This window comes from Oryza glaberrima, chromosome 10, assembly GCF_000147395.1.
Source record: "Oryza glaberrima chromosome 10, OglaRS2, whole genome shotgun sequence".
Lineage (NCBI taxonomy): Eukaryota > Viridiplantae > Streptophyta > Magnoliopsida > Poales > Poaceae > Oryza > Oryza glaberrima.
In genome coordinates this window covers 18,142,325-18,260,563 of record NC_068335.1, presented here as the reverse complement: position 1 = coordinate 18,260,563, position 118,239 = coordinate 18,142,325, and the positions used below count along the sequence as shown (strand labels likewise).

The window sequence follows — 118,239 nt, the reverse complement described above, 5'->3', positions numbered from 1 at the left end:
AAGTCTGCCGTAAAGACTTATGGTATCTTAGAGTTTGTTAGAGATAATAGTCGTGTCCGTTATGGATGTATCTTGTAATTCTTGGGTATAAATAGACCCGAGCCCTATGTAAAAAGAAAGGAGACAATACATCCAATACAATCTCAGCGCATCGCCACCCTTTTTGCTTTACTTTTATTTCGACGAGTTTGTGCTCTCGGGTTGAGCTACATCGGTTTCGATCTTCAACAAGAGGTAAAACTTGTCATGACGATCTATGTTCTCAGGATTAGTGCTTCCATCTTTATGACACTCTAATCTTGTCCATATAATTCGTCGAGTTATCATATATCTCACATATTCTTCGATAATATCTTTATCTAACCTATAATCGGCTAACATCTGCTAATGGAAGGCAGCCGATTAGGTTAGATAATGACGTTAACTTAGATTATGTGATATATCTACCACTCTATGAAACTTCTAGCGGCTTGATTGTCTAGATATTGTTCTTCTTTTCATACTTAATGCTGCATCAGTTGAGTTTGATCTATTAAGTCGTGCTTAGAATTGCAATGTCTAGCCTACTTTCTGGTTGCCGATTAGGGTAGTATCGGAGTTTCAGCCGATCTTATCTGATTTAACTACTTTTATTCTATATGCTTGATTGACACGTTAAATCTGCCCTTTATGTTAAGATTTTATTGCATCTAAGTATATTAAGCTTATGTTTGGTATATTCTACTTGCTTTAATATCTTAGTATAGAGTGGTATCGGAGTATTAGCCGATACGTGCTAGATCTACCCGATCAGCTATGTTATGAATGTATATAATCCTACTATTAATATATATTTCGATTTAAGTGATTTATACTGTCTCGGCAAGGTGACCGATCTATCCCAATCACTTGATTTAAGTATATATCGATATAAGGATTATATATCATTAATGTCTACAGTTGATTGAGTAGATTTAGTTCTGAATTGCTTATTGATATTTGCCGATCGATGTACGCATGACATCGGCTTGAAATAAATGATAGCCGACCGGCTATCATTTATAGGATTAATAGCGGTTTCTTTGTTCTATCTCTTGTTGATTGCAGGATCAAATCAACTGGCACGCTCATACATCCAAAGGCGAGCTTTGGACCTGCACTGGAGTTAAGCAGATCTCCCAGGCCTCGTGTTTTCTGTCAACACACTTTTGGCACGCCCGGTGGGACCCATTAGGAGTCAGAAATTAATCTTCCTCATGGCCGAGAAGCTGCCATCGTCGCCATCCTCGGCTAGCTCAGGTACTGTTGAAGAGAAAATCCAAAGACTGGGTTTGAGCGAAGTTAATGAAGGGAATTTTGTGGCTATTGATCCGGAAAAGCTCACACCTGACCAGAAGAAGGATTTCGAAGCAATGATGCAACAAGCACGAGAACAGTTCTTCAGGTCATTCACACAGACTCGCAAGGGAACATTTATTCAAAAATACAAGGTAAAGGTGGTTCCCGATGAGCCTGAGACCAGTACCTCTAAGGAGGGAGAAGAAAAAAGAGTTTTAGATGGCTCGGCTCAAGAGAATCAGGGTGACGGCTCTCAGGGGGTACATGCAGTTCAAGGTGATGGTGCTCATGAGCCACAAAGAGGAAATCTTAATTAGAATGGTGAGACAGCACAAGATTTCTTCAACAACTTCCAAGATCGAGTGGACTACGCTGTACACAATGCTCTGATCAATTAATCTGGAGTGTTAGTCAACACCTTGTCTAACATGATGAAGACGATAGCCGATGGATCAATAGCCGAGCATCAAGCTGCAGGCCCGGTCTACTTGCAGGGAGGTGTTTTCCCGAATATCGACCTCTGATCACTGATGTTCAGCCGCCTGCTCAAGCAGTTCTTCCGAGTGCACCATCTGCTCAGCGGATGGCACCGCCATTGACTTCTTTGCCTGCTCCATCAGCGTCGACACCAGGCCAGCCGATTAATCCTCGGCTATTGATGAGGGAGCAGCCACAGTATAGCGGGCAGACGGTAAATCAGCCAACACAGGGTCAGGTGGCTGCTATGTTTCTACCCCTCCAATCTACTGTCAATTCGATTCAACAGACTCCACCAAGGCAGCAGGTTGTGCAGCCAGTTCAGCCAACACCTTCAGGACAACAAACTGTACAGCCGATTCTGCAGCAGGCTTTGATGAATCAATCGGCTGGGCAATCGGCTGGGCACGCCCTGAATCAGGTTGTTCCAGAACATTTGGTTCACCATATACAGCCAGATGGTACGGTGATGCCTCAGATTATGCCGGAGCATTTGGTGCAAAGTATTCAGCCAAATTACCAGAATTGCCAAGGGGGCAATATAAATTATCAATACCAGCCTCCTTCCCCTCAAGTTCAGTATTAGCAAGGAGGGCTAACCCAACCTCAGTTTGCTTCTCAATATAATCAGTTTGAACCAATACAGCAACAGTCGCAAGGAGCAGCTCAACAACGACCATGGGCCGATGTAATTGCCGATGTAATGAGAGAACAATTTGGGCTTAAGCCGAGAGATACTGGAAAATTATATCGGCAACCTTATCCTGAGTGGTTTGAAAAAGTCCCTCTTCCCAACCGATTTAAAATCCCAGACTTCTCCAAATTTTCGGGACAAGATGGTGTGTCAACTTATGAACACATTAGCCGATTTTTAGCTCAATGCGGCGAAGCATCGGCTGTAGACGCTCTCAGAGTTAGATTATTCTTCTTTGCCATATGGATCAGTCAATAGTTGGGCCGATTTGGAGAAGCAGTTTCATAGCTATTTCTACAGTGGAGTTCATGAGATGAAATTATCTGACTTGACGGCAATTAAGCAAAGGCATGATGAACCTGTTCATGAGTATAATCAGAGGTTCAGGAAGATGAGGAACAAGTGCTTTAGCTTAAGTTTGACTGATGCTCAGTTAGCCGATTTGGCTTTTCAAGGCATGATTCCTCCGATTAGGGAGAAATTCTCATATGAAGATTTTGATAGCCTGTCACATCTCGTGCAGAAGGTAACATTGCATGAATAGAGGTTTGCATAGGCTAGGAGAAGCTCTAAGAGGGTTAATCATGTCTGCCCTTACGTGTATGGATCGGATGACGACGACGATGACTCCGAAATAGCTGCAGCCGAATGGGTAAGGAGTAAAAAGGTTATACCTTGTCAGTGGGTAAAGAATTCTGGAAAAGAGGAGAAATATAATTTTGATATTACCAAAGCTGACAAGATTTTTGATCTGCTACTCCGGGAGAAGCAAATTCAACTCCCCGCTGGTCATGTAATTCCATCGCCTGAGGAACTAGGCAAAAGGAGGTATTGCAAATGGCATAATTCTGGATCTCATTCTACTAATGATTGCAAGGTTTTTAGACAGCAGATTCAAGTGGCCATTGAAGGAGGGAAGATTAAGTTTGATGATTCCAAAAAGCCGATGAAGGTTGATGGTAATCCTTTCCCCATTAACATGGTGCATACCGTTGGTCGGACAGCCGATGTGGGGCGAGCGAGAGGTTTTCGCGTGAATTCGGCTAAAATTATAAATAAGTATCAGAGGAAATACGACAAACAACGAGAGAGAGGCATTATGAAGAAGATAATGATGGTTTCGATCCTCATTGGAGTTGTGAGTTCTTTCGGTTCTGCTGGAACGAAGGTATGAGGCTACCATCTATTGAGGACTGTCCTGGGTGCAGTGATATTACAGAGAGTTCAAGCCGATCGTACAATAGAGGCAATCGGCTGAAGCAGGCGAGGGTTCCCGTTCATCAAAGGTTGGGCCCGGTAAATCAAGACGATTACTTGGAGGAAGACGAGAACACAAAGACCCAGTGGTGTCCTTCTGGTATTTTTACAAAGAATCAGAAAAGAAGGGTTCAAAGGTTGAGGAGTAGGGAGCGCTTCCAGGAGGTCGAGCAAGAAATTGGTCATCGGCTGAAAAAAGCAAAGCCAAGGAAGGAGTGGCGTGTTAAGAATCAAGTTCTTGTAGCCGATGATATTGCAGCCGACGAAGCAAAGAGGTTGGCAAATGGGAAAAGTGTTGTGACGGCGCCAATTAACATGGTCTTTACTTTGCCAGCCGAATTTGGGATTGACCAGGCCGATGTTGACGAATTAGAAGAGGGATCGGCTAAGTTGGTTTTATCACCAGAACGAGCAGTCTTTGAAAAGCCTGAGGGGACAGAAAATCGGCATCTTAAACCATTGTATATAAATGGCTATGTCAATGGGAAGCCGATGTCTAAGATGATGGTCGATGGTGGGGCTGCGGTGAATTTGATGCCTTATACTACGTTCAGAAAGTTAGGTAGAACTACTGAGGATCTCATCAAGACGAACATGGTGCTTAAAGACTTTGGTGGCAACCCATCGGAAACAAAGGGTGTTCTGAATGTAGAATTGACAGTCGGCAGTAAAACTATCCCTACCACATTTTTTGTCATCGATGGGAAAGGTTCTTACAGCTTGTTGCTCGGAAGGGATTAGATTCATGCCAATTGTTGTATTCCTTCGACAATGCACCAATGCTTGATTCAATGGCAAGGCGACAAGGTTGAGATTGTGCCAGCCGACAGGTCAGTTAATGTTGCCAGTGCCGATCTAGCTCTTTGGGAGATGGATGGCCTTGATTGTTTATCCGGGAAGATTTGGGTTGGAGATTTTCTAAAAGTGTCCGATTCTGATATACAGCCGATTGAAGACGAAGAACCCAAGCTATTATTTTGAGGGCGTCGTGGAGGGTTCAAGCGTCTACGCCAAGGACACGGTAGATGATCTCGATTGCAAGCAAGGTCAGGGTTTTATGTCGGCCGATGATTTAGAAGAAGTGGATATAGGTCCGGGTGATCGACCAAGGCCGACATTCATTAGTAAGAATTTGTCTTCAGAATTTAGAACCAAGCTGATGGAGCTCTTGAAAGAGTTTAGAGATTGCTTTGCTTGGGAGTAGTATGAGATGCCAGGACTCAGCCGATCGATCGTCGAGCATTGATTACCTTTAAAACCAGGGATTAGACCACACCAGCAGCCTCCGAGAAGATGCAAAGCCGATATGCTTGAACCTGTCAAGGCTGAAATCAAACGTTTGTATGATGCTGGTTTTATTCGTCCTTGCCGATATGCTGAATGGGTTTCTAGTGTAGTTCCTGTTATCAAGAAAAATGGTAAGGTGAGGGTCTGCATTGATTTCAGGGATTTGAATAAAGCTACCCCGAAGGATGAATATCCGATGCCAGTGGCCGATCAGTTGGTTGATGCTGCTTCAGGACATAAGATACTAAGTTTTATGGATGGGAACGCAGGATATAATCAAATCTTTATGGCCGAAGAAGATATCCATAAGACGGCCTTCAGATGTCCTGGTGCAATCGGCTTGTTTGAATGGGTTGTAATGACTTTCGGCTTAAAGAGCGCTGGAGCTACGCACCAGAGGGCTATGAATTATATATATCATGATCTGATCGGATGGTTGGTTGAGGTCTATATTGATGATGTGGTTGTTAAATCCAGAGAAATAGAGGACCACATAGCCGATCTGAGAAAGGTTTTCGAGAGGACTAGGAAATATGGTTTGAAGATGAATCCGACAAAATGTGCTTTTGGTGTATCGGCTGGCCAGTTCTTGGGATTTCTTGTTCATGAGAGGGGGATTGAAATACCTCAGAGGAGTATCAATGCGATCAAAAAGATTAAGCCTCCGGGAAACAAGACAGAGTTGCAGGAGATGATCGGCAAAATTAATTTTGTTCGAAGGTTTATTTCTAATTTGTCTGGAAAACTGGAACCTTTTACACCATTGTTAAGATTGAGAGCCGATCAGCAATTCACTTGGGGGGCAGAACAACAGAAAGCTTTGGATAATATTAAAGAATATTTAAGTTCTCCTCTAGTATTGATCCCTCCACAAAAAGGGATTCCTTTCCGGTTATATTTGTCGGCCGGTGATAAGTCAATTGGCTCGGTCTTGATTCAGGAGCTTGAAGGAAAAGAGAGGGTTGTGTTTTATTTAAGCCGTCGGCTCTTGGATGCAGAAACAAGGTATTCTCCTGTGGAGAAATTGTGTTTGTGTTTATATTTCTCTTGCACTAAGTTGAGGCATTACTTGTTGTCCAATGAATGCACTGTGGTGTGTAAAGCCGATGTGATTAAGTACATGCTATCGGCTCCGATTTTAAAAGGGAGAGTTGGCAAGTGGATATTTTCTTTAACAGAGTTTGATCTTCGGCATGAATCACCAAAGGCGATTAAGGGACAGGCTGTAGCTGATTTTATTGTGGATCATCGTGATGATTCAATCGGCTTGGTTGACATTATGCCTTGGGTATTATTCTTTGATGGATTTGTATGCAGTCATGGTTATGGTATCGGCTTGGTTATAATTGCGCCTTGGGGGGCAAGTTTTGAATTTGCCTATGCTATTAAACACCGTGTGACTAATAATCAGGCTGAGTATGAGGCGGTTTTAAAAGGGTTACAGTTGCTTCAGGAAGTTGCAGCCGATGCTATTGAAATCATGGGTGATTCGTTGTTGGTGATTAGTCAATTGGCAGGAGAGTATGAATGCAAGGATGATACATTGATGGTTTATTACGAAAAGTGCCGAACGTTGATAAGTGAATTTCGGCTGGTAACTTTGAAGCACATATCTCGAGAACAGAATATAGAGGCTAATGATTTGGCTCAAGGAGCGTCAGGATATAAGCCAATGACAAAAGATATCGAGATAGAGATTGCTACAATTACAGCCGATGATTGGAAATATGATGTGTTTCAGTATTTACAGAATCCATCTCAATCGGCTTCGCAGAAATTGCGTTACAAGGCTTTGAAATATACTTTATTAGATGATGATCTCTATTATCGGACGATTGATGGAGTGTTGCTTAAATGTTTGAGTGCCGATCAGGCAAAAGTTGCAATCGGCGAAGTTCATGAAGGGATATGTGGTACACATCAGTCGGCTCATAAAATGAGGTGGTTGCTCCGACGTGCTGGATATTTTTGGCCGACAATGCTGGAGGATTGTTTCAGATATTATAAAGGTTGTCAAGATTGTCAGAAGTTTGGAGCGATCCAAAGGGCGCCGGCATCGGCTATGAATCATATTATTGAACCGTGGCCTTTTAGGGGTTGGGGAATTGATATGATCGGTATGATTAATCCACCCTCGAGTAAAGGACATAAGTTTATATTGGTAGCAACCGATTATTTTACCAAGTGGGTAGAGGCCATTCCTTTAAAGAAAGTTGATTCTGGGGATGTTTGTTCAAGAGCATATAATCTATCGATTTGGTATCCCTCAAACTATTACGACTGATCAAGGTTCAATTTTCGTATCCGATGAGTTTGTTCAGTTTGTCGATAGTATGGGGATTAAAATGTTAAATTCTTCACCGTATTATGCACAAGCTAATGGGCAGGCCGAGGCATCTAATAAGAGTTTGATCAAGTTGATTAAGAGGAAGATTTCTGATTATCCTCGGCAATGGTATACTCGACTGGCTGAAGCATTGTGGTCTTATCGGATGGCTTGTCATGGATCGATACAGGTTCCTCCTTATAAACTTGTTTATGGTCATGAGGCTGTTTTACCATGGGAAGTTCGAATCGGCTCGAGGAGAACAGAGTTGCAAAATACTTTAACAGCCGATGAGTATTATAACCTTATGGCCGATGAAAGAGAAGATCTGGTTCAATCACGGCTATGAGCCCTTGCAAAGGTTACTAGGGATAAGGAGCGAGTTGCCCGGCATTATAATAAGAAAGTAGTACCTAAGGACTTTTTGGAAGGTGAACTTGTATGGAAGTTGATTCTGCCGATTGGGACTCGGGATAGCAAATTCGGCAAGTGGTCGCCGAATTGGGAAGGACCGTTCCAAATTCATAAGGTGGTGTTTAAGGGGGCATGCATGTTGTAAGGACTAGAAGGAGAAGTTTATGGCCGAGCTCTAAATGGCAAATACTTGAAGAAGTATTATCCCAGTGTTTGGGTCAATGCATGATTGGCTAGTATTGCCGATGCATGATAGCCGATGTGTTTGCATCGCCTTGGGATGGCCGATATTGTTATATCGCACTTAGTTGCTTTTCACTATTGTAATCGGTTGTGGTTTGTCGATGTACGAATGGCCGATATTATTATATCGCCCTTAGTCGTTTCTATAATTTTGTCAATGTTTTCAACATTGTAAAATTAGGGGGGGCACATACATAGAACATTGCAAATTTTTGAGAAAAATTAGGGTAAAAATTAGGGTGTCTTAGCCGATTACAACAATTTCCTACTGAGACAAGTATCGTTGGATAGAAGATATAGCCCTTTGCCTAATCTGATTTATTTCCTCGATAGCTTGGGCATCTTGAGCATCGGTTCCAGGAATGACTTTCAAGGATTTAGTCATCTCAGCAACGTTCTTGATAGCCGATTTTAGCCTTGCCTTCTGTTCTTTGATAGCTTGCGGGAGATCGGCTAACTTCCTGTGTTCTAGATCCAGTTCAGCATTGCATTCTTGAAGTTGTGCCAAGAGTTCAATCTTGCGAGCTTCAAGCCGATCAATATTGGATTTGATCGGGCCTTCAGATAACTGATCAAGCTTGGCTTTCTCTTCATGAACAAGTTGTCGTTTGGTTTGGATTGTAGCCTCGATGTCCTTGCATTCCCGGCGATCGGCTAACCTCTGCCTGGCTTTCTCCAGTTTGAATTGATGCTGCTCGAGGTAGACAGCTGGAGTAAGGGCATCGACTAATTCGTCCGGAAGAGAGGCTTGGATATCTGCAAATCTTGCCCGGATCGAGCCACAGTTGGTCACCAGGTTATCTAGTGATGCTCCTAGCCGATGGGAGATATCTTCGAGTGTTTTCTTCACATCATCAGACAGGAGAGTTGTTGCTTTACTGGTGGTGTCTTCTTCTGTTTCATCGAGGTAATCTTTGATGTCAAAGGAGAACAGATCGGCTAAGACCTGCAAGAGACAATATCATGGATGATTAAGGATCAAGATATGATTGGCCGATCTCAAGTTTATGTTAATAAAACTTACTGGAATAGTAGGTGCAGCTAATTGTTCCTCCTCTTCAACATGATGACTGCCTGCAGCCGATGGAGTGCGGCCGCCTGATTCTACCTGCACAAGAGGGGAAGAAGGAGGAGGAGGCTGCTAAAGGGATAAATGTTAGATATAATCAGCCCAAGTCAGTAAATGAGATGATAGAAGTATCTTACTGGTGGAGCTGGTTTAGGGGTTGGAGTAACCGATTTTTTCCTCACGGCAATTTTCTTTCTCTATATTTATTAAAATTGTGAGGAATCGGCTATAAAGTAAATGAATACAAAAGTGGACAGAGAAAGTTGCTTACCTTTGCCAATTGAGCTGGAGCAGAAGGGAATGGAGGAGCCTGCTTAGGTGAAGCCGATGGTGTTCTTTCAGTATCGCTTATTTCGGCTGCAGCTTGGTCGATGTCTTCCTCGATTTCTTCTTCATCCAGAGCTTGTTTGATGGATGGATCTAGGGCGGGTAGATCGTCAGCTGGCTTAGCTTTCTTTGTCTTAGCCTTCTTCTTCGGAGCCGGGGCTGAAGTATCTGCAGCCGATGATCGGGTTCTCCACTTCTTGCCGGCATCGGTTGGTTCTCTGATGAGTCCTCGGAGAAGTGCTGAGGTCTTTGGGGCATTGTAGCCGATGGCAGAAGGAGACGGCCCACCTCCATTGGGAATCAAGCTCGGGGCATACTTAATGACCTTGCCGCTATTGCTCTGGCGAGGAGGAGAAGATTCTGTTGTCTGCAAAACAGAAGAAAAGTTAGTCAAGGTTCAAATCGGCTGATTGACTATTCAAGCAAGATTGAAGAAATGAAGATTAACCTGAGGGATAGCATCAGGGAATAAGTCTGTCATGTACATGGGAAGCCGATTGATGGAACAGATGCAGCTTCCACTCGCCCCACCATCTGTCAAATGCCCTGCTCCTGAATCTTGCTAACTTTATGTTTTCAATGCTGCCTAATGGGGGTCCAGGGATGTTCAGTAGCTGATCCATCATCAAGGTTGAAGAGATATCGCCTCTGCACTGGATCTTGTCGGTAAAGTACAGGCCGATTGGCAGTTGTCCCATTCCGAGTTGTCTGGCCGATGACATTGGATGATAAAACTCGTAAGAGACCTGAATATTTCTCCCTTGATGGATGCCAACTGGGAGAATACATTGGCTGATGGCAGTAGTGAAGATTTCTCTAGATTGCTGAAACTTTTCATGATTAATGTCTTCAAACCTGAAATCGGCTGGCAGTTCGAAATCCATTGAATTGGCATAGAAGAACCAAACTCGGGCATCTTTTTGGAATCCGTCATAAAAGCTGAAGAACCAGTCCTTCAGAAGTTCAGCCGATAACTTTGCTCCTGCATCGGCTGGTGTAGATGCATATTCTCCATATGACATACATGTGCGATGGGTGCGTTCTTCTCCATCATCTTCCACAATCGGCTCCAACCTTGGAAATTCAGCTTCTATCACAGATGGCCGATTGACAACTTTCATGACTACCAGATTCAACCAGGATTGCAAGAGCCACCATGGTCCACCTGTTCCAACCACTGAGCCGATAATTATCTTGGCCGATGCGTTGTTTAACATCTGGTATAGATAGCCGAGAAGGATTTTGCCTAAGGGAAATTGTTTCTTCGTTACTAGGGCCTCGGCTAAGAATTGCCAGTTGGTTGTAGGACCGCAGCTTGATCCGCGGAAAAGGAATTTTTCCATCCACATTAGCAAAAAAGCTACGTGTTCTTTAGGAGTGACTGGCCCTTTGCCCATATATGCTGTGATATATCCTGACCAACCCCCAATGCTCTTAGTTTTGAACTCAAAAGTGTTCTTGGTGTTTAGGCTCATGGGGTTAGCCGATGAGGTTACATCTAGGCCAGTGAGCATGATAATATCCAGCAACGTTGGGGTCATCGGCCCTTGATTGAAAAGAAAGGCATTGAGAGTGTTGGACCAGAAATAAGTTGCAGCCGCCAACAGGGGTTCATCTTTGGTCGAATTTGCTACTGTGAAGGCTAGGGCTTGGCTGATTCCGATCTCATCCCAATGGGCCTGCTTGCTAGCCGATATCCGCTTGTACCATACAGGCCAGCTTTTCTCCAGAGAAGGCCAGGATTTGAAGGTGTTTTTCCAATGGCTTGTGTTTGGATTGGCCGACCTAAAAGGAGTTCTATTGGTTTCGGCTATGATAAATTCAGTAGGGTCTAGATTGCCGATCGGACCGAGAAAGTATTGTTGGTCATGCAACAGACTGGGAACCGCAACAAGATTGGAAAGATGCTACAAGAATAGAGAAGGAGAAAACGGGATAAGGCGAGCGAAAACCGGTCTGATGAACGGAAAAGGGATCTAGCCGATGGGGACTTACCTCAGCGTATTCGGCTGATGATGCGGCGGTCGGACTGGTGGAGGTCGACATCGTCGCGGGTGGAGATCTGGCCGGGAGTGGAATCGTCTGGAAATCGCCCTGCGCGTCGAGGAGGTCGCCGGAGAGAGAGAAGACGGGATCTGCTTGAGCGGTGAAAACGGAGATCACGGTGTGAAGATTCTCTAGGGCGACGGTTAGTATTTAAAGCAGAGTGATAACGGTCGGGAAAATGGCAAGTGCGAGTTTCTCTCAGAGTCAGTATATGGCAAATCCGAAACATTATCCAATATTCCGGACTTGGGGGGCATGTGTTAACGACCAAATTTGGTAAATTCTATCACTATTGGCATCGGAGATGAAGATCAGATCGAAGTGGAATCCAAGATAAAGATCGTTGCGGAGACAGAGTAAAAATCGGCTGCAGTCTAAATCAGCTAAGGTCAGGATCGGCAGAGTTCGAGTTGGACGGGGCTAGCCGATACAGCCGATTTCGATAATATGACCCGGTGAACTTCATCAGGTTCAAGTTGATGTGCTTCAAGGTGATTGCCATGCTTGGATAGAGTTCTGGGAAGGCAACTGTATCTATTAATTAGGATATTCTATGTAATTTCCTTAGAGATATGTTTGGGCAAAAGTCTGCCGTAAAGACTTATGGTATCTTAGAGTTTGTTAGAGATAATAGTCGTGTCCGTTATGGACGTATCATGTAATTCTCGGGTATAAATAGACCCGAGCCCTATGTAAAAAAAAGGAGACAACACATCCAATACAATCTCGGCGCATCGCCACCCTTTTTGCTTTACTTTTATTTCGACGAGTTTGTGCTCTCGGGTTGAGCTGCATCGGTTTCGATCTTCAACAAAAGGTAAAACTTGTCATGACGATTTATGTTTTCAGGATTAGTGCTTCCATCTTTATGACACTCTAATCTTGTCCATATAATTCGTCGAGTTATCATATATCTCACATATTCTTCGATAATATCTTTATCTAACCTATAATCGGCTAACATCTGCTAATGGAAGGCAGCCGATTAGGTTAGATAATGACGTTAACTTAGATTATGTGATATATCTACCACTCTATGAAACTTCCAGCGGCTTGATTGTCTAGATATTGTTCTTCTTTTCATACTTAATGCTGCATCAGTTGAGTTTGATCTATTAAGTCGTGCTTAGAATTGCAATCTCTAGCCTGCTTTCTGGTTGCCGATTAGGGTAGTATCGGAGTTTCAGCCGATCTTATCTGATTTAACTACTTTTATTCTATATGCTTGATTGACACGTTAAATCTGCCCTTTATGTTAAGATTTTATTGCATCTAAGTATATTAAGCTTATTTTGGTATATTCTACTTGCTTTAATATCTTAGTATAGAGTGGTATCGGAGTATTAGCCGATACGTGCTAGATCTACCCGATCAGCTATGTTATGAATGTATATAATCCTACTATTAATATATATTTCGATCTAAGTGATTTATATTGTCTCGGCAAGGTGACCGATCTATCCCAATCACTTGATTTAAGTATATATCGATATAAGGATTATATATCATTAATGTCTACAGTTGATTGAGTAGATTTAGTTCTGAATTGCTTATTGATATTTGCCGATCGATGTACGCATGACATCGGCTTGAAATAAATGATAGCCGACCGGCTATCATTTATAGGATTAATAGCGGTTTCTTTGTTCTATCTCTTGTTGATTGCAGGATCAAATCAACTGGCACGCTCATATATCCGAAGGCGAGCTTTGGACCTGCACTGGAGTTAAGCAGATCTCCCAGTCCTCGTGTTTTCTGTCAATAGAGAGACAGGCCGGCAACGGACGACGACGACACCAAGAGCTTCCGGGTCGACGACGGGCCGCCGCCAGATCCGTCGGTGCAGCCCTCCCCATTGTCGGATCCGCCGCCGCCGCCTTCCCCACCACAGGATCCGGCGCCGCCGAGCCCCTCGCCGCCGCCGCCGCCGCCGAGCCTGTCGCCACCGCCGCCGCCGCCGCCGTCGCCCGAGCCGTCTTTCGTCGGCGCAGCCCTCCCCATCGTCGGATCCGCCGCCGCGGAGCCTACCACCGTCGCCCGAGCCATCTTCCGCCGCCCGAGCCCTCCCCATCGTCGGATCCGACACCACCGCCTTCCCCACCACAAGATCCGGCACCGCCGAGCCCCTCGACACCGCCGCTGCCGAGCCTGTCTCCTACCGCCGCCGCGGAGCCTGCCGCCGTCGCCCGAGCCTGTCGCCACCGCCGCTGCTGAGCCTGTCGCTGCCGCCGTCAACAAGCCCGCCGCCGTCGCCCAAGACGTCTTCCGCCGCCGTCTCCTGAGGGCGAGCAAGGCAAGCGCGCCAGCAGCGTCGTCACGCCGTTCGCTCGTCCCAGGTAGGACGAGTTTGTCCGCCAGTTTTGGCCGGATGAGTTGGTCCCGGATCTGAGAGGAATATTCCTCTCTAGGGACCAACTCATCCCACTCACCCCTAAACCAAACACCCCTAAAAGTGGGTTCATCCCATCCCATCCCATCTCATCCCAGCAACCAAACACTACCTAAATGATACTACATATATAATATTAATTAATGGTCCAGTTTGTACAACCTGTTCATGCAAGGTAAATGATGACAACGATCACCAACATTGAGTTAATAGAACAGTAATAGAACAGTACAACATCATTAGGAGTACCCTGCTCACTTTTCTTTATTGCTATTTTCAACCCTACCAAATTTTATCATCATCAAATTTTATTAGAGCAACAAACCAAACACATCCTTATCATTGCTACCATACCAAAATTTGAAAAATCCAGAAACTTCCACTCTCAAAAACTCTACCAACATAGAAGTAAGACTTTAAACTAAACGCATCTAACACTACCAAATTTGGTATTACCCAATGTTAGTAAGTTTGAAAATGGTAGAAAATTGAACAAGCCCTAATTAATTAAGTCGAAACACAGAAAAAGCCCAAATGCCATGTATAAGAATCAATCTGTCATTCCCAGTGTTTTTCAGGGAAATCAGTCTTCATACAACATGTTCTTCTGCCCCCAATGGCACTCGCTCTCCTTAATGTTGTTCTGCATCGAGTACAATGCCCCATGTAAGCAATGATTTTTTTCCTATAGTTCATTCTAATTTTGTCAACAAGTGAAAATATAAATTCTTTTGTCTGCTACAACATGCTTATTATTACCCGATAGGGTGCGCATCATTGTGAGCCGTAGAAACATCTAAATTCTCAACGACTAATTTTGCACGGCCCACAGTTCTATTAACTCTCAAATCTGAATATTCTCACTTGTCCTACCACTAAACACTATCAGTATTGTTACAAAAGGACATTATTTGACCTAGTCAATGCAGCCATCATGGTTTTAAAATCCATTGTAACAGCCATGGTTAAAACCATTAATCAACCTTATTGCAAGGAAATGAATCAAACTTATTGCTACCTTTCGAATGAGAATTGATGTATTACGCTAATGTCTAGAATTAACTAGCTTTGTAATCTCCCTATATATAAAGGGACCTTAAGACTAATGAGAATATGGGCAAATTCATGATTCACTGTCTCTACTTTCAGTTTTCTAACACGTTATCAGCAGCTCTAAGATACTGAGCAAGAAAGGTGAAGAACTCACCGATAACTCGAAGGGTAAGATTGCTCACCATTTTCCGATTCCTCTTGACGTCGGATATCCTCTTCCTCGCAACCTTCGTGCTCACCATCTACATCGCCTCATGCATCAACAGCTCGACAAGCTTCGTCCAGGCTCCTGTGCGCTGTTCTCGACGTGACAGGGGCTGTGGTGCTGGCTTTGCCGGATGTGGCCCCCGGTCTCCTCCCTCTGGCTTCGCCGGACATGGAGGACGACACTGCGATGATGGCCCAACTGCCCGCAAAACCACCAGAGCTGATAGCCCTAATTCCAGCACCCTTGCGACTCATTGTGGGCCTCCAGTGATGCCCGACACCTGCACTGTGCCATAACACATTCTGGTGGAGTCGCCGCGCCACTGCAAGTCCCATGGATGGACAGCAAGGGTGCAGTTGCAGGCAGGAGGTGCTAGACGTGGTGACGTCATACTGTCCTCACCACGACTGGACGAACTACGCTCGCTGCGCCATATCACCGTCACCTTCACCGGAGTACTCACCGACGACACCGTTGTACACTCCAACACCAGCTGAACCGCCAGAACCTTCACCGGAGTACTCACTGACGACACCGTTGTACACTCCAACACCGGCTGAACCGCCAGAGTTCCTCCTCAGAGGCACCGCCCAGTTATCTTTATTTTTCCAGGATTTTCATTCTAGCTCCTGATCTTTGGTCAATATACTTTCCGCAAATAATCAGAGACTACATTTGCTTTCAGCACCCTGTAACCCTCTGTTATTATAAATATGTGTTTGTTTTAGCACTCTATGCGTTTCCATGTCCTTTATTTTTACAAGCACTTTATTTTTTTTATGGATTCACATAAAATGGCATAAATATGCCATAATTTCTCAAAATTTTTGGCTATCACAATGTAGGTGAGATAGCAACCAAAGTGTTTGATATCCTCACTCTTGATGGTTCCAATATCCCTGCTGGGTGATGGATGTCAAAGTAAATCCGTCGAGCAATGGACTATACAGATGTATAGATGAAACAGCTGAAGGGAACATTGCCCCCTCTTAACATGTCTAAATACACCGCCTTGAAAGTTTTGAGGAATCATATCCATCAGGATTTGAAAATACAGTACATGTATGATGAGGACCCACGCGCTTTGTGGATATCTCTCAAAAATCGATATAAACAGCATGAAGCTACTCTTCTCCAAGAGGCAACGCATGAGTGGAACCACTTACGCCTATAGGATTTCAAAACTGTAGATGAGTTCAACCATGCTATTCAGCCTGCTCTAAGCCCCGGTTTCGTGAGAAAGAACCTCTTATTATGCTGTTCATATTGATTTTTTAGAGATGTCCACAAAGCGCGTGGGTCCTCCTCATACATGTACTCCATTTTCAAATCCTGATGGATATGATTCCTCATAACTTTCGAGGCGGTGTATTTAGACATGTTAGAGGGGGCAACGTTCCCTTCAGCTGTTTCATCTATACATCTGTATAGTCCATTGGTCGATAGATTTACTTTGACATCCATCGCCAAGCAGGGATATTGGAACAATCAAGAGCGATAATATCAAACTCTTTGTTTGCTATCTCACCTGCATTGTGATAGCCAAAAATTTTGAGAAATTATGGCATATTTATGCCATTTTATGTGAATTCATAAAAAATAAAGTGCGTATAAAAATAAAGGACATGGAAATGCATAGAGCGCTGAAACAAGCTCATATTTATAATAACAGAGAGTTACAGGGTGTTGAAAGTAAATGTATAGTCTCTGATTATCTGCGGAAAGTAATTTGACCAAAGATTAGGAGCTAGAATGTAAATTCTGGAAAAATGAAGATAACTGGGTGGTGGGCCGATACAATCTCGGTTTCAACCCACCGCCGCTTTCGGTCTAGGAAGCCGGGATGGGAGGCGCGGGCGCACAGGGGCCATCAACTGGCACCACCCCGTCTTCCCCCTCAAACCGTCGCTGTCGACAGTCCAGCGTCGTTGTCGATTTGTCACCGCCGCCCGTCTCTGCCAGGGCATGCTCGGTCTTGATGATGCGGCGAAGGCCGGGGCACGTGTTTGCCACCACGGTTCGGTCGGGCGGCCGGGGATCGGAGGGGCCGATGGTGGAGATGGAGGGGCGAGCACGGAGCCGCTAGAGCCACGTACTGCCATGTAGAAGGGCGGGGCTCCGCGGCGCGTCGCGATGGTGCCTCTGAGAAAGAACTCCGGCGGTTCAGCCGGTGTTGGAGTGTACAGCGGTGTCACCAGTGAGTACTCTGGTGAAGGTGATGGTGATATGGCGTGGCGAACATGGTTCGTCCAGCCGTGGTGAGGACAGTACAACGTCACCACATCTGGTACCTCTTGCAGCAGCCCGACGGGCTGCAGCCGCACCCTTGCTGTCCATCCATGGGACTTGCAGTGGTGCGGTGACTCCACCAGAATGCGTTGTGGCGCCGTGCAGTTGTCGGGCTTCACTGGAGGCCCGCGACGAGTCGCGAGGGTGCTAGAGTTAGTGATATCAACTCTGGTGGTTCTGTGGGCAGTGGTGTCGTCGTCGCGGCGTCGTCCTCCACGTCTAGCGAAGCCAGGGGGAGGAGACCGGGGGCCACGGCTGGCAAAACTAGCACCACAGCCCCTACTGCATCGATGACGGCGCACAAGACCCCGAGAAGCTTGTTGAGCTGCTAATGCATGAAGCAACGTAGATGGTGAGCACGAAGGTTGCGATGAAAAGATCTGGCGTCAAGAGGAATGGGCAAATGGCGAGCCACCTTACCCTTCGAGTTACCAGTGAGTTCTTCACCTTCCTTGCTCGGTATCTTAGAGCTGCTGATAACGTGTTAGAAAACTAAAAGTAGAGACAATGAATCATGAATTTGCCCATATTCTCATTAGTCTTAAGGCCCCTTTATATATAGGGAGATTACAAACCTAGTTAATTCTAGGCATTAGTGTAATACATCAATTCTCATTCTAAATGTAGCAATAAGGTATTCATTTCTTTGCAATAAGGTTTTTTCAGCTTCACCTAGCAATTATGACAATACATCTGGACAACAAGCAGTGGCGGATCCAAGGTCCGGCGACCTCGAGCAGCTGCCTGGGCTCACCGGCGGATCACACCATTACAATACTTTAAATTTTCAGTGATTAACAGTGTATATAATTCTTCAGATATGTATTTGCCTGGGCTTTAAAAAGTATCAAGATCAGCCGCTGACAACAAGGGTACGCACCAATCTTATGACCTCACTACTTTCTTCCCATGACAATGCAAAACAGATCTCACTTTCATTTACCAGGTATAGCTTGACATCAGTTGTGGTACCCTAAATAGGAAGATATAGAGGCAAAAAGGCCATACTGACCTCAAAGATCCTGAAATTTCTTTACCGGTTGCCATCTTTGGCTCCTCAGCATGTGCCACCCTGTACTTATAACGCCATGTCAGCTAATCAGAGTAAAATCAATTAAACTAGTGGGTACGTAAAAGAAAACATCAATAAACCCCTTCACCATTTTAACAAAAACCTCAAGTTGATCTTCCTGACACTGACCAACCAACTTCAATTCATAACACGAAAATCTAAGAAAGAAGGAAACATAATAATCACTCCGTTTCATATTATTAGTCATTTTGATTTTTCTTGTTAAGTTTGACCGAGTTTAAAAAAAACATAGTAGTATTTTCAATACAAAACAAACAATATTATCAAAATATATTCAATGTTAGATTTAATAAAACTAATTTCGTATTTTAGATATTGCCAAATTTTTCTATAAACTTGATTAAACTTAACAAAATTTGACTAGAGAAAAAAATTCAAAACGACTTATAATACGGTGAAATGGAGGAAGTAAAAATGAAGCATAGAATGAGAAACTTTTTTTTCTGTTTCCAATGTGGTAGAATCTGAACATCAATCGGATGCTTTGATTTGCTAACATATCATCATGCAAAAACAAAGGGAGAAGGGCTAGCCAACCTGTCTGTGTGATCAAGGTCTCCTTGCCTTCGGTGTTGCCCTTCCTTGTCCAGAGGGCGAACTTTTGAAGCCTTGTGCTCTCTTAAAGGACCATGCCAAAAAAAAAAGATGAAATATGTTATGGCATGATCGCACATGTACATATTGTTGAGTATATGACACACGAGGGAAATTAACAGTGTGGCAATAAGACAGTAAAGACTATACGAGTGCTTAAATTAACGACTAGGCGTCACTTTATAATTTGTCGATCATCACCATAAAAAGACTCGAATATTAGAAAATATCTAATATCAAATAATTAGAAATGGTGAGGCTTCGAACCCAGATCATCTAGCCCACCACCTTGTGGAGCTAGCCGAAAAACTGTCGATCATCGCCATAAGAACACTGACTGAACCTCGATATAAATCTGCAAGCAGCACAAGGAACAGTATGGAAGAAGAGTAATTAATTTAATCAAATACATGTCTTGAGTAATGAGCTCTACCAATTCAGTTGGCCATAGCATGCTGGGTTAAATATAAAAAGAAAAAAAAACACAAGTCATTCTCTCAAGTCCCCAGCAAGCACTGAATTTGCACCAAAAAAAAAATGTTAACGCAACACGATAAAATTAATAGGAGTAGATAGCAAGACTTGTAGCAGAGAGTGGGTACATCCAGTTTTTTACTTCATATATCTGGATCACCGATAGCAAGATATATAAGATGCAAGATTACATCATAATATAATAGAGTAAATTTCACAAAACTACATGTTATATGGTCCAAATTACAGTAAACCGCCCATACTTTGACACTTGATGCTTAAGTACATATATTTTGGTAGTGTAGTTTCACAAAACCACACTATCAATGAATGGATTCACCCGTGATATGACATGGTTGGTTGTTCCACTTAGGACAAGGACGTGGAATCCTATTAACAGCCATCGCACGAAATTAATAGGATGCCACGCCCTCATTCTAGGTGGAACAACCACGTCATCTCACATGTGAATCCATTCATTGATAGTGTGGTTTTGTAAAACTACACTACCATAATATATGTACTTAAGCGCCAAGTGTTAAAGTGTGTGTGGTTTTATACAACTTGGACCATAAAACGTGTAGTTTTATGAAATTTACTCAATATAATATAATGATGAGCATAACTACTATACACTACTTAAAAAATTGATTTTTCTGGACAAGACCCCTTTAGACCTTATTCGGTTTAGAGGGGATTGGAGGGGTTTGAGGAAGAATAATTCCACACTAGATGTGTATAATAAATCTCCTCCAATCTCTTTCTCTCGAGGATTAACCGAACTATGAAGGTAGCCCGCGCGTATGCGCGGGCACTTATATTATTGAAAGGTAATATTATTATTTGTTCAGAAATTTTGTCTCATAGATTAAGGGCAAATTAAAGTTTGGATGATGTTATTTTATAATAATTTAAGGGTTCTATTTTTCTTAAGGTATCTTAAAAAACCATTCACAAACTTTTGAATAGGAGATGGATTAAGTACTTACATTTTTTGAATCATGTTTCTTTTTTCTCGAGTAAATAAGAAACTATTGCTAGTTAATTATCATATAGTCCATCTATAAACATACCATGTAGTATGGCCGCAAATGAAAAATGCGAGTGCAAGATACTCAAAATTCTTTTGATTAAATCGTTTCATGAAGGCGATGATATAGGAATAAAGGGAGGGAAGCATATGCATGGGAAAAAAGAGAAAAAATGAAAAAAAAAAGGGAGGGGAAGCGTACGTACCCATGCACGTAGGTGCGTACCTATGCCGCGGGAGGAGAGGTGGGACCTCGTAGTATTTAGTTTGTTCTAAGATCAATTTAATCTAATGGTTTATAATATTGGACCTAACGATTTAAGTGAAAATCAAGAAATAGATACTTTGATTTTTTTTCTTAGAATTTCTAATATTTGCCCTAATTTATTAGAGCACCACGTCGCAGCTTGAGAGCATTTTAATAAATTTTAAATGACTTAATACATGTAATTAGAATATTAACTGCGCAATATATATGTATGGGACATGTGGTAATATTTGTTCCAGCTTCGTCCATCTTTATATACATGTAGAGTGAAATTAATTTTGTGGCTTGCAAGCCATTAGATGTCTAATTAATAGCAATTAATTGTGACACCTATTTACAATTGTTCAGAGTAACTCTTACATATTCATTTTATGACTTTAATGATTTATCACCATGACTCGCATGAAAAAAATATGTAGTACTTAAGGTTTAGGATAGCTGAAATTAATGAATTATATAATTTATGTGATAGCTATTGAAGGGTATAAACAAATGAATTGACTTCTAAAAAGTTAGAATATTGTTTAAAGAAGACACTATTTAGAAACTTGGAAAGCGTGCAAACAAAAATCCAAAATATGGAATCGGGAAAAAAAGAAAGGGCCTTAAACTCCCTTTATCACCCTTATCGTAGTAAGAGTTATATTAATATTCGTCAATATTACGCTCACATTTATAACATAATGATTCCTTTCACCTTTACGAAAAAATAGTACAAAATCCAAATACGACATAACACAAATACATTATAATTATTATGTAATCAACTCTCGGTTTCAACTTAAACAAAGCTAATTAGTGTTGAAAAAAACACAACCCATGGTGCTTAATTATTCTCTCGCTGCATCACACCTTTAATTTTCTTTTCATGTTATTAACAAAATTAATCATCTCCATATATGATTTGATATGTGGCAAAGCGGTAGCTCTACAGCGGATGTGATCACCTTATATATCTCAGACACTACACCTTGTCACACATGCGAAAGGCAAAAGGTGCAGACGTGCATTGTGCAGCGGGCAAAAAGAGAATTCTGGACGCTTTATTTATTAGCAAACAATGGATCCGATGATTATAATAATAAGTCCACCAGTTCTAGCGTAAGTGTACATTAGTTAATATAGATTTTAAATTGTTAATTTAATGGGTACACAATATAATGGTGTAGACCTTATTTTGAAACAGTACATTACTTGAGAATAATATACCAATGCAATAAAAAGTAGATCCGATGATTTATATAATGGGGCCATCAGTTTAAGTGCACGTATAAAGTAGTTAATATAGATATTGTTTATTTAATAGGTACATAATATAATTGTGTAAAATTTATTTTAAAATAGTGCATTATTTGAAAGGAAGATTTTTTGTTATACGATGGTAGATTGTTTGTTTTGTAAAATTATGATTATTTAAAAAATATATCCACTATATATATAAATAGAAAAAAGAAAACAAAAGGGAAAAAAAAAGGAAGGAAGCGTACGTATATACTCCACCTGCCACCTGCCAACACGGGAGGAGGATAGGTGGGACCCACCAATTTAAGTGAAAATTAAGGGGTAGATATTTTTCTTTTTTCTTAGAATTTCTAGGATTTTCTTTATTTTATTAGAGCGCCACTTGACGGTTTGAGAACGTTTATAGGAAGTTTTATAGACTTTTAGTATATAATAGAATAGAATAGATAATAGATAGATAGATAGATAGATATAGCCTTAGTTTGTAGACGAACTGTACGTAACTCGTTTATATTAAGGATCACAAAGAAACTTGCAAATTACTAAGCCACATAATTAATCAAGCTTCCTCCTTAAGCTTGTTCTTCCATCTGGCTTCGTCCTCCAGCTCCTCCTGTTCCTCCTCGAGCATCCTCTTCGCCCTCTCCTCCGGCGTCCTCCAGTTCATCCAGCCCCTCCTATCGATGAGCTCGTCGTCGTGGTGGTCATCGGAGGTGGTGATGGGGTCCATCTGGAGCTCGACGGGGCCGTTGGTGAGGCGGCGTTGCTTGAGGATGTTGGCGGAGAATTCTACATCCTTCTCGAAAGGAGCGAGGTGCCTGGGGTCGATCGACCAAGGGGCAGGCCATGGACTTGAGGTGAAGGATCGGGCACAGCAACGCGCCTGTCATGTAGCGGGCCACCTCGCCCACCAGATAGTGCTCGATGAGATCCAGCTCCATCGTCACCGTCTCCGGCGCCGGCGCCGCCGTGATCTCGTCCTTCGCCTCGTCGTCGTTAAGCTTCGTCGTCTTCGATTCCTTCCCCTTCCTCTTCTTCAAACCCTTGTCGGCCATCGGCTTGGCCTTGGCGCGCTTCTTCTTCTTCTTCCGGACGGAGCACCTCGCCTCCTGCGCCTCGATCTCCATCGGCATCGCGCGCCCGCGATCGACAGATGAGAGGGTGGAAAAGAGGGGAAATTTAAGAATTTTAGGGCCTCTTTAAATCACAGGGTTAAAAAAATAGAGGAATAGAAAAAGCACAGGATTCTGATAGAAATTGAAGTGTAAATAGAGGATTGCAAAACATAGGTAAAACACAGGAATGGTCGTTTGATTGAAGCGCAGGAAAAACGCAGGAATTGGATGAGAGAGATAGACTCAAAGGAAATTTTCTAAGAGGTTGGAGCTCTTGCTATATTTCCTCCAAAATCCACATGCAATGTGTTATTCCATAGGAATTTCATAGGATTTGGAAAGCTTCAATCCTTTGTATCAATTGGCCAAATAGAAAAATTTCCTATAGAATTTGAATCCTATGAAATTCCTATATAAATCCTTTGATTCAAAGGGGCCCTTATCATATAGTATTTGTCGACAAATTTTCTCCTAAAAATTTGACAGATGTAATTACAGTATAATCGTAGTGTAAGACATGGTTCCAATTTGGTAAGTAGTGATACATTTCAAATATATGTTAAATTGCAATGGCATGGTTTCAATTTTGGTGAATAGTAATAGCATATCTCAAAACAGATAAATTTATATTGGCATGGATCCAATTGACCGATATGCTCCCTCCATCCAAAAGTCTAAGACATATTTTATTCTTTGGTTTTTCGAAAAGTCTAAATCCTATTTGTAGTCACCATGTGTTAAATTAAATTGTTGATTTGAATACAAGAAGTCATTTTAGTACTTATTGGTTACATTTTCATTAGTTTTATCACATGGTGTATAAACTAATTGCTACATAGTCTTGGTGAAAAAGAAAATATATCTTAAACTTTTGGACGGAGGGGTACTAACCATGCAGATGCTGGAGGGAGAGGGGGGATGTTTTAGACAAGAGATGCAGGTGAATTGGCTGGTGCACACCCAATCCTCTATCGATAGTTTTTTGATAAAAAAATAGTTTTGCCTTATGTCTCATGGGAAACTATTTAGATCACTCGAGGGGATGTCTCCTCATTTGCTTAAAAATAATCCAAACGGTTATAAAAAATTTGACAACACTCATATAACATATCTAGAAAACTCCATAAAATCTTATGCCCAAACTCAACTTACACGTCGGGATATAAAAAAGACAAATTTATTATATGAATAGTAATATACTGTTCATATCTGAATTTGTCTTTTTTTTTTCTTGATGTGTAGGTCGAATACTCGAATTTGATTTTTAGTGTGCTAATTAATATCACTATACTCTACATTGCTATTTTTTTAAAAAAAAGATCACAACTATCTGTATCGAATTTGAAAGAAAAAAGATATACGAGAGGATATCCCGATTAGAATTCACTCCCTATATCTCATTTTGATATCTTGCAGTTGCCGTGTCTCAAGTATTTAGCCGTATAATCAGGTCTTCAGGCGATGCAAAAAAATTCATATGTTCATATCTTATATAGTGGCAGGAAAGCCTTCTTTTTATATTTTTATTGCTGCAACTTTCGTTGCAAACTTCAGAAATACACTCGCCAGCATTTGACGGCTGATTACATATACGCTTACAGGCTTACAGCTTATTTCTACATACATAACCAAATGGCATCCCAATTTCCAGCTCTACCAATCTTTGCAAATTGCAAACCTTCTTCCTGAATCCTGATCAATTTAGCTGTATTCGCCGGACACGTACTAATCTGCGCTGCTTTTCTTTGCTGACTAGTTTGGTGTCAAGACATACATCTTGCAGTCATGAGGCGCTACCGATGCTGATATCTGTCCCTGAGCCGCGAACGAAGAGTGCTGCACAATTGACAGAAATTTGTTATCAACTCTGAATTCTGCAGAGAAGATGTTCTACTTTGAGCTCTGAAGAAAGCAAAGGCTTTACCGCCCATAGATCGCGAGCAGTGACCGCGACCGATCCAGCGAGCCCGATGTTCGACCAATGCGCAGTGATGGTTGCCTGGTATGACTGCCTGTTCCAGAGCACCACAGCCTTCCTGTTGTTGCTGAGTGGCCCTGCCCAAACCTACCGACAAATTTACACAAAGTATTGTCAGCTTGAGAGTTAAGTCATGATCATGCCAAGGCTTATGGGACAATGAGAAACTGCAAATTTGGAAGCCATTGAAGGGATACCTCCAATCCGTTGTCAGATTGTACTTTCTTTCCTTGGACACCTAGACTATCTGTTCAGAGAGTTACATTATGAGCATGGTGAAATATCCAAGAGTTATGGCTAAATCTAAGCATGTGAAAGAGAAGGCTTGCCTTGGTTGACAGCGATCACCTCCGAGTTGCTGAGTATGTTCTTCGTCTGCTGGCTCATTGAGCGCACATCGCATCCGATCAAAAGAGGAGCCTGAACAATTCAAGCAAAGCTTGCAGTGAGGAAATGCCAAGAAGTTCAACATTGCAGCAAAATTATTAGTACATAGAACATGCTATGGTACCTTTGCTAGTGCCCAGATACTGAAGTGTGACCGGTACTCAGCTTCAGACATCCCACCATTTCCCACTTCAAGCATGTCAGGATCTGATATTGCAGAGAAGCAACATCTATTGATCAGTTTGAAGCTCTCAAATGGTTAAGCAACCTAGGAACAGATACATCTCAAGTTCTTACCATTCCATCCACCAGGTCCAGCATAGGCAGCCCATTGGTCATTTTCGTCTGCACGAGATGTCATACTGAAATAACAGGGCAATTACGATCAGTACTGAAAAACTCAAGAACTATGCAAACAGGGTTAAAGAGAGGATGAGTAGAACCTGCCCCAGTTGTCGGCGATGTCGCCAGTTGTTCTCCAGCTGTTACCCATTCGGCCTGCCCATGTAGCAGGATTTTCTTTCCCCCTGTACAGAAAAAAAAAACACAGTGGAGTGAATCAAGAATGCTTCATGTTCCTTCGACCTAGCCCAAAATGTTACAGAGAGTAAACTCACCATTCACAGAGTGAGAAGAAGATATTCTTTCCATAGGTCTTCATGGCATTGCTCATTCTAGTGTATCTGCATTAAACATGAAAACAGTTGCTCATCAGCAATCTGATGCATAAAGCTGACAGTTTGAGATGTTTTGTCTCCTTACCTTTCCATGACACTCCTGCCAGCATCATTGCAGTTGTCATACTTCAGATAATCAACTCCCTGGAACATAGAGGTCAAGAATTAAGAACACCAGAATAATAGTTTCAGTGTTTAATGTTGATTGGGTATAACCAGACAGGTAAAAGAGTCGAGGTTTACCCAAGACGCGAAGGTCTTGACATCTTGCTCTTCATGATCAAGTGATCCTGGCATTTTGTTACTGCATGTTTGTGACCTGAAATACAGTCTTGCTATTAGTTTCAGATTTGTTGATAGTTTAAATTCGATAAAATTCTTAGTTCATCTAGGCTAAGATGACATAAGTTACTTCTGGATGAGTACAAACTAGTTTCTCATTTTGATAAATCTGAAAGCTAGCATACCCAGCATCGCTGTAGATGCCAAGCTTCAGCCCTTTTGCATGCACATAATCTGCCAGTGCCTTGATACCAGAGGGAAATGTCTGCCTATTTGGCACAAAGTTACCCTGAGAAGTGAAAAAAAGAGCAGTACAACTTGTCAAAACTGACAGCAATAGCTTGGTCTACACAATTTTAAAGCATTGATCTTTTAAAATTGCTCATTCTCCCCCCATGCAGACAAGGTTCTCAAATTTGTATCCTAAAAATGTGCTTATGTTGCCCCGATCACAATGCTGAAAATTATGGCGGTGGATAGCAATGCTTTATGGAGAATATTTTTGTCTCCTTACCTGGGAATCCCTACTATATTCTGCCCAGCAATCATCTGAAAGAAGAGATGGAAAACATTACAGACATGAGTTACTAGCTGTTCTATCACAAAATAATTGAATTAACTTTTGCTAATGTCAACAATGTTTGTGTCCATACTCTAATGTATCATATGAAATACTGTTCATAGTTTTTATCAGATAACAACCCATACCTATATTCACATACTGGTACCCCAATTTCGCCAGACCAGTGTTGACCAATGCATCAGCTGAAGAAAGGAACACAATTACATCAGCCTTAACTCTCAGTTGCTCACAACATTATTAAAAACAGCTTCTATTAAATCTGTAGTAGAAAAAATCTCAATAGGCGTCTGGTTCGACAGGCTTCCCTGCGATGCTTGTAACTTTGTAAATTCTCCATCAAATCTTAATAATATTTGGTCAGCCTCTTCCTTTGGCCGGCCCAGAAAAAAGAACACTTTGTGCATAATATTGACAATATTAAGGAACAATGTTTGTAACAGAAATTTGACACCAGACCAAATCAGTACCATGATTATTCTATTAAGACACTAAGATCATCACGGGTGTTTGTCCATAACCACCTACTAGGAAGCTGGAACATACAACTATACAAGTAGCTAGAGAACTCAGTGGTTCTAGTACTAACTATGGTTACATGTAAATGGAGTGAGTCCAAGTGGAGCAGGTTTCATGCCTGCCTGCAGGCTGCAGCTGCCATCCTCTTATTTAGTGTTTGGTAGTTAGGCAGTACCAATCCATGGCTGACCCCAAGCTTGTAGGGCCCCATTTCCATGGACTTCCTTTCATCTATTACCAACCACATACTTGTAGTAGTACTAGACTGTGGTGACAATATTGTCAATTGATTTTGTTTGGACCACCAAGATTGACTGGATGACTGATGAGATGATTAATGTGTACTCAGTCACAAAAATCTGATCTAAGACATTTACTCTAGATTTGTTCAGAGATCTGCCCTCCACAAGCTGTCGACATGAATGATTTAATTCAACATAATCCAGTTGTGCAGATCAGAATCAGTGAAAATGTCTTCACCCATTCTGGAGATCAGCATTGCTTGGTTATGGGGCCTCATCATCTATTATCAACATGGTAATTAAAGCTCCTATGAATATTCTGGCCAAAGGGTCTTATTCAGCATGGACCCTCTCACTCTCCCTTTCATTTCCATATTTCTGCCACAATGTTTAGCAACACATGTGATCTTGCTTCTCTAAACAAAACAAAACAAAAGCTATCTACTCCATGCATGGAATCTTTTGCTCTTTCCATCCACTAAAAAGCCACTGATTGGATAACCAAGGGAGGATGCTATCTACTGCAATCTGCAAAAAGCTCCTAATCACACTGCACTAGCACATGAAGCTGCTCTGCCTGAAACTCTTAAGCAATCCTAGCATGCTGGAGCAACAAACAGATCGGCCAAGCAAGCAAGCCGTGCACTGATTACTGAACATTGCCGACTAAAAATTCAGTCGTCCAGGCAAGTTGCATGGTGGAAGAGTTAAAAGGGGCAGGGCATCTCTGAACCAGATCTGATTCGTCTGGTGCCCAAAGAATAAAAGATTTGGTCAGGAGAGATAGAGAGCATGGCAGTGTAGTGTGCAGGTGCAGCCAATCTGGTCGCTGTCCTTTGCATTGCTGGTACTAGCTTGGGTCCATGCAAAACCTGCTGCTTGCAAGCTGTAAGTCTGCAAGCTCAAGCTCATCCCTGCAGTTAATCCTAGCTGTAGCAATCCGTGCCGGCCGACAAGGGTCTCGCCGTGCGGCCGTACAGCTCGCAGCTATACCAAAACAGATGCATTGTTGTCTCTCGGGTGACTCGAGATCTCGAGATCTCACCGTCCCAATTCATGGCTGTTTACTTTTACCCAACTCCTATTGCACTACCAACTTGTAAGAGCAAGTATAATGAAGTGATAGCCATCGGAGTTACCAAGATTTGAGCTGTGTTATTAGAGAAAAGAGACCAGAATGGAAAAAGACGGGCTACAGATCGGTAACCTGTTGCAACACAAGCTTTAATAAGCCTTACGAGGTGTTAGTACGCATCTATATCTAACTATTGTATAGGTCGGCTACTAGATTAGTAGCAAACGATGTGTCATTTGTTAACTTGCTTTAATCATATCGTGTGATGAATGGTCCTCTTTTTTTTTTATTTCTTGGAAGTTTTGATGTAAGGTATGACAAAAGTACGTGGGGAATTTCAGATAAGTCGCATCACCGACGGCAACCTTTTTTTTTTTCTCTGAATGTTTTTTGTAGCCTGCTGTTGCTGACGTTGATGCATCCAAACACACCACACCCACCACACTACGCCGAACCCCACCACTATGTGTTGTGCTTCCAAGATGTTCCAAATTAGTGCATAGTTTAGAACTACTAAACTTCTGAAAAGAAAAAGAACTTCAAAAACAGTGTCCTTCCATCTAAAAAAACTTCTGAAAAACTACTAAATCAACGTATTAAGTCATCTCCTAGAAAAATAATCTAAGCTTCATTGGAAAGATTTCTGACGAGGTTGTAAGTTTTCAGTTCCTGATGTGCTGATGCACATTGGAAACCTACGGGGATTGTCTGTAGTACTGCACCCGCTGCAGATGTCATTGATATATGTGACTAGGCATACATGTCAACAAACAGCAATACTGTAGAGGATCCGTGTCCATTGGGAACCAATGCAATGTGTAAAGAGAAAAATACCAAAACACGGTACGTGGCGTACTGGAGAGATCAAAGTGTGACGCCATGGGTTGCAGAAATAAGTTGAGTTGAGAAGAGAGCACTAGTGGCAGAAGCAAGTGTACCTGTTTCCCTGATGATCTGCTCGTTGATCCCGCAGTAGAAGTGGTTCCAGCTATTCCACCTAACACAGCCACACACACAGAGAGAGAGACAGCGTCAGTCGCACAACAGTTGTTAATTACTAATATATTACTTGACAAAACCACGACCATTGTTGCATTTGTACCACTGTCTGCTAATGCCTACACACGTGAATCTGAAAGACTAGCAGTATTGTTTACACCACCGACGTAGGGTGTGTCTAGTTCACGCTAAAATTGGAAGTTTAGTTGAAATTGGAACGATGTGACGGAAAAATTGGAAGTTTATGTGTGTAGGAAAGTTTTGATGTGATGAAAAAGTTGGAAGTTTGAAGAAATAGTTTGGAACTAAACTCGGCCATAGTATGAAGTCTGAACTCTTAAACTACTCCTTCCGTTTAGAAATATAAGCATTTCTAGCACAATTTAGAGTACTACTTGCTGTATTGATTATCTCCCATTCAAAATTCATTCTACTAAAATGTCCTCACATCTCTAATCATCCCTCGCTTAATGAAGGGCATCAAAGTTCTTTTTGGTTAATTTCAATATTTGCTAAATAATATAAAAATACTTTGATATTTTGGAACATAGGAAGTACTCTCTAATATGTTAGAGGATATGACACATCCTAATAATACGAATACGAAGAGAGACGGAGGGATTAGGTGGTAAAAGAAAGTGTGGAAATTCTGTCTGATGCGTAAAGAACAATGAAATGGAAGTACATGTACGGTAAAAACAGTTCAATTGTGACAGAATTGAATAGAGGCTGCATAGTTGAATATGTCAGCACAAGAAAAGAGGCTAAAAGGGACAATCAAAAGAAAAGAAAAGAAAAGAGCATAGATATGCCCGTCAAAAGAAGCAAAAGCCAAAAGAAAAGGCAGGAAATTTTTCTGCCTGTTTTTGGTGGACATGCTCGCTTCCTCTCGGTTGTCCCTTGTCTGAAGATTTTTTATGCAGTGGAGTCTAAACCTTACTACTACAATTTTTCTCAAGTGAGAATAATCTAATGATGGTTAATCTTGTGAGAACAGGATTGTCTCAATTTTACTTTTACAGTCTAACAGAACCCAAATGCACAAATTTTTTTTACTGAACTCTTAAGCTTTCCATTGAATTCAGGAAAGTTTTCCACTTTTCCGGGTGAAAAATTAACACGGTGCCCTGTACCTGACGAAACATTTGCTCGTACAGAAAGCAACATTGGTCTCCAACATGGCAATAGTCCATTGTACAGTAGCACCAGTTTTTCTTTCTTCTTTCCCATGCAGAAAAGAACAGAAATCTTTTGGACAAACGGAGAAAAAGAAAATGCACCCACCGCGTCCGCGTGCGCGCGAGCTACTCTTCTGACGTCCCAAATCGACAGAATAAACAAAAAACAGAGAGAAAATCTATCGCCGAACACGATAAACAAACGCAAAATTGAGCACAAAAACAAAGGATAAAAAAAAATGGAAAACGGAAGCGTAGTACTCCACATGCGTGTGATGTCAGTTTTTTTGCCGTGCAGGAAAGCATCGAAGAAAGGAACAAACAAAAGCAGCTTAAAGTTCAGAGTTTCAGAGTTCAGAAACTGCAGAGAAGAGCAGAAGAAGCTTTCGCTTCCACTGCAAGCTAGAGACATGTCCGTTTCCTCCCCCAAAAAAAATCTGACTAGAAGATGACGCGATTACTGTTTCTTTTTTATTTTCCATTGTGATAATCGGTTGCTTGCTGTTCACTAAACGTGTTATTACTCTACCAAAATTTTGAAGCTCCCAGAGTTTCATCTCGCATAAACAATTTTGAAGCTCCCAGAGTTTCATCTCGCATAAACACCATCACCAAAATTTTGGAACGTTTCAAACTGAACATATCTAAAAGTCTGCCAAAATTTGGTAACACAAAAGAAAAATGTACCAAAATTTATACAGTATAAGCGGTCACGAGTTGCGAATGAGAAAAATAAAGAGAGGGGGAGAGAGAGACGGTACCCCATCTGCGGCGTGCGGCCGAGGCCGTTCTCGAAGGCGCGGCGCCGCGCGCGGCGAGACCGCCACCGCGCGCCGCGGGACTCCGCCGTGAAGTTGCCCAGCGCCGCCGCCTCGGGGAGCAGCGTCGCCGCCACCGCCACCAGGAGGAAGAGGAGGAGGCGCGGCGACGGCGGAGACGAGGAGCTCGAGGCGCGCGCCATGGCCGGCGTGCTCTGCTCTGAGCTTCGCTCCGCGTTAAATTCGGAGGGAGAAGTGGGAGAAGCGTTTTAATGGCGCGGCGCTTTTATATAGGCGCGCCGGGGGGGGGGGGGGGGGGGGGGGAGTCGGTGGGGCCCACGGTTTTCGAAATACGTGAGTTTATTTTATTATTTTGCGTTCACACTCTTCTTCGGGCTTGACTTGTGTCGCGGGTGAGTCCACCAATTAGCGCGCGCATAGATAAGCGTCTCTGCTCTTTCGCTAGATTTTTATATAAAAGTTTCATTTAAAATCAAATACTACAACCTCCGTCCATTTTAGGTACGGTTGTGTATTTTCGTGTTTAACATTTAACCTCTTATTTAAAAATTTATTAAAAAATAAAAATATTTAGTTACAATAAAATATTTATTATGTTTTATCTTCTACTAATAATGAAAATACTAATCATAATATTTTTTAAATAAAACAGACGGTCATACGTTAAACATACACAGTCAAAACTACGGTCTTTCTGGGACTGAGCTGAAAAGCTAATGAACAGGCCTTTTTAATGTTACTACCTTCATCCTAGAATAGTTATATATCTATAATTCAAATTTTATCATGAAAAGATTGTGTTTTTATTGAGATGTCAGACCCAATCAATTAATTACATAAAAATAATTGACTCCGTATCTCCAAGTTCTAACCTTCTTTTTAATCAAGTTTAAGCATAAAATGTATGCATATAATGTGGTAATTAAAATAGGTTACTGCAATCGTTTGTGTGTTGCTAATCTGTCTTTAATCTTCTAGGAGTGCAATTATTCTGGATGGAGGTAGTAAATGCTAAGAAAAAGTTGTTTTCTTTCAATCATATTAGTGGTTAAATTTTAAATTACTCCTGTATAAACCTAATCTGTTTAATGTATGGATCCCGGTGCATTGGAATCAGTGTATCAGACACATTTAGAGCAAGTTTAATAGTATAGCCAACTACTAACTCCAAATCATATATAGCCAATTTAATAGTCAATTCATACAATAGTTGCTTACTATACTATTAATATATGGTCCCACCTTTCATACACACATTGTGTCTTGGAGTCCGTGCTGCAGCTGGCTACAGATCTGTAGCTCGCTGCTCTTATCTCTCATCTTTTATCTCTTTAAAATATGTTTATAGGTGGCTAATAGTTTGCTATTGTACCTGCTCTTATTTTATAGAAAAAAAATTCATGCAAATGTTTATATTTTGGGGCAAAGAGAAGTAGCACATCTGCTATCTATCATTAACTCTTAAAAAATCTACATTTGTCAATCTATCATCTAGCAATACAAATTAGACCTTTAAAAATTCTTATATCAGCTGAGAAAAAAGACAGAATTACGATGATACATATAAAAACAAAAGTATAGGTCATATAGTGCATGGTAATTGTTATTTTGGATTTAAGAATTAAAAACAAGAAAATAACCAAACTGAGGCAGCTAAACAAATACAGCTCGCCACTATTAGTTCTAAATTTTGAAATTATTATATCGTAAAAACTACTCAAAACGATAGGACGTGTATATCTGTGTAATTGTTAATTTTTGAACTATCTAATCATTAAAATTAAATTAAAGTTAGGACATTGCGACAAGTATAGCTTTCTATTCATTTATTATAGTTTTCCTTAAAGAAGGTAAAATTAATGGTAAATTTGTTAAAGGTATTTAACCATAGGCACCTCTATTTTATAATTTAACCATATTTGCTATCGATAGATGGTTCCACTTAATAGAAGAACTATAAAGTCAACCTAAGTGGGTTAGTGCAATAATACTTTTCAGTTTTCACTAACCCAACGCCCATTTTCTCCACAAGAGAAAGCAGAAAGGACAGCTTTTCTTTCTCTTTCCATCCTTTTCATTTTCCTTTCGGCTCTATGTAGTATCTGAAGAGATTTAATTTTTTTTTTGTTTATCCTTGGGAGCATAGGAAGTAGTTAGGCTCTAGGCTAGGCCTTTGCCCTTTTATATCTCTTACTCATTTCATAAGGGACTGAAGGGAGACTCCCGAGTTCCATGGGTTTTTGCTCCATGTCTCAAGTTGAAGCCATGAGAGCCAGGGGATTGTCTACACAGTTGGGGTTTAGAAAAATTATGTTGCCTCCTAACTAGGGCAATTCTGACACAGTCCCATTTGGAGATAGAAAATATTAAGTTTGGACATCAAGCCCTTAAAAAGGTGAAGTACCGGTGAAAAAAATATTGTTGTAATGGATTAAGGAAATACTCTATTATAAACAGTTAAGTAGTTAAGTAATGTACCCTCTGCTTTTATACTCTTGTAAAATTATAAAATATGAATAAACCTAAATAGTTGGTGCACTGTGTACTGCAATTACAGTTAAGATCTAATTAGTTAATATATTTAGAAAGAAATTATTTATAAATTTTGGGAAACATTCGAAGGTTGACAGCATGATGCTACAATTGTGGAGGTGTTGATGTCAAGGAAGAACAATTATAAAGGACATTAAAAGATGAAATTGTCCAGTTTAAGTTTGAGGTTAAAATTCGAACTTTCTGCACAGCTTTATTTAGACAATTAATTTTCTGCATAGTTTATAGGGTCTAATATATTTTTCTATTTTCTTTTACAAAATTGTTGCTTATGTCTGGAAAGGTGCCTAGGATGGATATATCCAAAAGTATAGGTTGTGTCATCATGGACAGCCAAAGCAAAGCATATATACTTCCTCCATCCCGAAAAAAACAAATCTAGAACTGGATGTAATATATTATAGTACAACAAATCTTGACAAAGGTATGTCCAGATTTGTAGTACTAGGATGTGTCACATTTAATACTAAATTATTTAGATTCATAGTACTAGAATGTGTCACATCTAGTATTAAATTATTTTTTATGGGATGGAGGGAGTACGGCGCTAGAGGTCGGCATCCAAATCAGGATTTTGACAACCAAGTCATCTCCACTTTGACAATTGACACAACCAAAAATTAAAACATTATCAGTTTACTACCACTTGAGCAGCTAAAATGGCAGGTTTCATGGAGAGTGTTCAAACCAACACCTCCCAAATTAACAATCCGGCTCTGAATTATTAGTCGTTCAATGATGAATTCATTTGGTGGTAGGAGTAGCTAGTAGTGGACAGTGACCATCATCATCATCATCATCATCATCACCTGATCTCCGTTCCGTGTCAGGAGTTAGTGGATGATGTTGCCATTCATTACTCTTCTCATCACTTCGCCTTTCTAATCCTCCATTAACTATTCGAGCTAACCAGAAGTTAGCCTGCGGCCAGATAATAGCCAGACGGTGTGGTTGTGTCCCTAGCACTGCAGGGTTCAATTTCTGCATATAGTGCCATCATAAAAAAAAAATTGATAAAATGTGAACAGTTTTAAAAGTTGAAAAACAATAATAATCGGTTTTATATAGTTAAAGAATACAGATCGGACCACAGTCATAATTGGAGGACTAAAAGTGGATTTATCATATATCTAACATTATTTCAAGCGTGGCATGGTTTGAGGGTGTTATTATTTGTGGATGGTGCATATTCAATTATACTCTTCCGAAGAAAACTGAGGTAACCATTTGGGACAGAGCAATAGCTGCTTGATGTATAGTAGTGGCTAGCTAGACAGTGGTTGATGTGACACTAAAAAATAAAAGGTGATGAGAAGAGAATAAAAGAGCAGGTAATTAATGAATTAATTAATTTACTGACAGATAATAAGGCAGAGTTGGCCAACAACATCACGTACAAAAGACGGCATACATTAGAATGATCAATCTGTTGGGAGAAATTGTTGACTTGTGTGGTAATCGTGGAGGTCCCATCAGCCGCCAAAATATTCCCCAAAAGCACAAACTTTTGTAAAGATAATTTTTTTACCCTGGTTTTAGATGATAAGAGAGCAAACAAACTGGGAATGGATTATGGATGAACAATTATCAACTTGATCTTATCATTTTGCGTGTAATCTGCATGTACACTGTATTTCACCCATGGTATGAATGTTAATGGGAGCATGATGGAGTTGTGCTCTTAAAGTGTGATCTTTAACAATCTGGGATAGGCTGCGAAAGTGATCATTAACCGTGGGCAATAGGATTTATGATGTTCCAAAATTTATTGTGTTGATAGCAACAGCAATAACTAATAATAACGGTATTTAAATATATATAGAAAAAGACTCTGCAATTGTTTTAACTGTACTACCACAAAATAAGTTGTCGATTGTCACAGATATTTGATTTACAACAAAATTCAAAACTTTGACTATCAATTTTATATTAGAAAAATTTTTTAAAAAGAATATAAGCTTAGAATATTATCATACTGTTCTTTTTCAAGACAAATCTGTGTATACCATTTCTTCTTTTTTAAACTAACCATATGGAAACTATATTCATGGTTAAAGTTTGTGATTGGTTAAATCTTATTTTAAGTGTTAAAATGTTTATGCCCAAGGTTATACTAAACTATTACTCCTTCTGTCCTATTTTTTAGTACGGATATAGATTTCGGTGTCCAATGTTTGATCGTCTATATTATTTAAATTTTTTTATTAGTATTTTTGTTGTTATTAGATGATAAACATGAAAAAAACTTTATGTGTGACTTATTTTTTAAAAAAAAATTATAATTTTTTAAATACAACAGACGGTCAAAATGTAAACCCACATCTACACTTCAAATGAGACGGAGATAGTACTAGCTAGGTTTATCGCTTGTGATAACTCGATCTCGTTTCGGCCAGTCCTTGTCATGCAAGGATATTGCTTACATAAATTTGGGGTTCAGATTGTGAACCTTAACCTCTCCTTATCCACCCATATGAATGCTCGCCTAAACGTCTCGATCATGGCAACCGATGGAGCCTCTCCTCACGCGTCAACCATCTCGGATCAGATTATATATCCAATTGATCACTTGATCAAACCAAGGACAACATCACTGAACAGCAGCAGCAGCAGTAGACAACAATTGAAGCATCATCTGAGACATCACTGAACATCTACTAGCTATAGCAGCAGTGTGCTGTTTGCAGAACAATTGTAAGGTAGAAGCTTGTAAGTAGTAAGACATCTCTGTCATGGCTTGATGAACATCGATATATCGTCTTAATTATCCCTTACACAATGTTAATAATATTGGTCACTCTCAGTATAGTCAATCCATCGTCACCTTAGATAGACCCCTGCATGTTGATCCGTTGCAATAAGACGCCAGCTCGATCGCCTTATCTATCTCCCTGCATCTCTACTCCCTTGGGTTAAGTAACAAAAGACGTGTCGGAATCAATTCTCGCAACTCCCTCTATCTCATATAGGATGTTTTGATTTTTTTCTAAGTCAAACTCACGTTTAACAAAGTTTATAAAAATATATAGCAATTCCTACTACACCAAATTAATTTTATTAAATCTAATATTTAATATATATTTTAATAGCATGTCGAAAATATTATCATGTTTTTTAATAAATTTGATCGGAACTTAAAAAAGTTTAACTTAGAAAAAAAGTTAAAGTGCCTTATAATATAAAACAAAAGAAATACACATAAACTCCGTGTTGTGGGTGTACAACTCCATTACGGAATAATTCACACAGATAATTGCTTATAGTAATTTTATATTGTTCATATATAGTTTATTTCGATAGGTTGTACTACTGTTGTCCATCTGAGAATATATTATCGTAGCGTGAATTATATTTGTAAAATCGTTTTTATTTCACTTGCTACGGACACCTTATAATTAAGCTAGAGCCATAGCCGTATACTCCCTCCATCCATAAAAGAAACAAATATAGAATTAAATGTAACATATTTTAGTATAACTAATATGGATAAACTAATTGTAGTAAGATATATCACATCTAATTCTTAAGTTTGACTACACATACTGTAGGACACTGCAGTACTTTGGCCACATGCAGGACATGGGAGATATCATGATCAGCAATGCTCCGTTTAACTTCATGACCAAGCAAGGCTAATTGGCAATAATTGACCATATGTTCTTATCGATCTTATGCGAGCCATGTATGTGTACGCGTCAGAAGCGTCAACTGCAAAGTCCAAAGGCTAATAAGCTTTATCATCATCATCATCATCTCCTTCCATGCCCAACTCTATCTAGCTCCAGGCCTCGTTGTAGTGTCAGCAAGATAGGGAGCTGAAGGAGATGGGATCATGAAAGTCATGCACTAGTAAAAAAAAACATATATATATATATATATATATATATATATATATATATATATATATATATATATATAAACCGGTCTTATATGTGCCGGTTTGAAAAAAAAATCGGCACCTATAAAGCATTTCTCGCCAAATCCCAATCCCACTGAGAGAGGAGTATTGATGCCGATTTTAATTAAAAACCGGCACTAAAGACCCTCCTACCAACTGTCACCAAAAAATTAGTTTCGGCCACTAGATAAAAACCAGTACCTTATAGATGTCGGTTGTAAACTCCAACCGACACCTATATTATCGTGACGTGATGCGGTTAAAAGTAAAAGGTGCCGGTTCTCACTAAGATTGGCACCCTTGCTTGTTCATCCACCTGTCTGCCATGCTCTGCAAGCTTCATCAGAATTAGTAGTAGCTAGTAATAGCAATTAATTGGCCTGTGACAGGCAATAATCATGGCATGAACGGCATGTAATTAAGATCCATCCAAGTATCCATATCCAACACCCTACATGCAGGAAGGAACGTTCCTAGCAAGGATAATCAAGTGTCATCATCTCTGATCAGTCTCACAGAATAATAATTAATGAGATAGATCATTAGGCAGGCAGGGGCATGGACTAATGTCTTCAAAATGGTTGTTAGATCACTAACAAGTAACAACCCCGTCTTGTTTATGGTACACATTAGCTAGCTTTAGCTAGTGTAGCCATCTACCCCTTAATCAGTTTGCTAACTGGACACATGGAACGAGCCACTAACCACCTTTTAACTTGCCTAATATTGATCTCTGCTTTGTTTAAATCATATGTCATCTCAAAGGAGAGCAGGAGGCACACTGAGATTATTGGGGTGGTGGTCCTCTACGTACATATCAAATCTCTGATAGCCTAAAAGATGGAGAGATGCTGTGCAAACTGCAAAGTGGGATTCTGAACATCTCCCCCGTGAGTCACGACGTGTGCGTTTTGAAAAATGTCAGAAATATTGAAGCTAGCAGACAACTCGATCGCCATTATTCAGGAGTCTCGTCGATTGCCCTTATTTCCTAATAAGCCAAAACGGTTTACTAGAGAATAAAAATTAATTTATAGATAATTTTGTTATATATTTATTCATAGTGCCTTAAAAAAACTATTGTTAAAAAGAAATTACGTTAAAAAAATTTTAAAATCAATAAAAATTCAAATTTTAATTTTTGCTTCAGCTCTACAAATTTTGGACAACCGATTGGGCTCTCAATTCTTCTTCACATGCTTCTTCGCGTCATGCATAAACACATAATGCATATGATTGATTGATGATCTCACAAGCTAGGCGACGACGTACGCCGTTCGGTAGGGAGAGCTGCATTTGTCTTTTCTTTTTTCAGAAGCTAGTAGAGTGACGTACAGGGTATTCAGCTTAATCGATCAGTAGCATGGTACAGTATAGTAACATGCTTGAGCTAATTTCACACACATGCGATTAATCAGTGTATCGCATGTTAGCATTGGCGTATTAATTGCAGCATATATCAAGTGGATCGACAGCAACTAATACACACAGCATCAGTGGAGAGAACTAGTGAGAACTAAGGGAGCGTTCGGCAGGAGGAGTTTGTGAGTTAGTTTGTTTCGTTTTTCGCGCGCACGCTTCTCGAACTACTAAGTGGTATGTTTTTTTATCAAAAATTTTTATATAAAAGTTGTTTTAAAAAATCATATTAATCCATTTTTGAAGTTTAAAATAGTTTATACTCAATTAATCATGTACTAATGACTCATCTTGTTTTGCGTATCTTCCCAATTTTCTCTTTTCCCCTCCTCTCGAACTCACCCTAACTACTCTCAGGATGATTTTTGCAACAGTTCATCGTCTCCAGCGGTGACTGAGTTAGAAAGATTTTTTTTTTACCCGAACAAACTTCATTATAAACTATCATTTGCTATAAAAATTTCATCATCAATTTATTCAACAATATAGCACGTGTGGGCTTCAGTGCAAAGGACAGAGAGAAGCCCATCTCTGTATATGGGCCGTACATTTGGTCCAAAAGTTCCAGATTCAGCGAACTAATTGGCGCACGAACAAATGAGTGAACACACCCGTTGCGTTTTATTATCGGAAAATGCTGCTACGACCAATCTCTCTCTAAAAAAAAAAACTTGTACAGTTCTTATATTTCTTTTAATCTAATTCAGGTGGGGTCTTTTCCCCCCGGTGGATCAATGGGCTTGTTTGGTTCAGTACCTTATCAAATCAAAATATTGATAGGCCTAAAATCTAGGTATGTTTCAGCACTACCAATATTTTAGTACGGTAGAGTTATAAATAAATGTGTTTGGATTTAAGCTAATTGAGAGCCAAATTTTAAATTATAGTGAAGAATGTTCTATAATTGTACCAAATCGAGCATGTGCATTACCAAAAATTTAACCTCAAACCAAACCATCACATTTACTATTCAAAATAAAAAAAATGGTACAACACATTTTGGTATCAAACCAAAACGGCCCAATATTATCATGCGACAGCAGTCGGCGGAGGCGTTATCCGCAGGGAGGGCGGTGCAACAGACAATAACAGGGACGATGCTACAGTAGAACCATAGGGGTCAGCCGACCCTGATGACCTCCGATGAAATCGATGGGTAAATTGTTTAAGCAATTAAGATGACATCAGGAATTAAACAAGATTAGTATATTCTGACCCCGGTGACACTGATGAACTAATTCCTCCCCGGGCGACAAGACAATTCAGCTGAGTGGACTGATAAAAAGGTTGACTCGATCAACAATCTGCGTTTTTGTGGGGTTCGGAATTTTATTTTCCGGCGCCGATGACCCCCCCAACTCCGGCAGAGAGCATACGAGTTAGGTTTTGAAGTTGGGGTCAGGGTAGGAGGGGGGTTGGGGGAGGAGGAAGAGAGAGGGGGTTCCTCAGAGCTTAAAGGGATGGCCGTGGGCGGTGAACTTCGGCTGGCGGCAGCATCGCCGAAGCTGCGGGGATGGAAGAGGACGGTGGGCTGGCGTTGGCGGCGGACGATGATTGAGACGGGAAGACGGCAGGGCGGGGGCACCGCACCATTGCTACCTTGAGGAGAAAGAGAGGGGGGAAGGGGGAGAGGACTTGCCGGGGGACCTCGCGCGGCGGCGTTGACTCTTTCTGGCTAGCCGGCGAGGCGGGCGACAACACGGTGGGGCGGTGGTGGCGAGGGATTGCACGAGGGACAGGAGGAGGATGGTGGCGGCGCGATCTAAACGCGCGCGCGGGAGGGGGGAGGAGAGGAGTTAGGTTAAGGGCTTTACACAAATCTTGAAGCATATCCTGTGGTCTAAAATTCGAATGATTGAAGGTAAGATTCTTTGTCACAAGATATATAGACAGCCCCTATTTTCCTATAATAACACAATCTTGCCTCACGGCCACTCCCTCGGAAGAAAATTACATAGGATGGAAGACCTTCAAACATCAGAAGGACGGTGCTTCTCCGGTTGACACGTGTATAAGCACAAATCTTGAAGCAATCATCCCCTACCTCTGGCCCAACTCCTCTCCATTCTCCATCCCCGCACATCTGCCCTTCTGCACACCAAGCCTGGCATTGGATGGCTGCTCGCCGGCAGCACCTACAGTCCCAGCTGTGGAGATTGGTCGATACGGCGTACGGTATCAAGAAATTGTGAGTTTTCTTAACTTAATTCAGCTGTATGTCCTTTATTTACATGGCCATGAATAGTTTTGACAGACAAATCATTAATTGTTTGGCATATAGGTTGAATCATAGATCAAACTTGGGTACTCGACGCTCACAAAGTGTGAATGAAATCTGGAAACCGGTGATTGAGAATTTGAGATAAAAGTAATGCGAGATTCACCAAGAAAATCCACAACAAACATCACTGATTGACCATAGTGTACTCAACGAGAGAGGGGGACTCTGGTCAGGGAAGGCCGGAAGACTAGGGAGAGGAGAGCGATTGCTTCAAGATTCGTGCTCATACACGTGTCAACTAGAAAAGCACGGTGCCCTCGTCTCCTTCCCCAATTCCCTCTCCGGCGACAAGGTCAGGGCGGCGCGGATCAGAGGACAGCGCGGATCGGCGAGCTTCGCACTAGGGCGGGGATGGCGCGCCGCGCCGCTTCCCGCGCCCTTCGCTCGGAGGGCTCGATCCAAGGGCGAGGGGGCCGCGCGGGGGGCAGTGGCGGTGGCGCCGAGGACGCACGCCACGTGTTCGACGAATTGCTCCGGCGTGGCAGGGGCGCCTCGATCTACGGCTTGAACCGCTCCCTCGCCGACGTCGCGCGTGGCAGCCCCGCGGCCGCCGTGTCCCGATACAACCGCATGGCCCGAGCCGGCGCCGACGAGGTAACTCCCGACTTGTGCACCTACAACATTCTCATCGGTTGCTGCTGCCGCGCGGGCCGCTTGGACCTCGGTTTCGCGGCCTTGGGCAATGTCATTAAGAAGGGATTTAGAGTGGAAGCCATCACCTTCACTCCTCTGCTCAAGGGCCTCTGTGCCGACAAGAGGACGAGCGACGCAATGGACATAGTGCTCCGCAGAATGACCCAGCTCGGCTGCATGCCAGATGTCTTCTCCTACAATATTCTTCTCAAGGGGCTGTGTGATGAGAGCAGAAGCCAAGAAGCTCTCGAGCTGCTGCACATAATGGCTGATGATCGAGGAGGAGGTAGCCCACCTGATGTGGTGTCGTATACCACTGTCATCAATGGCTTCTTCAAGGAGGGGGATCTGGACAAAGCTTACAGTACTTACAATGAAATGCTGGACCGGGGGATTTCGCCAAATGTTGTGACCTACAGCTCTATTATTGCTGCGTTATGCAAGGCTCAAGCTATGGACAAAGCCAGAGAGGTACTTACCACCATGGTTAAGAGTGGTGTCATGCCTGATTGCATGACATATAATAGTATTGTGCATGGGTATTGCTCTTCAGGGCAGCCGAAAGAGGCTATTGGATTTCTCAAAAAGATGCGCAGTAATGGTGTCGAACCAAATGTTGTTACTTATAGCTCACTCATGGATTATCTTTGCAAGAACGGAAGATGCAAGGAAGCTAGAAAGATTTTTGATTCTATGACCAAGAGGGGCCTAAAGCCTAATATTACTACCTATGGTACCCTGCTTCAGGGGTATGCTACCAAAGGAGCCCTTGTTGAGATGAACGCTCTCTTGGATTTGATGGTACGGAATGGTATCCACCCTGATCATTATGTTTTCAGCATTCTAATATGTGCATACGCTAAACAAAAGAAAGTAGATGAGGCAATGCTTGTATTCAGCAAAATGAGGCAGCAAGGATTGAATCCGGATACAGTGACCTATGGAACAGTTATAGATGTACTTTGCAAGTCAGACAGAGTAGAAGATGCTATGCTTTATTTTGAGCAGATGATCGATGAAGGACTAAGCCCTAACGCCATTGTGTATTCCTCCCTAATTCATGGTCTGTGCACCTGTGACAAATGGGACAAGGCTGAAGAGTTAATTGTTGAAATGTTGGATCGAGGCATCTGTCTGAACACTATTTTCTTTAATTCAATAATTGACAGTCATTGCAAAGAAGGGAGGGTTATAGAATCTGAAAAACTCTTTGGCCTGATGGGACATATTGATGTGAAGCCCGATATCATTACGTACAGTACTCTCATCGATGGATATTGCTTGGCAGGTAAGATGGATGAAGCAATGAAGTTACTTTCTGGCATGGTCTCAATTGGGTTGAAACCTGATACTGTTACTTATAGCACTATGATTAATGGCTACTGTAAAATTAGTAGGATGGAAGACGCATTAGTTCTTTTTAGGGAGATGGAGAGCAGTGGTGTTAGTCCTGATATTATTACGTATAACATAATTCTGCAAGGTTTATTTCAAACCAGAAGAACTGCTGCTGCAAAAGAACTCTATGTCAGGATTACCAAAAGTGGAACACAGCTTGAATTTAGCACATACAACATAATCCTTCATGGACTTTGCAAAAACAAACTCACTGATGATGCACTTCGGATGTTTCAGAACCTATGTTTGATGGATTGGAAGCTTGAGGCTAGGACTTTCAACATTATGATTGATGCATTGCTTAAAGTTGGCAGAAATGATGAAGCCAAGGATTTGTTTGCTGCTTTCTCGTCTAACGGTTTACTGCCGAATTATTGGACGTACAGGTTGATGGCTGAAAATATTATAGGACAAGGGTTGCTAGAAGAATTGGATCAACTCTTTCTTTCAGTGGAGGACAATGGCTGTACTGTTGACTCTGGCATGCTAAATTTCATTGTTAGGGAACTGTTGCAGAGAGGTGAGATAACCAGGGCTGGCACTTACCTCTCCATGATTGATGAGAAGCACTTCTCCCTCGAAGCATCCACTGCTTCCTTGTTTATAGATCTTTTGTCTGGGGGAAAATATCAAGAATATCATAGGTTTCTCCCTGAAAAATACAAGTCCTTTATAGAGTCTTTGAGCTGTTGAAGCCTTTTGCAGCTTTGAAATTCTTTTCTCCTACAGTCCGATTAGAGGAGGGAGCTTCTCTGTATGTGTAAATAGTGAGGTATGTATGTCACCTCTCCGAATTATTTTTACTGTGGTTCCTGGACTGTCAACAAGCTATTATCTTCTGCTGTTGATGCCAGAAAAAACACAAAAGTTTGTCGTTATCTCTACTAACGGATCATAAAGGGGTTTGTAACTGGAGTTTCAAACTTAAGGTATCTAGGCAGTAATTTTGACATTAGATCCAACATTGTGTAGTATTCATTTGTGTGTATCAATCTATAGGGTTTCATTAAATTTCATTTATGTGCACTGTTTAGGTGTTGAATAGTTTGACTTGTTTTTTTTTAACTGAGCAGAAGATATGTCTGAAGCTTTGTTCTTTACCAAATGCAGTACTGATCATCACAATATATTTTTTATGGAACAAGATTGGATTGTATAAAATGGTTTCCGATCTGATTATCTTATCTCAACGTATTAATATGCACATATACTAATCATGAAATATCTGATGGAATGGTGTTTCTATTTACCTGTGTGAGGCAGCAAGGAGTGAGATGGATAACACCACATACATTATTATTCTAGAACAATTTTGTAAAATACTGTTGTGCTCATGAAGCGTTCCAAAGATGTTTCACAACCTGTGCTCCACGGGTTTTGAGCTTAATCCTGGGACATTCAGTCTCATGAACTGTCCCATTCTTAAACATGGAATAAAGGATGACAGCATGATTTCTTTGTCTCTATAATCTTTTGGCTACCCACAGATAATAGCTGTAAATCTATACTTCTTTAAAAGGAGGAGTGGTGGTGGTGAGTGGTGAATCTGCCACCACCCCACACCACCAACTCTCAAAATTCTGACATGTGGGATCACTGTCTATCCCTTCTCCAAACCAATTGTATGATAGAACAGTGAAAATAGCGAGGTATGTCAGTGACCCAGAGAGGAGGGGACAGCGTGTGGTGAGCTACAAGGCATACTCAGTGGAGGGCAAGATCTAGGCCTCCCGTCCGTAGGGGACTCCGCTGCATCAAGGCCAACTGCTCCGAACTGATCAATTTATGGTACGGATCACTTCTCCTTTCCTTTCTTTTTCACCTTAAGCACTCTCTTGATTCTTCGCTGCTACCTCCCTTAATTTCTTTCAAGATATTGTGGCACTTGATCATGGCGGCGACCTACCTTCCAGTGTGAAATGGATTTCGTCAAAGAACTTATTCCATTAGCTTATTTTCCGATTACATGGAAGACATTCTTTTCTGGAATAAATACAGAACTAAATCCTATTTCCTGAATAAAAGTTATGTGGTGTGTGGCATGCTGCATTTCTGCGCTTCTAAATTTTATAAAACCTGTTCATTCAATTTGAACCTGCATCCAATATTTTAGGTGCAGACAGGTGCTTGCGTTCAGGTTAAAGAAGTTGGCAAAAATGCTTCTGAAGAAAGGTTAATTGTTGTTTCATCTCAGGAGGTAATATGCAGATGATTATTCCAATTGTCATTGCCTTGCCATTTTTATCACGAGTCTTTACAATTTTATATCTTCCTACATATTCTTTCCAGATTCCAGATGATCCAGTGTCTCCAACAATTGAGGCGCTTATTTTGCTCCATAGTAAAGTAAGTACACTTGCTGAGAACCACCAGTTGACAACACGGCTTGCTGTACCATCAAACAAAGTTGGTTGTATTCTTGGGGAAGGTGGAAAGGTAATTACTGAAATGAGAAGACGGACTGGGGGCTGAAATCCCAGTCTACTCAAAAGCAGATAAACCTAAGTACCTGTCTTTTGATGAGGAGCTTGTGCAGGTAATTTATTTGGCCATACCTACACCAGAGATCCATATATTACTTTTATAACTGCAGTTTTTACTTGTTAACATTTCATTGTGCTTTTACATTTGTTCCAAGCTTTCAGGTTGCTGGGCTTCCAGCTATTGCAAGAGGAGCCCTGACAGAGATTGCTTCGAGGCTTAGAACTAGGACACTCAGAGATGAAAGTTCTTCCAATAATCCGACACCTTTTGCCCCTTTTGATGGTCCTCCTGTTGATATCTTGCCTAACAGGGAATTCATGCTATATGGACGATCTGCCAATAGTCCCCCATATGGAGGGCCTCCTAATGATCCACCATATGGAAGACCTGCCATTGATCCACCATATGGAAGACCAATATCCACAATATGGAAGACCTGCCTATGATCCACCATATAGAAGACCTGCCAATGATACATCATATGGAGGGTTGAACAATGATGGGCCTCGTGATCCTTACACCGTGTATCCTGTAGAGTACTTCTCTAAAAGAGAGTACCGTAGTGGATGTAGCAAAGTCACCATCTGCTTCATACGACAGATATGCAGCAACTACTCGCTTGCCTAGTAGAGAACTGCCCTCATCTATTAGTCCTGGTACCGATTATATGTCCCGCCGTTCTTACTCCCTCCGTCCCAAAAAAAGACAAACCCTGGTTTTCGCGTCCAACGTTTGACCGTCCGTCTTATTTGAAAAAATTATGAAAAAAATTTAAAAGATAAGTCACGCATAAAGTATTAATCATGTTTTATCATCTAACAACAATGAAAATACTAATTATAAAAAAATTTCATATAAGACAGACAGTTAAACGTTGGCACGGAAATCCAGGGTTTACCTTTTTTTTGGGACGGAGGGAGTATCTTGACCAAGTACCTACTGATAGGTACTCTAGTAGGGTACACTACAATTAGGCCTCTCGAGAGCTGGGAATAGTAATGTGCAACAATTAGGAATCACCAGAGCTGGAAATTCCAATGCTTATGATTATACTGAGGTACATTTCCAATGCGTTAGCTTGCCTCTTCTTTGCAAATGGCCCTCGCCTGATATGTTTCCATTAGAAACATGAAACCATATATATGACTGTTGCATTATGTCTATTTTCTTCCATGATGGTTCAGACGTCTGAAAAAAGGACAAAAATATTCTAGAATATGTCATGGTGGTCCAAATATATCCTTCTGTCTTGTGCCCACTCTAATATCTATCATTGGTAACACTATTCAATTGTTACCATGTTGTTGCAAACCCTAGATTCAGTTATTCAGCTGTTCTCTGCTGCTGTTGCTTACCAGTTTTCTTAGTTGGGTGTTGATCTTTTCTCATTTTTTATTTCCTTGTTTCCTGGTACACCTGATGCCTCTCTGATGCATCTGAATGTATGTTTTTGTTCTCTTCAGTGCTTAATAGATTTAAATTTCATTCTTTTCAGGCTGCGGAGCAGATCCATGGACGTGAGGATTACCGAAGACTGTCAGGTCTCACTGGGTATGGCTTACGCAGACTGAATTTTTACAGGACACAAACATGAATTTTGTCCTCATAATCATTGAGTGATGATCTCTTTGCAGGTATCCAGGTGGCTCTGTCGAATTGCGGATTCCAAATAGTTATCTGGAGTCTGTGACTGTCTGTCATTGGTGTTGGTGGTGTCAATCTAGCTGAGATCCGTCTGGTATAGCGTATGCGAAACATCATGCACTATCCCCAGTCTTAACCATGCCCCAATGGCCACCAATAGTTTTCCTCATGAAAATCTCCCCTTGATCCCGGATCTGTGGTGCGAGAGTGAAGTTGCACGAAGCCCATCCTGGTTACAAATTATTTAATAATTAAACATGTTACAAATTAAAGAAGAAATAAAAAACATCAAAAATTATAAAATGTCAAAAAAATCAATGCACACGACTAGTGTGCTTAGCAATTTTTTTATCCACAATTACTTTTACAATATTATAATTAATTTTGTTAGAATTATTATTATAATATAGAAAAAATAGTTGCCAAAGTTTCTCAACGAATATCGAATAAAGTAAAAAATATCATATATTTAAATATGATGGTAATATTTGTTTGCAAAACTTTGATCTTCAATCCTTCAACAGCATAGATATACGACGTCGTAATCACCAACGAGCCCGAGTGACCATACGGGATAGCCGAGCGGTGGATCTGCACTGTCCTTTGGTGAAATAAATCTAGAACATTGTATATCTTATCTTAGTCTCTACTATTAGAAATTAAATGTTTTTGCTCAAGATTTCCGTACGTTCTCTACTCCGTTACAATATCGGTTTTGCACGCCCCGCGCACGCGTTGTGTGTTCTCTGGTAGAGATGCAAGTGGATAGTCCTGCTACCCGTATAAAAACCTGTTTGCTAGTTCATTTTTCACATGATAGTATAAAATTTAGAAGAAAAAATAAACTAGAAATAAGATAAGCAGACTGAAAAACCCCGCTTGCCCGCTCCGTTTGCATCCCTATTCTCCGGTTCCAATACATGAAGTGAGTGTCTTGCTTCTCCCTGGTCTGGCAGGCCCTTTTTCCACCATCCCCACCCGGGCCGGCGGGTTACATTGACCGATCATGGCCCACATTATATGATGAACACTAGCTGAGTTGAAATTTATCCTTTGATGATTTTCAGGATGTTTTTTTTTTCTCCACATCTTCTCTTTCAATTTTGGAAAAATATTTTATTCTTGATTTTTGTGCTCGTACATCACTAATAAATCAGCTGTTACCCTTCCACACATTGTCAATTTATCATGTCTATTTCAGCTCTTACTTTAGTATAGTCTTGAGTCATCGCTACTGACTGGCTGTGTTCGCTAGGAGAAGTTCCCATCCAGAACAGTGATTGGGAAAAACTGAACAGTTTATTAGCGCGTGATTAATTAAGTATTTGCTATTTCTTTTTCAAAAATAGATTAATTTGATTTTTTAAAGCAACTTTTGTATAGAAACTTTTTTAAAAAAACACACCATTTAAAAAAGCGTACGCGCGCGAAAACGAGAGAGAGGGGTTGGGAAAAGCTACGTGCCTCCTGCAAATCAATAGCCTGCCATAACAATATTTTCTACGACATGATCCATATTAGTCCATGCAATGCAAGCACACACGCTACTGCACGAAAAAACTACGCTCCATAACTTCAAAACTAACATGTTAGAATGACGTTAATTTTTCATTGCAATTATATTCATCGACCGTTAATTTACTAGGCAGCCTGTTTAAAAAAAATATTCACCGGCCATACCCACATGTTCCGTAGTTCATTAGGTGATGGATCGGTAGTTACAGCAGACTATGGTAAGCAATAGCTATATATACACGTATATGCATTGCTAATCCTTCAATTTTGTCCAATTCTTTTAGATTGTATTCACCCATTGTAACGCATGATCATTTTTCTAGTCTTAACCTGAACTAATCTTAATCTTAATAACCAATTAAAAGATTCGTAATTTTTCAATCGTCACCTCGGCTAATTTTTCATCGGTCCAAAAAAAAAATCCCTGTTGTTCCTTCCATTCCGAGAATCGGAGACAGGGAAAACTAAAGCATATACACACAAATATATCCAAAAATTCCCATGCAGCTAGATCTAAGGGAAGGGTGCCGTTGTCATCACCAAACCGCCACCGCCGTCGCAGGGACGCTGTCGGCTCCCCTCCCGCTGGATCTGGCGGAGGGGAGGGCACCGCCCCTGTCCGCCGCCTCCCCTCCCACCGGAAGTGAGGGCGTATGCGGAGGAGAGAAGAAGAAAAAGAGAACATAAAGGAGAGAAGGATGAACGGTGAATGAGAGAAAGACCGAGAGGAAGAGAGAGATCGGGAATAAAAATGTGGAGATAAGGATCGGTGGAAGAATCGAGGTGCGCGGCGCTCTCTCCGCTCTCTCCGAGCGGTTAAAAAAAGGCAATGGTAAATTTACAATTTTTTTGAATCGTTACCGTAAAAATGGCAATAGAAACTTGCAAAAATACCACTAGAGTTATTATTTGAGTGGCATCCTTGAAAAATTAAAAAAACCGGTGGCAAATTTACAAATGCCCCTTAAAAAAAAACCACTTATAACTTAGTACTTTATTTATAAAAATGGTATATCTTATCTTAACTACTTAAAAAATTAGTAATTTTTCGTTTGTCACCTAACTCTTTCGTCCGTAAATCCGTTTTCGGCCGTATGCACATTTGTGTTGGCGTTCATCCGTCGTTCCTTTCTCGCAATCCAATTCGAGCGACACAACCAGCCAAGGGGCTACTAAAACGAAGGGAAAAGCAAGGATGGATTTGATCTGGACCTGAATCGGACAAATAACCACGATAAAATCCGCTGGAAGGGAACCATGAGATTGTAATCCAATAAAATCGATCAATCATCTCGTACTTTGCCTCGGCACTGGGCATTGATCCCCTACCAAATTTCCGACCACGCCGTGCATGCTCTCGCGCACCATGAGGTGGCTGACCTCATCAGCGTGCGGTGGCCGCCACCTGCTCCACGCCGCCTCCGGCCCCCATGTCCTCGTCGTCGAGACACGCCACGCACAACATCACGAGAAGCCCCCTCGCCATCAGAGCGCATGCCTTAGTCGCCGCCGCCTCCACCACGCCGCACACGTCGTCCGCACCGGCGTATCTGGCTCCCGTCTCCCCCACAAGCGGGGCGGGTCTCCCACCTCCCTCTCTTACACCGTGGCATCAGCTAACTCCGCACGGAAGCTTCGCCATCATCGCTCCACCAAGCCGCCCTCACATCTCTCGCTTAGACCAGTGCGTCGTGCAACACGAGCTAGCCGGCTTCGCTTTGGTCGTGGATCTCCACTGTCACCGCCTCACCGGGGCTCACCGAAGACATGGACGACATGAATACGTCGCTCATGGCTGTGTTGTGATGTCATCGCTGTTGCTCTGGGTGGTCGCCATCATGGACTCATGGTTCGCTCACTTGAGGCAGAAAAGTCACGGCTAATGGGCATTTTTTTTTCATTTTTTACAACTTCTTTTATTTCTAAAGAATATATTTTTCTTGAAGTGAAGGGCTTATATCATGAAAAACTAAATCCTAATCATCTAATATTTTTTATAATTTTATTTTACACGTTGCATCTATTTATTAAAAATGTTTAAATAATAAAAAAATTCTCGACCTGTCCCCTCTGCTATTTTTTTTCTTTGTCCTTGTCCGCTCTTTTTTTTTTACTTTTTTATTTTTTTTCCTCACTGTCTAATCTTTTTTATTGTTTTTCATGTCTACTTATTAATATTTGACCTCAAATACAATTTGTAAATCAAAAATAATACACGCTCTCACAAAAATAATAAGATTAATTTTTACGATTTGTTAAACTACACACATTTTCTTCAGGTAACAATACACAGGTATATTCCCACAATTGCAAAGTGAGTATAGTTTAACTGGATGGGTTTCTTGTGGTGGAACCAGTCAACATGGATTTAAATCTTTGATGAATAAAGAGCAACACCGACTTCGACCAACAGGAGTAGAGCTATTACCTATTATATAAGGGGGCACGAACCTGTATAAAAATTCTTGTCTCCATTTCTTTTACCTTAATCTCATATACACCCTGGTACCGACAATCCCCATACCATGCAAATACTATAGTTGTAACCTCAAAGGTCGACAGTACAATTGTAGTGTAATTACATGTTAGTCTAACTATAACTACTACATCCGTGGCTCCATAAAAAAAATCTAAGCATGGACAACGAATCTGGACATGAGCACGTCTAGATTCGTTGTCCTATGTAATGTTCCATCCATATTTTTTTTTCTTAAGGGGGTACATGTACTTCCTCCATCCCAGGATATAAGAAATAACCACTTTTCTTCTATGTCTCATAATATAAAGCGTGCATACATGCATATATTAATTATCATCTCTTGGTTCTTTAAATTTGGTTTATTTTAATTTATGTACCATTAAGTCTCCTAATCACATTGCTTGTATGTATGGATGTGATTCAATCAAGGAGGTGATTAAATTCTTTCTTGGTCTTTATGCTAGAAGTGGTTGTGTCTTATATTTTGGGATTGAGTGAGTAATATTTATATAAGTTATTTTTAATACTTATATATAAGTTATTATAATTATAATATAGATATATTGAAATTATATTAAAGTTGTACTATAGTTAGATTTGAAAGTTTTTGTTGTGGCAGTTTTTTTAGATAGTCTAGGGAAAAAAAACAATACACCAGTTGCGTTTTATTGCAGGAAAATGCGGCCAATAAAGATGCACATATAAATGTCACGGCGAGGGTGATTCTTAATTTTAGTCAGGTATAATGAATGTCAAAGATACTGTCTTACATATGGGTTCTTGGATTGTGAATGATGGGAATCACACAAGGTTCTGGGAAGATAAATGGCTAGGAAACTTGGCGTTTAAAGATAAATATCCATCTTTATACTCTATTGTCCGAAGGAAAAGTTCTACTATTGCTAATGTTATGAGTTCTGTTCCACTTAATGTTTCCTTCAGGAGATCCTTAGTTGGTCAGAATCTTATATATTGGCATGATTTGTGTGCTTCCATTATACATATTTAGTTGAACCAATCCTCTGATTGTTTTAGATGGAATTATCATCAGAATGTTAGATTTTCTGTTAAGTCAATGTATCTTGCTCTAATTACTAATGATTATATTGAGAGAAATAAGATTGTTTGGAAGCTTAAGATGCCACTTAAGATTAAGATCTTTATGTGGTACTTGCTTAAAGGGGTGGTGCTAACTAAGGACAATTTGGCAAGACGGAATTGGAATGGCAGTTTAAGATGTTGTTTCTGTATGAAAAATGAGACCATTCAACATCTTTTTCTTGACTGTCATTTTGCAAAATTTGTTTGGAGAGTAGTACAGTTTTCTTTTGGTTTAAACCTCCCTAGTACCATATCTAATATGTTTGATGGTTAGCTTTTAGGGGTTCACAAGAAGATATACTTGTTGGGCTCTGTGGTTGAGTAGGAATGATATAGTTTTTGACAAATCACCATCTATCTCATATATGCAGGTAATATTCAAGGCAACATATTGGCTCCGGTTTTGGGCAAAGCTACAAAAGTGTGAAGATGATGGAGAGTTTATGAAGGTTGCATGCCGTAAACTGGAGACGACGGTTATGCAAATATTTGCGAACCATGGATGAAGATTCACAAATAGATTTAAATAAATGTGTGCTCCTTTTCTTGGTTTGGTTTTTTTATCGTTGGGTGTGTTTAATTTTATTTGAACTTTAATCGTTGTTTGTGTGATGCCTTGTAATAATTGGCTGCAGCTCTAATGAGCAAAGGCCCAGATATTTATTCCATTATCTAAAAAAATGTCACGGCGAGGACGCCCGGAGAGCCCTGCTCGCCGGCGGCGAGCTCGCTCGCTCGCCCGCTCGTCTCAGTTGGCCCGGGACGAGATGAGGGGCTTGAGCAGGAGCATCCTGCACGAGTGCGGCGCCACGTCGAGGGTGATCTTCTCCGTCAACTCGCCGCCGGCGCCGGCCACCGTCGCGTGCCGCCACAGGTCCCTGGCCTCGACGGCGGTGCCGGCGGGGAGGCCGACGTCGTCCCAGTGCGCGGTGATCGCCGCCGCCTCCGCCGCGTGCCGGTTCAGCAGCAGCACCGCCGTCCTGTAACCCGACAGCGGCGCCGCCCACACCTCGCTGCTGCCCTCCATCCTCACCTTCTTCCCCTGGATGCCCAGAGCATCTGAATTCCCAAAAAGATCAATCCGACAAGCGCCATGAAAACTCTCTGAATTCCTGAAGCTCGCGGCAGCAGGAAGAGTAGAGTACCTTGGTTGACGGCGATGACCTCCTTGTTGGCCAGGATGTCGTACGTCTCCTGCGACATGTGCCTCACGTCGCACCCGATGATCAGAGGAGCCTGACGAATTCAGAGAAAAATTCGATCTGTCAAACCCAGCAAGAGCAGAATAATGCAGAGCAGAGTAGTATATCACCGTTCTTTTCTGGTCACGATATAGATTTTATCTCAGTTTTCGTAAACATGTTTTTAAAACTGTTAAACTATTTAGTCTAAAAACCTTTCTATATAAAAGTTGTTTTGAAGTATTATATAAATATATTTTTAGAGTTTGTAATAATTAAAACTCAATTAATCATATGCTAACCGATGATAACTTTCTTTTTTTTCTTTATGCTATTTTTCATCGTCATCTTTAGTAGAAACGAACACCATCATTATCCGACATCCGTCACATTTGGTAGTACCTTGGAGATGGCCCAGAGGCTGAAATGGACGATGTACTCGTCGTTGGTCATCCCGCCATTGCCAACCTCCAGCATGTCCGGGTCTGACAAACCACAAATTATATGCCTAAGTTTAGATGAAACTGTAGCATTTGAAATTCAGACATGGATTGAACTGATGATACAGTAATATGATTCGTCAGTGATTCACTGACCGTTCCAGCCGCCAGGTCGCGCGTAGTCCGCCCACACCTCGTTCTCATCCGCCCTCGACACCATGCTGAAACAGAACGAACACAATCACATATGAAAACTCTGAACTCTGAACACTGATCCTCTCGTTCTTGCATGTCATTTAAATAGTTGAAGACGGCGGTTCACCTCTCCCAGGTGTCCGCGATGTCGTTGGTGGTTCTCCAGCTGTTGCCGTACGCCGCGCCCCACTTCGCCGGGTGCATGTCGCCCCTGATCAATCCGACAAACACGACAACTCGAATGATGAACACGAAACTGATCACAGATTTTTCTAATATACTGATGTGTAATCTTTTTGCATGTTCGCCAAAAAAAATATATGAACACGAAACTGATCACAGATTCAGAGGTTCAGAGAAACTAATACACATCGAGTTGTCCTAACCTACCATTCGCACAGCGAGAAGTAGATCGGCCGGCCGGCCATCATCAGAGCCTTGCTCATCTCCGGGTACCTACCATTGGACTACTTGTCAGAGAAATTCACGAGTCATTTTTCAGACATTCAGTATCGACGGCTTCAGAAAGTTCAGACAGGTAGTAGCACCAAGAGTGATCACCTCTCCAGTGGCTTCAGGTCGCCATTGTTGCAGTTATCATACTTGAGGTAGTCCACTCCCTGCGATAATGGTGTAACAGAACCAATGGATCAAGAAGGAAATCTTTAACACTAAACCGGTTCTTGAAAAAAGAAGACACTGAACACCTAGATAAAACCCCAAAAAATAGACATGTTTCTGAACATTTCAGTGTGATTCAGTGGCTCATTCTCACCCACGATGCGAATGTCTTGGCGTCCTGCTCCTCGTGGCCGAGAGACCCCGGCTGAACCTTCGCACACGTCTTGAATCTTCAGAAATTTGCACGCAAGAATCAGTTAAAAAAAACAAAAAATGGAGATTGGAGCAACAAACAGATTGATATTTTGCCACAGATTATTTGCCCCATCTTCTATTTCTACTGCATTGGTTAAACCACCTATTGTAATCTATTTGCAAAGTTTATTTTCAAAATATTGATTTTTTTATGTTCTTGGCTCTTACCCTGCATCGGAGTAAATGCCTAGCTTGAGCCCCTTGCTGTGAACATAATCGGCGAGCGCCTTGATCCCGTGGGGGAATGTCTTTTTGTTGGCCACAAGATTACCCTGGGACAGTATCATCAATATTAAGTACTGTGGATGAAATTTTTTTTGTCTGCCTTTAATCACATCAACTCTGTTCATTACAACTACAGTCCAGAAGAAATCGAAATTATCAGTGCTGCATTATCACACACACCTTCGAATCACGTTGTGGCTCTGCCCAGCAATCATCTGAAAAGTTTTTTTATATATATAAAAAAACACGATTTTATTATACTCAGTCAGGTCAAGCCATTGACGACAATATCATAGAATATCAAAAGAATCATATCATTTTTCTATTAACAATATGATTTTATTATACTCCAATTCAAGCCATTGACAATATTATCCTATAATAACAATAAAAATAATCATCAGAAAAGTTTTTTAAAAAAAGAACACATGATTTTATTATACTCAATCAAGTTCCAGCCATTGACGACAAGTAATATCCTAGAATAATAAGAAAAGGGAAAAAAAGGGTTAGTCCAAGAAGCAATGACGTATGCATGACGCACGTACCGATGTTGACGTATTTGTAGCCAGCAGCTGCAAGCCCGGTTGACACAAGTGCATCAGCTGCTCAGAAAAAAAAAAGGGAAAAATAATTAATCAAGATTCAACAAAGGCTAATTCATCAATTATTCTGTTTCAGACTTTCAGTCAATCAGCTCACGCTGTTAGTAGGATACTACTAGTACAAATGTACAGCTGTAAACGGCACTGCCGGACAGAAAAAAAAAAGAAGTTTATTACTCTGAACAAATATATTGAAAAAAGGATTTAACAAAATTAATTTTTTGTTAGAGAAATATTATTACATTTTCTCTATATGTTTTACCAAACTTAAAAAGAAATTTGATTTAGGACAAAATCAAAACATCCTACGTAAAATAACTGAAATTACCAGTCTCCCTGATGACGTCTTCTCCGTTGCCGTCGCAGGCGAAGTGATTCCAGCTGTTCCAGCTGCATGAAATTCAGAAGCTTAAATTAACCAAGATGCAGACTCACAAGCAGAAAGGCGCTATTGCTCACATGACAGGATAGCAGCAAAGATTAACCATTACTATTACTAGCTAACTACGCTTAACCATTAGAATTAACATTGGATTAATTAGATACGCTAAATTACTGCATGCTTAGTGACGATGTGAGTGATTATTATTCCTTACCCCATGGGAGGAGCCGTGGCGAGGCCATTGGCGAGCATGCTCCTCCGGTGCTCCTCCCCCACGTGCACCACCCTCCCGCACTCGCCGCCGGCGATCACCGCCGCCGCGGCGCACGCCACCGCAAGCAGCACCGCCGCCGCCGCCGCCATCGCCTCGGTGATCAAGAACGGCACAGCTCGCCGGCGGCTGGCTGCTGCTGATCAGCTCGAGTTAAGAAGAAGAGAACGAGAGTGAATTAATGGCGCTCTCAGCCAGTGACGCGGCGCCACGTGTGCGATCCCCCGCCACTGACGCGACGCCACGTGTGCGATCCCCCGCCACTGACGCGGCGCCACGTGTGCACCTCCATCGAAGCCGCTGGAAGCTAGAGTACGCGTGATAGGGGACACGTGTGCGCGAAAGGGGAACGTGGGGCCCGCCAGTGGGACCCACTTGTCGGCGACCGGAAGCTTCCGACCGCGTAGGCGTAGGCGTCGATCTGTCTGATGATCTGATCGTTATCCTGATGACCGAGTAGGTGGTAGGTCGACGTACGGATAGAACGGAATTTATTTCTACCGTTTTCCTGGACCGCGATGACGCTGTCCGTAGGAAGCCCGCAGAGCTACGCTGCTGCTGCTATCGGATAAGGAAAACTGATGAAAAACCTCTAAATATAAGCAGTTCAAAATAATTTATGAATAAACTCTTATACAGTAATGTAAAAATCAATGATAGGTGTGTTTGGAAAACCAGTTGTGGCTGCAGCAGCATATTTGCTGCTTGCTGCACTATTGACTTGTAAACATAAAAAGTCTGTTCGTTGTAACTTTTGTGCAGCTGCGCAGTTGTAGCTGTTACAGTGACTATATTGCTTCTATGTTGCAGCTGCTGCTGCAGCAAACTGCACCGAACAAGATCAAAAGTAGACGATGAGGGCATTTAGAAGGAGAGGAATTGTATTCGTTCCTGGTATTTAATTTTTAAATTTGTGGTCGGAAGTTTCGGAAGAAAAAATGTGCTCATGAGTGATTATTGGCTCTGAACACCAACCTCTCTTTTCGTTGATTCCTTCTGAGGTGTTGGGTGTTGGGACACGATGCTGCCGCCGACACGACACCGGGTTCCACAATACACTAATCTACTCGCGACACCTTCATTGAACTGCATATAATTATTTAGAAAGTCCATTAACACATCTTATAAAACCTTGTTGAATCATATAATCATTCTACAAAGTCTATTTGAACATCTTATAAAAAAATAAGATCTGACCTAGTCGTTACACTCTCTTACATTTTCCATTAGCCTAACTAATTCCGTGCAGGAAACGCCCAAAAATAATAGTACCAATAGTCCACTAATCCCGTGCCAGAGGCCGCCAATGATTAGTGATTAACCCAAAAAACATAATCATCATCACACGCCGCTAATGACCAGCTCTCGCTTAGCTAATCCCACCGGCGGCCCCCACACGCCACTCCTGCCATGTGGGCCCACCTTTCACACCCCCCACCAACCAGAAAAAAAACTCCCCCAAAAAAAAAAACTTTTAATGCTTATCTCGCGGCAGTATAAAAGGCGACCCCACCACCCACACACAATCACAGTCAGCGACCCAACCCAACCCAAGCCGAGGAGTCGAGTCGTGTGAAAATTACGAAATTGCCCTTCGACTCCACCACCACCACCCACCGGCGAGGCGAGGAGAGGAGAAAAATTGGGAGGAAAAAAAAAAGGGAAAAAGAAAAAGGGAGGAGGAGATTTTTGCGAAGCTACCGAGCCCGACATGACGCCGCATCTGCCCGTGTCGCCGTCGTCCTCCCACCACCTGCTCGACGCGGCGCCGACGCCGGCGTCGCCGGCGCACGCGCAGCACCGGCGGCGGAGGAGGAGGAGGATGTGCGGCGGGGGGAGGGGGAGGGGGGGAGGGGCGCATCAGGTGAGGTGCTGCGCGGCCGCGGCGCCGCAGCCGAGGGTGGCGACGGGGGCGGGACTGCGCGGGGCGGCGGCGACGACGAGGGTGTTCGTGGTGTCCGACCTGCACACGGACTACCGGGAGAACATGGACTGGGTGCTGCGGCTCCCCGTCGGCGGCGGGGGAGGCGGGGGCGACGGGGTGGGGATCGACGCGCTCGTCGTGGCGGGCGACGTAGCGGAGACGCGGGACAACTTCGCGCGCACCATGGCCGCGCTCAGGGAGCGGTTCGGAGCCGTCTTCTACGTCCCCGGGAACCACGACCTCTGGCTCCGCCGCGAGAACGGCCGCTACGTGAGTTGGATTTCTCCCCACCCCCTTTTCCGTTTCCTTTCTTTCCCACCCCTTTCTTTTCCGTCTCGGCTTTCGCTGCAAGCAAGGTGTTTGACGAAATGCCTTGGCCTAGTGATTGATATGTACTACCGTTATTTATTAAAGCTACATGAGTAGTTATGTTAGTGAATTCGATCGAATGGCATGACATATGCCTACTTAGTGCTTCCCTTTATGTAGTACTAGTAAGTTGCATAAGCTGATACAAGAAATCTTAGATGTAGTACCCAGTTTACTGATGTCATTCTGAATCTTGTCACTTCTTTCTGGCAGTATTGTCCAGCTAAGCTGTATTTCAGTTGTGAATTTGATCACATGTTGATAGTACTGGTTCTTGCTTCATGACAAAGGGTGACCCGTTTGTACATAAGTAATGGACATTATTAACACATTAGTTGCGACATGGGGAAGCTGTTTGATAGCTATTCTAGCTGTTATACATGCCGCAAAGCATGACGAACAGCACAAACTATGAAATGAGAACTCTACTGTTGGATCATAGCTAATATAACAGTGAATTTATTTATTTATTTTCCTTTTGACTGCAGCATTAATCTTTCTTTTGTACATTGCTTGGGCTGTCTCAGTTACTCAAGTTATTTCTTCCAGATGGATTCGCTGGAGAAACTGACTGCATTGCTTGATGCGTGTAGTGAGCTGGGTGTGGATACAGGCCCAAGAATAATAGGTGACTTGGGGATCATACCATTGTTCTCATGGTATCACAAGGTTGCTAATTTTCCAGCCAGACTGTAATGCACCGTGTTTAATAGGAATATCCTGTTTGCTCATTTTGCTTAATTGTCTTCCAGAGCTTTGACAAGGAAAAGGATGTTAACAGTGTTCGCGTCCCTTCCTTAGAGATGGTAACTTTCTTTTCCCCCAATGGCCTGATATGCTATTCACTGTTATAGTGCAACCACTAGGAGTGTCAATTAGCATTGATTAAGATTTCTGGAATTCCATGCTGTCAATATGATATCCCTTCAAGTGTTATTCATATGTAACCTGATCCAAAACCATGCTGTGACCTGGGTGACAAAACAATCATTAGATTGATACCTTGCTTTCAGTGTTTAGCTGCCATCTGAATTTCATTTTTGCAAGCAGCTTGGCCAACGTTTTGTTCTGTTTTGTTTTGATTGTGAAATTGGATATGTTAATACGGGTCTTCTTTCCATGGGCACTAACTTACATTGATATTATGTTACTGGTTTGAATGATCAGGCTTGTAAAGATTTCCATGCTTGTCAATGGCCTCCAGACCTGGCAAATGAAGATGAAGCTCTTGCTCTCTACTTTGACAAATTGAATGACAGAAATCAAGATGCAATTGAAGAAGTAAAAAAGAGCAGCAAACAGATACTAACATTTTCACACTTTGTACCAAGGTGAGTGCAAGTGCCTCCTGTAGTTCTATCTAGGATCCCACATCACCAAAAGTTCTCCTTCATAATAATTTGAGGATATTGTTTCTTTGATGGCTACCATAGTACTACCTCCGTTTCAGGTTATAAGACTTTCTAGCATTGCCCATATTCATATAGATGTTAATGAATCTTGACACACATATGTGTCTAGATTCATTAATGTATATATGAATATGGACAATGCTAGAAAGTCTTATAATATGAAACGGAGGAAGTACCATACACTGGGTGTATGATGAAACTTGATAGTCTCCTCACAAATTCTCACTGAGCTCTGTGATGTCTGGGATATCTGATCGCGCTAGCAGCAAGTCTTGTAATACCATAGTAATGCCTTCTTTTCAACTCTGCAGACAGGAACTATGTCCAGAGAAGCGGATGCTTTATTATCCAAACCTCCCAAAGGTCATCGGATCAGATTTTTTGGAGAGGAGGCTGAGAACTATACATGACAACACTAAACATGGAGCCGCTTGCCATGTTTTTGGGCATACACATTTCTGTTGGGATTCTGTGGTTGATGAAATCAGGTATAACAATAGATGCACTCTCTGATACAATGTATGAAATTAGCAATCCTTATTCTGACTGGATACATCTTCTGACCTTAGGTATGTTCAAGCGCCTTTGGCGTACCCCCGAGAAAGGAAGCGAAGGATGAACGGAGGAGACGGTTGGCTGCCCTTCTGCATATACCGCGATGGTTTCAATCCTGAAATATATCCAGCTCTATGGTCTGACTACTACAACAAGAACAGAAGGGAACCAGAGAATACTCAGCTCGCTCCATGGGTTGCCAAATATTTTTCCAAGTACTACTGACCCCCTACACCGATCCAAGTCCCTTGGGTTCGCGACAGATTGGATAGAGTTGAGCCGCTCAGGACAGTGTCAAAGCAGCTGCTGCATTTTCCTGGAAGAAAAGGAGATTGACGTTTTACCTGTACATGTCTTTTGCCTTCTTTTCTTGTTTCCACTCTTACTATATGACTTTTGGGCAGGGCAACTAAGCTCGCCCTCCTGTGATGTATGTTGGAAAAATAATGTGTAAAGATTCTTTAAAGCCCTTGCTGCAAAGATAGTGACATGCTGGAAACATTAGCTAGTTCTGTTCATCCATCCTGTGTAACTCATTTGGCCTGTCTCTTTATCTGCAAAATCAATCTGTGTAGGCGTGTAGCCTCCTCACTCCTAAACTGAACGAATTCAGTGAAGTGATGCATTGGCCAAAATTTAGCCAATGACTGACGATACAATACTAACTTTGTAACTACACTAGCTTCAAGAACAAACTTGAAATAAAGTTACTTCTACTTGTATATGTTTTTGTCATGAAATTAAGGCATATGAAATAGCAGAAACTCTCTTGTATGAAAATTGAAAGGAAGAAAAAAAAGCTTTTGCAGTTCCTTCAGAAATTGTTCTGCACCTCTTCTAAAGTGAAGAACCCATCACCCACGCAAAGTAGCTATTTTTTAAAAAAATAGATCAATATAATTTTTAAGCAACTTTCATATATAAACCTTTTATTAAAAAATATGCCGTTTAGTAGTTTGAAAAACGCGAAAATACGCCGTTTAGTAGTTTGAAAAGTGTGCACGCAGAAAACAAAAGGGGAGTTGGGAACAACTGTTATCAAACACAGCCTTTATTCCCCCTAAGAAAGCAAACAGGCCAAGGTCCATGATGCGTGCATTCTACATTTGTATTGGGCTGGATTTCACTTTATAATGGAAACTTAATTATTTATCATTACACACTGGTAGCTCACTGTTCATACGGATCATCATCCGAGTAACCAACCAACAAATGTACATGAGCTGATCTGGACCGTCCATCCCAGCACTGGGGCAAGCTAAACACACCACCCCTTATTAACCACTTAATCACACTCACAAACAACCACACACACATAGCTAATAGATATTGTAGCTGGAGGCGGCGACCGGCGGCGGGTCTAGTAGTCCTCCGGCGCCAGCGGCTGGTGCGCGCCGCCGTGCGGGGCGGCGTCGGCGGACGGGATGACGAGGTACTCGTAGAGAAGCCCGGCGAGGCCGGCGCCGACGAAGGGGCCGAGCCAGTACACCCAGTGGTGCCTCCAGCGCCAGCCGACGAGCGCCGGGCCGAACACCCTCGCCGGGTTCATCCCGGCGCCGTCGAACGGGCCCCCGGCGAGCATGTTGGCGCCGAGGAGGAAGCCGACGGCGAGCGGCGCGATGGTCCCGACTTGCCCGCGCTTCGGGTCGATCACCGTCGCGTAGTACGCGTACATGAGCCCGAACGTCATCGTCGCCTCCAGCAGCACCGCGTGCCAGTCCCCCACCCCCGACGCCAGCGCGAACCCCGGCGGCCGCTGCACGACGTCGCCGGCGACGGCGACGAGAAGGTATCAGAGAGGAAGCTTAGCTAGAGAGAGACATCAAGGTATATGTACGTACCATGCCGCCGGTGGTGAGGCGGAGGAGGAGGGTGGCGACGATGGCGCCGAGGAGCTGGGCGAGCCAGTAGAAGAGGGCGCGGATGAGGGAGAGGCGGCCGCCGAGGAGCGCGCCGAAGGTGATGGCCGGGTTGACGTGGCCGCCGGAGATGTTGACGGCCACCGCCACCGCCACCGCCAGCGCCAGCGCGTGCGCCAGCGACACCGCCACCAGCCCTCCCGGCGTGCTCATGTCCTGGTACAGTTTCCCTGCACACACACATCGCCATGCCACATGTCACTCCCGCGCGCCGCCGCGGCTGCCATGGATGGAAGAAATTATCAAGAAACGAGTGTGTATGTAGTGCGTACCGAGGGAGAGGATGGAGCCCTCGGCGGCGAAGACGAAGATGGCGGTGGCGAGGAACTCGGAGATGGCGGCGCGGATGGTGTCCGGGTGCGTCGCGTCCTCGCTCCGCCCCACCGTGAACCGCCGCCCTGGCCTCGCCGCCGCCGTGCTCATCTCCACACCGATCACTCACTCTCACTACTCACCAACTCTCGCCGCCGTCCGGTCCGCCCACCGCCGCCGCCGCCGAAGCCGCGCCTTATCCTAGCTAGCCTCGTCTCGATCACCAAGTGCGCAGTACAGTTGTGGGTGTGAAGCAGCTGGATCTCGTCGGCCATGGCCGCGTCGCGGTGAGCTTATAACGTGGCGGAGCCGGGCGCGCGCGCGCGACACGTGTTCATGCGCGCGGGGCGAAGCGGTGGCACGTCTCGCCGCCGCGACGATGCGTGCGTGAGTTCGTGTTCATCTCTATCGCGGGGGGAGTGGGGCCCACATGACAGGTCACCGCCACGTCACGCACCCACGTACGGACGCGCCGGGGAGTAGGTATCGTCTCGGCGTCTCTCCTTCAAGCGATGGGCGCATCTGATGCATGGATGGGATGATGCATGGGCAACGCTGTGCTCGCGGTCGATGAGACAAAATCATAAAAGAGCTTTGATTGATTTGATTTGGAAGTGCTTAGGTTCGTCTTGTGATTAAATGGGAAGGGGTTGAAGTAATGATGTGGATTTTTGGCTTTAATTTGGTTTTATTAGCCGGTAAATGGATGAGTTCTTTTTTTTTTAGGGGGGGGGGGGGGGGTTGTTTGGGTGATTTGCAAGTTTAGTTTTGCTTTAAGTTGTTGATTCTTTCTTCTTCTTCTTCTTCTTCTGGTTTGGAGGGATTAGTATTGCTTAAATTGGACTAAATGACGTGGATTTAGCCATCCCGTGTTGCTTAATTTTTGTCTGCGATGTTGTGAAATGTCTTGTATGAGCCACATGGATTGAATCTCCATTCTCCAGCAAGGATCACGCATGGTTTGTATGGCTTGCACTTTAGTTTGTTAAGATTAAAGAGGATTTTTATAAGTGGAGTGTACTCAAGCTAAAGTAGTTGTACACCTTCCGTTTGAACAGACATAGGCACCTCTGGGTAGTTGAGTTTTTTTCCCCCAGAAAAAGTTTAACAAGACTAATGGGCCAATTTAAAAACCGATCAAATCCCAATCTCAACTTTACATTAAGAAAAGATTAAGCCTCCTTTGTAAATGGGCCAAATCCTCCTTCCCAAGATGAACTTCAAATTTGAACTAGAATTCTGGCCCATGCCAAACGAGGCCTAAAATCGACACAAACACAGCTACAAATGGATACAACACTTCTCCCGGCAAATTCTGTGCAGAGCTCACCGCAGCGCGAGCTCTCGCCCCGCCGTCGCCTCCCCGTCTCCGGCGGCGGCGGCGGAGCCGGCGGCGATGTCGTCGATCATCCTGACGACGTCGTGCGCCTTGGGCCGGCGCTCGGGGTCGACGGCGGCGCAGAGCAGGGCGACCTCGGTGAGCCTCAGCATGTCGCCGTGGCGGCCCCGGTCGGCGACGATCTCCACGTCGAGGATGTCCGTCGACCACTCGTGGCTCAGCGCCAGCCGCGCCCACTCCGCCAGGTCGCCGTCCTCGTCGACGGGGACCTTCCCGGTGACCACCTCGAGCAGCACGAGGCCGAGGCAGAACACGTCGGCGCGGGAGGAGAGCCGCCGCCTCCCGCGCGCGAGCTCCGGGCACTTGGCCGCCGCGAGGCGGTGCGCGTGGTGCGGCAGCAGCGGGTGGAACCCGTGGTCAGTCAGCTTGGCCACCGGCGCCGCGTCGCCGCCGCCGCCTCCGCGGCCGCCGGGCCCCGGGAAGACGACGAGCACGTTCGACGACTTGAGGTCGCCGTGCGGCGGCCGGTGGAAGAGCGGCAGCGTCTGGTGCAGGTAGGCCAGCCCCCGGGCCACGCCCTTCGCTATCGCCAACCTCGTCAGCCATGGCAGCGGCGTCCTCCCCTCTCCTCTGTTCTCTGCAGCAAAAACGAGGATCCGATATTCCTTTATTTTTATATGTCTCTTAAAAAGTCACAAATTTTTTTAAAAAAATTAGTAAGATAGATCAATATGTGATTTATCACTCCACAACACATGCAAATTCAAATTCAACTTATATAAATAGAAACAAAAATAACAAATTTAATTATGAATCTAGCACGTAATTCACGTTCAAATTTATTATTATTTTTTAAATTGTACCAGTTAAATTTTGACTCGTATATTTACGAAAAGATATATCATATATCAAAATTTTTTAAAAAAAAAATTGATAATTTTTTAAGCTGCATACACAAAACGAGAGGATATCGCCTCGAGGTAAAAAAATCACACACTTCCAAAAATCGAAACTCTTCATCAGATCAGTCGCCATGGCAGCGACTACTCCGATCAAGAATGGCCATGGACTGACCGTGGAGGAGGTGGAAGAGGCTGCGGCCGGGGACGTGGTCGTAGACGACGAGCTTCTCGTCCTTGGAGAAGTAGCAGGCGACGACCTCGACGACGTTCTCATGGCGGAGCTTGCCGAGGAGCTGCATGGTGTGGGCGAAGTCCTTGCGTGGCACGTGCCCCATGTTGCGCAGCCGCTTCACGACGACGACGACCGGGCCGCCGCCGCCGGCGGCGTGGAGGGCGACGCGGTAGGTGATCCCTAGCCGGCCCTTGCCGAGCATCTCCGCCGTCGAACGGAACAGCTCGTCGAGGCTGAAGGTCGCTTTCTCCGGCCGGAAGAACTGTAGCTGATCCGCCGCTCCCTTGCCGGACTCCGTCGTGCTCCGGCTTCCGTTGCCGCTGCCACTGCTCACCTTCTTGCCGGCTTGCTCCGCCGCCTTGTCCTTGATGTCACCTGCCACTGGTCACGTCGCCGTCAATGACTCGTCGAGAAGAAAGCGGCGGCGAGCGAAGTGGAGTGGGTTTTGTGGCGTGCTTACCTGCGGTGGCGGCGGCGGCGGCGCGACCGCCGCCGAGACGAACCACCCGGCTCTTCTTGCTGTGGTGGAGGAAGATGAGCACCGCGGCGAACGGCACCAGCGCGGCGATGAGCGCGATCACCACGACGCTCCACCTCGCTATCCTGAACCGGATGGGCTTGCGCCACCGCGCCGGCGGCGCGGCGGCGTCGCGCGCCCCGAAGACCCGATCACCACCATCGCTGCCGCTGCCGCTGCCGCCGCCGCCGGCCGGCGCGGCGTCGAATGGCGAGCCCTCGCGGCGGCACTCCGTCCTCACAACCTCGCCGCAGAGCCTGAGGTTGTGGGCGAACGCGGTGGCGGGGAACCGGCGGAGCGCGCGGGTGTCGGGCACCTCGCCCTGGAGGAAGTTGTACGACACGTTGAACACGGCGAGCCCGTCCTGCTCGAACGCCGGCAGCGTGCCATTGATCAGGTTGTCCTGGAGCTCGAGCCGCGTGAGCTCACCCAGCGCCGCCGCGTACCCGCGCGGGATGGGCCCCGAGAACCGGTTGCTCGACAGGTCCACGACGCGGAGCCGCGCCAGCGCGTCGAGCCGCGGGAGCGCGCCGTGGATGGCGTTGTCGCGCAGGGACAGCGTCTCCAGCCGCGCCACGCCGGCGAGCGCCCCCGCGGGGAGCGCGCCCGTGAGCTGCGCGCCGTCGAGCTGCACGCCGACCACCCGCCCGTCGCCGTCGCACGCCACGCCGTACCACCGGCTCCGCCCGCCGTGGCACGGCGGCCCCGTCCAGTTCGAGTGCAGGTCCCTCCCCGACCGCAGCGCGTCCCGCAGCGCCACCAGCCCGCCCCGCTCGTCGCGCAACGCCTCCAGCTCCGGCTCTGGCGACCCCACACCCTCCACCACCGCCGCCATCGCCGCCGCAAGAATCACCACCACCACCATCACCACCCAAACCCATGTCGTCTCACACCTTGTCCCGATCATGGCGGCGTTCTTGAAGCCCTAAACCACGTCAAGAAACACCATAATAAACAAATGGATCCCAACAATGGCGGGACGATGCTTGCCGGGAGGAGAAGAAGAAGAATGCGACGGCGAGGGGAGAGGCGGGAGGAGGAAGAAACCATGATAAGAATACATGGAGGGAGGAGGAGTGAGATTTGGTGGTATGAGGCTACGGATTAGGTGGTGGATTCGACGTGAACATCTCGATGGATCGATCGGCGGTTTGGTCGCGGTTGCATTGACGACGGCTCAACCGATAGCCTTGGAGAAGAAGGGTGAGACTCGGAAGAGTTGCAAAGAAACTGAAGTGCTCGGTTGGGTGAAGCTTCCAACTCTTTCACCTATATTTCCACATGAGATGTGTGGTCATGCAAATTGTTTTGAGATATATAGCACATGAGAGGTTTGGTGCTTGCTGATGATTCATCAGTTTGTTCAATTCTCGTTTCCTTTTACTATTATTTTTAATTTATGATCCAAAAATATATGGTTTTGCACTATTAATTTCTAGATTCAAAACGTAGGTTGTGTGCCGTATGGCAGAGGATGTGGATATAAAACATTAATTTTCAATTATATTTACAAAATGTATTTTGCAATTTTTTAAAGAACTTTTCGTGACTATTTGGTTTTTTATTCTTAATTGAGTTAACAATTGAGAACCTGTTCGTTTCTTCTAAGGCTAGAGGATAAAATTTTGCATATTTATAGCACGTTTTTCAAACTGCTAAACAGTGTGTTTCGTGTAAAAACTTTCTATATAAAAGTTGTTCTAAAATATCAGATTGATCCATTTTCAAGTTTATAATAACTAAAACTCAATTAATCACACGTTATTACTATCTCGTTTTACGTAAAACACTTAATATTCATCTTCAGAAGATTCAAACACCACCTAAAGCTGAATTTTGGAGTAATCATGATGTTTTAAACTAAGGATTTAAGAAAACATTAAAGGTTTGATCGAATTTTATCCTACAACATTAAATATTTCTGACCAGATGGTGATTTTTAGGTACAATTCACAACTATTCGGTTGGTGATCCTTGGTTGAGTTAACACTTGAAGCTGAATCTAGACTACTACTAATCAGGATATTCAACTTGGGTGCAACTCCCCAACTGATCCTGCAGCTCTGCACCAACCGTAGGATGGCAGTTGCAGGACAATCGGACGGCCGCGACCACGCCACGTGGCGACCGATGGAGTGACGATCACGTTGGGAGGTTACGGTACGCTTTGCTCTCCCCACAAGCCATCACCGTAACATGGAAGCCAACTCATACTTTGGTAGCAGTAGTAGTTAGCAGTAGCTGGCTGGATAAGCAGAGATATCAGAAGAGGTCCAAAAGAATTCAGAGACATTCAGACAACACACCGGCTTTATCTTTCTCACATCTTTATCTTTTCTTTTCTCTTTCTCACTATCTTTTCATCCCTTTCGGGTTCCGGAGAAGCATCAGGGATCAGGGGAAGGATGTGTGTGTGATTAGTGTGGGGTGTTCAGAGGCTAAACCCAGTGTGTGTGAAGATTATTAGGGCGTAGATCGCTGTCTGATCTTGTGTATTGCGATTTTGCGGCGAGTCTTTTGAGATGGCGAGATCGTGCTTGAAAGCGCTGGAGTTTGCCTGCAGGATGTTGCACTTGCATTAGTTGCATCCTCGTGTCAGGTCCCAGAATGACTACTACTAGAAGCTTTGGTGCTGAATTATTTGGAGGCTAACATGTGGATTCTGACTTAAGAATTCTGAAGCCGCTGCCTTCGCATCTGTAGGAGTACTGGTCCGTTCAAAAAAAAATCTAATCCTAACAATAAATCTGGATACACATGGGTCTATGTTCTAGAATTAGGTTTTTTAGACGGAGGGGATATTTCAGTGGAAGGATATGCAGCCATGCAGGTGTTTCATACTTGCATTATAATGTCAGAAGTTAGAGGTCAGAATTGGCTAATGCTTACTACCTCCGTCCCAAATTAATAGTCGCTTCGACCTTTTCTTGTAACGTTTGACTATTCGTCTTATTTAAAAAATTAGTGCAAATATAAAAATATAGAAGTCATACTTAAAGTACTTTTGATAATAAAGCAAATCACAAACAAAATAAATAATAATTCTATAATTTTTTTAATAAGACGAAAGATCAAAAGTTAAAAAAAAACTTAAAGCGACGAGTATTCTGGGACGGAGGCAGTAATAAGTATGGGCTACGATGGTTTTAGCTATATTACTGATGAGTTGTGAAACAAATGAACAAATCTAACTTATGGGTAAAACTTTCGTATCTAAGTTGCGATGGTTCAAAAACCGAGGCATCTCATGTAAAAAATAGACCAATATACTCCCTCCGTTTCAGGTTATAAGATATTTTGATTTTTAAAAGTCAAACTGTTTCCAGTTTGACTAAGCTTATAGACAAATATAGCAATATTTATAGTACTAAATTAGTTTTATCAAATAAATAATTAAATATATTTTCATAATAAATTTGTGTTGGGTTGAAAATGCTATTACTTTTTTTCTACAAACTTAGTCAAATTTAAAGTTGTTTGACTTTGATGAAAGTCAAAACGCGTCTTATAACCTTAAACGAAAGAAGTATAAATTACTGCAATATTAAATTTTAAAATCCAGATTTAAGGGCCAGTTTGGATTGCTAAAATTTTGGTAGAGTAGCACATCAAATATCTCTATTAAAATACTGCTTATGCCACAAAATTGACTTTGCCCATAAACTTGTCTCTTGTAGGCATATTTTGGCTTCACTACAATGTATTTTTAACTCTACCCTACCTAAGTTTTGGCACTACCAAAATTTTGGTAGGACATTAATCCAAACATGCACTAACCTTCAAAACTAAAATTTAAGATTTAGATTTTGGCTACGGCTAATAATCTAATAAGCATACATATACTTGCCTGCCAAGATGGTAAATTGATGTCTTTATGATTGACACATGTTGATGGTTATATTTGATGGACCGGACGTTGTAAGCGCTTGCATTTATAATATGTTTCAAAAAAACATATTTTATTCATAGTAATTATAATACTGGTGGTAGAGCACCGTCATTAGATACGGTCTTAAAACCATTGTACGCATGTACAGTTATGCAACATCAAATCTGATATATAATTTATGAGGGCTACTACAAAACGGAATCCCGTTACAATGGGATAGACATATTAATTATTCTCTTACACGAGTATTACAGGTATTAGGTCCTAGTAATCACAGGTACCGAATAACAGGTATCAGAGGTATCGGGTACCATGCAGCTGTTACCATACACAAGTATCAGGCATCTTATCTAGGTTTTCTGATGATTTATAATTCCATCAAGGACTACATGATTTTGTTTTCCATATTATTACCAGTATCATATGGTAGCATGGTCAGTACATTTTGTAACACTGATACACAGTGGCGGATCCAGACATATTTTGTGGGGTCGTCTGATCCCACAGTTTTTTAGAAAACACTTGATTTTCATGTATAAATTTAAAATGTTTAAATAAATGACCCTAATTAAATACAAGCTAATTGACCCTACGGGATTAAATTCCTAACTCCACCACTGCTGACAGCCTGACACAAACACTACAATTTATCAGTTGAACTGAATTTTTTTCCCCTTTTTAGAAGCATGAAAAGAGACTGACTGGCCACCATAATATTTCAACGACACAGATAGCACATAATCACATGAAAAATGGAGAGATACTGCAGATACTCTAAATTCTGAAAACGACTTGAATTTTCAGAGTGTATATATCGGAGCAAGAACAAAGCAGAGAAAAATCACAAAAATCAAAACGCTACCACAGCCACACTCTCACACACACATATATCCGATCGATTTGGCGCCAATTGCGAGACGCACACACGTTAGAACCCAAATCCTCCCTGGGCCTCGAGTTCCAAATCCCCAAATCCATTTTCTGAACCAGTAAAATTTCAAAACCACCCAATTTGAGACAAATTCCTCAAAAATTCAGAAATCACAAAACCACACACTGACCCATCAAACCGGGAGGAGGCTTTAGCCGTTTAAGTCCTCTCGCGCGCCGTCGCCGCCGCGCTCGCCACGCCACGCCACGCCACGCCACGCCGCGCGCGCGCACAGCAATGGAGCTCTCGCTTGCCTCCGCGAAGCCCTCGCCTCGCGCCGCCGCCGCCGCCGCCGCGGCGGCGGCGGCATCGTCGTCGCTGCTGTCGCTGCGGGGGAAGAGGAGGAGGGTGGGGGTGGTGTGCGCGGCGGTGTCGTCGGGGGAGGAGGTGTTCGGGGGGAGGAGGGAGCTGGCGGGGGTGCAGCCGCTGGTGGAGGCGCTGCCGCCGGTGGCGAGGGCGGTGGTGGAGCTGGCGGTGGTGGCCGCGGCGGCGGCGGCGGGGTACGTGGTCGGGCTCCGCGCGGGGGGCACGCGGACCACGGCGGTGGCGGGCGCGGCGGCGCTCGGGGCGGTCAGCGTCGCGGGCGCCGCGGCGGTGAACTCCGCTGTGCCCGGGGTCGCCGCGGCGGGGCTGCACAACTACGTCGCCGGCTCCGACGACCCCACCAAGCTGGAAAGCAGCGAGGTGGAGGCCATCGCGAGCAAGTGAGTGTTGGATTTGCAGATTGCTCGTCTATACTTGCTGCATTTGGTTGTGTGATTTTTTATTTTTACTCGTTTACTTCTGAAACTCCCATTTGCTGTTAGAATGCTAGTAAAATTTTGTTCTAGCTTGTTTATGCAAATTGAACAACCTATAATTATCAGGAGGAGGAGGATTTTTTTTTTACTAATGCGAGCTAAAAATTCTGTTTATAAAATGAGATGCATATTGCCATACCTATAAAATTAAAATTAGAATTCATATATTGAATGTGTCTCTCTTACTCCGTCAAATGATCCTTTTACTATCAATTATTTTTAGATACGGCGTTAGCACAGAGGATGCAACCTTCAAGGCCGAGCTCTGTGATTTGTATGGCAGGTATGTATGTTTCCTTCTAGAAATCAATCTTAAACATGTCCTGCTTTTAGTTCAGATCCTATTTTTTTTGGTCTTGTAGTATATAAGCATTTGCTCATCTTGTTCTCATGTCCATTTTATTCCAGGTTTGTTTTCTCATTAATTCATCCAGGATATGAAGACCTTGAAGGTACTGAAGTTGAGGCTATTATAAAGTTTAAAAAGGCCCTTGGGTTGAATGATATAGATGCTGCAAATGTGCACATGGAGGTAGTGCCCCAAGATCTAGGCCCTTTTATTTCTAACTGTCTGCCTCAGATATTTCTTCTACTTTAGTCTTCATTTTCACATTTCCACAGTTTTCCCTTCCTCCTCACTTCTTTCATTGCGCTTGTTGTAATAGATTGCTAAACGCATTGATCGCAATGCTGGTGTAGGACAACAGCAGGTACGTGGTTGTGCTGTGATATATACATGGGTACTTTGAATTTTCTATTGATCCGATGATAACCATTTTAAATATTTGGCAGGCATTTGAAAAGCTTATATTTGTAACAAATCTTGTGTTTCGGGATGCATATGAATACCTACTTCCATGGAAACGTCTTTTCGGGGTTCATGAATCTCAGGTACTTAATTAAAATAATCATCATTCGTTTAAACCGTGCATATCATCTCTTTGTTTCATGATCTCGTCATATGGAGAAAGCAGGGGATCATTAGAGAATTTTAATCATCTATGCTGGTATTTGAAGTCTAGTTGCACAAATTCTCTGACATTGTTACCACTGCAATTCTTAAAGGCCTCTAGCATGTTGAGTAATCTCTTTGCATAATGTTGTACTATTGTGCTGTTCTCAGTGTAATGGTTGTTGGGTTATGGCTTTGGCCGAAAGCCTACACTGTCAAGGTCAGCATCAGGTCACATGTATTGGCAAATAATATTCTCCACTTAATCCCAAAAAATGCAACTTAGAGCATTGCTCTTGCCACTGTAACATTATTAGCAATTAAATGCAAATTTTATAACAATATGGAAGTCTGAATTATGACAATTACTCCAATATTATTTTCTTGTGGTTAATTTCAATATCTACAATATGTAAAGTTATCAGCTATAACTATGAAAAAAAAATACATGGCCCACTGTGGCATGCTGGATATGGTGCATGTAATATTATGTGATACAACTTTTATCCCCACCCCCCCCCCCCCAAAAAAATAAAATAAAATAATGCTCAACATTTTGCATGCTGTATAGAACCAAAAAAGAAAGGATGTGCATGCGATAAATTTGAAAGTTATTTATAATTTGTCCTGGCTTGGTCAAGGTGCAAAATTTTGAATTACATGGGCACAAAATGATTTTCGAGTTTTATACTGGAGATGTACTTGAAAGGGGAGACCTCTCTTGGGGGAAAACTTTGTTCTTGCCACTAGAAAAGTATGCTGTTTTTTGCCATCAAAATTACACCATTTCATTTTTGCTTTCCAAAATTTTGCGCTTATCTAATTTTTTCCATCATCATCAAACCCTGCTAGTTGACCATTACTACTGTAGTACTATGGCGTTTGACTTTCACATATTTTCTTACTAAGACCAAAATGCCTCTATCAAATTGTGTGCCCAATTTGTCAGCCTTTACCTCTCTTTTGATGCCCTTTCTCACCATTTCTCTCGAAGGGTTGGAACTTTCAGTAAAAAAATTCAGAGTGCACCAAAATAACCAAAACTACAGACTTCTAAAAGCTTAGGTGCTTTTATCTACAAATTTACAAATAATTTATTTTTTATCGAGATTTTAGACGAATTGAATTATTGAATGATTTTCATCAATTTGAATGAGTCAGTATTTTTTAGTGTGACAATTTCAACAAATTAAAATTTGGTATTGTTTTTTGAAATATTAAATGAATAACACCAAATTTGGATGAAGGGGTGTGTTCATGTGATGGCAGGAACTTCATCTGACTATAACGCCTCTTTGTCAATTATGTCGGTGCGAGATAGAAGTTTGACTAAGACTTTGGTTAGCTGTATTGGCAAAACAATACACACAAAGATGGTGCAGACGAAATAAGGAATTAATTTTGTGTCAAATACAAAAACCGGTGCTTGCTTATTACTGGCATTAGTTAGTAGCCTATGCAAACTTTGTAGTGGCATGAACAAAATTTCCTTATCAGCAATGAGTAAGCAGATTGCCTGCAAGCTGTACAAAATGCATATTCACATATTTCTCATGTGCTTTTGTTCATATTTTAGTGCATAGCTTCTTTTGGGTTTATATCTTGTTTGATGATAAGATTTTATTTAGTTACATTATTGTTGTTTTCGGCAGATAGACGATGTTATGAGGGAAAGTGCCAAGAGTTTATATGCATCATTGCTCAAGTCTATTGGGAGAGGTACTGAGACACTTATATTTCTCTTTTTAAGGCATTAGTTCCATCCATAACTGTCATTATGTATACTAGATTCACTGTTACAGAGTATTTATGTCTGAACAGAGACTTGGAGCAGTGCAGAACTGCAGATAGCAATGTTATCTCCTGCTTGTATAATTATACTTGATAGACTATTTACTGCATTTCTACAGAAATCTCAACTCAACATATTCTGTTTCTCTAGGTCTTGACATAGGCACATTAATTGAAGTAAGGAGATCACAACTAGCATATAAACTTTCTGATGAGGTAACACTTTTCCTCTGAAAATTTTACTGCTTATTTGCTTTTCCCCATTTTTTCGTTCATTTTGATAAATACTTGGGAAAATACCACTTATATCTAAGTGTGCACGCTTGCCAAGATGTCAGACTCTGGCGTTTGGACAACAAAAAAGTTTTCTATATTTGATTATTCACATAAATCTTAAATATGATATATAAGATGAATGGAATTCATATAGGCATACTACGTTGTTAAGCGGCATATTCTATTATTTAAATTTATTGCAGATTGCTGCTGAGATGTTCAGGGAGCATGCAAAGAAGTTAGTTGAAGAAAACATTTCAACAGCCTTGAACAACTTGTAAGTCGCGTACCAAAGCAACGTATGAAATGCACTTTTGGACAACTTGTCCATGTGAATATAGATTCACTACATTTCATAACATGAATGGATTTGGCTTCATAAACCATATCTTTACAGGAATAACCGAACACAGGTTGTTGAAGAAGTGAAAAGCATCCTTTCATTTAATGGTATGCTTACAGTACTGAGCAATTTCCCGGGAGAAGAAAGATTTGTCCGCGGGCTTGGGCCTATTACATTAGGTAGAGTGGTAAAGTATTTCGAAATTCATGTGCTAATGAGGTGGCCCTTTTCTAATGCTGGCTCCTGTGCTTTGCTTTTCACAGGTGGAGACAGTGATCATGAAAAGAGGGTAGAGGATCTAAAGATGCTCTATAGTGCCTATGCAATGGAGGTACTTTCAGATGGACATCTTAACGATGACAAGGTGATTTCATGTATAATACCATCTTTTCAGTTTACTGGTGCTGCTTATGAGATGCCAAGCTGAAATGAGGCTGCCGGATGGCAAATTCAATTAACCATCTGCGTTGAAACATAACATTGCAATTTCACCGACCCTTAAAACATAGCAGCAGTTGAGACAGTCTGGCCTTTGCAATTGTGAATTATGTCAAGCATTAGTTCAGTGGCTTGAATCTACTAGCACATGGATACTAGTCTGGTCTTAACTTGGTTCAGCTCAGATCTACGTTATTTGTTGAAAATCGGTGATCAGTATCTAGATGGAGATTCTCATGATAGAGCCCAGATCATTTTACTGGTCCAGCTTTGTGAGAATGCCAAAGACAGAGTTCAATACACTTTACCCAGTTGATTGTGAAATAACAAGTACTGTAAACACTTGTAAATAATGCAGTCAATCCGGACCAAGATTGCTTGAGCACATACCATCAACATTTTGTTTTTTCTGTTGATCTGCTTATACTTAGGTGCATGCATGCTTTATGACAGCTGCGTCTAACAATTTGTTCTACCTTGGTAGCATGATATCATATTAACCGAATCCTTTACATGATTATGGTAATGCAGCTTGCGGCTTTGAATCAACTGAGGAATATATTTGGACTGGCGAAGTACGAAGCAGAAGCAATCATCACAGATGTCAAGGCTCGAGTATTTCAGACCTACTAAATTCTTTAACAATGAGTTGGCTGCGACCCCAAAGAAGGCAGAGTTCCTCCAAGATATCTGCGAAGAGTTGCAATTTGATCCTCTCAACTTGCAAGTAAGATGCATGAAGGTGCCATCCTGACACCTTCCCTTGTTCCACCACTAGTTTCACAACCTAGCTGCCCTGACCGCCTTGAAATCTGGGCAAATTGAGAACTGGGTTTCTCTTGGTGGCTCTATCTATATATATGGTACTTAGAGAAAATAACATTATAATATTGCAGGCCCTATTCCTTTTAAATATCTGCTTATACTATGTGTAAATACACTCTAATATAATAATATTATAATAATTAGAGGCCTCTATTCCCCTCTGGCTGGCTTTTGTATTTAGAGGACTGAGAGAACTGGGACAGTACTCACTGATTGTTCATATTTATGTATTAGTTCATGTGTTGTGTATACTGTATACATAGACATATTTGGTTGTTTTTGGGAGTGTACATATCTGAAATTGGTAGCAATTTTTCATGCGATGTGGTAGAAGATATACTAGTTGAGAATGGCAGCTGGAAGAACTGGAATCTGCATGGAAATTGGTTCAGTTTCAGGCTTTCAGCAGCACAATACAGACAGCTTCAGTTTGCACTTGTTCCTGTTTGGGTTATGTAATCTGAAGAAAGGAAGATGGATAATTGATCATATAGTACTTTGTTCCGGTCTGTATGAGAGTGTATGCATGTATGCTTTTGTTGCTGACAGTTCACTTGTGCAAGCCTCAGCATTTCTTGCTTGTAACACATGATAATCACAATGGTATGGAATGTGTGTGTTCAAAGAACTTAATGGTTGAACTGCTGGGATTTGTTGGTGGCAATGATTAGGAATGAATCAGCAACAGAGAGAGGACAAATATGGTTGGACCAAAAGTACTATTGTCCCTTATGGCTCTCATCATCTCACCTATTTCAAAGAATTCAGTTAGGAATAATAATACTCCCTCTGTTCCTAAACATTTGACACCGTTAATTTTTTTAAATATGTTTGACCGTTCGTCTTATTCAAAAATTTTAAGTAATTATTAATTCTTTTCTATCATTTGATTCATTGTTAAATATACTACTACTACTCAAGTTTTTTAATAATATTCACAAATGTTTTTGAATAAGACGAACGGTCAAATATGTTTAAAAAAGTCAACGGTGTCAAATATTTAGGGATGGAGGGAGTAACTAATAAGAGGTCACAGTAACTATGGATTTAGTTTTTTCCTCTTTGAAAATAAAATTGCCCTGGGATTTGTTGTTAGCCTTCGTCTCTTGAGCTTATGCTATACATGTTCGTACATCCATGCGTGTATTGTGTTTTCCTTGTTATATAAAAAGGGGAATACCTATATGACATTCCCTAGAAAATAACCCCGAAATATTTCAAATTCTGATCCGTTGGATCACTTTGAAATTTGTACAACTATTCTCAACCCTAATCTACCTTCTCTCCCTCCCTAATGTTGAGTTATTATCTATACTTTCCCAACTCACCCCCTCGTTTTCCCTAATACCGAAAGGCGCCACTGGTGCAGGTGAGCCCACCCCCAACCGACCTCCTCCTCCCTCCCCTCTTTTCCCAAGATGGCGGTGGCGAGTGCCCCTACCCTGCAATCTTCCCTGTCTCTTACGGCTCTCCATCACCACTGGCCATCACTTCCTAATCACAAGTTTCGCTTTGCCCCTACCGGCAACGCTGACCTACCTTCCTTCCCATTTCCGTGGTTTTGGTGTTTTTGTTGGTGCCTCGTTGTTCATGTCCACCGTCTATCGTCGGGGCGCCAACTCCCATAGCCATCCCTCTAAGTCCGGTGATCTTCCGTCTCTTTCTCCTTCCCCATCTCCAACCCATGCCAACCCTAACCCAAGACCTTAAATCCTAACTAGTTGGATCCCCATCGATCGCTGTAACAGGAGGAGTTAGGGTTGTTGGAACACAAATTGTGAAATACTCCCTCCATCTACTTTTGATAGTCATATTTCTAAATCTGAAAAATTTATTTTTGATAGGCATATTTCAATCCAACAATCTATCCTATTAATGAATTTCTCGAATTTAATGCGTGACTCTCCATTTTTCCACACAAGATTGGCTACATGGGCACCGAGAAATGTAAATACTAATGAATCGCTTGTATACGAAAAATGGCTAGTAGCATGTTTGAATGTATGATAAGTAGAATTACTTATCCTTGGTCTGTGTGTCAAGATGAAATATGACTATCAAAAATTGATGGAGAGAGTAAATCTTAAGGTCTGAATTTTGCAATATTGGAGTCCTAATTTTTCGTCGGATGTGATCTACCAATTTTCACGGAGAATACTACCTTAATATAAAAATATAGCAATCTTTGTATAGTTGATTATGGAAGTCATAAATATATTGAAATACTCAAGACCTCAGGATCTGAGTATTGTCAACTGATGAAGAACATGGAGAGCATGAAGTCACGACCTGAGTTTAGGGTCGCAGCTTAGACCCACACCACCACCCATCAATAATTCCACTCCCCTCCTAAACTCCCCACTTCCCCCAGCATTCACGCCGACCGAGTCACCGACACAAACGCGCAATAATATGTCCTCACCTCGACCCAAAAATCGAGAAAAATCACCCCAAAACAGAACACTGTAGCATCACATTACTACTATCACACATCACTAGAAAACAATCCAAACCACAATTGCAGCAACACTATTACCACTAACAGCGATCATACACTACTATTAAACTAAAAAGAGAAAAAAAAAACACTAACAGCGATGCAAATGCAAGAGAAGCTGCCATCTCCTTCCTGAAAAGTCGTGCTTAATTAGTGGGACAGGTGACGAGCAAATCACTCCAAACCTTGCTTCTCCTCCTCCTCCTCCTCCTCCTACTCCCCCATCTCCGGCGCCGCGCGCCGCCGCTCGGAGGAGAGCTTCTCGCCGGTGCTGCTACTGCTACTAATCCCCACACCCACCTGCTCTCAGCTCAGCTCAGCTCAGCTTCCCAGCTCGGCGAAGAAGATGAAGACGAGGAGCTCGGGGAGGGGAGGAGGGGAGCCGAGGAGGAGGCTGAGGAATGCGGCTGTCATGGCGCTCATGCTCTCCTCCCTCGTCGCTCTCTCCCTCGTCCGCGCCAGGTTCTCCCCCATCGGTAATTGAATCGAATCCCCCCATCCTCCTCCTCTTCGCCGCTTAATTGTTTTTTGTTGGATGCTGCTATGGTGGCGAGGAGAAGGCGAGAGCTGATTGATTCGGAGTTCTTATCCTTTCCTTCCTTCGCAGCTAGTGATGGAGGCGAGGCCCTCAAGCTCAAGGCCGACGAATCCAAGCTCGTCGTCACCACCAATCACGCCGTCGTCAACACCGAATCCGGCGACTCCTCCTCGTCGGCTGCTGGTAATTACGAGATGCATTTCTTGGATCTTGAGCGGCGCAGTGCAGCGCATTGCTTGGCTGATTCGTTCTTGGCGATTTCATATCCGTTCTTTCGATTCGACTTTACTTCAAAGTTCAAACAAGGACTAGAGGAGAAAAAGAAATGGAATCGAAGCATCCATGAATTCCACTGGCTGTTTAATAACTAAGAAGAAATTGAATTTGTTTTTTTTTTTTGCGAGTTGTTGTCCTAGTTCATAATTTATTTCTTGGGCTTTTTGCGGAGTTTTTGCGCTAAAGAATGGCGTGGATTCGGCTGCGAGATTCCGCGACCACAGATCTAATTAAAACCGATTCTCCTCGTGTTGCTGCAGCGGAGGAGGAGGTCGCCGCTCCGGCGAAGCCCGCCGCCGGCGGCGGCGGCGGCGGCGGCGGGGCCAGGCCGGTGTGCTACGAGACGAGCCGCCGCTCCGACACCTGCGAGGCCGCCGGCGACGTGCGCGTGGTGGGCGGCAGCCAGACCGTCTACGCCGACACGCTTGACCGCGAGTGGAAGACGAAGCCCTACTGCCGTAAGCACGACGCATTCGCGCTGTCCCATGTCAAGGAGTGGACGCTCAGGCCGCTCCCCTCCGGCGACGGCGATGGCGCGGCGGCGGCGCCGAGGTGCACGACGAACAGCACGGCCACGGCGTTCGTGCTGTCGACCGGCGGGTTCACGGGGAACCCGTTCCACGACTACACCGACGTGCTCATCCCGGCGTTCATCACCGCGCACCGGTTCGGCGGCGAGGTGCAGTTCCTGGTGAGCAGCTACAAGTCGTGGTGGATGAACAAGTACATCCAGATCTTCCAGCAGATGAGCCGGTACGATGTGGTGGACGTCGACGCCGATGGCGGCGAGGTGAGGTGCTACCGGAGCGCGGTGGTCGGGCCGGAGTTCCACAGGGAGCTCGGCGTCGACCCGACCAAGACGCCGTCGGGGTACTCGGTGCTCGACTTCCGCAAGATGCTCCGCGGCGCGTTCGGGCTGGACCGCGCCACGGCGACGCCGAGCGGTGACCGGTGGGATATCCGCCGCCGACCCCGCCTCTTGATCATCTCCCGCCGCGCCGCCCGTGGCCGCGCGTTCATGAACGAGCGCGCCATGGCGGACATGGCGGCGAGCCTGGGCTTCGACGTGCGTGTCGGGGAGCCCGACGCGTCCACGGACACCTCCAAGTTCGCCCGCCTTGTGAACTCCTGCGACGTCATGGTGGGCGTGCACGGCGCCGGCCTGACCAACATGGTGTTCCTACCCGCTGGTGCTGTGCTGGTGCAGGTGGTGCCGTACGGCAAGCTGGAGTGGCTGGCCCGGAACACCTTCGCCGAGCCATCGTCCGCCATGGAGATCCACTACCTTGAGTACGCCGTGCAGCTTGATGAGACGACGCTGAGCGAGCAGTACCCCGCTGATCACCCGGTGCTGCGAGACCCAATGGCCATCCACAAGCAAGGCTGGGAAGCTCTCAAGACCACCTACCTCGACAAGCAGAATGTCCGGCCGCATCTCGGCCGCCTCAAGAACACCTTCCTCCAGGCCCTCAAGCTGTTGCCCCATGACAAGGAAACCATGAATTAGCTTAGCTCATCAGAACTGTTCATCGTCATGGATTGTCATCGTCACCGTCATCGCCATCGCCATACCATCGTCATGGTGACTTGAATTTGTGGTATAAATAGATAGATAGGTAGCTAATTTTGTTTCTTTTTTCAAAATTATTAGTATTTTGTATTGATCCCTAGCAAGTTGCCAAGATCAGGTATAATCAGTAGCTTATCTGAAATAATCCGTTGCAACGCACGGGTATTTGGCAATGTCTATAGAAACAATGGTGATATTGTTTGTATGCACCATATTTCTTAACATATCAAGTAAGCCAAATTATCTTATACTAGCAGAAACCCATGCTTTCATGGATTTCTTCCAAAATGTCTTCTCTTGGCATATGTGTGGTTCATGATCATTATTTTGCATTGGTTAGTCAAGGTTGATGGCCTGTTCTGTGTTAGTGATGTTTTTGCAATTGTCAGGACTTCTCAGGTTGTCATCAAGGAAGCAATTTGCAAGTGTTTGATGAATAGTATGACACTAATAGACAACATGTTGATGTGAAGGCAGCACATGGTCTGAAGAACCTGAACAGGGAAGGTGTCATGGCCATCATCTTCAGTAAACTCACCAAATTATTGCTGAGAGGCAGCTTATTTCTTATTTTCAGTATACTCCTACTAACTTTGAATCAAGTTTATTTCTGTATTGCCAGATCCAAAGAAAGCTGTATCAGGAGAATGCAATGGTCTCCCTTAACACTGTTGTTAAGTGAGCTTTTCGCTGACATTAAAGAAGAACCAGCAGCTGCTGAAACTGAAACTGAGACTGAGACATCAAGTGCAACATCAGAAATTAATCAATGAGATGATGATAGATCTGAATGGGAACGACTGGAGACATTAGACATTAAGGAAAACAAGGCATATGGTAAAAGTGATGCTGGAAAAGGTTCAAGCCAGAAAAGAGAGAAGACTTGTGCATGAGCATCAACTACTACTCCTATGTGAGAGTAGTATAAGGCCCTCTTTGTTTAGGCTTAGGCTTATTGGTCTAGACTTTTAAGTCAGCTTATTGGCTTATATGATTTATAAGCCAGTGGATTTAATGTCCTAAGTTTAGTGGTGGAGTCATACATCTATCTCATATAAGCCAAAAAAGCTTCTCCAACCTAGCTTTTGGCTTAATAGTGTTAGAGTGGCTTATGGCTTCAAAAAAGCCAAGTAAAAAAGCTGCTTGTTTGTTTTGGCTTAGACTTTTCGACTTATAAGTTGGCTTATAAGCCTAAACAAAGAGGGCCTAAATGGAGACCAGAGAGACAGAGGTGAGCTGTATGAACATCCTGATGTTCTGCATCACTGTAGAGACAACTGAATCTGAATGATGTTTCGTTTTGGATCTGCAATCCCCACAAAGAATGACAGTTCAGAGTCTTCAATGCGAGTAAGCGAAAGATGTTGTGTCATTGAAGGCATTTGTGCAAGAGTATGGGAAACATTGGAAAGAGCACCGAAACCCATCCAGCGAGATAATATATACATTCCAGAATTGCAATTTAGCGCACGTACGTTGCCAGTTCAATATTTTCAGATGAAAGTTTCGTATTTTGAATTGAAGTTTTTGTAATTCAAAAAAAATAAAGTTTTAAGGTCACAGTCGAAAGTTTTGTATGGTTTGAGTTAAAAGTTGCACTGTTTGAGTTGAAAAATTCTTGTGAAAGTACAGGTGTATGTTAGAAACACATGTTCGGTAATTAGACACATGTTCGGTAATTAGCAATCCATTTCTCTCTGATTATGGATTAATTCTCTGTACTTCCGTCTTATAGTTATATTGTTTCTATGCTAGTTTTGTCATCCCCACCTATCTAACAAGTAGTGGCCACTATCTACCTTGTATGTGTCCATCATTGATGACCAACACTGTACTGGAATGAGAAGCTATGTTTGTTTCATGCACACCGTACAACACACCGTTTATCCTACCATCATTGAACAGAGCTTGAGAGTGATGATTTAGTTTTAATCAGTCCATCTAATATAATTATGCTAGTATTAAGAAAAAGAAGGCCTACCCTATTGTTTCCAGTAAAAAAGTAATAATAAAAATAAAAAGCAAAACCTATACATTCATGCATTCAGCTACCCCTAGAGGCCTTGTTTGATACTCCGTTTCATATTGTAAATCATTTGACTTCTTTTAAGTCAAAACTCTTTAGATTTAACCAAGTTTATAAAAAAACTAGCAACATCTATAAGGCCATCCCCAACCCAGAAACTATCCAGTAGTTTCCATACTTACCATGTCATATAGATACTATGTATAGAAACTATATATCCAATGAATAGTATCTTCAAATTAAATTCTCATCTAATCATCTCCCTTCTCTCTCCTTTTATCCACCTATTCTTTTGTCTTCATTCTTAGTTAGATGGTTTTTTCATGATAAATGGTTTCTTCACACTTTTATCTCTCTCCTTATTAACTCTATTGCCACGTCAGATTTTTACTTATATGTTAATGTATTTAACAATAAATTAGTTTCATTAAATTTAACATTTAATATATTTTGATAATATATATTTTTTATTAAAATTGTTACTATAGTTTTTTTACAAACTTACCAAATTTAAAGAAGTTTGAAAAAAAAGTCAAACGACATGTAATATTAAATGGATGGAGTAATGCCTAAACCTCGGCCCATTTATGGGATAGATGGACCGGGCCCAATGATCGGTAGGCCGCTGCAGCTGCAAGTGCAGCAGCAAGACAACCGGACGGCGGCGATGCAGCCGTCGGCGAGTTGGCTGGGTAACCCAAACTCCCAAAGTGTAGCGTGAGAGAATCAGAGAGAGTATCAGACGTTGGCTTTATCTTTTTTCTTTCTTTCTTTCTTTCTTTCTTCATTCTTTTTCTCCTTTTCCTTTTTCAATAAATCCAATCTGTTCCTTGGTTTGGAGGCTCAAGAAAGCATCATGCTTTGCGAAGACTGCTGCTGCGTGTGTCTTGAGCCTCAAGACGTCCTCTCCCAACACCATTAGCTGGCTGCCAAAGTGCCAAGTGATTGGGTGATGTGTGTATTAACCATATTTTCTTCAATGAAATGTAGCAATCACTATGGGCAACAATATGAGGTATGCTTTTACTCGCAAACCAAATAATCTCCAACGATATCAATTTTATCTTTGTTATAACAAAAGCACTAAAAATTGTGCTTACATTTGTGCATAGTGTTATATATTTAAGTATTTAATGCAACACTTGTAAAGTGATAGTAATAAAATATATGGAGTATAAAATTACAAATCATCTCTTCTAGGTAGTAGGAAAAATAGGGTCACTTCAGGAGTGGAGAAAAGCTTGACGGATGACCACAAAATCACAGAAATATCGCAATCACATGAAATGTGTTATGGACACTTATAATAGACATCGAAAATGACTTCTGAGAACAAAACAAATTGTAGAAAAGCAATGCTATGCATGACATCTATATATATACATCCCATTCAACATCGTGCGTGAGAGGTCATAATTGCGAGCCTAATTTTTCTATTAAATTTCACATCTTTTAACCAAATGTTTCAAATACTACTGTAACATTTGAATGTTGAGAATGACGTGTAATAAGTAGCTATCATATGAATGATTGCTCATGTACGACATAGGATAAACTCATCTAACATACGTCTAATTGTGATCGAAATAAACCCCATGTACAATACGTATTTACCACTATTTATCTCTCCTAGAAATCACCATCTTATTCACAGGCCACCATTTATAGATGTGCAAGCTAAACTCTCTCACCACCACCACCTCCGTCGTTCCCGCTTGTCCCTCCAGATGCGTTATTGTTTACATATTATTTTTCATCTCGTATGATGAATTTACTTTCACACTATTATATTTTTCTCACCCTTAATGACTTTATTGTAGAGATTGACAGTATGTAACCTTCTGCTCCCCTTTGTTTTCACCGTAGTCTAACAAGCTAGTGCCCAATATTGACAATCATAATTACCTCCTTCTAAGAAGAAGAAGATAATCGCATAAAACAACCATCAATACAATTTTAGAAGTATAAGTAACCGAGTAATCCTGACTAGGAGTTTGGTTTCGTGGTCTTATTGGTGGAAAACATCACACACCTCCTCTCTCTCTCTCTCTCGTATTTCTTTTAGTGTGTCTCACGTGTCTTTTGGGGTGACTCTCATGTATTCACTCTATTTATTCCGTGTAAGTTCATTTGATGTAATATATTTATGTGAGCAATCCATTCCTCGGTGATCCGTCTAAAAAATACTCCCTCCGTTTCAGGTTATAAGACTTTCTAGCATTGCCCACATTCATATAGATGTTAGTGAAACGGAGGAAGGATAACAACTGAATAATTTGGATGGTTCCTATTTATTTTTCGTGGGAGAAACTCATTCCACAATACCAATACCAACAACCAGTATACTCGTGTAGCTCTGTTCATGTGAGATGCAATGCATGCATACAGTATACAATACACCGGACGCCATCACCTGGCGACAACCCGCTCTCCCGGTGCACCGCACGTCTACCGCTGGTCGCAGGCGCCCACCCAACCCCAACCCTTCCCTTTGGTCCAGCCGCCCCTGCCCCGACCTCACCAATCCCCGCCTCGTAACGCTATCCCATCTCCTCCTCCTCCTCCTCCTCCACCTCGCCTCTTCCGCCTCATCCACCACCACCTCCTCCCCCCCACCACCCGCCGCCACCCTTCGCCGCCGCCGCCGACGAGGACCACCACCACCACGACGGTGGAGTAGCCGCCCGCGAACACCGAGGCGGCAGGGGATCCATCATCCCACGACAACGACCATGGAGCTCGCCCTGGCCTCCGCGAAGCCCTCGCCCTCGCCCGCGCCCGCGCCCCTCCTCTTCGCGCCGCTCAAGCCCCTCCCCCTCCTCCGCTTCCCTCCCCGGAGACCCCGCGCCTCCTCTTCCTCCGTGGGGGCGAGGCTCCGCGCTGGGAGGCGCGGGCTGAGGCTGCTGTGCTGCGCGGCGGTAGGGGCGGGGGAGGAGGTGTTCGGGCCGAGGAGGGAGCTGGCGGGGGTGCAGCCGCTGGTGGAGGCGCTGCCGCCCGCGGCGAGGACGGCGGCGGAGCTGGCGGTGGCCGCGGCGGCGGTGGCGGCGGGGTACGGCATCGGGCTCCGCGCGGGTGGGGGGTCGAGGGCCGTGGCGGTCGCGGGCGCCGCGGTGCTCGGGGCGGCCAGCGTCGCCGGGGCCGCCGCGGTGAACTCCGTCGTGCCGGAGGTCGCCGCCGTCGGGCTGCACAACTACGTCGCCGGATGCGACGACCCCACCAAGCTGGAGAGCGGCGAGGTGGAGGCCCTCGCGACCAAGTGAGTCGTCTCGATTGCTCGACTATATTGTAGGTGTGCTGCATTGGCCGTATGGCCCGTATGCTCGATTCGATTATATATCAGATGTCTTGACTCCCACCCTGCAATGTGATCTGTATTTTCCTTCCAATTTATGCGCCCTCCTAGCATTTACTCATTTATTTTTGAAGCTCCCATTTGTTTTCGGAATGCTAGTAAAATTTTGGTGTAGCTTGTTTCAGCGAATAAGGAACCTATAATTATTTCGATGATACATTTGATCGGCTAAAATTACCTTTAGGGATGGGACATATAGTTATATTTTTGCACTAAAATGTTTAAGGAAAAGGCTATACGTACTACATTTTTCTTATTAAACTCTCTTTACACTAATGTGTCATGTTATGAGTTCATCTACATTTCCTATAACTCCCATCTAGTTAAATCAAACAGCTGATATCATTTTGTGTAAGAATTTTTAAGTATGTGCAGCAGTGCTCAATGTAACATTGCCCCCACCCACACACACAGAAGCAAAAAGTCTTACCTGTTTATTTTGTTTCAGATATGGAGTTAGTACACAGGACGCAGCCTTCAAAGCAGAGCTCTGTGATTTGTATGCCAGGTGATCCTCTTGGCACCTGTTGTCCAGTTGTTTCCAATGCTTTATTTGAATGTTGGTAAAGAATGTCCATACGGAAATGGCCTCTAAGCCTAACTGTATTTATGACACTAATTCTGTTGTGTTCTATGTGTTGAATTTGGCTCAAGTGCCCTTATTATAGCTATTGTTTTCTCCTAGACACAAGTATTTGTTCTTGGATGTTTCCCCTCTCTTCTCTTAATATTCACCCGTCCCAAAGTATGGTGTTATTTTGCAGTTTTTAGTTGTCGATATGCAATTTGAGCTTCAACCATTACATCCAGTAATTTATATTATTATATACCTTGAAATATACAAAGAACAGCTAAAATATTACGTAAAATAATATTTACTAATATCATTTTTATTGCCAATCTATCAATGCGGACATCTCGATATATATATATATATATATATATATATATATATATATGTATATATTGTTCCAATCACATTTCACATACCACAGTTTTGTATGTATGTGCTCAGACGTAGTTGCTTCTTTTGGCAAGCTCTTGTACATTACTCAGTAGCTAAACTAGATTCTTCTAAAATCAATCTTTAAAAATCTACCATTTATTGGTTGCATCTTATTGTTTTGGTCATGCAGTGTATATAGGAAGTGTCTTTGCTCCATCTTACCTCCATTTTATTTCCAGGTTTCTTTACTCAGTACTTCCTCCAGGAGATGAAGATCTCAAAGGTGATGAGGTTCAGACCATTATAAAATTTAAAAATGCTCTTGGGCTCGATGATGTAGATGCTGCAAATATGCACATGGAGGTATTGCCTCATGATCCAAGCCCCTTTATATCTTACTTGCCTGAGACGTTCTTCCTACTTTAGTGCCATTTTCACATTTCCTCCATTACTCCTTGTGCCTTCGACTTTGCTTGTATAGATTGGTAGGCGCATATACAGAGAAAGGCTGGAAACAAGGGACCGGGATGCCGACATGGAACAGCGGCGGGTACGTTTTTGTGCTGTGATACATAAATGGATGTTTAAAACTTTCTACTGCCCCTGATGATAACTATTGTAAATATTTTGCAGGCATTTCAAAAACTCATATATGTATCAAATCTTGTCTTTGGGGATGCATCAACATTCCTGCTTCCATGGAAACGTCTTTTTGGGGTCACTGATTCTCAGGTATTTTATTATGAAATAGTCATCACCCATTTAAACTGTGCATAGCATGTCGGCATTTTCTGATTTCACCCCATGGAGAAAGCAGATGGCAACCTTAGACAATATTCTAATTATTTGTGTTGATTTTGAATTTTAGATGCACCACTTCCCTAACATAACATTATTGCAACTGTGACTACGAAGGATCTCTAGTGTGCTGTACAACCTCTTTGCATTGTTTTGTGCAGTTCTAGATGCAATGGTTGGGCTAGTTGGCTTGCCTGTATTTTTACACTAGATGCAATGGTTGGGCTAGTTGGTTTGCCTGTATTCATTATAATGGATTGCAAATTTCATGCTCTAGTTATAGAGTACTGAAAAAAAAAAGGCAGGTTGTACATGTCATATCAAATTGACATTACTTTTTCCCCTAGCATGGTCAACATGCATAATTTTTACTAGCATGGGTATCATAGAGTTTCAGACTGGAGTGTTGTTGAAATTAAAGACCTTTTCTGTTGATAGGGTTGAGGATGCGGATTGCCTACAAGCTCTAGTGCATTCACATATCTCGTCTATCTTAGGACATATTTCAGAAATTGAACTGCTTGTTTAAGCCTTATTACTTGTGCTCATAGCTTCTTTGTTTTCGTTCCTTTTTATTTGGTGATATTGTTTGGTGACACTACCATGTTCTTCTTGCAGATTGATATTGCTATGCGGGAAAATGCCAAAATCTTATATGCATCACAACTCAAGTCTATTGGGAGAGGTATCACTGAAATGCATATCTTTGTATTTGTAGGCACCCCACATCCATATTTGTTATGCTTACAAGCTTCAGTGTAATTATGTCAGATTAGAGACTTAGGGCAGTGCATATAGTGATGCTATCTTATTTTTTGATACACTAATTACTTGATCGGCCTTATTGCATTTGTACAACATTTTTAATTTTGACATTCTGTTTTCTCTAGGTCTTGACATTGGCACGCTTATCGAAGTAAGGAGAGCACAACTTGCATACAAACTTTCTGATGAGGTACTGTTTTTTCTTTCTCGCAATTCTTCTACTTCATTTGGTCTTACATCTTAATATAAATACCTGGGGAAATTACTTAGCTAAGCATGCATGGCTGCTCAGAGTCGTGTACTGGAGACTAGACAAGTTACTGTATTTTGTTTGTGGACATAAATCTCAGTATGCCAGGATAAGAAATGTGGTATCAATCTAAGCATTATATGTTACTAAATAGCATATTGTAATGTTTAAATTTCCTTCAGATTGCTGCTGAGATGTTCAAGGAGCATGCAAAGAAGTTGGTTCAAGAAAACATTTCGTCAGCTTTGGACATCGTAAAGTCGCGTACCAAAGCAGCGTAAGGAATCTACACCTCTATGGTGAATTGTCTAAGCCTACGGATTGATTGCCGTTGACAGTTGACATAAGAGCCTGAGCTAGCACCTATTTCCTCTTTTCCCAAATACATTTTGTTTCAAACTTTGTTTCATATACATGTTGCAGCTTTAAATTGAACTTTTTACCCATTTTCCCTTAGGTTGATTGATAAGTATTATGTACTTACAAATTTACAGTTTATTATTTCATGGCATGAATGGATTTTTACCTCACTCCTAAACTATATGATTACAGGAATAGCCCAACACAGGTTATTGAAGATGTGAAGAGCATCCTTGCTTTTAATAGCTTGCTCATAACACTAAGCAAACACCCTGATCAAGATAGATTTATTCGTGGTCTTGGACCTATTTCGTTAGGTACGGTGATATATCTTTTTGAAATCATATGTTAATCAGGTAGGACTTTCTCTTAAGGCTGGTCGTTGTGCTTTTCTTGTATAGGTGGAGAGAGTGATCATGATAGGAGGGCTGATGATCTCAAGCTACTATATAGGGCCTATGCAACAGAAGTACTATCAGATGGACATCTGGATGATGAGAAGGTGATTCCATGCATCCTCTTGTTATAATCCCACTTTATTGCTAAACATCTTGATGTAAGTACACCGGTGCTGCTTTGGAATGCTGCCAATCAATGGTGGCAAACCTAACTCATTTAACTCTGCAGTCTAGATCCTGTACCTTGTACTGTTATTCCTGATGCCACTGGAACTGCTGTTTACGGCAGTACTTATAAATGGTGTTTTAGTTGGAACATAACATATCCTGAATGCACGAAAAACAGTCTGCCACCTGTTGTTAAAAACTAGGAGAAGATTAATTGTGCATCTATTTAGTGTATCAAGATCTTAGCAAAAGCCAGTATTGTTAACCCTTGAAAAGCAGAGCAAGAAGCTGATCCGAGACAATCTGGTTCTTGCCATAACCGAAGTGTCATTTGGAAAAAGCATAATAAACCATTCTTATTGCCAGATGACAGTTGTGAATTATGTAACATTGGTTCAGTGTCTTCAATCTACATGGACACTACTCTCCTGTATCGTCAACTTGGTTCAGATCACTTCTTGAAAATTGTTGGTCTAAGTACTCAACAAAAATTCTCATGGTGAGACTGATTAACTATACCCAGTTGGTTGTGTAATAACATGTGCTACCTCTATCCCAAAATACAAGGAGTTTTAGGGTTGGACACGGGTATTAAGAAAGTTGGTGAAATTAGTTGGAGAAGTTGTTATATTTTGGGACAAATTTTGAAGGCTAGAAGTTATATTTTGGGTTGGAGGTGTTCCATTATTGTTCTGTAAATGGTACTAGCAAGTACTCCCTCCATATTTTAATGTATGACACCGTTGACTTTTTAACAAACGTTTGACCACTCGTCTTATTCAAAAATTTTATGCAAATATAAAAATACTTATGTCATGCTTAAAGAACATTTGATGATAAATCAAGTCACAATACAATAAATTATAATTACATAATTTTTTTAAATAAGACGAAAGGTCAAATGTTTGTCAAAAAGTCAACGGCGTCATACATTAAAATATGGAGGGAGTATATCCTTGCTGTTCAAATTTGGTTGTTATTAGTTCATCTTATATTTGGTGCATGGATTATGACCCCTGAATCTAAGTTTATAAGGTATCAAGATAGCATCTTAATAGAAGCCTTTTAATCTGATTACAATAATTCAGCTCGCTCCTTTGAATCAACTGAGGAATATATTTGGACTGGGCAAGCGTGAAGCAGAATCAATCATGTCAGATGTCAAAGCTCAAGTATACAGAAAGAGACTTGCTAAATCATTTAATAGTGAGTTGGCTGCGGCCCCTAGCAAAGCAGCATTCCTCCAAAATATCTGTGAAGAGTTACAGTTTGATCCGGAACTTGCTAGTAAGATGCATGAAGGTACCTTCTTGACACCTTCTCTTGTTACACTATAATTTTCACAGCATACCTGTGCTTAGCTCGACTGCCTAGTCATTTATTGAACGGAGAACTGGTTTTCACCTGATGGCTCTGTGCAGAAAATCACTATACACCATCAGCTCTATGTTGACACTGCTGAATTGTTATCCTAGACCGTATGTAGGAAGTACATCTGTAGCAATTCAGTTGTCTGCATTTTGGTTCATCTGGGCTGTATTGCTTCTCATGATTAGGAATGGATATCCAATAGAAAAGAAATAAGACAAATGTGGTGGGACTAGAAGTACTATTTGTCTCTATGCTCATGTTAAACAGCATTACTATTTGTAAGATAAGATATTCCTCACCATTCCATCTTAAGGTACATCATCACATGCTTTAATAAAGCATCAAAGTCCCAAAAATGCTATCGACAAGTGTGAGTTCCAAGAAATGCCATCCTACAAATGATTTTGTCCCAAAAATGCCATCGCCGTTAGGGTTCCGTTCCATTCTGCGCTGTTAAATACACTGTTCATCCTATAGAACTTAATGGCGCGGAATGGATGGAACCCTAACGGCGATGGCATTTTTGGGACAAAGTCATTTGTACGATGGCATTTCTTGGAACTCACACTTGTTGATGGCATTTCTGGGATTTGGATGCTTGTCAATGGCATTTCTTGGATTATCTCTTTATTAAATATTAGTTGGCAAACATGCTTTTTTCGAGATGTTCTCTCCTGGTTGCTTTCCTTGATATATTGTTAATACCCACTCATATTATGCACCTTCGAACTCCAGACATTTACAGGCAGAAGCTTCAGCAGTTTGTAGCGGATGGAGAGCTGAACAAGGACGAAGTGGAAGCTTTGATGGCATTCCAAGTGCGTCTCTGCATTCCACAAGAAACTGTTGATGCTGTCCATTCAGAAATCTGTGGCAAGTTGTTTGAAAAGGTGATATGAAATATTCTATGTTGCCTGTTCTATATTTCCCTTGTTCAGGCAAAGTTGATGGCCTGTTCTGTGTTAGTGGTGTTCTTACAACCGTTAGTGCTTTGCAGGTTGTCGTGGAAGCAATTTCATCTGTTGATGGATATGACACTAATAGACGACAGGCTGTTAAGAAGGCAGCACAAGGTCTGAATTTGAAAAACGAGTCTGTCATGGCCATTTTCAGCAAAGTGGTATGTTAATCCCCATTACCAAAAAAAAGTGCTAGATGATATTATTTTTCAATATATTCCTACTTTGAATGAAATTCACTTCTATATTACCAAATCCATGACCAGGTACGGAAGTTATTCCTGAACTACATTCAGAGAGCAAAAGCAGCTGGGAACCGCATTGAAACTGCAAAAGAGCTGAAAAAGATGATATCCTTCAACACAGTAGTTGTGAGTGAGCTTTTAGCTGACATTAAAGGAGAACCAACAACTGCTGAAGCTCAAACATCAGATGCAACCTCAGAACCTGAAGTCAGCGAGTCTGAGGGGGATGATGAATACGAATGGGAACAGCTGGAGACATTAAGGAAAACTAGGCCTGATAAAGAGCTCAGAGAGAAACTGGCAAAGTCAAGCCAGAAAGAGATAACCCTCAAAGATGACATTCCATTGAGAGACAGAGCTGAGCTGTATGAAACATATTTGGTGTTCTGTGTCACTGGGGAGACGACCAATGTTTCATTTGGAACAGCAATCTCCACAAAGAAAGATAATTCAGAGTATTTAATGCTGAAGCAATTAGGAGACATACTTGGTTTAACCCGCAAGGAAGCTCAGAATGTTCACATTAAGATGGCAGAAAAGGCATTTGTGCAACAGGCTGAAGTGATTCTTGCTGATGGGAAGTTAACAGAGGCCAAGGCTGACCAGCTTGCAAAGATACAGAAGCAAGTTGGTCTTCCTACTGAGTATGCACAGAAAATAATCAAGAATATCACAACAACAAAGTTGTCTTCTGCAATTGAAGCCTCTATTTCTCGAGGACAGATTGGTATACAGCAGGTCCGAGGATTGAAAGAAGCAAATTTTCAATTGGACAGCTTGATTGCAGAACCACTTCGAGAAAACATTTACAAAAAATCCGTTGAGGAGATCTTTTCGTCAGGCACAGGTGAATTTGATGAAGAGGAAGTGTATGTAAAGATCCCAGCTGATCTCATCATTAATGCTGAGAAGGCCAAGTCGATTGTCCAGGACATTGCGAAGATTAGGTTGGATAACGCCCTTGTCCAAGCTGTTGCTCTGCTTCGGCAGAAGAAGAAAGATGAAGTGGTACGTAAGGAATATCCCTGCATATCTCCTACTTATTTGTTTTATGTTGGAACTTAGTTTCTCCAAGAATCTGAAAGATTAAAACACTGACTACAGTTATCAAAGTACTGATTTAGCGTTGACTTTGATCTTGGTGTATATCAGGATTAACCTATTCTTGATAACTGGCACGTCATAATGACAAAAGAAATTCAACTAGAGTATAAATAGGAAAGTTACAATAACTGCACTGTTAGAATTACTCAGCGTTCTAATTTTTACTTGGAATATATTGCCAATGCAGGTCGCATCCTTGAACGACTTGCTTGCATGCGACGCGGCTGTGCCTGCTTCGAAGCCCCTATCATGGCCTACATCAGGAGAGCTGGATGATCTGTACGGCATTTACATGAAGAGCATTCCGAAGCCTGAAAAGCTGTCAAGGTTGCAGTATCTGCTTGGCATAAGCGACGAGAAGGCCGGGCAGATTCGGGATGCCGCATCGGCAGGCACACTATCCGTTGCAACTGAAGAGGAGGATGAATTGGTATTCTAGGGAGGGAGATGTGAAGGTCTTTTTTTGTTAGGTAGCCAGCAGAGTTGAGGACCTACCATACTTGGTGCTGTGGCGCCAACCGCTGCTATTGTAGCTAGGCGCTGGCATATGGTTTTGAGAAGCAACGCATAATCCTGACGTGCGTTAACTGTTTGTATAGACAGAAATTGGCACCGAATTTGGTGACAAATCTCTTTTGCTGCATTTTTCATTTTCAGACCATAGCGAGAGCTTTTTTTTTTTTGTATTTTTTTCTTCCCCTTTTCATTATGTATCACAGTCGCCACTGCTACCTCAGTCATAAAATCCGATTTTGTTGTAGCTCAACTGCAGCATATGATATGTGTCCCTTTGTATGGGTCATTGTAGCCAATATGTTTCAGCAATTTTTCTTTCAGTTTACATTATCAAACTGAGTGTGTACACCACACACCAAATGCTATGCGATGGGATTTCAAATTCCAATTCCTCAGGTTATGGATGGAACTTTCTCCTTTTATGACTTCAAAAATAAACTCGGCCACTTTGGGAAAAAAAAAAGGGGGGTGGGGGTGGGCGATTATGGATGAAAATTTTTCCTTTTATGACTGTAAAGTGAATGTACTCTGCCAGTTTGGTAACAAAAAAAAAAAGGTATTCGGCCAGCATGTAACAGCATTGCAAACAGTTCTATACAACAAAATCATGATACAAGACCAGCATTCTCTCCAGAAACATCCATTGAATCAATGTAAACATTTTAGCCACATACAACAAGGGAGTCAAAGCTGTTGTTCTGTACAAGGGAGCCTAATAAGCTGAAGCCAGCAGGTCGAACCGCCCAGCAAGGTTAACCTCCTGTTCTACACATTATCGGGCCAAAATTCCCTGAAGAAAGCCATTTCAAATTCCCTCTCTTGTAACCGCTTCTCTTCTTCTTGCATCTTCCGTATCCTCTTCGCGGCCAACTTGGCCTTCTTCTTCGGTGCTTCCAGCTGACAAGGGCAACACGTTTGAATCAGTTAGTTAGAATCCCATCAGTAAGTGTGATTTACTAAAAGTAGCTTGTTGAAGATGAACAAATACATATCAAAGCAGCAGTATTAGCTACCAAATGAGACAAGTATTATAATGCATAAAGAATAACTGGTACCAATACAATTAGTAACGATGCAAGTAACCACGTTTATCTGTAAAGTCTGAAACCTTTTTACTGAACTACACTATAGAGCAGTCATCAGTATTTTTCAATAAAAAAGGCTATCAAGTAGAACTAATGATAATAGTGAACTATTAATACAATGCTCGGAATGAGAATTACAAGGAAGCCAAAGAAAGTAATTAGGTGTTGTATGCGGGTATCATGAATAAACTGGATATCCTTTGCTCACCTTGGGTTTTTTAGGGTCTTTTTCACCATCCTCGTCAACCTTTGGCTTTAGCTTTGGTTCCTTGGAACCCAAACCACGCTTGTTATTCTTCACACGAGTTTCTACAGGCTCCAATCTTCCCTGTTCCAGGATTAAATTGGGCTAAGTGAGTATGAAAACAAAAACACAGCATAAAAGGCAAATCTAACCCATAAACTGGCTTCATCCAAGTGACATGCAAATATAGTATGTAACACATATATGACTACTAAACATCAGCTCTTAATTAATACCTATGAACATGCGAGATAATCATTCCGGTCAAAATGATATATAATTTCAGATCCTACTAAACATTTGGAGTTAACAGCCAACTAAGGTAAGCTACCTGCCTACTTGGTTCGGAAATAAATTTTGGCTTTACCATTCCTCCAGAGACCACTAACCATTATCCAGAAACTAAACATATATCTTACGTTGATCTACACATTTTTTTGAGCTTTCAACAGTTCAACTTGCAGTAGCCTTGTCTCAACATTTAACTCTACGCACCATTAACAACTACGGCCCGTTTGGTTGGAGGGAGTTTTAAAGAGGGATTGAGAGTTTAGAGGGATGAGGCTATTAAGTGTTTTGTTTGGTTGGGAGACATGGGAATTTTGGTGGGATTGGGATGGAGAATTGAGGAAGAAACTCCCTCCTTTTCAATACCTGGGTAGGGGCAGGTAATTGGGAGGGAATTCCTCCTTTACTTGGTCTAAGCAAATCTCAGCCATCCGTTTTTATTAATGAGCTAATCTCCAACTAAACTCCCTATCAATTTCCATCACATCTACCAAACAAGACATTGGGATTAAAAATCAAATTCCCATCTTAATCTCATCGTAAATTCCCTCGTGTAAACTCCCAATCCCCTTCCCTCAAGTTACCAAACAAGCCGAGGGAAAACAAAATCACATGCACGATGAACAGAATTAAGCATCAAAGTGCAAAACCCCAAAATATAACTACAATTGGGGTAAATGGACACACACACACAAAAAAAAAAAAGATTTCCGGTGACGCAAGAACAGAGGCGCAAACCTGCTCTTGCGCGCCGAGGCCGGTGCCCTCCTTCCAGCCCGATTTCTTCAGCAGCTGCAGCAGCAACAAGATCACTTAAGATTAGCTCCGGATTCAGGACACGACACGAGACGCACGCACCGAGATGCAGAAGACCAAATCGAACAAAGCATCAAACCCTAGCCCCACCCACCCACCCATTCCCATGGCCATGGGATTCGAACGGACGGAAGCCCAGGTGGGATGGAGAGCTTCGCGCACCTGGAACCCGACGTTGGAGGAGCCGATCGCCGCCATCGCCGCCTCCCCTCCTCTCCCCTCCTCGCCGCCGCGCCGCCTCTCCTCTCCTCTCGTCTCCGGCGCCTCGTGTTCGCAACCGCGACGCGTGCGGCCTCGAAGGCTCGAACCATATTGGGCCGGGCCTTGTGGTCTCCGGGTCGGTTTCGAACCGGACTCTACTCGATCACCACCGTCCGATTATTCAGATCGGACGGACCACCCCTTCCCACGTCGACGAGCCTCGCCTATACTTGTCGTTCCCAACGAGTCCGCCACGCAGCTGAGACCAACACAACCTAGGGCACACGCCACACGATCTCGCGGAACTCCGGCGGCCGGCGATGTCGACGGTGATGACGCAGATATTTGTGAAAGGGCTGACAGGGAAGACGACGGCTCTGAGGATGGAGCCGTCGGATGCGGTGGAGAGCGTGAAGGTGAAGCTCGTGGACAAGGAGGGGCTTCTGCCAGACCAGCAGCGGCTCATCTTCCAGAGGCGTCAGCTGGACGACGGCCACACGCTAACCTACTATGGTTTTCAGGAGGAGTCGACGCTGCACCTCCTCGGTCGCCTCTGTGGTGGCGGCAACAAGAAGCGAAAGAAGAAGATGTACGCGACACCTAAGAAGGGAAAGCATGAGCACCGCAAGGAAGAGCTTGCGGTGCTCCGTCACTATCGTGTCGATGACGTGACGGGGAAGGTGGAGAGGCTACGACTGATGTGTCCTAACCTAGAGTGCAAAGACGTTGGCGCACTTATGGCGAAGCACCATGACCGACTCACCTGCGGCAAGTGTGGACTCACCTGCTGAACTGAAAAGTGGAGAGGAGATGTTTTAAAAGTTGATACCTAGAGATGATAAATCCTCAATTTTAATTTAATTGAATTTTAGCCAGAGGATATGAAATAAAATTAGTACTTCAAAAGATCGTGTGAGAGACGGATATTATTTAACGTTTTCTTTTATCGTTTGAATTGGTTAATTAGTTGCTGATATTTTAATTTGGTCGCGTCTTGATCTTTGCTTGTCTTGAACTGTGTTGGTCTTAGCACTGCACTGGAAAATTCTCCCATGAATTAGTGTTATGGCTATTTGAAGTTCTATACTTCTATACATATAATTATTTTGGTTGAAAATATCTGACTATTGACATTTTTTTCTTTTTACCGTCTTTAAGGTGTGCTTACTACTATACTTATTAATTAGTTACGCTAATCAAGTTTCCAGATATTCCAGTTATTCCTAGTTTACCTAGGACACGTTTTCAGCCTGCAAATGGATAGAGAGCACTATCCTCAACACAAGATTTTACACAACAGTATACATACGTAGATTAAGACGCATACGATCAGTATATATATGAAATAAAAATACTACCACAATAAATCTATACTTTCTATATAGTTGATATCTACTAACAATTATTAGAAGTCAAAGCTTAACATGCAAGCATACCACATCATCACCCACTAACAATTACTATTCTAACTCATTTAAAATCCCATACAAGCATGTCACATCTTTACTCATTAGTAATTACTATTATAACCTATTTTAAATCCCATACAAGCATGACACATCACCAACAAGTATGTGTCAGACCATCTTTCTTATATTATTTTTTTAACATTATAACTTTCATCATTTCGATAGTATTTAATATATACTCATCCATGAATCTCGCAACAAAGTGCGAGGTATCATCTAGTTAATTATATGCATATATCCAAGTGTACTGTACAGAAGGTGCGTACCGTTGTTGTGCTGCTGCAGTGCAAGTAAGAATTAGGATGTGTCATGGTTGAATTCATAGCATGGAAAACATTTTACTATCGGTTTACCATATAAATCTTTTAGATAATGAAGAGTTTTATTTTAGTAGCATAATGCTCGTACATTGCAATGAAAATAAATATAAAAGCAAACGGAATTTTGGGTTCGCTAGTAGGTACACGTACAAAATTTACATAGTTATGCGTCAGACCCATATATCGCACACACATGATAACTTACAGGTTGCATCTTATTGATAAAATCGTTTATTAAAATTGTAGCTTTGTGAAATACCTGTCTTTTAGTATACTAACAGTTCGAATCATTTTATTGAAATTTATGAAAAAAAAAACAAGAAAACAGAGGGTTCCAGAGACGTTGGTGCAAATCTCTGAATTCGACCGAGCAACGCACTGCTCAGGCTTGTACCACCTGTCACATAGCACTAGCAGCAAGTTGTAATCACCCCAGAGAAAAAAAAAAGGTAAAAAGAAAAAAAAGAAAAGAAAAAGGGAAGAACAAGAAAATTTCTTCGCAACTCCAGCGTGTCCAGCGCTTTTGGACTTGTTCGCACTAGCCCGAAACAAATGGAGACGGCTACGGATCGGACATCCGATTTGATGCAAATTATTGGATGGTGTTGTACCGTATTGTTGAAGAATGTTTCACATGTTTCACCACTCGATAAAAATTATCTCAGATGTTTCACTACCAGATAAAAATGTTTCAACACTTGAGTAAAATTGTTTCAACCAAATGCAATAGTGAAACATACTGATTGCAACACCTTAATACAATGTACGCAAAATTGAGTCAAAATAGAATGAAACAAATAAACTATAACATCACTAAAATTCCTAACAAAACCCACCTCTGTCTCCTATTCTGGTCACCGAAATCAAGCAGCCAACATGGCAAGACAAGTGAGGTGTGGTGATGGTGTAGACGAGGACAAGCAAGCAGCCATGTCGAAAGGGCGACCTCGCCAAGGCCACGCATCGGCATCCGGTCCAACTCCTCCTTCGCATCGTGGGCTCGTGGCTGCTCCACCAGCGGTGCCTCATTTGGTCCTCCCTTTCGGGTCGGCCTGCTCTACCTCCGCCGGTGTCCTCCTCCCTCTTCACGCTGCACCGCCAGCAAGGTCACCGGCGTCCTCCCCCCTCTACACATCGCGCCGTCAACGAGGTGCAGAGTGTCCGCCTCCCTCTCCATGTTGCGCCGCCCCATCACCGCTAGCGTGGTCACCGTCATCCTCCTCCCTTTTCACGTTGTCGCTGGTGTCCTCCTACCTTGCCGCTACGGTGTTGATGGGGGAGAGAGAGAACAAGTGGCTGAGAATTTGAGATAGGGATAAGTTTGATGAGAAAAAGGTACGTAGAAGAGTGGTTAGGTGGGACCCACTCGGTGGTGGCGTCCGATTTTTTATCGCGTATCGAACGCTCGAGTCAAAGCATTCCCGAAACAAGTAGATGTATTTTTGGATTCATCGCCGGAATCGCCGCAGAATGTATCCCAAACTATTTTGGGATTCGTATGAATTTGTATCCGGGTTGTGCTTTTGCCGTGGTGTCATACCCTTTTTATACGTCGTTCCCGGCGCAGCCGTGCAACACCAACTCGGTCGATCTCGACGAAACTGCGGTGGCAGCCGCCAATTCCAGGGGAAGAGGATGCAGCTCCTCGTGGAGCTGATAGGGGGGGGGGAGGGGGGGGGGGGGGTACGTTGACACTGGAAGTGGAGCTGATGAACCCTGAGTTCCACTCGACACTCAAGGCTGTTGTTGGCCCGATCTTTCGGTGAGTTGAGATAACTACGATTTGAGAGAAACGTTGACGACCCGACTACAACCGTACAAGACGTTGTGTTGCGCCTTAGCGATCGATACACCTCTCCGTGGGTTATTGATCTTGCCGATGCAGATCAACCTTGTTCCTGCAAGCAAATCGAAGAAAACAAACAAGAACAAGATAAAAGCAATCTGAATTGCAAATAGGAATTGAGCACAAATGATAAGTTGGGGTTCCGATTACAAGCAAACGGACGGTCTAGCCCACACACGCGCTGCAAGGAAGTAGTAATGGCTAAACTTTCATCTAAACAAAACCCGAGAAACCCTGAAGGGGTACCTAACTATTTATAGAGGTGGGAGGACGACCAAGATTGTCCAAGGGTCGTGCTCCACCAGATTGGGGCGCACCCCACATGGGCCCCACTTGGGCCGGGGTCCCAGGCGAGGTTACAAGCCCATAGGCCTATTACAGGTGACGCAACACCTTGCTTCTGTGATTGCGGCCAAACGAGATAGAATTCCGAGATGAGGTTGGATCCTTTGGAAAGAGGACTTCGAGAGCTTTCCATCAAGTACTCACGGGCCCAAAACGGAGTACGTATGTAGATTTGGCGGCCGTTTGAAGTCAGCAATGTAGCACGTGGCCGAATCAGATTGCAATACATGGAGGACTTGATCTTGATGTCTTCTTGTTGATTCATGATGTGAGCAACGGTTGTATCCATAATAGCCATGGTCACATCAGGAGCCGTCGGACACGGTGGAGAGCGTGAAAGCAAAGATCAAGGATATGTCGGGGATCACGGAGGACTTCTGGTTGAGATACGATGGGAAGCAGATGGATGAGGTCGGCGGTCGCACGCTGGCCGATTACGGCATCCATGATCCTGCTACAGAGATGGAGATCTTCGTGAGGGGGCTGATGGGGAATACTAGGACGCTGTGGGTGAAGCCGTCGGACACGGTTAAGAGCGTGAAGGTGAAGCTCTAGGAGAAGGAAGAGATGCTGCCGTGCTAGCAACGGTTGATCTTCCAGGGGTGGCAGCTGAAGGACGGTGACACGCTGGCCTCCTGCGGCATTCGGAAATACTCGAACATGAACCTCTGCTATCACTTCGCTGACAGTTGTGATTGCATCTGCGCACACATCGAGAGACAAAGACTAATTCAAAAGCATCAAATCCTAGCTCAATCACATTCCACGCAGCCTGCTACTGAGATGCAGATCTACGTGAAAGTGTTGATGAGGAGTACAGTGACACTGAGAGTGAAGCTAAGAATGGAGCCGTCGGACACGGTGGATCGGTCGGGTGACTATTCCATAAGTTGATGTCTTTAGTGAAACATTTCATGAAACCGCAACAATAGTAAATGGTTTTTATCACAAAAGTGAAACTTCATACACTTGATGAATTTTAGGCCCGTTAGTCAACTCTAGCACATGCAAAACTCACGCAGTTACGTGTTGGACCCACATGTCACACGCATGGTGAGTTAAAGGTCACAGTTAAATCGTTTGCTAAAGTCGTAGCTTTTCCCAACTAAAGTTGCAGTGAAGAAAAACAAAACAAAACAGAGGGTTGCAGAGATGCTGGGACAAATCTGGATTCGATCGAGCCATAGGGGTGGGCGTTCGGTCAGACTGAAAAATTCCCTTCGGTTTCTCGGGTAATTCAGTCTTTGGAAAATCAGGACCGAATTTCATAAAAAAAAATTCAGGACTGGCAAATTCGGTCTTGGACTCGGTCTGACCGAAATTTCAGGAGAATGAAAAATTTTGAAAACACTTCCCTCTTTTTAGAAATTTTTCACAGACATATATATCACAAAAATACCAAACAATAGGCAACATCAAGCACCAAATTATCATAGGATAGATCTCAAGTCTGAACCTCACAAGTCACAACAGCCACAGACCCACGGTACAAGGCGGAGGCGGGATGGAGGCGCCGAGGCGGGATGGAGGCGGAGGGCGGAGGCGGCGGCGGCGGTGCCGGCGGTGGAGGCGAAGGGCAGAGGTGACGTCGAGGCGGAGGCGGCGCCGGTGCTGGAGGCGGAGGGCGGAGGCGGCGCGATGCAGGCGAAGGCGGAGGCGTGGAGGCGACGCGATGGATGCGAGGCAGTGAGGGGCTGAGCCACTGAGAGACCTGAGAGCGACTTTACTCGGTTGCTCCCTCTAGGGTTTGTTCTATTTAGTGGGCTTATTAGGCCTCGTACACCTGTTGGGCCAAATTTCGGTTTTTTGGGGTAATTCGGTTAACCGAAGCCTATGACCGAATTACCCAAAAAAAATTCAGTCTTTTGATGGCTGATATCGAATCACTAACCGAATTTCTCGGTCTCGGTCTTTTCGGTTCAGTTCTTCGGTTCGGTCTTATTTTGCCCACCCCTACCGAGCCACATTGCTTCGATTCGGCTTGTACCACCTGTCACGTAGCACTAAGCACTAAGTAGGTAGTAACGAACCCAAAATAAAGTGTGTTATGGAAATAGATGCGCAGCGGAGACACGAATTTTTACGTGGAAAACCCTTTTAGGAAAAAACCATGGGCGCCAACCAACAATAATCACTATTGAGGAGTTGGATACAAACGCAGAGATACATTGGGCTATCGTACCCTCCTAGTGTGGCTTGCGAGGGATATACACAGGAGAAAACTAGGAGTCGTAGTGGATAAAGACTAAGAGTTATACTAGAAAACTAATCCTAATAGTCAGGTTCTATTAGAAAACTATAATCCAAATATATTATGAACCCAAAATTTGAATCACATATTTAAAAGGGAAGAAAAACATAAAAAAAAAGGGAATATGAAAAGAAAATTTCTTGGCAACTCCAACGTGTCCAGCGCCTCTGGACTCGTATATATGTATGTTGGGATTCATCGCCGCAGAATATATCCCAAATATATTTTGAGATTCATATCCGAACCTACTTTTGCCGTCGTGACTGGTTCGAACTCCAACACCAGAACCGTTCTGACCTAAGCCTGCCCTGCCCTTTATATTATTTATATACACGTCGTTCCGGCAAGTCACGCAGCCGGGCAACAACCAGAGCAACACCAGCTCGATCGTGACCTCGACGAAACTGTGGTGGCCGGCGGCGACGATTAATTCCAGGGGGAAGAGGATGCAGATCCCCGTGGACCTGATCACGGGGGCCACGTTGACGCTGGAAGTGGAGCCGTCGGACACGGTGGAGAGCGTGAAGGCGAAGATCAAGGCCATGTCGGGGATCACCGAGGACTTCGGGTTGGCGTACAACGGAAAGCAGATGGATGAGGCCGACGGTCATCGCACGCTGGCCGACTACGGCATCCACGACCCCGCTATGGAGATGCAGATCTTAGTGAGCGGGCTCAGGGGGAACACCTGGACGCTGTGGGTGGAGCCGTCGGACACGGTGGAGAGCGTCAAGCTACAGCTCCAGGAGAAGGACGGGCTGCCGCCGTGCCAGCAGCGGCTGATCTTCGAGGGGAGGCAGCTCGACGACGGCGACACGGTGGCCTCCTGCGGCATCCGCAAGCACTCGTACCTGAACCTCTGCGGCCGCCTCGCCAGCTGCGACTGCATCCGCACGCACATGGAGGCGCAGAAACTGATCCAAGAGCATCATCAAACCCTAACGACTCGACCTGCTGCTACGGATGAGATGCAGATCTTCGTGAGAGTGCTCGGGGGGAAGAAGGCGACGGCGCTGAAGGTGCAGCCGTCGGACACGGTGGGAAGCGTGAAGGTGAAGCTGTACTACAGGAAGAAGAAGAAGACCATGCCGTGCAAGCAACGGCTGGTTTTCTCCGGTATGGAGCTTGCGGACGACCGCACGCTGGCCTCCTACGGCATCGAGGAGGAGTCGACGTTGTACCTTTGCGTACGTCTCGAAAGTTGTATCTGTAGCTGCAGATATCTCAAGTCATAGATACAAAATTAAAGGCATCAGATAGCTCACCCATCAATCACGCAGTAATTGCAATGGTAAAGTAAGGTGTTCTTTATAAAACATGTACATCTCAGCAATCTCAGCAATAGACTAAATTAACAGTAAACCACCTGATCAATAGTATGTCTACATGGGTATCTATAGCTCTCTAATCCATTGCCTCGTTTTTCTCTATAGACTATCTTTAGGTTAGTAGATAGCTTTACTTTCTCTCTTCATTTAATCTCTTCCAAGTAGAAAAATATATCGACATGAATCTCTTGTAGAGAGCCATAGATAACTATTGTGGGTGCTCTTAGTTAGCGCTTAATTTCTTTCATTGTTCGAGGCGATCAATTAATTAGTTGCTCGTTATTTCTGGTATTATGGTTCCGGCCGTGTCCTGATCTTGTACTGGCCTTGAATTCTGGTGATGTTTTGCTTGTTTAGTAGTAGTAGTACTCTGCAGAAATTCTTCCAAAGAACAGTGTGTAATCAGAGTGTTCTATGTCTTACCACTTACCATATGTTGTTTAAATGTTTATTAGTCGATGCCAATAATAATCATCTAGATAATCGAAGACGATGTATCGTGGCGAAGGGCAGGAACCCAAGACCTCGCGGGGTTGCAACCTTTGGGAGAGTGATTTTTCTGGAGATTTCTTTTGCCGACATTGGCTCTATTTGATCATGTCCTATACATATTTTTTCTGAGGCCCAACCATTAGCTCCACTCTATCAATATGGCTGTGTTCCACTGGTGGGAAAATGTGTTTTACTCCCTGTTGGTAACCCCTGTAGTACTGGTTTTCCAACCAGTACTAAGAATTCAGGACTAAAGATCGCTATCTTTAGTCTCGGTTCAAATACCCGGGATTAAAGATCCCCGGTTAGTAACACCAACCAGGAGTAAAGAGTAGAATCTTTGGTCCCAGTTGGTGAGGCTAGCGTCACGTCTCTGGTTCCTATCCTTCTTTTTTTTTTTCATTATTCTTTGCATATTGATTTCACACCAATCTCACCAAAATCACAAAATCATCACACATTTCAAATCGAGAGGCTCCCTACATCCCTAAATCAAAGTAACAACATCACAAATCATATTATTCACGTCACATATTGTCAAAATAAAAAACATCACAGATTCTAAAAAAAATTACATCACAAATTCATCATAGATCACAAATACATCACTGATCAAATAACACAGATCCAATGAAACACAAATTATTAAAAAAAAGAAAAAAATGAAATCCGGCTGTCGCCGCCTCCTGCCGTGAGCTGCTGCCGCCGGTGGCCGCCTGCCGCCGCCTCGGCCGCTGCTTCTCCCGTCGCCTCGCCCCGTCCGCTCAGGTCCCGCCGCTTCTCACCGAGAGGATAAGACTGAGAGTAAGGGAGAGAGGAGGAGGAATAGGAAGGTAAGGAGAGGATAAGAGTGAGGGAGAGAGGATGAGGAATAGGAGATATAAATTTTTGAGGATAAGAGTAAGGGATTATATACATTATATTAATTTTTTAGTCCCGGTTGAGAACAACAACCTTTGACACGAGGTGAACCGGGACTAAAGAGTCCTGATTGGTGACTAAAGATCACATAGTCCCCTTACACTTATAAACCGGGACTAAAGATACTTTTTAGTCCCGGTCTTTTAGTGAACTGGGACTGTTGTGAATTTTGGGCAACTGACCAAAGATGGTTTCTCCAGTAGTGTTCGTTTGTAACCCATTTGCTGCGCACGGAAAATGGAGCGGTCCATTAGCGCATGATTAATTAAGTATTACCTATTTTTTTAAAAAAATGGATTAATATGATTTTTTAAGAACTTCCGTATATAAACTTTTTTAAAAAAAACATATCGTTTAGCAGTTTGAAAAGCGTGCGCGTGGAACACGAGGAAGATGAGTTGGGAAAGTTAGCAAAATAAATCAGCCTATATAAGCCAAAACCTCTTGCCTTTCCTTTATAAAAAAAATCAATGTGTTTTGGCACAGTAGTATATCGAATGAAAATACCACTACAATTAACATTTGCATATCTGGCTACATACATGTTCAGAAAAATAATTTTAGCTATAAATCTAAACATGTTCACAAATACCCTCAATAAAAAGATTCTAGCTATAAATTTAGATACGCTACATACACAGACTGATAAATAAAGTCCACTTAAAAAGTATTTTCCTTTTCTTCTTTTATTTTTTTCTCTTCTTCATTTGGACCACTCTAGGACGGCGACGACAAGAGTCACATGTAAGTCGGTGTAGGATTAGTGATGATGCCACATCATCATCCGTGTGACATGTCACATCAGTGATATGTATGATCCCGGAGATATCTTGGTAATTTAAAATCGGAATTATATAATTTAAGTACCAAGTTCTGATTTTGAGAGTTCCAGAACGTATATGACACGACCATAAGTTAAGGACTGACCGTACGCTTTATTAAAAAGCCAATGTTGATTAAATTTAACACAGCACACACCGTTGTTTTACCGTTGTGCTGCTGCATGTAGATCAGTGCACACTTGGATCAGCTTTGGACGGCTTCTGATGCTCCCTGTTACCATTTTCTCTCACATCAGAATTCTAAATTCCTCAACACACTTTGTTCCAAAATTTGTTTTATATATGTTGTCTGTTATAACACGGAGATCCACCGAGATCGATGCAACATTTTTTTATTTTACTTATGGTACCAATATTGTTTTATTATTCTATCATCTGTCTGTATTACATAAAAGCTCCATATAGTTTTTTTTTCAGATAACATGACAAGCTCCTTAGCTACAACAATCTACGATATATCAATTCAGTGTTGGTAATTAATTTCTTGTCGTGCGGATTCGACCAAATCCTGGTCGGGCCTTGTCTTCGTGACCGAGTCGGACTCGACCGTTCCATGGCTCGATCGCATCGCATCGCATCTCGATCAGGTCGGTTTCGAAACGGACGATCGATCGAACCGGTGTACATATATCGTTCCCGGCGAGTTGAAACGCCGCACAAACTAGGTGTAACTGGATCAGCCGTGAACCAACTTATAGATCAAAATAAGCGTGGGTTCGTGGTTTATTTTAACCTATAAGTAGATTTTGCGGGTTAGTCACTTACATCTCTACTCGTGATCTCGACGAAGTGTGGCGGCTGGTGGCCGGCGATCGGCGACGGAGACGAAGAAGACGATGCAGATCTTGGTGAAGACGCTGACGGGGGGCACGCTTGTTCTAAGCGTGGAGCCGTCGGACACGGTGAAGAGCGTGAAGGAAAAGATCCAAGAAAGGGAGGGAAGAATCACGTCGGGCCTCCGGCTGATCTGCGCCGGGAAGCAGCTGGAGGAGGATGGCAGCCGCACGCTAGCCGACTACGGTGTCCAAGAGTTGTCGACGCTGCACATGATCCTCCGCCTTCTAAGCTGCATCAACTGTAGAAGAACCAGACACATCGAGACAGTACAGATAACAAATCAAGAGCATCAGACAACAACTGATCAGGCTCATGATCTTGATAAGACGATGCACATATTCGTTAAAACGCTAAGGGGGCATACGTTGACACTGAAAGTGGAACCGTCGGATACGGTGAGAAACCTGAAGGCGAAGATCCAGATCAAAGAGGGTTTTATACCGGATGTTCGACTGACCTACGCTGGGAAGCAGCTGGAGGAGGACGACAATCGCACGCTTGCTAACTACAATATCCAGAATGATTCGACGGTGCACGTCCTCCTCCGCCTCCGTCTCCACAGCTGCATCAGTTGCACCACGAGAGCCAAAGATGAACAAAAACCAAATCAAAAATATCAAAACCTACCTCACCCACCTGTCACGAAACCTGCTGCCGAGATGGGGGCAAGCCATGGGCCGAATCATTCCACCAATAAGAAAACGAGCTTTGCAGCCATTTATGGCTTAATTCTGTTGCGTGCCCGAAGCTTGAAACGATGGTTATGTAACTTTTTGCCAATTATGGATGGAGATTCACAAATAAACTTCAATAAATGTGTACTCCTTATCCTAGTTTGGGTATTTCTTTTGATGCTGTGGGTGTGTTTCATTGAAATACACTCTTTTTTATATTAGACTGTAATAATTGGCTGTAACTCTTTCGAGCAAATACCGGAATATTTTATTTCATTATCTAAAAAAATGGTTTAATTCTGTCTCTGAAAACTTGGCTCACTTTCAGTTATTAGTCACCCATGTATAAGTACTTGGTTGCTGCGGCGAACTTCCTGGTCAAAAAAATTGCTGTAATAAACTCACTTTAGTTTCTCCTTATTCATGTAATGTATCACTCCAATATATTGTTGGTACCATTCAGGTTGTCTTTCTACTGTGCTGTATACAGTTTTGCTTATCAAGCAATTTAACCAGCATGGTCTTCATTTGCACTGTAAAGATTATTTCTTCATTATTTTTATTCAGTCAAAAAAACTTGATACTCTTTCAAGCTCTAAGTAAACACAATTTGACACTTGATGCGAGCAGACTTTTCTATTCAAGTTGATCTCATGCATGCACTTCACTAATCATTTGCTCATATATATCATGGGTTACAATTAATTGTCAAGTAAAAAAAGAAAAAGAAAAGAATCAAGCAAAGTTGGTGAGTCAGCATCTTTGATCAGCCAATGGCAACCTGACACACTTGTCGTCCTCGATCAGGGACGGTCACGAACCGATCGAGAACTCACTCAATCACGACCGTCCGTTTCACAATATTGGCCAGATCATGGCCTTCCAAAGCGCACGATCGAGCCGTGCCTTTATGGGCTGTTTGGCACAGCTTCAACTCTAGCTCCACACCTCCTGGAGCTGGAGCTCAACCAAACAGTTTCAGCTCCACAAAAAATGGGAGTGGAGCTGAGTGGAGCTCTCTCACAAATTGAACTAGAGTTGTGGAGCTGGGTTTAGGCAGCTCCACAACTCCACTCCAGATCCCAACTCTTGAAGCTAAATTTAGGAGTTGGAGCTGTATCAAACAGGCCCATATATATCGTTCCCCGACGAGTCGCGTCACCGTGCAGCTTAGCTAGGGCAACACACTAACCAAACTAGGGCTCAGTGATCTCCATGGACGAGCTCGATCTGCGGCAGCCGGTGACCGATGATCAGAGGAAGAAGAAGATGTATGTCCACGTGAAGACGCTGATGGCGCGTACATTGGTGATAGAGGTGGAGCCGTCGATTGACACGGTGAAGAGCTTGAAGGAGAAGATCCAGGATAAGGAGGGGATCATGCAGTCGGATTTCTGGTTACAACACGCTGGGAAGAAGTTGGAGGAGGATGGTGGTCGCACGCTGGCCGACTACGGTGTCCAGAACGAGTCGATAATGTACATCCGCTTCCGCCTCCTTAGCTGTATCAACTGCAACGCAAGATATCATTACTCGGATCAAGATGCTAAGCACATCGAAATGCAGAGACTAGATGAAAAGCATCAAACATCAACTAGGGCTGATCACGATCTTGGTAAAAAACATCGGACGGCAATCGAGATGAAAGCTATGCGAATCTTTGTGATGACGGTGAAGGGGACTATCGTGACACTGGAGGTGGAGCCGTCGAACACGGTAAAGATCTTGAAGGAGAAGATCCAGGATAAGGAGGGGATCATGCAATCAGATTTCTGGCTACATCACGCTGGGGAAAGGCTAGCCGAGGAGGACGGCGATCACCCGCTAGCCGACTGCGGAGTCCAAAACGAGTCGACGGTGTACATCTGCCTCCGCCTCCCTAGCTGTGCCAACTACTACACAGATTATTATTACTCAGGTAAAGACGCTAAACACGTCGAGAAGCAGATCAGACCACATGGAAAGCATCAAGCATCAACTACGGCTCAGGATCTTGGTAAACAACAGCGGATCTTGGTAAACAACTCACACACACCAAATCAAAAGCATCCTACCCTAGTTCACTAGCTTGCTGCAGAGATGGGGGCAAGAAGACAAGGGCCGTACCATGGAGCTGTGTGAGACAAAGGCGGTCTAATCCGTGCTACCTAGGTGATGACTGGGTCAACTAAACTTCGTCTTAGGCTGTGTTTAGATTCAAAGTTTGGATCCAAACTTCAGTCCTTTTCCATCACATCTACCTGTTATACACACACAACTTTTCAGTCACATCATCTCCAATTTCAACCAAAATCCAAACTTTGCGCTGAACTAAACACAGCCTTAGTGAGAGTTCGTGTGGAGGTGATAATAAATTGTAATTTATCTTTCTCATTAGCTACTTAAAAAGTTACAACATCTAATCCAAAATATCTGCGCATTTTCTAAAATGTATATGGACATATCACCGTCTGAATATATGCTAAGAAAAATATAGAAATTCTTAGAGGGAGTAGAAATGTTTCTGTCATTTGACCCGTCTGCTATGACTTTCTTTGATTGGTTCGTTTGTTCTCTACTCGCCTTTCCAGTCGGATCCAGAGAGAGGCGGACGCTGCGTCGTTAGAGCTCATCCATCTCGTTAGGGCCATTGATCTTTTAAAAAAGAGAGAGAATGGTCTAGTGAGAAAGAAAAAAGGAACATGTTTGCTTTCTCCTAAATAAACCGACTGATGAGCAACGATACTGTGACCTTGACCTATTACAAAGGAGAGAGACAAATCAAATGAGAAAATAATTAAGTCACCAGACTCGTTGTCTAGGCTGCAATGAAAAACTATAGTTTAATACATAAAAACAGTTAAATATATAAAACCTGTAAAGAAAACACGATTTTCGACGATGTGCTTTTATCTTTCATATTTGCTAGATTTCTGTCGACAGAAAATATGGAGAAAAACTTTCGATTTTTCGACCATCGGATTTGCCTCAAGATTCATGGTCACAAGTTTCTTAAAAACTAGACGAGTTATATATATTAGTTACACTGCAGTCACACCCAAATTACAATGTAATCCTCTCTTACGATAAACTTAGAGCCCACTAAATTCTAAAGTTTAACATGCAAAGATGTCACATTAGCATCCACTAACTATTATTACATTTAAACATCATGTAATCATGTTATATTATCTAAAATTTTAGAATTTATTAAATTTTATAGTTTTCAAAAGCAAGCATGTTAAATTATCATATCACATAATTTACATAATATTTCAATGTCTCTTCATTATCTTCTATAATATCTTATATACTTATATAGTTCATCCTAACTCCTAACTTTGTTAAAATATGCTCTTTCTCTCTCCCTCTTCTCTTGTTAAACCCTATGACATCAATTGTTTTGTCCTTAGATAATTATCTATGGTCCAAACTATCATGCTCATTTTCTTCTCTTATTAAGTCATCTAATGTAGCATTAACATGATGCTTACATGACAAGTTGATTTGGAAATAATAAAATCATAAGCCCACACGTCAGTTATACCAAAAAGAGTAATAAAAAAATGGTGGGACCTATGTGAGACCCATATGTCATTCTCACTCCACTCTTCTTCCTCCTCTCTCCCCATCTCCCCCTCCTCTCTCTCTTCTCCTCTCTCCAGGCGCAACGACCAATGGCGGCAGGGAGAAGGATGGTGACCGGCGGGGAGAAGGGGCGGCGGATGGAGGAGATCCAGCTGGCGCTAGAGGCCACCGTGCGCCCGATCCGTGCGAATGTCTTCCGAGCCCACGCACGTATGGCGCTGGCGGCTGATTCAGTCCACCGGTGGCAACGACGACACTAGCAGCTCGTGTTCCATCTCGATCGAAACTTGATGACAGATTCAGACACAAAACATGTTGATTACACGATGGTTGCCGCTTTGTAACACGAACTAGGTGAACAGATGCTGAATTCAGAATATCCAAAGAACATGACAAGATTTTCGGCATTGCCAACTCATGATATGGTATTAATCACCTGGAATAAACTCATATATTCAGTGCATCCTATTCAGACGTTTTTATTCAACTATTCCTTTGAGTTCAAATTTCGCATCGGCCAAGAACAGGCACCAACTCTGAATCTCTAATACTCAAACGCATTCATCGAGATTCGAGACAACTGAATAATAAGCTAATTCGATTGAGATTTGCATGCATGGCTTGCCATTTCATCAATACCCATTCATCAATCTGAACGAGCTACCTGGACAGTAGCTGAAGCAGTGAGCCGGCCTGGTCCGGCAGCCATGGAAATCGTTGCTGCTGGCCGCCGGCGCTGTGGACACCGGCGGTCCGTACTCGCCACCGGCATCTTCGCCGGGAGGCTCGGCAGCGGCGCCACGAACCGCAGCACGCTGACGGCCTCAGGCCGCGGTCAGCGCGCGCTCCATGTCTGCGCCGTCGAACTCGCCGTTCAGCCGCGTGTCGGCCGCGTCGAGGATGTCGCCCCCGCCACCGCGCGCCGCCCGTGCGTGTCCCAGACCCACTGCACGAGGTGGATCGCGTCCTCGCCGCCGTTCATGACCACCACCGCTGGACGCCGGCCGCAGGAGACCTTGTACAGGAAGACGCCAAAGCTGTCATGATGCTCCTGCCCGCCGCCTAACACTTCCACCGCCGGCGACCAATCCCCCAGCGGCGGCGTGCTGCTGGAAGAAGGGAGGAGAGAGAGGGGATAGAGAGAGGAGGGAGGAGTAAGGATGACGTGTGAGGCCACACGGACCCTCTATTATTTTTTTTCGTGTGTAGCTAATATGTGGGTCCTACGGTTTTTATTATTTTTCTCAGATCGAATTTCTACGTAAGAGACACATCAATACCACGTGGAACGAACACCTAGTTAAAGGATCCCACGTAGACGCCACGTCAACCAAAACTGGGCACAATATTGCCGAGAGACCCCCTATTTGTACTGATTTTGTAAGCTAGGGGATGTGTTGTACCCAGTTTTGCATTTCAAGGATAAATTTCGGACTCGACGATAAATTGAGGGAACTAAAGTGAACTTCTCCCTTCCCCTTCATCTATAACTAAACGATTACGATAACAACTATCGACATCATATTAAGTAACCTTGGTTTTAGTATTAGCATTCAAATACAAGTAAACAAATCATGCAAGAATTAAACCATATATAACAAGTAAATAAACCATACTAGTATTAAACCATACATTAACGTTCAAAGTAAGTAAACTATCACGCTAAGCATATAGGTATTTTTTACACATAGGTAAGGGGGTACGAGTGGCTAAAGAACTGATACCCATCTATCCAACATGTAAGGATTTATTTTTCCGTTGATAAATCCATAGATACAAGAATTAGATCATATATGACTCCTAATAAAATAAAAACCTATAGAGTCTCTGGTTATGGATCTCTGTTGCCATCTCTACCTGGAGGGTAGCAGAGGGTCTCTGTTATGGATCCCTGTTGCCATCTCTACCTGGAGGGTTGCAGCCTTCGTAGCATCGTGTGCCCGAGCTACCGTTGGGACGAGGAGCAGGATATCCCACGACGGGAGGTCTCCCTGCATCAAATTATACAATTAAATTCCTCAGTCTATTCTCTAATAATAGAGATTATACTATATCCGTCTCAGAATAAATTATATTTTAGACATCAATTTAAGATATTCTAAATTTATTTTATAACTAAGGTAGTAGACATTAATTATAAATTTACAATAGTAAAAAAAAACTTATTAACTCGTTTACCTGAAGTAGTATGCAGGGCGCAGATGAGCGCGATTACCATCAGGAGCACCTTCCAAAGGGACATGATCTCGACTTTCTTCTCACTCTTTTTTTCCTCCCTCACTGAAACTGCACCTCGGTTTGTTGCTTTGGTCTAGTTCTTGAGGTTCAGAATTTATAGCACCTGCAGGACAGGCAGGGGAGTACAATTCACTGTCATTGACTAGGGGTCAACGGCCCTCCTTCAACAACCAATTTGGCACTAGCAAGCCACAGGCCCACAGTCCACATATATGTTCACATGAAGCAACCACCCATGGCCAAGGATAGTGGATGTAACTGTAAGGGTGTTCTTTCGAATGGAATACAACTTGTCAGCTTTAGGGTACCTGCCGTTCTAGTTCGATTAGTATGGTCGAACAAAATTTTGATTTGTTGGCTACAATATGTGACATGGATCGTTGGACCCTTATAGAAAAAGAATCTCTAATCACATGCGTACATCCCTATCTTGTGCAGCCAACCAACAGCTGCAAACCATCTTTTAAACGCTAAGTTCGACTCTTCTTTTGTGGTCGATATTTTACTTTAACATATAACAATTGGTTGCTGCAGGATGCTGTAGTCGATTTTTTCAAGCATGGTTCGATTTTACCCATACAATTTGTGGGGATTGGAACCCCTCCCCCGGCCCACAACAGGCAAAATAGAGCGAAGATTTAGCGCATGACTAATTAAGTATTAGCTTAAAAAAACTTAAGAAAAATGTATTAATATGATTTTTAAGGCATATATATGTGTGTGTGTAGTAAAATTATATATATATATACACACAATATATATATCTGTGTGTGTGTGAGATACCATGTTTATTAGTTTGGGAAACATGCGCCAAAAAATAAACACATGATATGTTGCATGGTAGAGCCTCTTAGGCTGCGTTCGCGAGGAGGGGTTAGTTCTCGGCACGTAAAACGAAACACTTATTATTGCATGATTAATTAAGTATTAAATATTTTTTTTGAAAAATAGATTAATGTGATTTTTTTAAAAAAATAACTTTAGTATATAATTATTTTTTAAAAAAACACACCATTTAGCAGTTTGAAAAGCGTGTGCACGAAAAACGACAGGGGAGAGTTGGAAAAACTAGGGAAAGAGCACACCCTAGTCGACTTGCCAGCTACGTAAGAGACTAACCTCGCATAACAATTGAGACAACGAAGGTTCTAGCTATTAATACTTCAAAATAATATTTATTACCTTATTTTTTTTCATTTTCCTTACCCTTATGTATAGAAAATATTCCTTTTGTAAATGCAAATAGTTAATTTTAAGGCGTTGTGAAGCTTTACATTTGATTTTTTTTTCTTTCCTCTATTTTAGCAAATCAGCTGTCTAGTTGACAATCTAAAAAGCCTAGCTATATTTATTGCTTGTTGTTGTACATGCCAAGTTGGAGCCAGGATGGGACCTGCACGAATTGTTGGTATTTCCATTGGTCCATCCTGGAGGCTTGACCGATTTCACTACATCCGATTCATCCTTCTCAAGCCGGCAGGTTCGTTGGCTGATCACTGGTCCAAGTGTCAACATTCACTTATACTAACACATAATAAATAGTAAAAGCATCTAGTAAGAAAAAAACACCGGCTTGTTGGCTTATCGTTGGTCCAGTGTCACCGTTCACTAGATAGATACTCTATCCGTCTTAAAATATAATGCTCTATTTAAATTTATAATATTAGGATATACCATGTCTTGATGAAGTAAATAGCAAAAGCATCTTAAAGAAAAAAAAACTAGACGAGCGGCTGGGCGTGCTGTGAGCTCCAGTCTTATGTCCTCCCCGTAAAAGAAAAATATAGAAGAAGGAGCCCACATGCCCCACACTTACGTTGGTTAACTACTCATCACGTAGAACTTATGTATGAATGAGCATAGTAATTCTATCCTACATTCTCAAAATTATTAGAACAGCAATACAGCTTGTCCACACTTATCCTTATAAAACACACACAAGCATCTCCAAAAAATTAAGTAGTATATTTTGAGATTAATTAGATAATCACAAGCATCTCACTCTCAACATATATTTCATTTATTTACCACTTAAAATATAACCAATTGTAAATGCGAATACACACACCAAATCTACAACTTAAACCTGAGTACTTAGGTTCTATCATAAGAAACACTGTCTACATATATGTTGCCTATTACTAGAAAAATATTACTCCATTATTCCTAAATTGATAAAAACTAAATTTTTTCAAATTATAACCGCATGGACACAAGTTTTAGTCTTGTTTGGGCCACACAGGGGCTTGATTGAACCGCCATGCTGGCTTAGAGCTGTGACGGCCGGCCGCCGTCTCGAGCGCCACACGGATCGATCGAACACCGTGGCACTCACGGACGATAGAGAAAAGCTATGCAGAGCGTCAACATGGCAAAGTAATCTAAGGGCGAAGTAGAAGAATGCCTCTGATCTTGGTATGGAAGATATCTTGTTCTTTTCGAAAAGAGGGTGCTGGAGTAGAATTTCATGGTCCCATTGTTTTATGCACCACAAAATTACGGTTTCGATAATTGCACTCAATAATTCAGATGTGGCTAGGCGAATGTTAGTTATTTCAGCATTGTCTTGGTTACATTGACCATGTGATCTGACTGACTACATGTTGTTAGCTTTGGAAGGCCGTCAGAGCTAGACCCGAGGAGGGTCGGAATTCTGATCTCCGATGCCATGGCAATTGTTCTCCCTCTACGGGCCTTGTTCGGTTAATCCGGAGAGATTGGAGGGGATTTATTCCACACTTATTATGGTGTGAAATTATTCTCCCTCAATCTCCTCCAATCATCTTCAATCCTCTCTAAACCGAACAAAGACTACAGCTTTCTTTCCTCATAGTGGACTCCGGATTCCATGCCATCGCTGCCGCGCGCATCGACGTCTGACCAAGGTCCGGCCGCCATCAGCGGCGAAGAGATGCTCGCCGCGCGCACATGCCTTGTTAGGAAACGATAGGCGAACAAACGATAAAAAACAATAGATCAATCACAAAAGACACGAGATTTAACGTGGAAAACCCTCCCAAAACAGGAGAGAAAAAAACCACGGGCGCCAGCCAGCAAAATATCTTCACTATATCTGAGGTGAGGTTACATCACCGCACGGCGGTTTACAAGATGTATATATA

General features: G+C 42.8%; 13 protein-coding genes, 1 long non-coding RNA gene and 1 pseudogene across 17 annotated transcripts; 9 read left to right on the top strand and 6 right to left on the bottom strand.

Moving 5' to 3' along the window:
* Positions 1-24,700: 24,700 nt before the first annotated feature.
* On the bottom strand, positions 24,701-32,136 carry LOC127752534 (alpha-galactosidase). The gene is made up of 15 exons (XM_052277939.1): positions 31,891-32,136; positions 29,891-29,949; positions 27,245-27,301; positions 27,051-27,085; positions 26,722-26,825; positions 26,498-26,573; positions 26,340-26,398; positions 26,195-26,260; positions 26,021-26,104; positions 25,875-25,939; positions 25,702-25,784; positions 25,520-25,610; positions 25,388-25,437; positions 25,137-25,277; positions 24,701-25,048 (listed from the first exon to the last, which is right to left on the bottom strand). The coding sequence occupies exons 1-15, from the start codon at positions 32,088-32,090 to the stop codon at positions 24,965-24,967; spliced, it is 1,254 nt and encodes a 417-aa protein (XP_052133899.1). The 5' UTR covers positions 32,091-32,136; the 3' UTR covers positions 24,701-24,964.
* A 9,703-nt stretch (positions 32,137-41,839) lies between these two features.
* On the top strand, positions 41,840-44,797 carry LOC127752709 (protein Rf1, mitochondrial). The gene is made up of 2 exons (XM_052278108.1): positions 41,840-41,966; positions 42,060-44,797. The coding sequence occupies exon 2, from the start codon at positions 42,411-42,413 to the stop codon at positions 44,781-44,783; it is 2,373 nt and encodes a 790-aa protein (XP_052134068.1). The 5' UTR covers positions 41,840-41,966; positions 42,060-42,410; the 3' UTR covers positions 44,784-44,797.
* Positions 44,798-45,739: 942 nt separating this feature from the next.
* Positions 45,740-47,235, top strand: LOC127752710 (RNA-binding KH domain-containing protein RCF3-like; annotated as a pseudogene).
* Positions 47,236-53,951: 6,716 nt separating this feature from the next.
* On the bottom strand, positions 53,952-57,649 carry LOC127786261 (alpha-galactosidase-like). 2 transcript variants are annotated; one of them, XM_052313598.1, is made up of 13 exons: positions 57,432-57,649; positions 57,164-57,225; positions 56,779-56,835; positions 56,411-56,445; positions 56,174-56,277; positions 55,905-55,980; positions 55,691-55,749; positions 55,520-55,585; positions 55,257-55,340; positions 55,091-55,155; positions 54,897-54,979; positions 54,459-54,549; positions 53,952-54,355 (listed from the first exon to the last, which is right to left on the bottom strand). In XM_052313598.1, the coding sequence occupies exons 1-13, from the start codon at positions 57,578-57,580 to the stop codon at positions 53,997-53,999; spliced, it is 1,290 nt and encodes a 429-aa protein (XP_052169558.1). In that variant the 5' UTR covers positions 57,581-57,649; the 3' UTR covers positions 53,952-53,996. The 2 variants fall into 2 exon arrangements, with proteins under 2 accessions (XP_052169558.1, XP_052169559.1); XM_052313599.1 differs by having other exon boundaries at positions 53,952-54,372; positions 57,432-57,648.
* A 1,374-nt stretch (positions 57,650-59,023) lies between these two features.
* On the top strand, positions 59,024-62,266 carry LOC127786263 (uncharacterized). The gene is made up of 6 exons (XM_052313600.1): positions 59,024-59,682; positions 60,331-60,450; positions 60,534-60,587; positions 60,949-61,112; positions 61,505-61,681; positions 61,763-62,266. The coding sequence occupies exons 1-6, from the start codon at positions 59,200-59,202 to the stop codon at positions 61,971-61,973; spliced, it is 1,209 nt and encodes a 402-aa protein (XP_052169560.1). The 5' UTR covers positions 59,024-59,199; the 3' UTR covers positions 61,974-62,266.
* Positions 62,267-62,969: 703 nt separating this feature from the next.
* Positions 62,970-64,242, bottom strand: LOC127786264 (probable aquaporin TIP3-1). Its single transcript, XM_052313601.1, has 3 exons — positions 63,940-64,242; positions 63,590-63,837; positions 62,970-63,504 (listed from the first exon to the last, which is right to left on the bottom strand). Exons 1-3 carry the CDS (start codon positions 64,088-64,090, stop codon positions 63,109-63,111), a joined length of 795 nt encoding a protein of 264 aa, XP_052169561.1. The 5' UTR covers positions 64,091-64,242; the 3' UTR covers positions 62,970-63,108.
* A 755-nt stretch (positions 64,243-64,997) lies between these two features.
* LOC127786260 (probable inactive receptor kinase At5g16590) lies at positions 64,998-68,242 on the bottom strand. 2 transcript variants are annotated; one of them, XM_052313596.1, is made up of 3 exons: positions 66,913-68,242; positions 66,393-66,833; positions 64,998-65,955 (listed from the first exon to the last, which is right to left on the bottom strand). In XM_052313596.1, exons 1-3 carry the CDS (start codon positions 67,874-67,876, stop codon positions 65,306-65,308), a joined length of 2,055 nt encoding a protein of 684 aa, XP_052169556.1. In that variant the 5' UTR covers positions 67,877-68,242; the 3' UTR covers positions 64,998-65,305. The 2 variants fall into 2 exon arrangements, with proteins under 2 accessions (XP_052169556.1, XP_052169557.1); XM_052313597.1 differs by having other exon boundaries at positions 66,393-66,827.
* Positions 68,243-71,971: 3,729 nt separating this feature from the next.
* Positions 71,972-95,611, top strand: LOC127786371 (protein TIC110, chloroplastic). 2 transcript variants are annotated; one of them, XM_052313763.1, is made up of 15 exons: positions 71,972-72,493; positions 72,813-72,872; positions 72,998-73,121; positions 73,255-73,299; positions 73,382-73,480; positions 75,194-75,260; positions 75,484-75,548; positions 90,415-90,509; positions 90,785-90,909; positions 90,994-91,094; positions 92,247-92,460; positions 93,265-93,419; positions 93,527-93,649; positions 93,755-94,741; positions 95,025-95,611. In XM_052313763.1, exons 1-15 carry the CDS (start codon positions 72,027-72,029, stop codon positions 95,274-95,276), a joined length of 2,979 nt encoding a protein of 992 aa, XP_052169723.1. In that variant the 5' UTR covers positions 71,972-72,026; the 3' UTR covers positions 95,277-95,611. The 2 variants fall into 2 exon arrangements, with proteins under 2 accessions (XP_052169723.1, XP_052169722.1); XM_052313762.1 differs by lacking the exons at positions 71,972-72,493; positions 72,813-72,872; positions 72,998-73,121; ... (2 more) ...; positions 75,194-75,260; positions 75,484-75,548 and adding exons at positions 86,636-87,377; positions 87,922-87,981; positions 88,659-88,782; ... (2 more) ...; positions 89,836-89,902; positions 90,108-90,172.
* On the top strand, positions 79,642-82,383 carry LOC127786372 (alpha-1,3-arabinosyltransferase XAT3-like). Its single transcript, XM_052313764.1, has 3 exons — positions 79,642-80,187; positions 80,319-80,432; positions 80,786-82,383. Exons 1-3 carry the CDS (start codon positions 80,058-80,060, stop codon positions 82,030-82,032), a joined length of 1,491 nt encoding a protein of 496 aa, XP_052169724.1. The 5' UTR covers positions 79,642-80,057; the 3' UTR covers positions 82,033-82,383.
* A 332-nt stretch (positions 95,612-95,943) lies between the features above and the next one.
* On the bottom strand, positions 95,944-98,098 carry LOC127786373 (uncharacterized). The gene is made up of 4 exons (XM_052313765.1): positions 97,885-98,098; positions 97,709-97,762; positions 96,647-96,766; positions 95,944-96,250 (listed from the first exon to the last, which is right to left on the bottom strand). The coding sequence occupies exons 1-4, from the start codon at positions 98,095-98,097 to the stop codon at positions 96,119-96,121; spliced, it is 519 nt and encodes a 172-aa protein (XP_052169725.1). The 5' UTR covers position 98,098; the 3' UTR covers positions 95,944-96,118.
* Positions 98,099-98,262: 164 nt separating this feature from the next.
* On the top strand, positions 98,263-98,778 carry LOC127785930 (ubiquitin-40S ribosomal protein S27a-1-like). Its single transcript, XM_052313267.1, has one exon. It carries the CDS (start codon positions 98,308-98,310, stop codon positions 98,776-98,778), a length of 471 nt encoding a protein of 156 aa, XP_052169227.1. The 5' UTR covers positions 98,263-98,307.
* A 3,278-nt stretch (positions 98,779-102,056) lies between these two features.
* On the top strand, positions 102,057-102,522 carry LOC127785929 (uncharacterized). Its single transcript, XM_052313266.1, has 2 exons — positions 102,057-102,125; positions 102,262-102,522. Exons 1-2 carry the CDS (start codon positions 102,057-102,059, stop codon positions 102,520-102,522), a joined length of 330 nt encoding a protein of 109 aa, XP_052169226.1.
* Positions 102,523-104,392: 1,870 nt separating this feature from the next.
* LOC127752537 (polyubiquitin-like) lies at positions 104,393-105,534 on the top strand. The gene has a single exon (XM_052277942.1). The coding sequence runs from the start codon at positions 104,665-104,667 to the stop codon at positions 105,451-105,453; it is 789 nt and encodes a 262-aa protein (XP_052133902.1). The 5' UTR covers positions 104,393-104,664; the 3' UTR covers positions 105,454-105,534.
* Positions 105,535-108,637: 3,103 nt separating this feature from the next.
* LOC127785928 (uncharacterized) lies at positions 108,638-113,925 on the top strand. Its single transcript, XM_052313265.1, has 5 exons — positions 108,638-108,869; positions 108,966-109,303; positions 110,552-110,816; positions 110,961-111,230; positions 113,552-113,925. Exons 1-5 carry the CDS (start codon positions 108,638-108,640, stop codon positions 113,923-113,925), a joined length of 1,479 nt encoding a protein of 492 aa, XP_052169225.1.
* A 570-nt stretch (positions 113,926-114,495) lies between these two features.
* On the bottom strand, positions 114,496-115,230 carry LOC127752928 (uncharacterized). Its single transcript, XR_008012444.1, has 2 exons — positions 115,058-115,230; positions 114,496-114,870 (listed from the first exon to the last, which is right to left on the bottom strand). It is a non-coding gene; the product is annotated as an uncharacterized LOC127752928 (long non-coding RNA).
* Between the last annotated feature and the right edge of the window lie 3,009 nt (positions 115,231-118,239).

What these genes read in the sequence shown, in the direction of transcription:
- LOC127785929 (XM_052313266.1), top strand. Translation starts at nt 102,057, where the DNA reads ATGAGGTTGGATCCTTTGGAAAGAGGACTTCGAGAGCTTTCCATCAAG. An exon ending in ACTCACGGGCCCAAAACGGA is followed by an intron (nt 102,126 to 102,261) that starts GTACGTATGTAG and finishes TATCCATAATAG; the next exon opens with CCATGGTCACATCAGGAGCC.
- LOC127752534 (XM_052277939.1), bottom strand. Translation starts at nt 32,090, where the DNA reads ATGGCGCGCGCCTCGAGCTCCTCGTCTCCGCCGTCGCCGCGCCTCCTC. An exon ending in GCAGATCATCAGGGAAACAG is followed by an intron (nt 27,302 to 29,890) that starts GTACACTTGCTT and finishes TCCTTTCTTCAG; the next exon opens with CTGATGCATTGGTCAACACT. An exon ending in ATCGCCGACAACTGGGGCAG is followed by an intron (nt 25,940 to 26,020) that starts GTTCTACTCATC and finishes CTGTTATTTCAG; the next exon opens with TATGACATCTCGTGCAGACG.
- LOC127786373 (XM_052313765.1), bottom strand. Translation starts at nt 98,097, where the DNA reads ATGGTTCGAGCCTTCGAGGCCGCACGCGTCGCGGTTGCGAACACGAGG. An exon ending in GCCTCGGCGCGCAAGAGCAG is followed by an intron (nt 96,767 to 97,708) that starts GTTTGCGCCTCT and finishes ATCCTGGAACAG; the next exon opens with GGAAGATTGGAGCCTGTAGA. An exon ending in AAGACCCTAAAAAACCCAAG is followed by an intron (nt 96,251 to 96,646) that starts GTGAGCAAAGGA and finishes TGCCCTTGTCAG; the next exon opens with CTGGAAGCACCGAAGAAGAA.
- LOC127786371 (XM_052313762.1), top strand. Translation starts at nt 86,854, where the DNA reads ATGGAGCTCGCCCTGGCCTCCGCGAAGCCCTCGCCCTCGCCCGCGCCC. An exon ending in CTGCAAATATGCACATGGAG is followed by an intron (nt 88,783 to 88,900) that starts GTATTGCCTCAT and finishes TTGCTTGTATAG; the next exon opens with ATTGGTAGGCGCATATACAG. An exon ending in TGGCCATTTTCAGCAAAGTG is followed by an intron (nt 93,650 to 93,754) that starts GTATGTTAATCC and finishes ATCCATGACCAG; the next exon opens with GTACGGAAGTTATTCCTGAA.
- LOC127785930 (XM_052313267.1), top strand. Translation starts at nt 98,308, where the DNA reads ATGTCGACGGTGATGACGCAGATATTTGTGAAAGGGCTGACAGGGAAG.
- LOC127786264 (XM_052313601.1), bottom strand. Translation starts at nt 64,090, where the DNA reads ATGAGCACGGCGGCGGCGAGGCCAGGGCGGCGGTTCACGGTGGGGCGG. An exon ending in GGGCTCCATCCTCTCCCTCG is followed by an intron (nt 63,838 to 63,939) that starts GTACGCACTACA and finishes GTGTGTGTGCAG; the next exon opens with GGAAACTGTACCAGGACATG. An exon ending in GCCTCACCACCGGCGGCATG is followed by an intron (nt 63,505 to 63,589) that starts GTACGTACATAT and finishes GACGTCGTGCAG; the next exon opens with CGGCCGCCGGGGTTCGCGCT.
- LOC127786263 (XM_052313600.1), top strand. Translation starts at nt 59,200, where the DNA reads ATGACGCCGCATCTGCCCGTGTCGCCGTCGTCCTCCCACCACCTGCTC. An exon ending in GCGTCCCTTCCTTAGAGATG is followed by an intron (nt 60,588 to 60,948) that starts GTAACTTTCTTT and finishes TTGAATGATCAG; the next exon opens with GCTTGTAAAGATTTCCATGC. An exon ending in TTTTCACACTTTGTACCAAG is followed by an intron (nt 61,113 to 61,504) that starts GTGAGTGCAAGT and finishes TCAACTCTGCAG; the next exon opens with ACAGGAACTATGTCCAGAGA.
- LOC127786261 (XM_052313598.1), bottom strand. Translation starts at nt 57,580, where the DNA reads ATGGCGGCGGCGGCGGCGGTGCTGCTTGCGGTGGCGTGCGCCGCGGCG. An exon ending in GGCATTTACTCCGATGCAGG is followed by an intron (nt 55,981 to 56,173) that starts GTAAGAGCCAAG and finishes AAATTTCTGAAG; the next exon opens with ATTCAAGACGTGTGCGAAGG. An exon ending in GGTCATCGCCGTCAACCAAG is followed by an intron (nt 54,356 to 54,458) that starts GTACTCTACTCT and finishes CTGGGCATCCAG; the next exon opens with GGGAAGAAGGTGAGGATGGA.
- LOC127785928 (XM_052313265.1), top strand. Translation starts at nt 108,638, where the DNA reads ATGCAGATCTTGGTGAAGACGCTGACGGGGGGCACGCTTGTTCTAAGC. An exon ending in AACCTGCTGCCGAGATGGGG is followed by an intron (nt 109,304 to 110,551) that starts GCAAGCCATGGG and finishes GATCTGCGGCAG; the next exon opens with CCGGTGACCGATGATCAGAG. An exon ending in CCGCTTCCGCCTCCTTAGCT is followed by an intron (nt 110,817 to 110,960) that starts GTATCAACTGCA and finishes TCGAGATGAAAG; the next exon opens with CTATGCGAATCTTTGTGATG.
- LOC127786260 (XM_052313596.1), bottom strand. Translation starts at nt 67,876, where the DNA reads ATGATCGGGACAAGGTGTGAGACGACATGGGTTTGGGTGGTGATGGTG. An exon ending in CGCCGCCGCCGCCACCGCAG is followed by an intron (nt 66,834 to 66,912) that starts GTAAGCACGCCA and finishes CGACGTGACCAG; the next exon opens with TGGCAGGTGACATCAAGGAC. An exon ending in CCTCTTCCACCTCCTCCACG is followed by an intron (nt 65,956 to 66,392) that starts GTCAGTCCATGG and finishes TTTTTGCTGCAG; the next exon opens with AGAACAGAGGAGAGGGGAGG.
- LOC127752709 (XM_052278108.1), top strand. Translation starts at nt 42,411, where the DNA reads ATGGCGCGCCGCGCCGCTTCCCGCGCCCTTCGCTCGGAGGGCTCGATC.
- LOC127752537 (XM_052277942.1), top strand. Translation starts at nt 104,665, where the DNA reads ATGCAGATCCCCGTGGACCTGATCACGGGGGCCACGTTGACGCTGGAA.
- LOC127786372 (XM_052313764.1), top strand. Translation starts at nt 80,058, where the DNA reads ATGAAGACGAGGAGCTCGGGGAGGGGAGGAGGGGAGCCGAGGAGGAGG. An exon ending in CGCCAGGTTCTCCCCCATCG is followed by an intron (nt 80,188 to 80,318) that starts GTAATTGAATCG and finishes CTTCCTTCGCAG; the next exon opens with CTAGTGATGGAGGCGAGGCC. An exon ending in CTCCTCCTCGTCGGCTGCTG is followed by an intron (nt 80,433 to 80,785) that starts GTAATTACGAGA and finishes GTGTTGCTGCAG; the next exon opens with CGGAGGAGGAGGTCGCCGCT.